General features: G+C 39.5%; 1 protein-coding gene and 3 pseudogenes across 1 annotated transcript; 2 read left to right on the top strand and 2 right to left on the bottom strand.

Moving 5' to 3' along the window:
- The first annotated feature begins 11168 nt into the window (after positions 1–11168).
- On the top strand, positions 11169–12539 carry LOC100410398 (26S proteasome non-ATPase regulatory subunit 12 pseudogene; annotated as a pseudogene).
- Positions 12540–39991: 27452 nt separating this feature from the next.
- Positions 39992–140291, top strand: SHQ1 (SHQ1, H/ACA ribonucleoprotein assembly factor). Its single transcript, XM_002758578.5, has 11 exons — positions 39992–40260; positions 43498–43562; positions 45228–45350; positions 46390–46544; positions 53572–53684; positions 61290–61417; positions 68677–68831; positions 70637–70690; positions 73573–73696; positions 92676–92796; positions 138734–140291. The coding sequence occupies exons 1-11, from the start codon at positions 40118–40120 to the stop codon at positions 139281–139283; spliced, it is 1731 nt and encodes a 576-aa protein (XP_002758624.3). The 5' UTR covers positions 39992–40117; the 3' UTR covers positions 139284–140291.
- LOC118148246 (U2 spliceosomal RNA) lies at positions 87497–87631 on the bottom strand (annotated as a pseudogene).
- Positions 111400–112045, bottom strand: LOC144579453 (U2 snRNP-associated SURP motif-containing protein pseudogene; annotated as a pseudogene).
- Positions 140292–144135: the final 3844 nt, after the last annotated feature.

The raw sequence follows: 144135 nt of genomic DNA, 5'->3' as shown, positions 1-144135 counted from the left end.
TTCTTTTTTTTTTTTTTGGGGGGGATGTGGGCAAATTCAATTTAATTGCAAAATACTTCATTTACAGGACATTCAATAATGAACCAACAGGAAAGTTGCTGACTTCGGAACATATGAATATATAAAAATTCCTTGCGATTTAGGTAGTCAAGATAATAAACACATACAAAGAAAGCAATCTTCATTTTTATGAAAACTTGTACATTTTAAAAAGTGACTAAGCATACCTGGAAGTTCAAAGCAGTAGAATGTACCTTACGGGCAAAGGAGGATGAAAACCCTTTTCCATGGTTTTAGGCAAATGTATATCAAATATATCCCAATTCCAATTGATAAAGTCAGTTGGATGACCTCCTCCAACCAGGCTAGGGCAGAAAATTAGTAAAAGCGGGCCCTGGGTTGGGATGTGAATCCAGGAGAAGTGGAGCACCAGATCCCATGCAGCGCCAAACATATCCGTTCCACTCTCTAACACAGACGAGGCACATTGGCCCAGGTCCCCAGACACCGGATGCACAAGAACAGTCATCAGATGGTTACTGCTCCCACAGCCTAGTGCTTTCTAATGGTCTTAATTCAGGCAATGGAGAAAATCCTTTACTACCAAACACAAATTGTCACTGAAGTTAAGTCGTAAAGGCTGTTATGGGGGAAATTCTTGTATCACATATATAAGGACTTCTATTCACCTAATTAGAACAATGATCACACAATTGACATTCCTGTTTTCATAAGGTTTTGTTCTCTACACTGGAATGGCTTAAGAAAAGTTGTCTATTTTTGGTTTTACTTTATACTTTCAAAAGAGAGGGAACAGAGAGAAAAAAATGTGAAATGTGACTAACTGCCCAACTTTGGGGCCCAGCAGGTACAAAAGCAGACTTCTCTGACTCTAGGTTCATCGATTTGGGGGAAGTTTCAGTGCCTAGGGAAGGTTAGTGAAGCTCATTACACCCCCAGTCCTACAGAAAGAATTCTACAGCTCATCTGTCACAGTGTTCTAGCAAAACGTATGTTGGAAACCATAGGTTTTAACCTAGCATCTAAATTTTTAAAAGTAGCATTTCAGCAACAAACAAACTCAGAGAGTTTGTCGCAACAGTGAAATAACAAAACTATTGCTCAGGTATCTGAAAAGTCAAGCTGCTGCCCTCAAGTCTGCCCACTTGAACGCTTACACAGACATGTAAGGTGGCAGCAGCTCCTTGGCAGCACCATCCACAGTGGCATCATCATATGGGGGTAGTGTCATTGTGGGTAACATAAACCGGGATATCTGAGGAGTTCCTGCCATTGATGTATTGGTAGCAGTTCCAAACACAGCTCATCAAGTAACCCATAAAAGTGAAGATAATGAGGCTGGGCGCGGTGGCTCACGCCTGTAATCCCAGCACATTTGAAGGCAGATGCAGGTGGATCACGAGGTCAGGAGATCAAGACCATCCTGGACAACATGGTGAAACCCCATCTCTACTAAAAATACAAAAAATTAGCTGGGCATGGTGGTGCACGCCTGTTAGCCCAGCTACTCAGGAGGCTGAGGCAGGAGAATTGCCTGAACCCAAGAGGCGGAGGTTGCCGTGAGCTGAGATCGCGCCATTGCACTCCAGCCTGGGTAACAAGAGCGAAACTCCATCTCAAAAAAAAAAAAGAGTCAAGATAATGCTCATAAAAAGAATATTAATAGGGACCAAACAGGAAGGATTCACTGACATGACATCATCTCTGTGGGGAAAATTATGTATTTCTGTATGGAGTTTGGATAAACAAGCACAGGGATTGCAACCAAGGTGTTCAGGGCAAAATCAAAGATCTGGTAACAGAAGAATGGGATGATCCAGGCTGTATGCTGTTTGTATGCTCCATAAGTAGCATAGCACATATCAGGATCATGAGAAATCTCAATGGCAATGCACATGTAGTTCCAGATGGCTGGGGAGGCCTCCGAATCATCACAGAGGGTGAAAGGCACTTCTTACATGGTAGTAACAAGAGAGAATGAGCTACATCTGCTAATATTATAGAAAAGGCCTGCAGATTATCTTACCCATGGCTTAACCAAAGTCTCACTTAGATGTCTGATAGAAAAAAATGCTTATTTATAATGCTTTATAAATTATCTAAAATTCAATTATATTACAAATCATTGCCATATTGAAATTTTATTTTAATCCTTTGAGAGTCCACTGTATTTAAAGTTCTGGATGTGGGAATATTTAATAATTTGGAAGCTCTGAAATCTATTTTTTCTCTTAGAATCTTGACACCTCTAGTTATCTAGTTGCTCAAGCCAGAAATTAGGTGGAAACCATCCTTTTTCCCTCACTTCTTATATTGGTGATCTATTGTTGCAAAACAAATGACGCCAACATTTAGTAGCTTAAGATATGAGCATAATCTCATAGTTTCTGTGGGTCACGAATCTGGGCATAGCTTAGCTGGGTCCTCTGCTTCACAGTCTCTCAGAAGGCTACAATCAATTGTTGACCCAGGTCTGTGGTCTCATCTGAAGGCTCAGCTGGGGAAAAATCTGCTTCTGGTTTCACTCACATGATTTCTGGAAGGATTAGTTTCTTTTTGAAGTTCAGCTTATCAGTCTTTTCTCTGATGGCTACTGGGTTTGGTGTTTTGTCTAAGAAATCTTTGCCTACCTCTTGGTCTCAAGAAATTCTTTTTTATTCTTTTACAATAGAGCTGTCTGGGTTGAGCATGGTGGTTCACACCTGTAATCCCAGTACTTTGATAGAGGAGGTGGGGGAATCACTTGAGGCCAGAAGTTCAAGACTAGCCTGGGCAACAAAGTGAGACCTTATGTCTACAAAAATAAAAATAATAAATAAAAGATAGAAGTTTCTGTGATAATGGCAATGTTCAATATCTGTCCCATCCAATATGATAGTCACTAACCTCATGTGGCTGTTGAGCACTTGAAATGTGGGTACCACAACTAAGGAAATGCTTTTTAAATTTTATTTAATTTAAATAGTAACATGGGGCTAGTGGTTGCTGTGTTGGAAAGCACAGTTCTAGATTCTACATTATTTGATTTTTCACAAGTAGATCTACAACCCATCACGGATTATTTTTATGTGTAAGGTATAGTAGAGGACAGGATTTATGCTTTTCTATGGATGTTTAATTAATCCATTTGTTGAAAAGACCATCCTTCTCTTAGTAATTTTATTAGTATCCATTGTAAATCAGCTGACCATCTATACCACTGTGGAATATTATACAGCTTTAAATAAAATAAATTAGAAGGCAGAAAAGCATGAGCTCATGTTCTGTAGTAAAATTTCTTAGGGTCAAATATTAGCTCCATTCCTTACTAGCTGCACACTTCTGGGCATGTTCTTTCGCTTTCTAAGCTTCATTTCCTCATGTATCAAAGGAGGGTAATAATAGCATTTATATATTTTTTGTGAGAATTAAGTGCAGCAATTTTATGTGAAATTAATGTTTACCATAAAGCATTCAATACCAGTTATTAGTTGTTAACCATTCATCCTAACCTGCCCCAATCTGGAGCCCTATCCAGCAAACATCGATGTAATAAAGCAGCGATTAAGAAGAAATACAGATGGATTGATATTATATTTACTATGTTTGTGTATATATACATATATTCCTATTTTTGAAGTTATAAATGTACTAATAGTAGTCATCATTAACATTCATTATGTCTTACTAAATGCTAGTTTTAGTAAGTCTAAATGCTCATTTAAGACTAAATGCAAGACTAAATGCTCATTTAATCTTGGGGTAGATGCTAGTATGTCATTTTATTGATAAGGAGATTAAGACACAGAAGAGTTAGCTAATTTGCTCAGCTAAAAAAAAAAAGCAGATAGGACTTCTGGTTTCCAGTCTGGCATGTGAAGAGTTTGTACCTCATTATTCTATCCTAACAACAAATGAAAAGTTGCACAAACTGAAAATTAACAACTCTTTTTAGGTCCATCAGAGAAGTAAGGTCACAGAGCAAACCATTGTCTCAGAATTTGAAGAGCCAGGGAAATACAGAGAATTAAGTGCAACTTAACCAGAGTGGAAACCTTTCAGGAACCAGTGCTGGGGTAGGAAAACCTAAACTATAATTTGCAAATTGCTGAAGGCTCAGTATGGATAAGTCAGAAAGTTAAGAACCCTGGTCGTTGGGGGTGCTCCGTCTTATGGGGCCCACACTCACTTGTGAGTTTACCTCTGCCAAGTTCTCACAGTGAAAACTAAAGGAAAATCCCCTCCTGCTCTGGCAAGGGGAGGAAAAAGTAATCATTTTGAAATACATCAGGCCTTCTTAACAAGGCCTGCCCTCAAGAGGAACTATTTTTCATTAGAGTCTAACCTATCGGGGTTTATCAGAGCCTAAGTGAACTGGAGAAGGGAAATGCCCAATTCAGCTCCCTTTAACCATCTTGTCCCACCCAGGGAGAAGGGGACTGGGAAGCATTTGTGAAGTTTCTAGCCAAGGGGCATAGGCTCACTAAAAGACCACAACACAGGACTATAGAATGCTTCCCCTCCCTGATACCCTACCGCCACATCACTAAAAGCCTATTTACCACAGTTTGTCTTCTCCATTAAGTCGTACACAGCATGTAACAAAAAATTACATGGCATACTAGAAGGCTAAAAATACAGTTTGAAGAGACAATGCAAACATTTGAACTAGACTCAGATATGCCACAGATGTTGGAATTATCAGACTGAATATTTATTTATTTAATTTGTTGGTAAATAAATTTTACTTTACTTTTTAAAATTTCAATAGGTTTTGGGGAACAAATGGTGTTTGGTTACATGAATAAGTTCTTTAGTGGTGATTTCTGAGATTTCCGGCACCCATCACCCGAGCAGTGTACGCTGTACCCAATGTGCAGTCTTTTATTCCCCACTCTTTCCCCCAAGTTCTCAAAGTCCAATGTATCATTCTTATGCGTTTGCATCCTCATAGCTTAGCTCCCAAATACAAGTGAGAAGATACAATGTTTTGTTTTCCATTCCTGAGTTACTTCCCTCAGAATAATAGTCTCCAGTCCCATCCATGTTGCTGAGAATGCCATTATTTCACTCCTTTGTACCACTGAGTAGTATTCCATGGTATACATGTACCACATTTTCTTTATCCACTCATGGATTGATGGGCATTTGGGCTGGTTCCATATTTTTATAATTGCAAATTGTGCTGCTATAAACATGCATGTACAAGAAGTCTTTTTTGTACAACGACTTCTTTTCCTCTGGGTAGATAACTAGCGGTGGGATTGCTAGATCAAACAGTAGAGCTACTTTTATTTCTTTAAGAAATCTCCACACTGTTTTCCATAGTCATTCTATTAGTTTATATTCCCACCAACAGTGTAAAAAGCGTTCCCTTTTGACTACATCCATGCCAACATCTATTATATTTTAATTTTTTTATGGCCATTCTTGTGGGAGTGAGGTGTTATCACATTGTGGTTTTGATTTGCATTTCCCTGATAATTAGTGATGTTGAGCATTTTTCCAAATGCTTGTTGCCCATTTGTATATCTTCTTTTGAGAATTGATCAGACTGGAAACTTAAAACAACTATGATTTACAATCTAAGGGCTTTGTCATAGTCCATTTAGTGTTGCTATAAAGAGGAACCTAGCTGGATAATTTATTTTTTATTTTTATTTTTAACTTTTTGAGAGGGAGTCTTACTCTGTTGCCCCGACCAGAGTGCAGTGGCATAATCTCGGCTCACCGCAACCTCCACCTTCTGGGTTCAAGAGATTCTTCTGCCTCAGCCTCCCGAGTAGCTGGGATTATAGGCACCTGCCACAACATCCAGCTAAGTTTTGTATTTTTTAGTAGAAACAGGGTTTCACCATGTTGGCCAGGCTGGTCTCAAACTTCTGACCTCAAGTGACTCACCTGTCTTGGCCTCCCAAAGTGCTGGGATTAATGCACCGCTCCTGGCCTATTTTTGAAAAAAGCGGTTTAGTTAGCTTACAGTTCTACAGGCTATAGAAGCAGCATGGCACCAACATTTGCTTCTGGTGAGGGCATCAAGCTTCTTCCACTCATGGTGAAAGGTTAAGGTAAGCCAGCCATGTGCAGAGATCACATGGCCAGAGAGGAAGCAAGAGAGTAAAAGGGAGGCACCAGGCAGAAATAGAAATGGAACAGAATATCCAAGAAGTGTGGGACAACTACAAAGTTATATGTACAATCACTGAGAAGTTCTTCAAGTTAATGTCAGACATTGTCTGAGTTTATTTTGTGCTGATACAACAGACTGAGGCTGGATAATTTATTTAAAAAGAGAGATTTATTTAGCTCAACTTTTTTTTCTTTTTGAGATAGAGTTTTACAATGTTGCCCAGGCTGGAGTGCAGTAGCATAATCTTGGCTCACTGTTACCTCTGCCTGCTTGGTTCAAGTGATTCTTGTGCCTCAGTCTCCTGAGTAGCTGGGATTACAGGAGCATGCCTCCATGCCTGGCTAATTTTTGTGTTTTTAATAGAGACTACTAGGAGCTGGGCACAGCGGCTCACGCCTGTAATCCCAGCACTTCGAGAGGCCAAGGTGGGTGGATCACCTGAGGTCAGGAGTTTGAGACCAGCCTGACCAACATGGAAAACCCCGTTTCTACTAAAAATACAAAATTAGCTGGTATAATGGTACATGCCTGCAATCCCAGCTTACTCAGGAGGCTGAGGCAGGAGAATCACTTGAACCCAGGAAGCAGAGGTGGCGGTAAGCCAAGATCGTGCCATTGCACTCTAGCCTGGGCAACAAGAGTGAAACTCTGTCTAAAAAAAATTAAAAAATAGAGACTGGGTTTCACCATGTTGCCCAGGCTGGTCTTGAACTCTGACCTCAAGTGAGCCACCTGCCCCTCTGCCTCCCAAAGTGCTGGGATTACAGGCTTGAGCCACTGGGCTCAGCCTGCTTAGCTAAATATTCTGTAAGCTAGGAAGTTAAGAGTGTGTGGTTTCTGGCAAAGGCCTTTGCGCTGTGTCATCACGTGGCGGAGAAAGTAAAAGGGGAAGTAGACACAGCCAGAGAGAAAACCCAAGGGGCATTCTGGCTTTATAATAACCCACTTTTGAGGCAACAAAGCCATTTCCTCAAAAATGAATTTAGTCTCAACAGAGTGAGCACTGACTTACTACCCCAAAAACAGCACTAATCAATTCATGAAGGATCTGCCCCCTTGACCCAAACACCTCCCACTAGGTCCCATCTCCCCATGCCACCACATTGAAGATTAAATTTCAACATGAATTTTGGCAGGGACAAACAAACCATATTCAGACCATAGCAGACACTAAGCCACAGATCCAAGAAGCTTCGAAAACCAAGCACAAGTGTGAAAAAGAAAAAAAGGGACTATACCTAGGCATATCATATTTAAACTGCATAAAATCAAAGACAAAGGAAAAAAATCTTAAAAGAAGTCAGAAATAAAACATCTTAACTATAAAAAAAAAATCCTTTTTTTTTTTTTTGCGGGGGGAGGAAGGCAGGAAGGAAGGGAAGAAGGACGGTAGGGAGGAAGGAAGGGATGAAGGAAGGAAGGAAGGGAGGAAGTGGGGAGGGAGGGAGGGAGGGAGGGAAGGGAAGAAAGGAAATCAAGCAATGAAAGAGACATTGCCGACCTGGATCTAGAGGTTTACAAGTTGATTTCTTTTTTTTTGAGAGAAGGAAAGAAAAAAAAAAATAAGTAAAGGAGAGGAAGAAAGAGGAAGAGAAAGAGGGAGAGTAAATGGAAATATTGCTTTATTTTGAAAAAAATTGGGTATTAATAATGGCCAATCAATGTTTTATTTAAACTAATGGGTAGGTGTGATGTGGTATTGACAAGAATGTATATTTTGTGTATTTGAAGTGGAGAGCTCTATAAATATTTATTAAGTTTACTTGTTCTGGATCTGAGTTCGAGTCCTTGATATCCTTATTAATTTTCTGTCTCATTGAATCTAAGTCTCCTATCTGGGTGTTAGGATCGTTAGCTCTTGTTGTTGCATTGATCCTTTTACCACTATATCTTTGTTGCTTTAAAATCTATTTTATCTGATACAAGAATTGCAACTCCTGCTTTTTATTTATTTATTATTTATTTTTGCTCTCCATTTCGTTGGTAAATCTTTCTCCATCCCTTTGTTTTGAGTCTTTGTGTATCCTTGCATGTGAAACAGGTCTGGATGTAACATGCCGTTGGGTTTTGGCTGTGTCTTTTGATTGGGAATTTAGTCAATTTAAATTTAGGGTTACTGCCATTTGATGTTGACTGGCTGTTTTATCCATTTGTTGGTGTAAATTCTTCTTTATGTTGGTGCTCTTTACTTTTTGGTGTATTTTTAGAAAGGCTAATACTGGTTGTTTCTTTCTGTGTGTAATGCTTCTTTCAGAAGCTCTTGTAAAGCAGGCCTGGTGGTAATAAAATCTCTGAGTTCTTGCTTGTTCATAAAAGATTTTATTTTTCCTTCAGTTGTGAAGCTTAGTTTGGCTGGATATGAAATTCTGGGCTGAAGGTTCTGTTCTTTGAGGATGTTGAATATTGCCCCCCACTCTCTTCTGGCTTGTAGAGTTTCTGCCGAGAGATCTGCTGTAAGTCTGATAGGCTTGCCTTTGTGGGTTATCCGACCTTTCTCTCTGGCTGCCCTTAGTATCCTCTCCTTCGTTTCAACCCTGGTGAATCTAACGATTATGTGCCTTGGGGTTGGTCTTCTTGAGGAATATCTTTGTGGTGTTCTCTGTATTACCTGGGGTTGAATGTTGACCTGCTTTGCTAGTTTAGGAAAATTTTCCTGAATAATATCCTGAAGGGTATTTTCCAGCTTGGATTCATTCTCTCCGTCGCATTCAGGTACACCTATCAAACGTAAATTTGGTCTTTTCACATAGTCCCACATTTCTTGGAGACTTTGCTCATTCCTTTTTATCCTTTTTTCTCTAATCTTTTCTTCACGTTTTATTTCATTAAGTTGGACTTTGACCTCTGATATCCCTTCTTCTGCTTGAACAATTTGAGTGTTTAAACCTGTGCATACTTCTCGGAGTTCCTGTATTGTATTCTTCAGTTCCATTAATTCACTCATACTCCTCTCTAAGTTGTCTATTCTCAATAGGATTTCATCAAACCTTTTTTCAAAGTTCCTAGTTTCTTTACGTTGGGCTACAACATGTTCTTTTAACTCACCGAAGTTTGTTATTATCCATTCCTTGAAGAGTGATTCTGTCATCAGGAGGCGCTCGTTCTCCATCAAGCCTTGTTCCATTGTTGATGTGGAACTGTGATCATCTTTAGAGGGAGAGGCGTTCTGACTTTGAGTATTCCAGCTTTTTTACGCTGGTTTCTTCCCATCATTGTAAATTTATCCTCCTGTCGTCTTTGAAATTACCAACTTTCAGATTAGGTCTCTTGAGTGGACGTCCAGGTTGTTAGTTCCCAGGGCCAGAGCAGCAGCGTTAAAACTGATGGTGCTTTTCTGCCCAGGATTCTCCTGTCGGGCTTCCTTCTTGTGTCCGTAGTAGGCGACTCTGCCTTCCCGGGGCTCCAAACCTCGGTCAGAAGGGGAACCCGTCCCGTTTACTCTGCTCCGAGCGCTGCCGCGTCGAGGTGCCGGCGGAACCGCTGCGCCGACCACGAGAGTCGCGCTGGCGACCCGTGTGTTTCCACCACTGGGGGATCTTCTGCTCCGTGAGCGACCAGACTTTGTCTGAAAGTGTGGCGTCCTCTAGTTCTCCGCGCCTTCCCTGAGAGCTGCAATCCCGGGATGTTAGCGATCGGCCATCTTGGATCGTTCTCCAAAAAATCTTAATAAAAAGGAATAAAGATGAGAATTACATCTAACTCCTCCTCAGAAATCACGCAAGCAAGAAGAGAGTAAGTGAAATATGTGAAGTACTGAAGGAAGAAAACACCAGTCTAGAATTCTGTATTCTGAGAAATTATCCTTCAGAAGTGAAGGAGAAATAAAGAGTTTCTTAGACGAACAAAAATTGAGGGAATTTGTTGCCAGTATAATTGCTTTGCAGGAATTGTGAAAAAAAAATTCTTCAGAGAGAAGGAAAATGATGTAGGTCCAAACCTTTGATCTACATAAAGAAAGGAAGAGCATAATGTAAGGTCTTTTAGGCTAACTGGCTGCACCATAGGCCATATCCTAAGTCGAGCCATGGTGACCCTTGTGACCGCACATATACCTCTGGATGGTCTCCTGGAACTAGAAAGCCCGAACTAACTGGAAAACCACCAAAGAAGAAATGGTCAAGACCTGAGGCACCTAATTAACTTTGAAACATTCTCTATTGTTCCTTATTCCTGCCTCAAATGATAACACACTTGCCAGGCACAGTGGCTCAAGCCTGTAATCCCAGCACTTTGGGAGGCCGAGGCAGGTGGATCACGAGGTCAAGAGATCGAGACCATCCTGGTCAACATGGTGAAACCCCCTCTCCACCAAAAATACAAAAAATTAGCTGGGCATGGTGGCACATACCTGTAATCCCAGCTACTCAGGAGGCTGAGGCAGGAGAATTGCCTGAACCCAGGAGGCGGAGGTTGCGGTGAGCCGCCATTGCACTCCAGCCTGGGTAACAAGAGTGAAACTCCATCCCCCCCCAAAAAAAAAGAAAAAAAGAAAAAAGATAAGACACTTTGGACTTTGTAATCAACCTTGGTCTCCCTTGTGACTCCAGACCCTACGACCCCCTCCCAGCTTGCAAAAACTACTGTAAACTGTAACTTTTGTAACTTTCCACTGCCTACCCCAAACCAACTCCTATCCCACCGCACTCCACTGACTCTCTTTTCGGACTCAGCCTGCCCGCACCCCAGTGAATAAACAGATATGTTGCTGGCACAAAGCCTCTTTAGGTGATCTCTTCATTTAGAGCATGCATTTAACACAGAAGAGAAAGAATAGTGAAGATAAAATAAAATGCTTATTTAAAAAAATTCTTAATTGACATAGCAAAAAGTTTGTTCAAAATAGTAATAATGTATTTGATGATTAAAGCTTATGTATAAGTGGAAGGAATGACAGTAATAATACAAGGGATGGGAAGGAAGTATTAGGAATATTTTGTTATTATAAGAAATTTGCGGAACAGGGGTAGGGGCGGCTTCTGGGGTGGGCGAAGAGTGGTGGCCCAATCAGGGGACATCAAGGGACGTTCAGGCGGGAACAATGGTGGATGGCAGCTTGGAGCAGGCTGACAGGCACATGATCAAGATGGAGGTGGACTACAGTGCCACATGGATCAGCGCCTACCCATTGTGAGAAGCTGGCCAAGGAAGGAAGACTTCAAGAAGTCATTGAAACCCTTCTCTCTTTGGAGAAGCAGACTTGTAACTGCTTCCAATATGGTATCTGCATCCCGTATCTTAGTTGCAGTAGTGAAGATGTGCTATGAGGCTAAATAATGGGATTTACTTAATGAAAATATGATGCTTTTGTCCAAAAGGCTGAGTAAGTTAAAACAAGCTGCTGCCAAAATGATTCACCAATGCTGTACTTATGCTGAGGAAATCACAGACCTTTCTATTAAACTGCAATTCACTGATACTCTAACAAATGGTTACCGAAGGCGAGATTTATGTTGAAATTGAAAGTGCTCGACTGACTAAAACATTAGCAACTATAAAAGAACAAAATGGTGATGTGAAAGAGGCAGCCTCTGTTTTACAGGAGCTATAGGTGGAAACCTATGGGTCAATGAAAAAGAAAGAGCAAGCGGAATTTACTTTGGAGCAAATGAGGCTCTGCCTAGCTGTAAAGGATTACATTCAAACACAAACCAACAGCAAGAAAATTAACACCAAATTTTTCCAGAAAGAAAATATAGAGAAACTAAAGTTGAAATACTACAATTTAATGATTCAGCTGGATCAACATGATTTGTCTATTTGCAAGCACTACAGAGCAATATATGATACTCTCTGTATACAGGCAGAAAGTGAAAAATGGCATGGCAGCAGGCTCTGAAGAGTGTTGTACTATATGTTATCCTGGCTCCTTCTGACAACAAACAGTCAGATTTGGTTCACTGAATAAGGGTAACAAGAAGTTAGAAGAAATTCCTACTTCTATTTAAAAGATACAAGGATCTTTTAAAGCTTTTTACCACAATGGAGTTGATGCACTGTTCCACACTTGTTGAGGACTATGCAATGGAATTAAGAAAGGGTTCCCTTGAGAGTGCTGCAGCTGATGTTTTTGGTTCTACAGAGGAAGGTGGAAAAGGTAGAAAGACTTGAAGAACAGAGTTGTTGAACACAGCATTAGAATAATGGCTAAGTATTATACTCGGTTAACAATGAAAAGGATGGCACAGCTTCTGGATCTGTGGATGACTCCCAAGCCTTTCTCCCAAACCTAGTAGTTACCAAGACCATCTTTGCTATAGACAGATTAGCAGGAATTATCAACTTTCAGAGACCCAAGGAGTCAAAAAATTTGTTAAGTGACTGGTCTCAGAAACTGAACTCATTAATGTCTCTGGTTAACAAAACTACACATCTCATAGCCAAAGAGGAAGTGATGCATAATCTACAATAAGAGTCTTAATACTTTTAGAAAAGAGTTAAAAGGCCAGGCATGGTGGCTCATGCCTGAAATCTCAGCACTTTGGGAAGCCAAGGAGGGCAGATCACCTGAGGTCAGTTCAAGATCAGCCTGGCCAATATGGTGAAACACTGTCTTCACTAAAAATACAAAAATTAGTCAGACGTGGTGGTTCACCCCTGTAATCTCAGCTACTCGGGAGTCTGAGGCTGGAGAATAGCCTGAACCTGGGAGGCAGAGGTTGCAGCGAGCCGAGATCTTGTCACTGCACTCCAGACTGGATGACAGAGCGAGACTCTGTCTCAAAAAAAAGAAAAGGTTAAGATTGAGAGTCATTAAAAAAAAAAAAAAAAAAGACTGTTAAGAAAAGACATTTGCACTACCAGTGAAATGATATAGTGTTATTTGAAAATGGGCTAGATGCAGTGGTTCACACCTGTAATTCCTGAACATTAGGAGGCTGAGGCGGGAGGCTGTAATCCTAGCACTTTGGAGGCTGAGGCAGGAGGATCGCTTGAGCCCAGGAGTTTGAGACCAGACTGAGCAACATAGGAAGGCTATATCACTACAAAAAATAAAAATAAATTAGCTGGATGTAGTGGCTTGTGCCTGTGGTCCCAGCTCCTTGGGAGGCTCAGATGAAAAGACTGCTTGAGTCCAGGAGGTCAAGGCTGCAGTGAACTATGATTACACTACTGTACTGCAGCCAGGGCAACAGAGCAAGACCCTGCTCTAAATGAACAAACAAATAAATAAATAAATAACTCAGTCTGTGGTATTCTGTTGTAGCTGCATAAAATGAACTAAACAGTAGAGAATAGAGTATATGGAAAAATATATGTGCCTGTATGGAGGCAAAGAGCATATGAAAACTCTACTTTCTACTCAATTTCGACGTGAACCTAAAGCTGCTCTAATATTTATTTTTGGTTTTTCACTCAGGTATTCTGGCTCCACTGTCTATGGGTTTTGTTTTTGTTTTTTTTTTGAGGCAGTCTCACCTCACTTTGTCGCCCAGGCTGGAGTAGTATAGTGGTACGATCTTGGCTCACTTGCAGCCTCAATCTCCCAGGCTCAAGCAATACTTGTACCTCGGTACCTGGGACCACAGGTGTGCACTACCAAGCCTGGCTACTTTTTGTATTTTTTGTAGTGATGAGGTTTTGCCATGTTGGTCAGGTTGGTGTTAAACTTCTGAGCTCAAGTGATCCGCTTGCCTCAGCCTCTAGGTGTCTATGTTCATTATTTTTTTTTGAGATGGAGTCTCCCTCTGCCACCAGGCTGGAGTGCAGTAGTGGGATCTTGGCTCACTGCAACCTCTGCCTTCTGGGTTCAAGTGAATCTCCTGTCTCAGCCTCCCGAGTAGCTGGGACTACAGATGTGCACCACTATACCTGGCTAATTTTTGTATTTTTAGTAGAGACGGGGGTTTCACCATGTTGGCCAAGATGGTCTCCAACTCTTGACCTCATGATCTGTCCACCTCAGCCTCCCGGGCGTCTATGTTCTTAATCATGCTCCCCAGGATGTGTGTGTGTGTGTGTGTGTGTGTGTGTGTGTGTGTGTTTGCTTGAGCGAAGAGAAGACTGTAAACTGATATATATGAGGTAGTAGTCAATGAATACCATGAGTGGGAAAAGATATTTTGGGCTATGTCTATATTAGTTAGAATGTTTTCAACTGCATGGAAGAGAATACTTGAGTAACAATGGCTTAAACTAGGGTTTTCTAACTTTACAGTGTGGATGAATTATCTGAGGATCTTAAAAAATGCAGGTGGCATGACATAATATTCTGCATTTCTGACAAGCTTGTAAGCTGTTAGATGCTGTTGCTGTGGCTGCTGCTGCTGGTCCAACACTTTAATTAGCCAGGACTTAAATAATGAAGACATTTTTATGTTATACAGTAAGAAGCCCAGAGCAGATGGAGGACAGTGGTGAAAGGAAATCTCTTCACTGTATGCCTGCTATGTACATCATTGTGTTTGCCTTTTGGTGAAAATATGATGCATTTCTGTTGGGTGTAAACTTATGAGGGAAATCACTGTGTCTCCAAATAGGCATATACTTGGCTTTTGTGGATGCTGTGCAATATTTTCCCCAAGTGATTGCATCAACTTACATACCCATCAGCAGGGTATGAGAGTTGTGGTTGTTGAACATCTTTTCCAATACTTAGTATTCTTCATCTTTTTTTAAAAACCATTCTAGTGGGTATGTAGTAGTATTTCATTATGGGTTTAATTTGCATTTCCATGATGACTAATGAAGTTAAACATCTTTTCATTTATTCATTGGCCAATTAGATTTTTTTTAAAAGATGGAGTCTTGTTCTGTCATCAGGCTGGAGTACTACGGCACAATCTTGGCTCAACTTCCACCTCCTGGGTTCAAGTGATTCTCCTGCTTCAGCCTTCTGAGTAGCTGGGACTACAGGTGCGCACCACCATGCCCTGCTAATTTTTGCATTTTTAGCAGAGATGGGGTTTCACCATGTTGGCCAGGATGGTCTTGATCTCTTGACCTCGTGATCTGCCTGCCTTGGCCTCCCAAAGTGCTGGGATTACAGGCATGAGCCACTGCGCCCAGACTGATATTTTATTTTATTTTTTTGAGAAATAGTCTTGCTCTGCCACCCAAGCTGGAGTACAACGGCATGATCTCAGCTCACTGCAACCTCCGCCTCCCAAGTTCAAGCAATTCTCCTGCTTCAGCCTCCCTAGTAGCTGAGATTACAGGCGTGCGCCACCACACCCAGCTAATTTTTGTTGTTGTCGTATTTTTAGTAGAGATAGAGTTTCACCATGCTGATCAGACTGGTCACAAACTCCTGACCTCAGGTGATCTACCCACCTTGGTCTCCCAAAGTGCTGGGATTACAGATATGAGCCAACATGCCTGGCATAGACATCTTATTTTAGCTCCAGTCTTCTGCCCATTTTTCTTTTGAGTCAGTTCTCTTTTATTGATTTGTAGGACTATCCAGAATATATATAAATGACTCATATCAATACATATAGTTTCATTATTAAATTTAAAGTTTTGATCCACTTGGAGTGTATCCTGATGGAGATAAGGGCCCAACTTAATTTTTTTTCCAGGTGATTACTCAGTTGTCTCAATACCAATACCATATAGTCTGTCTTTCCCACATCAATTTGAGATGCCAACTTTGTCATGTAATACACTCCCATGTGTATGCTGAAATACTTCTGGGCTTTCGATCTTGCTCTATTTGCCCGTCTCCCAGATACAAATGCAATTTTATGTACTTAACATTTTTTTTTTTGAGACGGAGTCTTGCACTGTTGCCCAGGCTGTAGTGCAATGGCTCAATCTCAGCTCACTGCAATCTCCACCTCCTGGGTTCAAGCAACTCTCCTGCTTAACCTCCCAAGTAGCTGGGACTACAGGTGTGCATCACCACACAGCTAATTTTTTTGTGTTTTTAGTAGAGACAGGGTTTCACCATTTTGGTCAGGTTGGTCTCTATCTCCTAACCTCGTAATCCGCCCGCCTTGGCCTCCCTAAGTGCTGGGATTATAGGCGTAAGCCACCGCACCTGGCCTGTACTTAACACGTTTAATGTGTTTAAATATTTAGTAGAATAAGTCTCACAGTTTTAAAGCTTTCCAGGCTATTTTATTTTTCCATTTGAACTCAAAACTAGTTTGTCTCATTCCGAAGTAAAAAATAAAAACAAAAAACTTTACTCGTACTGAGACAAATTTATAAATTAAATTAGGGAGAATTAAAATCTTCATGATGTTGAGTTTTACTATTCAACATAATTACACATCCCTTACTCATTTAAATTTTAGCTGGTGTCCTTTAGTGATGCAGAAAGTTCTTTTGACATGCATGACTGAGCCGGTGGGAAAGTGAAGAAAATCTCTGAGGCCAAGAAAATATAAGAAAATTAGAAACCAGAAAAGTTATTCAGCATTGAAGCCAAACTTTTCTTTGAAGAAGAGTCAGCTTAGATCCCAAGCAAGGTGTGAGGTTAGAGTTGGGACAGTTAAAATGGGGTCCTTCAATGATTAAGAATATAGAAAACATTTCACAGATGAGAGAAATATTGTCTGTGTCACATATGTTTCTCAAAGGAGGCAAAAGGAAAAAAAATAATTTGAGAATCCTAATAACCCACCCTCAAATGGAGTTGTCTCGAGTTAAAAATCTACCTTTGAGGCCGGGTGCGGTGGCTCACGCCTGTAATCCCAGCACTTTGGGAAGCCAAAGCGGGTGGATCACGAGGTCAAGATATCGAGACCATCCTGGTCAACAGGGTGAAACCCCATCTCTACTAAAAATACAAAAATTAGCTGGGCATGGTGGTACCTGCCTGTAATCCCAGCTACTCAGGAGGCTGAGGCAGGAGAATTGCCTGAACCCAGGAGACGGAGGTTGCGGTAAGCCGAGATCGCGCCATTGCACTCCAGCCTGGGTAACAAGAGTGAAACTCCGTCTCAAAAAAAAAAAAAAAAAAACTACCGCTGTTAAAAAAAAAAAGAGAGAGAGATAGCATGGGGAGAAATGTCAGATATAGGTGAAGGGGAGGAAGGCAGCAAATCACACTGCCATGTGTGTACCTATGCAACAATCTTGCATATTCTTCACATGTACCCCAAAACCTAAAATGCAATTAAAAAAAAATCAGGCCAGGTGTGGTGGCTCACACCTGCAATCTCTGCATTTTGTGAGGCCAAAGTGGGAGGACTACTTGAGCCTAGGAGTTCAAGACCAGCTGGGGCAACATAGTGAGACCCTGTCTCTACCAAAAATTTAAAAGTGAACCAGGCATGGTGGGATGCACCTACTCAGATACTCAAGAGGCTAAGGTGGGAGGATCTCTTGAGCCTAGGAGGTAAAAGCTGCAGTGAGTTGTGATTGTACCTCTGCACCTCTCACTCCAGTGAGACTCTGAATCAAAACAAAAACAAAACGAAACCCCAGAAATCAAAAAAACAATGAAAAAACCTCTCCAAGCCAAAAGATTAGGTTAAAACAGTTCCAAGTTGGTAGTTCCTCCAATTTCCAAAAGCAAAAACAAATTTTCATAGCTCACACACATTCTAATCTTCATTGTAGTGGGTTGAAGAATGTCTTCTTAAAATGTGTGTCTACCCAGCACCCTCAGAATGTAACCTTATTTGGAAATAGGTTCTTGGCAGATGTAATTAATTAAGGATCTCAAGATGAATCATCCACTATTTAGAGTGGGCCCTTATGACTGATGTCCTTATCTTTACAAGAAGAAGAGAGGACACAGAGAGTCCTCTCTGTGAAGAAGGCCATGTGAAGATGGACAGAGAGATTAGCATTATGCTACCACAAACCAAAGAATGCCATGAGCCACAGAAGCTGGAAGAGGCAAGGATGGATTCTCCAGAGAGCCATCAGAGAAAGCATAGCCTTGCTGGCATTTTGATTTCAGACTTTCTGCCTCCTGAACTGTAAGAGAATAAATATCTGTTGTTTAAGCCCTCTGGTTTGGAGTAATTTGCTATGGCAGCCCCAGGAAGCTAGTACACTAGGTTTCAAGGGACTCTCACATGTAACATTTCAAGGACCCTGATTTCATAAACAAAAACCATAGAACACATGAAGAAATAAGGCATAACAGGCAAGAATGAGCAAGGATAACAAACTGCAGAGAACAACCTCCAGTAGGGCTGAGAATCGCCAGTATGGAATACTAAATAAGTATGCTCAATAGTTCTAAAAAACTAAAAGGTGATGGAAACTATGATGTACGTATAAGAGATTATCAAAAGGGACAAAGAAGATTAGAAAATATACATAACTTCTAAAATACAGAATACGTGATGATTAAAACTAGAAACAATTAATGGACTAAATAGTACATAAAATGTAGCTAAGGAGGAAACTAAAAGAACTGGATGATAAATATACGAAAGTTACTGAAAATAGAGCACTAAGAGATTTTTTAAAATTTAAAAATCAAGTCAGTAAAGATAGGTGGATAGAGTGAAAAGATTTAAAATACTTCTAATTAGAGTTGAAAGACTGGGGGTCGGAAGAAGGGGAGGTGATACTAAAAGTGAAAATAGTTGAGAGGTCTATAGAACTGAAAAAGATACAAATCCTTGGATTAAAAAAGCAAAGGCTGGCATGGTGACTCATGCCTATAATCCTAGCACTTTGGGAGGCTGAGGTGGGCAGATCATTTGAACACAGAAGTTCAAGACCAGCCTGGGGTACATGGCAAAACCCTGTCTCTACAAAAATACAAAAAAGTGGTGGTGGGTGCCTATAGTCCTAGCTACTTGGGAGGTTGAGGCAGGAGGTTCACCTGAGCCCAGGAGGTGGAGGCTGCCATGAGCTGTGGTTGCACCACTGCACTTCAACCTAGGCAACAGAGCATGACTCTTTCTCAAAAAAAAAGAAAGAAAATGATAAAATACTTTGACAAATCTAAAAACAACCACAAAAAATATTTTGGAGGTAGTTTATACTCAACACATGATTGACATCTATAAACTAAAACATGGAAGATAGGTGGGAATAATTCGGAGGGGATTTAAAGAAGTTAAGGCCTGGTGCAATGACTGATGCCTGTAATCCCAGTGCTTTGGGAGGCCAAGGCAGGAGGACTGTTTGAGGCCAGGAGTTTGAGACCAGTCTGGGCAACATAGCAAGCAAGCAACCCTGTCTCTACAAAAAAATAAACAGATGAGTTGTGTGTGCTGGCACATACCTATGATTCCAGCTTCTCAGGAAGCTGAGGTGGGCATATCACTTGAGCCCAGGAGTTGCAGGCTGCAGTGTCCTAAGATTATGCCACTGCACTCTAGCCTAGGCAACAGAGCAAGACCCTGTTACTTAAAAGAAAAAAAGAAAAGCAAAAAGTTAAGGTTCCTGTTCTGTTCAGAAGTAAAATAGTAATATTAGTTATATTTTCCCTAATAAAATCTAAAGTTAGTTGCTTGGTTTTTTAAATAGACTGTACAGCTAATGATAAATGGAAATATTAAAAATTTAAGAAAATAGGTGAATATAGAGTATTCATTGTAATGTTCTTTAGATTTCTCTGTGTGCTTGAAAATTTCTTTCTTTCTTTCTTTCTTTTTTTTGTTTTTTGAGACAGAGTTTCACTCTGCCACCCAGGCTGGAGTGCAGTGGTGCGATCTTGGCTCACTACAACCTCTGCCTTCTGGGTTCAAGTGATTCTTCTGCCTCAGCCTCCCAAGTAGCTGGGACTACAAGCCTGCACCACCACAACCACCTAATTTTTGTATTAGTAGATGCAGGGTTTTACCATGTTGGCTAGGCTGGTCTTGTACCCCTGACCTTAGGTGATCTGCCTGACTCAGCCTCCCAAAATGCTGGCATTACAACATGAGCCACTGTGCCCAGCCGAAAACTTTCATGACAAAACATTGGGAGGCATAACCAATGATGACCTATCTTTCAGAATAGCAAAAATGAAGAAGACTGATAACATCTAGCCTTGGTGAGACTGTAAAGCAACCAAAACTCATACACTCCCAGTGGGAGTATAAACTGGTCCAACATCTTTGAAAAACCCTTTGACAGAATCTATTAAAACTAAATATGTGCACAGTCTATGATTAGAAATTCCAATCCCAAATGTAATATATAATAGGAATCATACTTAAGTGCATCCAAAGATACACAAAAGAAGGTTTAGAATGACTTTATCTATGATATCTGGAAATTATTCAAATGCCCAACAAAAGTAAAGTGGATACATATTCATATGATAAAATACTACATGTCAATAAAATTAAATAAGCTATTGCTATGTCCAACTGTGGCTGAACTGCATTAACCTAATATTGAGGAGGAAAAGCCAAAGACAAAAGAGTGCACACTTTCTTATTTTATTCATATAAAGGTCAAAAACAGGTCAAACGAATCTTTGGTATTAGGTCAGGTTATTGGTTTTCTCTGGGAAGGTGGGAGAGAACGCATATTCACTTCGTGGTATGTACTCTTGATATGCTTTTCTAAATCTAAAAAAGATTATTGTTTTAAACATTTCAAGATAATTTCTGAGTCTATTAGCCTATGGTAATTTCAGAAGAAACACTAGAATAGTGGCTCATGCCTCTAATCCCAGCACTTTGGAAGGCCAAGGTGGGTGATCACCTGAGATTAGGAGTTCAAGGCTAGCCTGGCCAACATGGTGAAGCCCCATTGCTACTAAAAATACAGAAAATTAGCTGGGTATAGTGACAGGTGTCTGTAATTCCCAGGAGAATCTCTTGAACCCAGGAGGGAGATTGGGAGATTGCAGTGAGCCAAGATCATGCCACTGCATTCCAGCCTGGGTGACAGAGCAAAACTCTGTTTCAAAAAAAAAAAAAGAAGAAGAAGAAGAAATGCTAGAATGAATCCCCACGGTGTGATGAATACTTTTCCAGTTATTTTGGGGAAACGGAGGCTAAAGGACACTTGAACCTGCTTTGCTGCTGGAGCCCTGGAAGGTGTTGATCTCATAGGTGTTCCCCAGGCTCCACAGAGGGAAAATAATAAGGTGGAGCGGATGGCTGAGATCTTCAGAGGAGAGAAACGTGAGGTAGCCTCCCATGGCCCTGAAGCAGGTCACAGGATGGCCCAAATTTCTATGTCCCCAGGAGAATATTAGGTTTCTGAACCAGAGTCCTATCAGGCTCATCCGTAGTATTTACAGAGTCTGGGGCAGAAGTACAAATGAAGGTCTCCTACTATGTGTTTACACAGAAATTATAAGTCAAACTAACCATTGTCAAATAAGTTCTATGCATCTGCTTGACGAATATGCTTTTACAATGACCTTGAAGGCCAGAATGCACATTGAGTTCTACCTTTGTATGTGGCCATGGTGGAAGGCCAGTCCTCAGTCCCCAGCTTTTGTGTTATCCCTTTTCTCTCCACCCCGGGAATGCATGGACACCCCTGTGCACATGTCCAAGCTTCATCTGTATCTTTGCAAACAGCTGTTGTACACCAGAGGCACAGTTTGCCTTTAGGAGAACCAGCTGGCAAATAGGTCAACACCACATCTGGAAACAGACTCAGGATCATTAATGTAGAGAATTATATAGGGAATTATGGGGTATTTGGTATCCACAATGTGGATAGGAAGGAGAATGGGCTCGGTCTCTAGACAGGAGGGCACTGCCAAAGGAAGGCCAAAGTGGGGAGCCGGTAAAACATAGGGTCCACTAGGGACCCTGATATGGTTTGACTGTGTCCCCACCCAAATTTCATCTTGAATTGTAGCATTGGAGGACCCAGTGGGAGGTAACTGAATCATGAGGGTGGGTCTTTCCCATGTTTTTCTTGTGATAGTGCATAAGTAAGTCTCAGGAGATCTGATGGTTTTATAAGGAGGAGTTCCCCTGCAAAAGTTCTCTCTCTTTGCCTGCCACCATCCATGTAAGACATGACTTGCTCCTCGTCTTCCTCCACGATTGTGAGGCCTCCCCACCCACGCGGAACTATGAGTCCATTAAACCTCTTTCCTTTGTAAATTACCCAGTCTCTGGTATGTCTTTATTAGCAGCATGAGAACAGACTAATACAGACCCCTCTAGCTAGGGTATAAGGAATAGTGTAGGTCTTTGTGCCAATGAGGGACTGTCTCGGCAGAAATTGGAACAGAACGTAGAGCTATGAAATAGGACTTTGGATGCCTCAGCAAACACTAGTCTTCATGCCTGGAGACCACACGGGACTGGACATTCCTACAAATGTCTGTGTAAGACAGGACTCCAAGGATCAGATGTCCTCTCAGGCTACCCCACTCTACTCAACTCTGTGATTCTTTTAAAACATCTGAGAAGTGAAATGGCACCTTGGGGGGAATTATAGAGGAAGAAATGAACCTTAACTTTTTGAATGTACTCCAAAGAAATAGAGTAAAAACTCTGAAGTGATGAGTTTGCCATGAATTTACTGGCAAACTGCAGCTAGAGAGAGAAATCAAGTTCAGAAATGGAATATCAAAGTTACTTTTTTGCACACCTGAGTTTTTGTGCATTGAAAGTTCATACTTAATACACAATTTATCCATGTTGCTTAGGTCTACTATGGTTTTAAGATTCATCCACTATTTAGAGGCTGGGCATAGTAGCTTGCACCTGTAATCTCAGCACTTTGGGGGGCCTAGGTGCGTGGATCGCCTACAGTCACGAGTTCAAGACCAGCCTAACTAATATGGTGAAACTCAGTCTCCACTAAAAAAATACAAAAATCAGCTGGGCGTGGTGGTATGTGCCTGTTGTCCCAACTACTTGGCAGGCTGAGACAGAAGAATTGCTTGAACCCAGAGGGCAGAAGTTGTAGTAAGCTGAGATCGTACAAGTGCACTCCAGCTCAAAAAAAAAAAAAAAAAAAGATTCATTCACTTTTTAGAACACCTTGACTCATAGTTCATATCCCTCTCATCACAGGGACAGGGGAAGTTCACCAGTTTTGTCTAGTTAGAAGATGATGGAGAAAGAGGGAGAAGAAAAGACCACGATTATGTATGCTACACATAGATCACCCAAGAGGTATTTCAACTGTGAACCGGTGATCTCAGTTGTTCATCTGTCACTGGTTCTTGTCATGGTGAACTCAGAACTCACAATACAATTTTGCCCCCAGTTGTTCACCAGTTCACCAGTTCTTGTCATGGTGAACTCAGAATACAATTTTGCAATTAAATGTGTAAATTTTTTTTTTTTTTTGAGATGGTCTTGCTCTGTCACCCAGGCTAGAGTGGAATGGCACAATCTCAGCTCACTGTAACCCCTGCCTTCCAGGTTCAAGCGATTCTCCTGCCTCAGACTCCCTAGTAGCTGGGATTACAGGCATGCGCCACCATGCCCAGCTAATTTTGTTTTAGTAGAGACAGGGTTTCGCCATGTTGGCCAGGCTGGTCTCAAATTCCTGTCCTCAAGTGATCTGCCTGACTCGACCTCCCAAAGTGCTGGGATAACAGACATGAACCACCACACCCAGCCTAAAATGTGTAAATTCTACCCCAAATTCCCAGGACATACATATAACTAAAATTAGACATCTTAGGATTTTTTTGGTGGGAACTAAACAATATGAAATGGGATAATAGTGAAGGAAAGCTGATATTGCTATGTGCTAGTAATGCACTTGTCTGCTACAATAATTAAAACAAGATGCTATTGGCAAAGGTAGCTTCATGAAATGGCATAAAACCCAATAAAACAGGCCAGGTGCAGTGGCTCACACCTGTAGTCCCAGCACTTTGGGAGGCCAAGGTGGGAGATCCCTTGGGTCTAGGCGTTCAAGATCAGCCCGGGCAACACAGCGAGACCCACCCCTACAAAAAGTGAAAATTAGCTGGGCATGGTGGTGTGTGTCTGTAGTTTCAGCTGCTTGGGAAGCATAGGCAGGAGGATCTTGATCCTAGGAGTACAAGAATGCAGTGAGCCATGACTGCATGGAGCCACTGCACTCCAGCCTGGGTGACTGTGAGGCTCTGTCTCCACAAGCAGCAGCAGCAGCAACAACAACCCTACGAAAAAACTCCCAGAAAACATTCTAGCCAATATTAATATGTGCGGCACAATAAAGAATGTTGCTTAAGTTGGTGTGGAAGGATAGCTTTGGGGTAAACTAATGCCAAAATGCACTCAGGATGAAATAAAGAGTTGCATGTAAACAATAAACTACAAGATAACTGAAAGAAAATAGAACTAAATAGTTCTATAATTTTAGTTTGGAGACAGATTTTGTGAGTATAGCAACAGTCATTGTTTATAATGACAAATTGGATATAACCGAATTATCTAATAATTGGAATTAGATAATGGATTATGGCACATAACTTCAATAAAATGTTACTGACATAGACATTTATGACATTAATTTAAAAATAAGTTACCAGCACTTTGGGAGATCAGTGCGGGAGGATCATGAGGTCAAGAGACTCAGACCATCCTGGCTAACACAGTGAAACCCCATCTCCATTAAAAATACAAAAAATAGTCGTGGTGGCACACACCTGTAGTTCCAGCTATTTGGAAGGCTGAGGCAGGAGAATCCCTTGAACCCGGGAGGCGGAGGTTTCAGTGAGCCAAGATCACACCACTACACTCCAGCCTGGGTGACAGAATGAGACTCCGTCTCAAAAAAAATTATCAAAAAGTATGTGCAATTTAGTCTTATACAAACAGCATAGATAAGAAATGTAAATGTTAGTTAACATGTAGTTATTTTGAAAAGCTAAATTTAATTACTTTTTTGTGTTCTCCTATGGTTTTTTTTAAATTTTAATAAGAAATTCCCTCAGAAAACCCAGAATTCATTCTTGTTTTAAGAGATAGGGGTCTCTCTATGATTCCCTGGCTGGTCTTGAACTCCTGGCCTAAAGTGATTCTCCTGTCTCGGCCTTTCAAAGTGCTGGGATTACAACTGTGAGCCACCAGGCTTAGCCAAAATTTCTATACATGACTTCTCTTACTAAGCAATGCTTACCACTTTTAAAAACTTAATGGATGCAGTCCTATGAATAAGACGCAAAAACTAGGAATAAGCCAAACATCCCTCAAGTGGCAAATGGATACACAAAATACAGTAGACCCAACCACAAAATGGAATATGAGTCCTCAATAGAAGGAAATGAACTATGGACACATGTTATAGCATGGATGGACTCTAAAAACGTTGCTATGTGAAATAAGCCAGAGGCAAAATACCACAAATTATATGATTACATTTACATGAAATATCCAGAAAAGACAAATCTACAGAGGCAGAAAGTAGATTAGCAGCCTTCAGCTGGAGGCTGGACCAAGGGTTAACTGTTAGGAGCAGAGAGATTTTATTGGAGTGAAGGAAATGTTCTGAAATTGGAATATGTTGATGATTACACAACTCGATACTAGAAATCGCTGAACAGTAAATATACCTAAAACAGAGTGAACATTATGAAATATAAATTATACTTCAGTAAAGTTGTTTTAAAAAACTTAATGGAGAATTTGGTGAAAGTTCAGAGATCTAAAGGTTTAGAGATTTAGTTCTGTTTTGTTTTTAATATGAAGGGAGAGGAGGAGGAAAAACTGATAGAGACTTTACAACTACAAAATTAGAGAATCTTGCTTTCAACATGATAGTGCCTGTACAGATGTTTAGAGTGGCTACACCACAGTACATTTAATGGCAGGGGAGAAAACCTATCTAGATTTAGACACAGAACAGTAATGCTCTTTCCCTAACCAACTGTGGGTTCCTGGAGGAAAGAAACCACTGCTTGGTCTCAAGTATTAACATCTCTGGCCAGGCGCAGTGGCTCATGCCTGTAATCCCAGCACTTTGGGAGGCCGAAGCGGGTGGATCACTTGACGTCAGGAGTTCAAGACCAGCCTGGCCAATATGGTAAAATCCATCTGTACTAAAAACTACAAGTATTAGCCAGGTGTAGTGGCATGCGCCTGTAATCCCAGCTCCTGGGGGAGGCTGAGGCATGAGATCGCTTGAACTTGGGAGGTGAAGGGTGCAGTGAGCTGAGATTGTACCACTGCACTCCAGTCTGGGGGCGACAGGGCAAGACACCATCTCAAAAAAAAAAAACCTCCCAGTAACCAGTTGAGTAACCTTCCAGAGTCACTTTCTCTAGCTCTCAGTTTAATCTGTTTATAAAAAAAGTGGGTTGGACTAAATGATTTTTACGGTTTTTATAGTTCTGTTCAGCTGCAGAGTTATTTTCCTTGGCATTCACCACCCTCAACAATTTGCCCTAGACTCCTTTCCAATTCTATTGCTTGTTGCTTCAGTTGCTGTATCCTTCATATCGGATAAAGTGACCTGGTTCCACCCCATTTATCTGCATTTTTTTCCTCCCCAGAGCCTTTACTCAGGCCCCAGATTTTCTTACTAGAAATGCAATTTTTCTAATTGTTTCAACCCACAAGCATTTCTCTATCTCTGTATCTCTCATTAATTTGTTCACTCTGTTGTTTCTTGCCACTTTGCCATTTATCAATTGCTACATTGTAAACCTCCTCCAAACCCAATGACTTAAAACAACAGCCATTTTATTATGCTCACAAGTTTATGAATTAGGAATTAGGTCAGGCACAGTGGGGATGGCTTTTTTCTCATCTGACATAACTGGGACCTCTGCTGGGGTGGGTCCAATGACTGGAGGTGGCTGGGATGGGGCCTTAAACCTGGAGCCTTGTTTCCAGCTGTCAGCTAGATTTTCTCCACTTGGCATCTGCTAGGGTTTGAATGTCCAGAATGGTCTCTTTGCTCACATAAATGGCACCTGGGCTGATGTGGCTGGGACAGCTGGGATGGTGACATAGCCTCTTCACGTGGCTAGGTTGGGTTTCCCCACAGCATTGTAATTTTAGGGTAGTTGGATTTCTGATATCATGGCTGGTTTCTGTCAGAGCACAGTTTCCAAAAGTCCAGTATGCGAGCAGCAAGGCCTTCTATGACCCAGTCTTCAAAAGTCACAGTGTTCTTTTCTGCTGCATTCTATTTAGTTCACAGGGCCAGCTCAGATTCACTCTGGTGTAGTGCTCATCATGGGAGAGGGCATCTTTAGAAACTGGCTGTCACAACTGTGAATGCTTCTGTTTTATTTTCATAACTAAAGTCTAAGTTATTTGAGATTAGGAAAGATTTCTTTCCTCTTTTATTGTCTTCACTCTCTCCTCCTTCTCTCTTCCCAGACCATAAAGAACAGAAACACATGTTTATAGACTATAGGCAGGATGGCTGGGTGCAGTGGCTCATGCCTGTAGTCCCAGCACCTTGGGAGGCCGAGGTGGGCAAACCACATGAGGTCAGGAGTTCAAGACCAGCCTAGCCAACAGGTGAAACTCCATCTCTACTAAAAATACAAAAATTAGCCAGGTGTGGTGGTGTGTACCTGTAGTCCCAGCTACTTGGGAGGCTAAGGCATGAGAATCACTTGAACCTGGGAGAGGAGGTGGAGGTTACAGTGAGCCAAGATTGTGTCACTGCACTCCAGCCTGGGCAACAGAATGAAACTTTGTCTTAAATAAATAAAAATAAAAAAAGAAGAAGAAAAAGAAAAACAATAATAAACAATATAGTCAGGGGACGAGATAAGCTTAGGGGTCCCAATCTAGGCTGTGCCATTTACTAACCATGTGACTTGAGACAATCACTCAACCTCTCCATATTCCAAGTTTCCTCATTTACACAACGGTGGTGGTAGTGGTGGTGATATAATAACACTTTTTCCCATGGAAATGATGGGAGGATGAAATAGTGATATTGTCAGCAAATCACTTAGGAAAACAGGCTACTATACAACAAGGATCCAATAAATACCAGCTGTTATTGTTGTTGATTTAATTTATATCATCAATTTATCATGATTTGGGGCAGCATTGCCCAGAGTAAAAAGGAAGAACCTAAGCATTGCTTTTCTGAAATGAAAAAAAAAAAACAAAAAAAACAAATTATCCCATAAACTGTGATGATGGAGGCAACTGGCTCTGCAGTGTCTGCTTTGGTGCTGCCCCAGTGGCTGGAGACTTCTGAAGCCAAGAAGACGTTTAAATTTTCTTGTTTCTTTATGTCTTATCTAAAGATTTATTTAGAAAAGAGAGTATATGTGGATATAAAGGCCTTCCTCCATGCCTCAATATGAGACAACTCTGAAAAGGCTGTTAATGACTAAAGAAGAAAAAAGCTATCCCAGCTCCAGAGCTCCCGGTAGAAATGGTTTCTTCACGTTTTATCTAAGGAGAGTATATGCTTAATTGGCTATACGTTACAATTTTAAAATCACAACCCAGGGAAAAAAATAAAAAAAGAACCAAAAACAAATAAAACAACCAAAAGGCTGTTAAATACTGAAATGACTATGAAAAACCAAGTGTAAATAAACAAAACCTATAAGGTAAAAGAAAATAATTGATGTGAAACAAAGAAAATGTCAATGTAGAGAAAAGAAGTGTAAGTGAATGGAAGGAGGAATGAACACTTGCAGAGGATATGCAAAAACCAGAGTGGAGAATGGAGCACAAATTAAAAGGAGAAGATTAGAAGAAGGATCTGAAGGCATGTTTTGATTACGTCCAATTGACAATAACAAAATTGCTAACTGCATTTTAAACACTAGGCCATCTTGTTGAAAGGATTGGTCCTTATTTTGGAAAAAAGCAACTAATGTGAACTCTTCTGGGAAAACAATATAAAACAAGCCAGTTATACTATTTTAACTTTACAGAGAAGTGCCTTTAATGAGTTTACAATACACATAATCTACAGAAATAGTTTCAAATTGCAGGAGGGCCAATTTTCCTCCTACTTAGAGCTCGTTTTGTTTTTTTTCTCTCAACAAGATTGGCTTTCTTCTGGAAGGCTGCAATAATCAAAAGACATTCAGGAAGATAGAACTCCCTGGCAATGAATTTTTTTTTTCCCCCTACAGACAGGGTCTTGTGCTGCCTAGGCTAGAGTGCAGTAGTGCAATCATAGCTCACTGCAGCCTCAACCTCCTGGGCTCAAGCAATCCTCCTGCCTTGTTCTCCCAAGAAGCTGGGACTACAGGTGCATGCCATCACACCCAGCTCATTTTTTTTTCTTTTTTTGAAAAGGCTGGACTGCAGTGGCACGATCTTGGCTCACTGCAACCTCTGTCTCACGGGTTAAAGTGATTCTCCTGCCTCAGCCTTTCCAGTTGTTGGGATTATAGGCATGTGCCAGCATGCCCAGCTATTTTTTTTTTTTTTTTGGTACTTTTTAGAGATAGGGTTTAATTATGTTGGCCAGGCTGGTCTAGAACTCCTGACTGTAAATGATCCACACAATTCAGCCTCCCAAAGTGCTGGGATTATAGGTGTAAGCCACTGTGCCCAGGCCCATCTAATATTTTAAAAATATTTTTTCATAGAGACAGAGTCTCAATATGTTAGCCAGGATGGTCTTGTACTCCTGGCCTCAAGTGATACTCCTGCCTTAGTTCCCAAAGTGCTAGGATTACAGGCATGAGCCACCACTCTTGGATAAATTTTTAAAGTAAAGTCATGCATCATGTAATGACAGGGACACATTCTGAAAAATGTGTCATTAAGTGATTCTGTCTTTAAGTGATTGTGTGAACATCAGAGTGTACTTACAAACTCAGATGGCCTAGCCTCCTACACACGTGGGCTGTGTGGTATAGGCTATTGCTCCTAGGTAACAAATCTGCACAGCATGTTACTGTACTAGATAATGTAGGAAATTGTAACACAATGTTAGGTATTTGTGTATCTGAATATATCTAAACATAGAAAAGGTACAGTCAAAATACAGTATTATAATCTTATGGGACCACTATGTTATATGTGGTCTGTTATCGACTGGAAAGTCACTATGGGGTACACAACTGTACAGGAAAACTCATGACTTTAGGACCCCTGAGTGAAGAAATGCTGGGAAAGGACACTGCAGGAAAATCAAGAAGGAGTCTGCAGAATTAATTTGGGGAATTTCAGCATTGAAGGGAAGGCCAACATTCCAGTGTAAGACTCTAAGAAAGAGTTGAGTGCAGATGGTTTTGGGGGATGCTTTTGGAGATACACCTCTATGAAAAGGGAGGTGGGACTGGACATTACAACTGCAAACAAGGCCTCCACCATTTCTACCAGGAGCTCTGGAGCTGGGATGACTTTTTCTTCTTCAGTATTTAATAGCCTTTTCAAAATTGTCTCATACTGAGGCAAGGAGTCAGGCCTTTGTATTCACATCAGCCCTCTGGGGGAGGGTAACTGGGTAAGGTAGTTCTCCGTAGGTAAAGGCAGTGTCCTGTGAGGAACACCGCTGTGAGCCAGCAGCATTAGCCTCCCTTCCCAGCATCCAGGGTCTTCTGTTGCCCAGGCATCCACAGAGTCTCTTTTTTATTGAGATGTTACACAGAGTAAAGTGCACAAATATTAAATTCATGGCTCTATGAATTTTTATGTATGAATACACTTATATAACTCCCATTCAAATTAAGGTGGAAACCCAACTTTCAGTACCCCAGCAGGCTGTCTCATGTCCCCTCGATAACCATTCCCACAAAAGCAATCACATCTATGACCATATACTGGTTTTGCCAGTGGAAATACCTAATGTATACTCTCTTGGGTCTTACCATCCTGACTTAATGTGCCTAACATGATTCATGTGAGCTGCTATGCAGCGCAATAATTTATTGTTACTGCTGTGTAGTTATATTGAGTGAATATACCACAATGTGCCCATTCTCCTCTTAATGAGTATTTGAATTATATCCAGTTTTGACTATTATGAATAATACATCTATGAAGCGTCACGTACATGTCTCTTGATGGAACGTTACCTCAATTTTGTTATGTATCAAAGAGGAATTTCAAGATACAGAAATGTTTAGCCTTAGTAGATACTGTTGAACAATTTTTCAAGGTAGTTATACCAGTTTACAATCCCACCACAATCTTTCAAGTCAAAAAAGGTGCATTTAAATCATTTCTGCATGAGGGACTAAAAATATGTTCACTCCTGTCTGTACTAAAAATATAAAAATTAGCTGGGCGTGGTGGTGTGCACCTGTAATCCCAGCTACTTGGGAGGCTAAGGCAGGAGAATCGCTTGAATCCGGGAGGTGGTGGTTGCAGTGAGCCAAGATTGCGCCACTGCATTCCATCCTGGGCAATAGAGCGAGACTCTACCTGAAAATAAAGAAATAAATAAAAAAAAATATGTTCTCTCTGAATCAAGGAAAATATTAGTTAAGGTAAGGATAACTAGACTATAAGAACTTTTTAAAAAGTAAGATAAAGACTTGAATCAGTTGTTCTCGATGGGTACTGTAGAAACTTTTCTGCAGCAATTTTGCAGGGTGTAAAGAATGTTTAAGGTGTTTCTCAAATGTGGTCATAGGTCAGATTCCCTAGAAGCAGATCCTGAGAGATTTTTTTTTTTTTTTTGGACAGTCTTGCTCTGTCACTCAGGCTGGAGTGCAGTTGCAGCATCTGTCTCCCAGGTTCAAGTGATTCTCCTGCCTCAGCCTCCTGAGTAGCCAGGACTATAGGCCTGTGCCACCATGCCTGGCTAATTTTTGTATTTTTTTTAGTAGAGACGGGGGTTTCACCATGTTGGTCAGGTTGGTCTCAAACTCCTGACCTCATGATCTGCCCACCTCGGCCTCCCAAAGTGCTGGGATTACAGGCATGAGCCACCATGCCCAGCTTATTTATTTTTTGAGATGGAGTTTAGCTCTTGTTGCCAAGGCTTGAGTACAATGGTGCAATCTTGGCTCACTGCAACCCCTGCCTCCCAGGTTCAAGCGATTCTCCTGCCTTAGCCTCCTGAGTACCTGGGATTATAGGTGCCCACCACCATGCTCGGCTAATTTTTATATTTTTAGTAGATACAGAGTTTCACGATGTTGGCCAGGCTGATCCCAAACTCCTGACCTCAGGTGATCTGCCTGCCTCGGCCTCTCTAAGTGCTGGGATTACAGGTATGAGCCACCACACCTGGCCTATTTTTGTATTTTTAGTACAGATGGGGTTTCTCCATGTTGGCCAGGCTGGTCTTGAACTCCTGACCTCTGGTGATCTGACCATCTCTGCCTCTGACAGTGCTGAAATTATAGGCGTGAGCAACCATACCGGCCAGATCCTGAGAGATTTGGATGCATGTGATTTATGAGGAAGGGTTCTCTGGAGAAACTTATTAAGGAGGAAGTGAAAGGGAATGGGAAAAAGGGAAGACCGCCAAAGAAAAATGCGGGCTCAGGGAAAATCTAGCCTTGGGCTGACCCCATTAAAAAAACAAAACAAAACTCTGGAGCATAAGTCATGCCGCAGAGTCACCTTCCCTTTTGAGGTGGTCTTCTGAACCCTGTATCACTCCTCATGATTGCATGCCTCTGCAGGGGGATAGTGGTGGTGGTGGTGTTAATTATCTCCCGGAGGTTTTGCCTATCAATCTAGAGCAGCTGTTCTCAGCCCTGGGAAATTTTGTCCCCTCACAAAGTCTGAAGACATTCTGTGGTTGTCACACCAGGAAGACGGTACTTGTATTGAGAGATTAGAGGACAAGGATGCTGCTAAACATGCTACAATGCACAGGACAGCCTTCTGCAACAAATAATGATCCTGCCCAAAATGCTGGGGTGAAGAAACCCTGGGCTAGGGTGCTGAGAAATGCCGAGTGTATGATAAAATTACATTGTTTGCTAAGAAGAACGATGGCAAGGAAAACTGAGCCCCCCCTGCCCCGCCCAAATGGAAAATTACTTGGGGCATTCTAAAGTAGCAAAATGGTGTATGTATATCATACACCAGTTAAAACAATTCTTTAAGCACTGGATATGTGACCCTGCCCCCGTGGCTCCCTCGTGGAGAATACTTTCTGGTTTGTTCTTGAGTAGTGGTAAGCAGGCACCAGCTGCCTACCTAATTTATCTTGGTTCTATGAGAAAACACAGAACATCTGTTTGTTAATAATAATCACCTGTTCAGAGAGCATAACTACGTGGGTCAGCGTCTGCTCGGAAGGCTGTCAGCCTCCTGAGGCTCTTAGCTCTGAAGGCTGTTGGCCCTCAGATAGTCCCACTTTGCTATTCTATCTAGGAGTCTGCTTCTTAATGCCTTAAGCACTGCCTGGGTGGGGGTCTCTATGGCTGAGCTTGTCTCGGTACTAGGGGAATTCTTTGGAGGGATCAGTGTTAAGCCATTACATTCACTGCTAGTGACAGATGAGCTTCCTGGTTCCCTAAAGGGAATCTGGGCTGGGCATCAGAATAGTACCTTTTGCAGACGTCATTTAAAAATATGATGTTAAACAATGAAGGAGGCTTAAAATGCTGTTCAGTTAACATTCTTTTGTGATCCTGCATTTCATTTAACGGGATGAGACTAGCATCTTGAAATATATTATCACAAAACCCTTAGGTACATTGCTCAGAAATCTTGTCAAAAAACATTCTTATGGCAGCTGTAGCCATTCTAGATTTTCTTCAGAGCTTTATTGAACTTGTGTAAAATTGGAATTGGGCTGAATCCTCCCTGAAATACTCATTATATGCTACATTACTGCTAACAATGTGCTCCTTAGCAATTTAATTCTAACAACTGTAATGCAAATGGGCTAAAGGATTGGAACAAAAAACAAAAATAGCTGCACTTAAATCCAGAGGGGTTTGAATACCATTGGAGATCACCAGTGTCAGACTCATGATCTGCTGGGACCATCCCTCAAACCTCTTTACAGTCCTGTATTTATCTGTCAGTTACCCATGAATTTTCTTTATCCTCCTAGAAGAAGTTTATAGCTTGGAATTGCAAAACTCAGTATCAATGGCAAGAAATATTTGCAAATTATGCCTCCAACAAAGGACTAATTTCCAGAATCTACAAGGAACTCAAACTCAACAAGAAAAAAAAAAAAACCCAGTAAAAAGTGGGCAAAGGACATGAAAGGACATTTCTCCAAAGAAGACATATAGGTAGCCAACACACATGAAAAAATGCTCAGCATCACTAATCAGAGGAAGGTAAATTAAAATAACAATGAGACATTATCTAACACCAGTCAGAATTGTCGTTAAAACATCAAACAACAACAGATGTTGGCACGGATGTGGAGAGAAGGGAATGCTTATGCACTGTTGGTGGGGATGTAAATCAGTACAACCTCTACAAAAAACAGTATGGAGATTTCTCAAGGAACTAAAAATAGAAATATAATTTGAACTTGCAATCCCATTCCTGGGTATCTACCCAAAGGAAAAGAACTCATTATACACACACACACACACACACACACACACACATACATATATATAAATATTAAATATTTGGCTGGGTACAGTGGTTCATGACTCTAATCCTAGCATTTTGGGAGGCTGAGGTGGGTGGTTTGCCCGAGCTCAGGAGTTCGAGACCAACCTGGGCAACATGGTGAAACCCTGTCTCTACTAAAATACAGAACCAGATATGGTGGTGTGCATCTGTAGTCCCAGCTACTCCAGAGACTGAGGCGGAGGAATCGCTTGAACCCAGGAGGGGGGTTGGTTGCAGTGACCCAAGATTGCACCACTGCACTCCAGCTTGGGGCCTGGGCAACAGCAAGACTCTGTCTCAAAACAAATAAAAAAAAGCACTTGTATTCATGTGTATATTGTAGCACTATTCATGACAGCAGTCATGGAATCAACCTAAGTGTCCATCAGTGGTTGACTGGATAAAGAAAATGTGGTGACTAGGTTCAGTGGCTCATGCCTGTAATCCTAGCATTTCGGGAGGCCGAGATGTGGAATGGATCACTTGAGGTCAGGAGTTCAGGACAAGCTTGGCCAACATGATGAAATGTGTCTCTACTAAAAATACAAAAAATTAGCTGGGTGTAATGGCACATGCTCGTAATCACAGCCACTCAGGAGCCTGAGGCAGGAGAATTGCTTGAACCCAAGAGACAAATGTTGCAGTGAGCTGAGATTGTGCCACTGCACTCCAGCCTGGGCGACAGAGCAAAACTCGGTCTCAAAATAAAATAAAATAAAAATAAATAAATAAATGTGGTATATATACACCATATACTATGAGGCCATAAAAAAGAATGAAATCAAGTCCTTTGCAGCAATGTGGATGGAGCTGAAGGCCATTATCTTAAGTGAAATAACTCAGAAATAGAAAAATCAAATACTGCAAGTTCTCATTTATAAGTAGGAGCCTAAACAATGGATACACATGAACATGAAGATGAAAATAGTAGACAATGGGGACTCCAAAAGCGGGGAGAGGGTGAGGAGTAAGGGCTGAAAAATTACCTACAGGATACTGTGTTCACTATTTGGGTGATGGCTAACTAGAAGCACAACCCCGCCATTATGCAATATATCAATGTAACAGACCTGCACATGAACCCCCTGAATCTAAAATAAAATAAATTAAAAACTCATGATATCTAGTCCCATTGTATTATAACAGTCATACCAAAGGATTTTTTTCAAACTTCAAAATGTGTTATTTAGTTTGTATTCTAACTTTTGTATTTTTATTCTAGTTTCATGATCTATGTTTATGATTCTAGTATTAGTTTTATGTTTTTCCTTTCTCAAAATGAATCATCACCATATTCAATTCTGTTTTGAAGAGTTACAACACTAGGCCAGGAGTGGTGGCTCACTCCTATAATTCTAGTGCTTTGGGGGGCTGAAGTGGGAAGATTGCTTGAGGTCAGAAGTTTGAGACTATCCTTGGCAACATAGCAAGACTCCATCTCCACCAAAAAAATAAAAAGTTAGCTGGGTGTGGTGGAACATACCTGTAGTCCTAGCTATTTGGGAGGCTGATGTAGGACGATCACTTGAGCCCAGGAGGTTGAGGCTGGTAGTGAGCTATGATCCTTCCACTGCACTCTAGCCTGGGAAACAGCATAAGACCTTGTCTCTGAGAAAAAAAAAAAAAAAAATAGAGTACAAAGAGTACAATTATGGATAAACTTATTCTTGACAAAAATGCATTCAAATGGAAATAGTGTAATGCCACACACACACACACACACACACACATATATATGTGTGGCATTACACTATTTTTTTTTTTTGAGATGGAGTCTTGCTCTGTCACCCAGCCTGGAGTGCAATGGTGTGATCTTGGCTCACTGCAACCTCCATCTCCTGGGTTCAAAGGATTTTCCTGCCTCAGCTTCCTGAGTAGCTGGGATTACAGGTCATGCCACCATGCCTGGCTAATGTTTTTGTATTTGTAGTAGAAATGGGGTTTTCCCATGTTGGCCACAGTGGTCTCGAACTCCAGATCTCAAGTGATCCACCTACCTCGACCTCCCAAAGTGTTGGGATTACAGGTGTGAGCCACCGTGCTTGGCCCATAATGCTATATTAAGTCAAGAAAGCAAAATACAGATTATGATATTATTTTGTCTAAAATTCTTCCCATACTTTTATAAACAGGAGTGTGAAAAGATGTATGCCAAAATAATAACAGCAGTTAAGATATAGTTTGCAAGTAATGTGTAAGATTCCACCACCTCCCCAAAATGGCTCCGAGAAAGAACTAGAGCTATAAACAACTTATTCAGGAAGCTATTTTTCAACACAGGTTAAAACTCCATTCTTTGAGATAACATTGTTTTAATCACCTGTATGCATGCCACCTTCTGGAAGCAAGGAGTATTTCACCATTAAAAGACATTAACAGTAGAACTTGATAATAAAGCTGAAATTGGAATTGTTCATAAAAACCACTTTTAATTTAACATTTAATTTTGAAGCTTATGGATTACAAGCAGGGTTGTTAGACCAGAGGAGGTGCCAATTTAATACAATAAAAGATGATGGGTTATATACTTACTCTAAATAAGTTGGTCATTGAAAACCTTTATCTTGTTGTATTTTATGTCCTCTGTAGGTCAGAAGAAAAAGCTATTTTTAAAATAGTGGAAGGCTATCCAAAAGTAAGCTTTCAGAAAATGAAAAAATAAAAAATACTGCAATATTTGAATGCTCAAACATGATGAAAAATTACATTCCTATTTTTTTTCCCTCTAAACCAGAGCTAATCAAAAATATTAAAATAGTATCTAATCTCAAGCAATGTTAGTATTTGGAAATACAAACTCAACTTGATCTATGAATCAATATAGCTATGTCTCAAAAATGAAGCAAAGTAGGAAAAAAAGCATGTTGCAGAATTACATTTATAGTGTGAGAATGTGCCGACATGTAGTGGGTCTCAGCTCAAAGCAACAGGGTCCACAGAAATGGATGTAGAAATAGAAAAGGTTCTGAAATGACAGCTAGAAGGATTGCCTTTGAGGAGGCAGGAGAAAGAACCAAAGTTGCATGGCAGCCAAAAGAAACTTTACGTTCTTAAGTGAGAATGAACCTATAACTTATATAATTTACCACTAATTAGAAATGCAAAAATAAGACAACTATTGCCTGCAAGAAAACAAAAACCAACAAAAACCCAAAACAACAAAACCTTGTTATATACTTGACACTGTCAGTATTTTGTGATTTAGCAGATGCAATATATATTTCTTATAATGACAGCAGCACTGAACTGTGTCATCTATTTTTCTGTGTCGCAGTCCTGTGTGTGTTGCCAAACACATAATAAAGTACACAGGAAATGTACAGCTTTAGTTTGCGAAGTACTTTCAATTACAGTTTCCTCATGGATAGAATTGCTTGTCTTAGTTCTCTGGCATTAATAATTAAAAAATATTAATGCTTGTGACCTATAGGAATGAGGTCCCATGGTAGATGTAAAGATTCTTTCTTTTCTTTTTTTTGAGATGGAGTTTCACTTCCGTCACCCAGGCTGGAGAGCAATGGCATGATCTCTGCTCACTGCAACCTCTGCCTCCTGGGTTAAAGGGATTCTCCTGCCTCAGCCTCCTAGGTAGCTGGGATTACAGATACATGCCACCACACCTGGCTAATTTTTGTATTTGTAGTAAAGATGGGGTTTCACCATCTTGGCCAGGCTAGTCTTGTACTTCTGACCTCAGGTGATTTGCTCGCCTCAGCCTCCCAAAGTGCTGGGATTACAGGCATGAGCCACCATGCCCCGCCAAGTTTCTTTCTCTTAAGCTAACTTGGGGCCGGGCGCGGTGGCTCAAGCCTGTAATCCCAGCACTTTGGGGGGCCGAGACGGGTGGATCACGAGGTCAAGAGATCGAGACCATCCTGGTCAACATGGTGAAACCCCGTCTCTACTAAAAATATAAAAAAAATTAGCTGGGCATGGGGGCGTGTGCCTGTAATCCCAGCTACTCGGGAGGCTGAGGCAGGAGAATTGCCTGAACCCAGGAGGCGGAGGTTGCGGTGAGCCGAGATCGCGCCATTGCACTCCAGCCTGGGTAACAAGAGCGAAACTCCGTGTCAAAAAAAAAAAAGTAACTTGGAATAATTTAGTCAAAGGCCTATCTCAAGGGACCTTTTGAGGGCTTTACTAAATCCAAGTTGGCATTGATTCACTGTCAATATTGAGTGCCTATTACCTGCAAGGCTCAGAATGGTCTAAAGCAGGTGGTCTGGCCTTAGAATGTGAAACAAAGGAAATAGGAGGTAATAACAGAGGGAGTCAACTCTGTAATAGTTTAGAGCCTGGGCCTAGGAATCACACTCACCTGGGTTTCCATTCCCATTGTACCACTTACTAGCTGTGAGATCTTGTGCAATCCAAGGGAATATATAATGCCTATTTCATAGAGCAGTCAGGAGGGAAAATGAGATCATTATAAAGGATTTGCTGCAGGGCTGGCACATAGTAAGTATTCAATTAATGTTGGCTCCTGTTACTATTAATTTTTTTCTGAGTCCTCATAAAGTTTCAAGAATGTTTCCTTAGAATCCTGAAACAACTGGAGATTGAAAAGGGTTTTGAAGTTTCCTGGTTATCTCCACTGTCCTAGAAGACGACTTTCATACCTTTCCCACTGATATTTAAAACCACGGAATAAATACCACAACTGGACTATTCTAATTAGCGGTGGAATAACAGGAAACAACATGTGTGGGAAGGCCAAGGAATATGTGGGAGAAGATCCCTCTCACTAGTGGGAGAGGCACCGAGAGAGTATAAGGAGCACACTCTAAAGGGAGAAAATACAGGGAAGACAAGTAGAAAAAAAAAGATGTCCTCAGACAAGTGTAAGGACAAGAGTGAGAAAAAGGAAAGAAGGGGAATACAGAGGGACCTTACTTTGTGAGAGAAATCACTAACACGATTTAAGAGTCAAACGTTCTGAGTTCTAATCACTGTAAAATGCATGGTTATAAAACATACTGCTTAACGTCTCTGAGCCGTTTTTCTTTAGTTTGCAGCGCAGATTAAATAAGATTAGTGGGACGGACGCTCTGTTAAATAGAAAACTCTTCAACTAAGCGGTTAAGAATGAGAGAGAAAGCTGCAAAAAAAAAAAAAAAAAAAAAGGGAAGTGGGAAGAGAGAGAGAGGAAAGGGAGACTGTAAGAGGAATTGTTGACAAGGCAGGTGAGAACCAAGGGAAACCACTGTAACGGCGCCGCTGTGGCTACTGCGGTGACTACTTCAGCACATCAAGCTCTGACAACTTGCCAGGTACGTTATGAGAGTTCTACATGCACAATTTCATGCTACCCTCACAGCATCTCTATGAGGGTAAGTTCTCGTATTATCCTCGTTTTACATAATATATAGAGAGGTTTTGTAACTTTCACAAAGTCTTACAGCTGGGAAGTTGTGGCAGAGAAGGGATTCAAACGCACGTCTGTCTACCTGCCAAGTGAGTGCTGTTAAAATTATCTCTAAGAACCTCGAAAAAGGCTTGGTGGCTAGTCATCCCCTCGGTTCAACTTCTGCGCCCAGGCACCACTCGCCACGTCCTCTCGCCTCTCGGCGGTTTTGAAAGTTCCACCTCTTCCAGAATGGCGTCCCGACTCCAGGGAGATAGGCGTGGGGCGGGACTTCCTGCCTCACGCACGAGCACTTCCGCCTCGAGCCGGAAGCTCTGTGGCTCACAGAGTGGGTTCCTGAGCGTGGGGACCCGGAGAGTTTGCGTGGCCGGGCCGCGGCGGCAGTGAGAGGGAGCGGCGCCAACCCTTGCGTCATACGTGGGGATGCTGACCCCGGCGTTCGACCTCAGCCAGGAGCCAGACTTCCTAACCATCGCTATCCGCGTGCCCTACGCTCGGATCTCCGAGTTCGACGTATACTTCGAGGGGTCCGACTTCAAGTTCTACGCAAAGCCGTACTTTCTCAGGCGAGTTCCGGGTGCCTGGCCGCAGGTGCTTTTGGGGTTTCATTCATTAGCTAACTGGTTTAGAGGGAGAATGCAAGGTCGAGGGAGCACTTGGCGCGAATTGCCGTTTCCCGACGTTTCCGCAGTTTCTCTTGGTGCCAGGGAGGTGCCCCCCTCTTTCAGGGGTGCGTTCTAGATTCTGTAGAAGCCTTTCTCTTAAGTTTTTTTAAAATCCCACGTCACATGGATTGTGGAATCACTTTAAAAAGTGGTGTTTGGACCGTGTCACTTTCCCGCTTCTGCCCTGTAGCCCTAGTTCTCCTCCCGTCCTGACTTGTTCTATTCTTTCCTTTCGCTCTCCGGGTCTCTCCATCTCCGGGAACGGCGCAAGCTGACATCCCCGAGACTTCCCAACCCGTCGGTTCTTTTAACTTTTCCCAGGCCACCTTCTGTTTATTTAACTCTTGGCTGACCTCTCCCTACTTTCTGAAGTTCTTATCCTTTTTGGACCTCTTTACACCAAATTAGCCTAGTTCTGCTTCCCTTCTGTCTGCTGCTGCTTTATTTGGTTTTGCCACTGAAGTGTGGTTGTTTCCCCAAAGTCTCCGCGAGCGGCCGTCAGCACTTGGTGTGTTTAAATTATTCTCCTTGCAGATTCATAACCTTAGTAGCAGCTAATACTGATCACCGGCCGTGTGGTAGACAAGCAGTTCCATTAAGTGCTTTACGATGCTGTATCTCATTTAACTTTGACAGCTATCCTTAGGGATAAGCACTGCTATTTATCTCATTCCACACGACACGCTGCCACGTTGTCTTCCTAAAACACTGCTAATTTCTGTCCGTCTCTTTATCCATCCTCCTAATTTTTCTCAAGTGTGGCTTCAGCCTCCCTTTCCTGCGCAAGTACTTTTGTGATACAAACCTTCTCTACCAGTCAAGGTGGTTTTTTCACTGTTCCCGAGCCAGTTTTGTTTAGATTTCCATTAGACCATATAACTTTCCTACTTGAATATACTGCACTTTCCAGATTTTAAATTCACTTATTTCTTTAATTTATTTATCGAGTTTCAGTGTTGGGATTATTGTGCTGAACAAGACAAAGTCCTGCCCTCTTGTACTTTACATTGGGGAGAGGAAAACAATAAACTAACAATGTACCTAATTGTGGTAAGTGTTATGAGGAGAAAGCAGTGCACTGATACAGAATGAAAAGGGGCCCATATTTTATGCAGTGGTCAGGAAAAGCCTTTCTGGGGAGAAGATATTTAAGCCAAGATGTGAAGAATAGGAAGAAGATGATTATGGTGGTAGCAAATATTTATGGAATTTTTACTCCAGGTTAGTGCTTTATGTGGATTATCTTGTTTGATTTTAGGACAGTGTTACAGTGAGGTTTTATTAATTTACCCATTACCATGGACGGAATATTTGTGGGCACTCCCCACTCTTGCTCCCAGATTTATATGTTGAAGCTCCAGTTCTGGTGTCACTTGTGCTTTATTGTATTCGTCAAAACAGTCCCAGAGCCTGCTGAATTTTAAGGGGAGGGGACATAGACCTTCATGGTTGGGAAGAGTGCTGTGAGTTGGGCATTCTTTGAAAATACACTTTGCTGTCAGATGTGGTGGCTCTTGCCTGTAATCCCAACACTTTGGGAGGCCAAGGTGGGTGGATTGCCCGAGGTCAGGAGTTCGAGACCAGCCTGCCCAACGTGTTGAAACCCTGTCTCTACTAAAAATACAAAAAATTAGCCGGGCATGGTGGCGGGCACCTGTAATCTCAGCTATTCAGGAGGCTGAGGCAGGAGAATCTCCTGAACCCTGTAGGCCGAGGTTGCAGTGAGCCAAGATTGTGCCACTGTCTCAAAAAAAAAAAAAAGAGGGGGGGCTCATATTTTCTCACTGCTCACCTGCTGTGCCTGCCACTAAGCTCTTTGGTTATCATTTCATGCTCAGAGTAACTCTTGGATAGTTACTGTTATTTCCTTCCTTTACAAAAGAGGTATTTATGATCTTGAAGATAATTAACTTGTCCAAAGAAAGTTACACAGCTGGTAAATGGCAGATCTAGGACTTAATTCAGATTCTGACACTCAAGTTAGTGTTTGTAACCATTATAACAAACTCACCCATAAACTGACTCCTTATTCTGTCTTAGAGGGATTTTCATTCTGAAAATGCATTGAAGCTGGAGGAAACCTTGGCATTAAAGGACCTGGGCCTTTTGGGACTGTCAGGTGTTTTTGTTTTTAATCTTATTTAGTAGGAAACAAGGGAGAGGGCCATGGGAGGAAAGGAAGCTCAAATTTCAAGTTTGGAATGATATGGAGTGGGCCTGATATGCTCTTCTGATGAGTTTAAATTATGTAGGCAACATCAGGCAGGCATAGATGCTTTTTAAAATAGAAAAGTGACAATTAGATTTCTGTTTTAGAAAAATTCTTTTGGGGCCTCAGTGAAAGACTTATTGAACTAGGGTAAAACTGGAAGCAGGGAAATCACTTTATTTACTTTAGTACTAAAGAGGGGTAAATCCCCACCTAATAGTAATGAGATTTGACACTTTGCTTTCTCCTTTTTTAAAAAAAGTAGTAATTTGCTTTATATAAGTAATTGGTTTTGTGTTTCTTTTATTGTTTCCCTTTGAGTATCCCTTATCTGTACAGATTGAGGGTTCCCCATCTGAAATTTCAGATTTTCTAGAGTTTTGGGATATTTGTACATAGTAAGATATCTTGGGGATGAAACTCAAGTTTAAACATGAAATTTATTTTAAATACACCTTACACACATGGCCAGAAGGTAGTTTTATACAGTATTTTAAATAATTTGTGTATCCAACCAAATTTTGACTGCTTTTTGACTGTGACTCATCACATGAGGTCAAGTGTGGAGTTTCCCACTTTGTGGTGTCATATTGGTACTCAAAAAGTTTCAGATTTTGGAGCATTTCAGATTTTCAGATTCGGGATACTCAACTTGTATTATAAAATAGTGATAACTATTTATTGTGTCTTTTCTTTTTCAGTATCTATTTTATTGGTGACTAGGGGTATTCATATAGAAAGATGAGTCATTTCTAATTTCTGCTTTCTTAGTTGGGGAAAGAATCTAACTTATTTAGTTAAAATGCGAAAGAAATACTGAGGTTTTTAAAAAAAATGATTGATGTATTTTGATGGTTAAATGTGTACTAGTTTCTTGGCCACTTATGTTATAATTTAAGGACTTCATGAGACCTGTGTTAAATCTGCAGGTTAACCCTTCCTGGAAGAATTGTGGGAAATGGAAGCGAGCAAGGGTCCTATGATACAGATAAAGGTATTGTCTTTGGAATTTTTGTTAGTTTCTTTCTTGGCATTTTTTGCATTAGAGTATTTACATAATCTTTCAAGATACCACGGGGACCTTTTGATGTCTTTCAAGTACAATCTGTTCCTATCACTCTTTCTTGTTTCTTAATGTCCAGTGCCTGTTACTGATGGTGTTTTTTTTTTTTTTTGACAATTACAGTTTCCCCAGTCTTTTAAAGTATTTCACAGTATTCTTTAATGTAAAGTTAAATACTCTGGTTCTATATCCTAGGGTACTTCCTCTACATTTAGTAGCTATTTAAGAGTAAAAATTAGAACATGTGCAATGATTAATCATAAAAAATGTAGATGATTTATGAGCTTATGAATGGAATCTTTCTTGTGTAATTTTCACACTTGAATTTTAATAATAGGTAGATGAGAGAGAAACTGTGCATGGGTGGCATTTAAAGGCTAATTGAATTTTCTTCTCGTGAGTGATAAGCCAATCATTTCAGCTAGCCATGAACCCATTTATTTTCTCCTTATAGAAGCCACTGGCTTCCTTTATCATTGGATCTAGAACACCTTGTGTACTCTTGTGTAGTTTATTCAATGAATATTTATTGGCCTCAGTGAACTAGGCTAAGGGTGGGATATGGGAACATGGGTTAAATGACAGAGATCTAACCCACCATAATGCAGTGTAATTAATGTGTAATGAAGTCTAGTGAAACTGCCTTTCTAAATAGTAAACCGGCTTTTAGTTATAGGTAAGTTGCATAGTGAAACAAGATTATTAAATTTTGAAAGTACACAGGAGTTAAGGAATATGTATATGTGGAGGCATTGGGGCTGAATTGTATTTGATACATTGGAATTCAGTTCAGTGTACTAAAAAGAGGCAAAATGTTTTAAAATGTAAGCATGCTAAGTATTGTAGTAAGTTCTCAGGGAAGCCTAAATAAGATTGATAAAGTCAGTCAAGGAAAGAAAAGAAGTACACAGAATTTGAGTCTGCCATAGACAGACTTTAGGGATAGATCTCCTCACATGCCGAAAACCTTGTTAAGCTATAATGGTTGTATCTAAGATTCTGTGTATTTTTAAAACTGCTGCCATTCTCTGTTGGATTAGGTATTCTGATTTTTTTCCTCCTTTTCCAGAAATCTACTTAATTAGTAAGTCCTGGTTAATTCTAAGCCATCACCTTCTTAAGCTATGATTTTTAGAAGTTTTAACTTGGGTTTTTAATATTATTAGTAGGTAAAAGTTATACTACATGAGACTAAAGTATTCTGTAGCTTTAACAGATTTATAATTCTTTATAGAAATGACAGCTTCTGAAAAACCCTGTTCAGAACCTTTTTCTGTCTTGACTTATATTCACCAAATCTGTGAGGGCATAGTTTTAGAGCTCTATAAAATAGAATTTACGTTTTACCAAGACATGTATTTCTTAGATATATTGTAAAGTCTTTGACTATTTTATTTATTTGTTTTTTAATTAAAAATATTTTATTATTTTCTGTAGAGAGGGGGTCTTGCTATCTTGCCCAGGCTGGTCTTCAACTCCTGGGCTAAAATGATCCTCCTGCCTCAGCCTACCAGAGTATTGGGATTACTGGTGTGAACTATTGTGCCCAGCTTTTTGAATATTTTAATCTAAACATAAAACAAATTTATCTTTAAGGAATTTTTACCATTCGCCTGCCCAAAGAAACCCCTGGCCAGCATTTTGAAGGACTGAACATGTTAACTGCTCTTCTGGCACCAAGAAAATCCAGAACGGCAAAACCACTTGTGGAAGAATTAGGTATGTTTATTAAGATAAATAGAAATATTTGGAATGCTGATGTTTCTAGGGGAAATGGGATATAGTGAATAGGAAATTGAAGAAAATACTTCAGTTATAAGGTGGTCATGTGAAGCCATATGAAAATAGCTTCTTTGGTAATTAAGTCATAAAATATCCTGTTGAACCAGGGAAGTCACATTCTTGTACCAATTGAAATAGCATTTTGTGATTGGCAAAATATTAGCGTCTTGAAGTAAGATCAGAAGTGCACAGTTCAGTGAGTTATGTAAAATAGGGGTCCCCAACCCTCAGGTTGCAGATCAGTTGCAGGAACCTGGCTGCACAGCAGGAGGTGAGCAGAGGGCCAGGAGTATTGCTGCCTGAGCTCCGCCTCCTGTCTGATCAGATTAGATTCTCATAGGAGCACGAACTTATTGCGATTGCGCCTGCGAAGGATCTAGGTTGTGTGCTCTTTTATGAGACTCTAAAGCCTGATGATCTGAGGTGGAACAGTTTCATCCCTCAAAACCATCTCTTCACCCCTTTCGTCTGTGGAAAAGTTGTCTTCCTCAAATCTAGTCCCTACTGCCAAAAAGTTTGGGGACCACCGATGTAAAGTGAACAGTACCTCTGTCAAGAAATGGAGCATTTTCAACACCCTGGAACCCCATCCTGTATTCTTCCATTACTTTGCCCTCTCTCCAAGGTAACCACTATCCTCTGTTGTGCCTGTTTTGTTGTTGCATATATAAGTCACACAGTATGTTCTTTTTGTCTGACTTCTTTCACTTAACATTATTTTTGTGAGAGTTATTCATATTGTAGCTGAGATTTGTTTGCTTTCATTGCTAGGTAATATTCCATTGTGTGAATATACCCCATTTTTGGTTCTCTTTTTTTTTTTTTTTTTTTGGCTATCATGAATAACAGAGCTGTGAATATTCTTGTACATGTCTTTTGGTACGTCTGTGTGGGCATTTTTTCATATACTTTGTCTTCTCCTAGTTCTACCTAGGAAATTAAATACTTAAAAAACATTAATATTTAACACATTCAGGTGCTTCTGAGATTCCTGAGGAAGTAGTTGACGATGAAGACTTTGATTGGGAAATTGAGCAGACACCCTACGAAGAGGTATCAGAAAGTGCTTTGAATCCGCAGTGCCACTATGGATTTGGAAACTTGCGATCAGGAGTATTTCAGCGGTTACAGGTATGTTGTCTTTCTGAAAGATCTTGATCTGTAGGGTTTTTCCATTTGAGTAATTTCAGTTGTGCTTACACTTGGTGGTTTTTAAAAATAATATTCCAGGAGGTAATGTATTTAAAGCACTTAGCATAGCTAGAGTACATAGATGTTTGTTCCCATCCATTTCATTGGCTGCTCTGCCCAACTGTACTGCTCTTACAGATGTCCTGTGGCTTTCTTTTTTCTCCCCTTTATTTAGTATTCTAGACATGACATTTCCAAAATACAAAACAGAACTCCTCTCTCATACTTCCTGCAAAGCTTTATGTTTTATACTTCTGAAAAGTAAGATCATGGACTTATGGTTTGATGTCTCTTCTGTATATAAATAAAATAGAATGCTCCTGATGAGAATGAGATTGTGTGTTTTAATCAAAGTGTTTAATTCTTGGTGTATAGTAGGTACTATTGTCTATTTATTCTTTTGAGTCTCACCCTGTTGCTCAGGCTAGCAGTGATGCGATCTTGGCTTATGACAACCTCTGCCTTTCGGGTTCAAGTGATTCTCTTGCATCAGCCTCCCAAGTAGCTGGGATTACAGGCCCCCACCATCACACCTGGCTGATTTTTGTATTTTTAGTAGAGATGCAGTTTTGCCATGTTGGCCAAGTTAGCTAGGCTTGGGGTACGTGCCTGTAATCCCAGCTACTTGGGAGGCTGAGGCGGGAGAATTGCTTGAGCCTGGGAGGCGGAGGTTGCAGTGAGCCAAGATTGTGTCACGGCACTCCAGCCTGGCCAACAGAGCGAGACTCCATCTAAAAAAAAAAAGAAGAAGAAGAAGAAAACATGTCTCTTGGATTGTTATGTGATGAAAGCGTTTGTAAACTATTGACTTGTAGTCTTAATTTTTAACTGTTTTAAGTGGAAGAAACAGAAACGAACAATTTCTTTTTCTTTATCCCTGATTTGAGTAGAGGCTATTATACCTGTTTAGAATGTAGTTTATTATTGTAAGACATATATGAATTTACCAAGGAAAGGGAAAAGACCTAGGTTCTGGTCCAGCTCCTTCCTCTGTTTAGATTTGGGATTCCAGGCCAACTTACTTATTTGATCACAAGTAAATTTTGTTTCCTCTTTGGAAAGTGGGGATAATTTGCTTACCTACTTCATAAGGCTGTCTTGAAAATTTACAAAGATAGTGCATGTGAAAACTCTTTGGAAAGTGTAGAATGCTGTAAAGACTCCTGCCCTTGAAAAATATAAAATGCTCTCAAAATTCCTTAAAGGGAACAAAATTGACATTTACTTAGGAGCAAATAATGCTGATGAAATAGGCTTCCTTCTAAAAACGTACCTTTTTTCTGCTGAGTTGTGGTCTGCTCATATTCTCTCTGCTTTATCACATTCACTGGTGATCTCAGAGGTAATGAGAATGGAGTCAGTGTTGTCTATAGCAGGAACTATAGTGAATGGATCTCTCTTGTTTGGCCAAGAGCTAGTTTGTGGTCAGTCTGTTTTGGGCTTGCTGGTCTAACGCTACCAGCAAATGATAATACACAGGCTAAGTACAGATTTTATATTTAGATAAAAAGTGCTTCCTGAGGCCAGGGATTGTTTCTTTTTTTTTTTTTGAGACGGAGTTTCACTCTTGTTACCCAGGCTGGAGTGCAATGGCGCGATCTCGGCTCACCGCAACCTCCGCCTCCTGGGTTCAGGCAATTCTCCTGCCTCAGCCTCCTGAGTAGCTGGGATTACAGGCACGCGCCACCATGCCCAGCTAATTTTTTGTATCTTTGGTAGAGATGGGGTTTCACCATGTTGACCAGGATGGTCTCGATCTCTTGACCTCGTGATCCACCCGCCTCGACCTCCCAAAGTGCTGGGGTTACAGGCTTGCCACCGTGCCCGGCCCAGGGATTGTTTCTTAATTGCTGCTGCTGTTTAGGGAAACTCCTTGTGAAGGATTTCTGACAAGTTGCTGAGATGTTGTAGGAATGCCATAATGTGAGTCTAGAATGAGTCCCTTTTAGGTCAGAAATACTTCTGTCTTGAAAATGTTCACTTAATAAAAATTTAAGTTGATTATTTTTAAAGCTGCTATACTTTCTGTCTTTTTGGATGTCTTAACTAATCTATCAAGTACCTAGATATCTGTTCCGTAGGTTAAAAATATTAAACATTAACCAATATAATTGAAGTTCTTGTCCGTCCCTTCCTGTTTACATCCCTCTATTTCTCATCAGAAATGAACCACTGTGGCTGGGCGTGGTGGCCAGCACATTGGGAGGTAATCCCAGCACGTTGGGAGGCCAAGGCAGGTGGATCACCTGAGGTCAGGAGTTCCAGACCAGTCTAGCCAACATGGTGAAATGCTGTCTCTACTGAAAATACAAAAATTAGCTGAGCATGGTAGCACACACCTGTAATCTCAGCTATTTGGGAGGCTGGCAGGAGAATCACTTGAACCCAGGAGTCAGAGGTTGCAGTGAGCTGAGATCATGCCACTGCACTCCAGTCTGGGTGACAGAGTGAGACTACATCTCAAAAAAAAAAAAAAAAAGGAAGCAAACCACTGAATTTAATGTTTATTATTCTAAGCATTTAAAATGGCTTGTCTAAAATCATTAAACTCTTCTTCAAATTTTAATTGCATGAGCATTGATTTTCTAAATAATTTGCATATTCCCTAATATAGGGGAAAAACAGCTGAGCATTTGGGAAAACTCTAAGGGTTTTATAATATAAATAATATACTACTTGTAGTACAGGTTTATAACCCCATATGTGCAATACTGGAATCACAAAAAGTTCTGAAAACTGAAAGTTTTACAGTATTTAATTTGGTGGCAGAACTTGACCTGAACTTCTATGAGTTTTTTAATCCCACTTAATGTACATAGTAAAAAATTTCCAGAAGAAGTAGTATTTGGATGTGGGTGCTGCCCCAGACTCCTTAGATGGTATTACCTGAAATATGGTGTGTGCACCATCTTACCTTTGTAAACTCCAAAAGAGTGAATCCTGAAGCTCACCTTGCTCTAGGGAATTACTGTGCTGCGCACTTTGTGTGCAGCAACCAGACTTTTAGAAATCAAGTGTAAACCCCATATTCTAAAAATTCAAATGTATCCTCCTGAAGATATTAAGGTAGATATGTTTTATGAAATATTGCCACAGAAATATTGCATAATTGGTTAATTACTTGCAGAGTTCTTCTGCATTCACAGCTGCTCTGTTTATGGCATCTGTAACAAGTGGTTCGAAACTGAGTGATCATGTAAGTTTAACAATATGACCCTGTTTCTGTGAGTAAAGCAGCTAGAAGAAACTAAATTGATGATCACAAATAAGAGATTTTAGAACATCTCTTCTAATTTTAAAAATGATTTTTAAAACCTCACCATTTTTTCAAATAGTATTTTCTCACTAGTTTATTTTTTCTGGTTCTGCCTATAGATGAAGAGAGGTCCATACAGTTTCATTGACTACGCATATCAGTATTTTTACAGCTTTTTCCTACCCCCATGGATGGAAAATAGCTTTTTTTTTTTCTGATAATAAAAGCAATACAGATATATTATGAAAATATAATACAAAGAAAGTAAAAAACTTCTTCATAATTTCAACACTAAGGGATCTTTTCTTCATTGAATAATTTAGCCCTTTACAGAAGTCTTTCATATTTTTTGCCTCCAACTTTTTAGACAGGATTTGCTTGCAAACTTCTTATCTTTTATACAGATAAAAATAAAAATATTTTTGCTGAAACAAATTCTCTTTGAACATTCCTCCCTCTACTCCCCATACACACAGATATACTCCCCCTACCCCCAGGCTTTCTTTTCTGAAATTGTTGCCAGCCACCAGGGTGCCTTTGGAAAACTGCCCTGGCTGCTCAAAGTCAGGACTTCACAACAAGCTTCTGGCAGTGGTGGCTGCCAGCAGCAACAATCCTAGTCTCTGGGCGCCAACTCAGCAAGCTCCTGGGACTGCTACTGCCAGGGCTGCAGGACACCAGGCTTGCTGGCCCTGTCCTCTTGGCTACACGGGAACCTGAGGCCATTGTTTCGAGGAGACTCACTAGCCAGATGTGTTCACTGCTCTTTATTTTCTCTCTGGATTGCCTCTGCCTTACCTGTGCCTAAACTTCCATAAGCCTGATTTAAATCCTGCATGCCCTTTTCTTGGCAACACCTATCTTTAAATAGCTCTAATAACTAGTGGCCATACCAGTTGTTTCAAAGAAAAATGAACCTTTTTTTCCTGCTGTAGTTTAACACTTCTCATCCTTTTTCTTCCCTTTGGTTGATTGATGTCTTCTACTTCTAAACCTCAGGCTACCTTTGTTTTTAGTTTGTTTCTGTTTCTTATTTAGGGTCCAGTTTGAACAGGGCTGCTGCATGTGACTGTGTATAGAACAAGCTGGGGTGGGGCTTGCACTGCTGTGAACACTCATGTTCCGCTGTGTACATGTTGCATCACTATATGTGGGGGCCCTGAATCTGGTGGCCTGGGGGATGAAGAGGGAGAAAGGAAAGAGAGCTGCTTTCTTATTGGTCAGTTGTCCTTCCCATGAGAGTAGAGACCTGGTCTGTGTGTTTATTACTGGATTTCCACTTCAACACCAGAACAGTGCCTACTGCATAGCAGGCCCTCCAGCACTATTTGCGGAATGGATGATTTAATACTGGATGCCAGGCACAGTGATGGGGATACAGTGAAGAAGATAATTGATGAGATCTCTACCCTCAGAGAACATTCTGGTGGGGAAACAGACAGTAATTATATAAACAAATAACCAGTAAGCAGGATAATGACAGATATTTATAGGTAAAGGGAAAGGATGGGGTGAGGTAAGAGACTGGTGGTACTACTTTGGCTAGGATGCCCAGAGAAGACTCCTTTGAGAAGGTGACATTTGCACTGAGTTCTCAGTAATGAGAAGGGTACTATAAGTGCAAAGGCTCAGGGTTGGGATTGATTGACAGGATATAGAAATGGAAAGAATAGTGAGTGACTTGAGCATATTTGAGCCAGAAAAGGATGGTGGACATGCTGTTGAAGAACAAGATGGGCTAGATTATGCAGAACTGTGCTCACAATCTGGGTCTATTCTCAGTGCCGTTAGCATTTTATTTAAAGCACTTAGCACAGCTGAAGTCCATTTATCCCCTGAAATGTAGAGTTATCTACAAAGACTCACAGATTATACCCTATTTATGATTTTATTTCTGCTCCAGGTGAAATAATGAAGCAGAACATTTAAGTCTGTTTTTTAAAATTGCTATTAGCAAGTGAGGAAACAAGTGTAGGGGAGGCTTTGTACTCAGTAGGAAGTTAACCAGTAAGTAACAGGGAGCAGCAGTGGAGGAGGCAGACAGAGAGAAAGGAGACTGACATTATTGAATGTATCGAGGCCTCTGCTTGTTCTTTACTTACATTATCTCATTTAATCCTCACAGTAGCCTGTGGTACAGAAAACTGTCCCCTTCTCCCCAAAAGATGTCTTTGTGCTTATCCCCAGAATACGTTACATTATGTGGCAAAAGGTATTTTGCAGATGTGATTATGTTAAGAATGTTGAGATGGGGAGAGTATCCTGGGATATCTAAGTGGGCCCACTCTAATTACAGGGTTTTTATAAGAGGGAAGAAAGAGGGTCAAAAATGAAAAAAAAAAAAAAATAATAAGGGTTTTCCTTGATTTCTTTTCAGCTAATATTCTTTAAGCTTCTTCCAATATCTGTACTTCTCACTTGTGGTTGGTAGCAGGAGTAGTGAGACAGAAGAAAGAAAGACACAGTTTTAGGAGTATTTCACATCGTATAAGGTTTCTTTGTTCACAATTCTGGTGGAAAGAATAAAGACCATATGTTATCCTAGGTAGTTTTTCTAATGTGCATTTATTCTGTAGAATTTGGCTTGGGAAACATGTTTCATATCAATGTATACACATCTAGGTAAAGGCAATTACAGGAAAATTGATTCTTAGGATTTGGTTTTTATATTTTTTAATGGAAAGTCATATACTGTGTGTCAAAATTGTTCATAAAAATTATTATTTTTTATTATTTACTTATTTATGACGGGGTCTGGCTCTGTTGCCCAGACTGGACTGCAGTGGTATGATACTGGCTCACCGTAGACTCCATCTTCTTGGCTCAAGCCATCCTCCCACCTCAGCCTCCCAAGTAGCTGAGACTACAAGCAGGAGTGGCCACGCCTGGCTAATTTTTGTATTTTTTTTGTAGAGATGGGTTTTTGCAGTGTTGCCCAGGTTGATTCAAACTCCTGGGCTCAAGCGATCCACCCACCTTGGCCTCCCAAAGTGCTGGGATTACAGGAGTGAGCCACCACGCCCAGCCTGTATATAGTCTTTTACGGGATCTGAAATCTGAAATGGTCCAAAATCCAGAACTTTTTGACCACAAACATGACACTCAAAGGAAATACTCTTTGGAGTATTTCGCATTTGAGATTATTAGAATAGGGCTACTTAACTGGTGTAATGTAAATATTCCAAAATTTAGAAAAATTCAAGATCCAAAACAAACTGGTCCCAAACATTTCAGATAAGGGATATTCAATCTGTATAGTAATGCTTCTTTAGACGAGCTGAGCTAGACTATAGGAAGAGAGAAAAGACTAAGTGTAGATGTCTGATAATCAAGACACTCTACATTTAATAACTTTCAAATCTCTAGGTGTAAATGGGTAAATGGATGTTGAATTAAATGTTCCTGCTTGCCTTTAGGGGTTTATTCCATTCTGTTTTTTTATGTTAAACTTTTATAGCCTTAATATATGTCAGTCAGCTTGTTTGTTGTAAGGATTAAATGAGATAATTTATGAGAAAGATCTAACAGGGCCTACCAAGTAGTAGTAGGTGCTTAAATATTTGTTGAATATGTATCTAAATGTTGCACGTGACATCATGGTTTGCTGATCAGTTAGGTTCTTCCTGTGCTTTGGCTTTTTGTGCAAAATTTGATTTTTAAATGCTAAAAATAGGACATAGCAATTATTCTTTCTTTTCTGGGTGTCCACAGGATGAATTGAGTGATGTTGTTGATATTAAGGATCCAGATTTCACCCCTGCTGTTGAACGAAGACAGAAGCGCCTGGCCGCTGAGCTGGCCAAGTTTGATCCTGATCATTATCTGTGAGTAATGAGTTTTTTGAGGATTAAATAATTTACTTGACATTTATTTTAAAATTTTTGAGTGTCTTTTTAACTCTGCTAGGCATGTGCGTTTTGGATTCCAGAAATTATTGATGACTGAAGACCTTAATGGACATTTAAATTAATCTATGACTGCTGTATCACTTGATCTTTGTAAGATGTTGCCTTTTATATCTCAAGTTGTTCATCTTAGCAACGGAGAATTCGTCTAATATACTTCTAAAAAGATTTTTTGCTTGCCAGGCTTAAAAACAGAACACCAAATTCATGAGACTATTACACTTCTTTTAAGTAAACTTTTGGTTGTGATTAATAGTATGCATAAATGAAAATATGTTTCGATTTCTTTAGGAATTTGAATGTACCTGTACCACCATTTCTTGGCTTATCCCAAGATCTTCCTAATACTTTCATCCATTAGCACTTGTAATCAATGATATGTATCCAGTGAACAAATAATTATTCTTTGTGGTAGAGCATAAATCTAATTTGAAATTTTACTGTATTTCCCACCAGCATTAATTGTGTTTTTGGCTATAATCTGTCTCCATCAAGCTTATATTTGCATAAAGAACTTATCTAATTAACAGAAAGGTACCTGATCACTTTAGAGATTGTGATACTCCCCACTGGACAGGATAGCGCATTTCTTCTAAGGATTGTCACTTGACCTCTCTTGGACGTGTGGCTCTACTAGGATGCATGGAGAATGAGTATTTTATGTTGGTGTAGACCTCAATTATTATTCTGGGTCAATGTTTGCTAAACTGTTACACATATAGCTATAATCATCATGTCTTCTAATATTTGTATAGTGCCTGCAGCTTATTAAGTGCTCTTGTGATGATTTCGTTTTCACAACAGATGAGGAGAGGAGGTTAAGGGACTTGCTCAAGGTCACACTGCTACTAAGTGGCTTGGCCAGGACTTGAAAAGAGTCTCTCCATTTGTCATTTTGTATATCCTTTTCATGTACACTATTTCAGTTTAACTGCTGTAGCTCTTGTGATTAACGTTCTATCTCCTGTGGCACAGTAGGATACTAATTGGAATGGCAGGGATATATCTTGTGATGTGCAAATGGAATGATTGATGTGTAATGATAAATGGTTGAACTGTTGAACATCCTAAGGGAAACTGGGTAAGAGCAGGGTATGTTACATTTTGGAGGACATCTGAGAGATTCAACACCATTTACATAGCTATTTCTAATTACCTTTATCTCTCCAATTGTGGTTTTAAAGGTCCACTGAAGAGTAATTTGAAGAAACCCATTTAAAGTCATGCTGAATATTTAAAGTGGAAATTTCATTGTCAGCAGATTTTTCAGGCTAGCATAAAAACAGAATGAGCCTTACAAGACTGAAATTTCAAGTGGGAGGGAGCTTAATTAGAACAACTGCCTATCTCCTCTCTTCTAAAACTAGAAGAATAACTATGGCCTGAGAGAATTAGGAAATTGGAATTTAAAGTTAGCAGTGTGATATTATAAGCAGCTCTTATTTTTCTCCATCTTTTGTGTTTCTTTATACAGAAGCTCATTTTCTTTAATACTATGCATGAAATACTCTTTCCACTTCTCAAAGAACAGTTCTTCTTACAGGAATGGTTTAAATTTAGTCATGGGCTAAGTGAGAGAGTGGGAGTCATGAGGTAAAGCTTCTTTGTGACTTTTCTGATAGCAGTGAGACTTTGGCTCAGTGTAATTTTTGTGTTTCTACTCATTATTTATATTAGCTGACTGACTCACCCAAATGTATTAATATTAAATGAAATGCAACTAAAATTCTTTTAAATTTTTAATTAAAAATGTTTTTTAACTCAATGCTTTTTTTGTTGTTGTTGATAGTGGTTAAAACAGTGGAGAAAAAAGGCTCACTTTAAATAACTGTCTACCAGCCAATAATACATTGTAATATATGCATGTAATACATAATGTATATAATATTACCTATTTGTAAGTTCTTTGACTTGTCTTTACAAGTCATAGTGTTTTCTCATGTCAGGATTTGAGAGGGCTTTAGGAAAACTAATTTTAATTTCGACCTAAGCAGAACACGGTAAAGTCAATTGATTATAAAGAAAAATTTATACATTTCAAAGGCACATATGTGATTTTAGATTGTTATTTAAGCTTCTTTGCAATATATATATATTGCATATATATATTGCATGTTTTGTAGCCCACCACAGTGCTGGGCATATACTAGATGATCCATAAATGTTTATTGTTTTTTATTATTCATTTGTTATCATTTGTAATTCTTTTGGGATATTTTTACATTAAAATATGTTGACAGCATCTTGAAGCATTCCTTAATAGTCATTCCTCTTTGCTTATTGTTACAGCCAAGTGTTCATATTTCTCTTGCTTGGAGTGTTAGGTTTTCTTTTTCCCAAATTGTTCTTTAATTGTTGGCATACATTTTACATTAACCAATTCATAAAATCTTGCCTATTTCTTCATTTGGGAGAAAACATAAAAATTTAGTCAGTATTCTAAACATCTGTCATGTAAGAAAAGGAGCAAAAATGATTTTATACCATTGTACCATTTTAAATTGTGATAATTTTTCATTACTCTGAATTTGTGAAAGAAGATGGTATATTGATTAAACTGTTGGATTTATTGAGTAGATCTTAAGACAAATAGTAATTGGAAGGCTGGGAGCAATATCACATGCTTCTGAGGTAGCTCTCAATTCAAAACATGGAACTTGAGAAAAAAACATTAGAATGCAACTTTACATATCCATTCTTTTATTTATGCATTTATTTGTTCAACAAATATTAGTTTGAACGAATTACATGCCAAACAGTGTCACAGAGACCAAGGATACCGTGCTGAATACAGCAAGATCTCAATCTCTGTATCTTCCATGGGGCTTCCATTATAGTGGAGGAAGTAGACACTGTTTTTATTGTGATCAAGTGCTATGAAGAAAAAGCAGATTGAAGGGTTAGAGAGTGACTGGGCATCCCACTGACTCCTCTGTTTCAACATGTCCAAAATTGAACTCATCATTTTACCTCTAAAGTCTTTGTGAATTTTCTAACTTGGTTGATGCCCCATTTTTCATTCTAGTCACCCAGTTTGGAAAGCAGGGATTCATCTTTGCCTTCTTTCTTATCCCACACATTGAATCAATCCTGAAGTTGTACCATTTATCTCTGTAATTTTTTTTTTTTTTTCACTTCATCAATTTCTGGCCCTCATCTGTGTATGGTTTACTGCAGCACTCACTAACTGCCTGACTGGCATCTCTGCTTCCAGTCTGGACTTCTTCAGATCCATCAACCACGAACCATCAGTATGATGTCTTACGTGCTGAAAACCTATCCTTGGTGCTCTTCTGGATAAGTGCTTAACCCTATCCTTGGTGCTTTTCTGCTTTAAGTACCTCACTCCTTTGTGTGTGTACACAGAGGAGTACCTCACTCCTTTGTGTAAGTTCTCTGTGATCTGGACCCTGCCTACCTCTGTAGCTTCACTTTTGCCACTCCCTACTCACGTTTTACACCACAGCAATAATGAATGTTTGCATTTCCCCACCTGTAACACACTGCTTTTCTCTCTCTTTTTTTTTGATATAGTCTTGCTCTGTCACCCAGGCTGGAGTGCAGTGGTGCGATTTCAGCTCACTGCAGCCTCCACCTCCCAGGTTCAAGCAATTCTCCTACCTCAGCCTCCAAAGTAGCTGAGATTACAGGCATGTACCACTGTGCCCAACTAACCTTTTTTTTTTTTTTGAGACAGAGTCCCGTTCTGTCACCCAGGCTGGAGTGCAATGGTGCGATCTCAGCTCACTGCAACCTCTAACTCCCAGGTTTAAACAATTCTCTTGCCTCAGCGTCTTGAATAGCTGGGGTTACAGGTGACAGCCACAATGCCCGGATAATTTTTTTGTATTTTTAGTAGAGATGGGGTTTCCCCATGTTGGCCAGGCTGGTCTCGGAACTCCTGACCTCAGGTGATCCACCCACCTTGGCCTCCGAAAGTGATGGAATTATAGGCGTGAGCCACCATACCTGGCCCTAACTTTTGTATTTTTAGTAGAGACAGGGTTTCACCGTGTTGGCCAAGCTGGTCTCGAACTCCTGATCTCAGGTTATTCACTTGCCTCGGCCTCCCAAAGTGTTGGGATTACAGACTTGAGCCACCATGCCCAGCCCACACTGCTTCTTATATATTTCCTTTTACTCATGGTATCCCTTTGCCATTTATTTTCCTGACTCCACATTGCCTGAATAGTGGTTGCTTGTCTCTTTAGACTAGGCTCAGTTGTTGCTCCCATGCACCTGCCCTGTTAGACTGGCTTAGGAAGCCTACCTCAGGGCTCCCCTGTTAAAGTTTATCTTGTTTTCACCACACTGTTTTATAATGTTTTGTATTCACATATATGGTTCTCATTAAATTGTGGAGTCCTTAAGGGCAGAAAGTGAGTTTTACAGATCTTCATCTTCATCTTCCCCATGGTGCATGGTGCATTCCTTGTTGAATGCTTGTTGAATTAGTGACCTTAAAAATCAGTAAAACATTAGTCACCATCAGCGCTTGTTCGAAACTCTTCATTTATGGACAATGTCAAGCGTAAAACAGCACAGTTGAGATTACTAGGACTGTATTAGTGAAATTTTGCTCAAAATAATGAAACATTTTGGCGGGGTGGTGGATGGAGGTGGTAGAAATACCATTTTACCAAGCCAGTTTCATTTTTTCCTTCATCGTCGTCCCTTGGGGAGGAAAACAGCATCTTTTCAGATAGGCTCCTCTACTCTTGCCTTCAGTGTCCTCTGCACTGCAGTGTCCAAGGCCATTTTCTCTCACTGTGCCAGTTCTTCCTGGGCAATTTTGTCCTCTTCCTGGTTTAAATGCTTAAGACTTCATGTCTCTCTCTTGAGCGTCAGACTTGTATGTCCACCTACCTATTGGACAGGTCTGTTGGTAAATCCTAAAAAAAGGCATATTCAACCTATCCCAAGTAGGAGTCTTTATTTCTCACTCATGTCTGTTAGCTTCCCTCCTATGTCCTTGTCTTAACGAAGGACACTGTTGTCCACTGAGTTGTGGAGCCCAGAATTTTCAGTGTCATCCTTCACTCTGAGCTCCTCATCCCCTGCCTCCTGAGGATTCCAGATCCATTCTACTTTGCTCCATGTCCACTGTTGCTCTCCTATTCTTGGCCACTATTATTTCTGCTTCTCCAGGTTTCTCCCTTTAAATCACTTTCCAGGCTGCAGTAAGAGTGTTGTTTCTAAGCCATGCTAATGTCATTCCCCTGTGTAAAAGCTTTTATGTGTTTGGTTCGTAAAGATAGCCTTTGAAATTTTTTTAACATGGCTTCTAAGGTGGTTGTTACTATATTATTTTCAGCTTCTTTCAACTTTTTTTCCCTCCTTAAATGTGCCTTCTTGTTTTCTAGCCTTTGCCAACCAGTTTTTTGCACAGAATACTCTCTTCCACCCCTCTGAATCTGGTTAACTGTTCATTATCATTCAGCCATTGGTTTAGATATTATTTCCTCCAGGGTCCTTGCTTGTCATTCTAATTTATTTTGCCCCAGAATCTTGTACTGTTATGTCATAGCAATTCGCTGTATTGTAATTGATTGACTCTCCCATGGGATTGTAAGTTGTGTGAGGGCCAGGACTGTCTGTGTCTTGTCAGCAGTGGAATCCCGGTGTCTAACATGGAGCATGGAACATGGCACAATGTCAGTACTTTTTGTCGAATGAATGACTAATTTAGCATTTTAGCCATTTATTGTTATTGTTTATCGTTTTGAAATTTATTTCCTAGAAAAAAGTTCAGATTCTGATTTGTGGATGAATTTATAGGGGAACCTCAATTCAAAAGAGTTTCTTCACGTTAAGGATAAAGAGATAGCTGATAAGAAAATAGACTTAACAAGATTAGTTTATGAAGCAGCTGTTTTGTCCTGGTCTCATATGTCTGTGCACCTGTCAGAAATTGCTATTGAGAATTCCCATTTCAAGATATTGGCTATTCAGTTTTTTCTAAAATGTACTTTATTTCCTCATATATAAAAATGAAATATTTTTGTTGGTTAAGAGCTTGGAGTCTGGAGTAGGAATTAAGTAGGTCCACATTCTAGCTACACTTTTTACTTGTTCTTTGAACTTAGCCAAGGTACAAAACTTTTCTGAGCCTCAGTTTCTACCTATGTAAAATGAGGGTATTAATAGTACCCCCTGCCCATAGTGATGGTGTAAGAATTTAAGGAAATAATGGATGCAAAACTTGTGATGCAGTGCCTGGAACATACAAAGAACTCAGTAAGTTGTCTGTGGTTTTTTAAATTTTTAAATGATTTCAGTATCTCAGTTGAAAGAGAAGACTGTGTCTAAGGTTGTAAAACTGTCAGTTAGAAAATTCAATGTATCAAAGCAACCAATTCCTTGAGTTTCTAGTTAACTAAAATATAAGTGAAATTTTCACCATGAGTTGTATTTTGTTATGCTTCTCCCAAGAATACCAATTTCCAACTTTGAATGCAAGATAGAATCATTTCTGAGTAAGTGTCCTCCAAGAGTGAGAGGTGTATTTTGAATATAGCTGTTATTTTTCCAGTTAAAACGGAGTGTAGAGTACAGAAAAATTAGCTTTCTGTACTCTACACGTGTTGCTTTTATCTTCTTCATTTGTTTAAGGAACTGTTAAAATTAGTATAGCTTAATAAAATAGATTGTATCTTGGTAGAAAATGTGAGTACACATGCCAAAAATAGCGTGTGTGTGTGTGTGTGTGTGTGTGTGTGTGTTTAGTCTCTGTAGGCCTCTTTGAGGAGATGTAGTATCCTGAATTTCCTATTCACTTGCTTGTTTTTCTTTGCTGGGAGAGTTCAGAATTTTTTTCCTTCGTTGAAATTTTACTAAAGTTGGTGGTACTTGCATACCTGGCACAAGTGCTAGATTTCAGTCCCATGTGTCTTCAGATTTGCTTCATTTCACATTGTCGAATATGGGATGGGACTTTAAGGGTAGGACTGGTCTTCTGGGTACCTTCTATTTAAAGAAATCAAAGGTTGGACACAGTGGCTCAAGCCTATTATCCCACCACACTTTGGGAGCCTAGGTGGAAGGATTGCTTGAGGCCAAGAGTTTAAGACTTGTCTGGGCAAGGGACAAGAGCACATTTCTATGAAAAATAGAAATTAGCCAGGCACAGTAGCATGTGCCTGTAATCATACCTGCTTGAGAGGCTGAGACAGGAGGATTGCTTGACCCCCGGAGTTTGAGGCTGCAGTGAGCTATGATCCTGCTACTGTACTCTAGCCTGGATGGTGGAGCGAGACCCATCTCTTTTAAAAAAAAGTTAAAAACAAAAAAAAGAGATCAGAAATGTTACATATCCCTTCAGTCAGATACTTAGTTTTGTTTTATGGAAAGTAACTTATGTTTGTGGTTAGTAACAGAAAGTAAATATAGTGTTCAGTCTTTCCTTGACATGTACTTTGAATTAAAAAATCTGTAATTCTAGTACAAATATGAGTTAAGATAAAATTTTAAAAAGTGAAAGCCAGTGAAATCCTATATAACCAGTTCTGTCAATGCTTTTCCTAGAGCTGACTTTTTTGAAGATGAGGCAGTTGAACAGATTTTGCAGTATAATCCTTGGTGGACTGACATATATTCAAAAATGACGGCCTTTGTGGAAAAGAGTCAGGAGAAAGAAAATCGTGCTGCATTAGGTAAGAAAATCAAATTCAGTTAATTTGTTTCATTTTAAAATCTCATGTTGTACCAAACTTTACTTGCCTTCCATATTATTAAGTATGTAATTGTGATTGCCTTATAATGTGAAAATATGAGTTTGAATTGCTAATTTTGGAAATGACGTCTTTGCCATTGACTGGAAAATGCCACCAAATAATTAGGCTTAATTGTGTTGGAAAATTCTTTTGAAGTATATTTTCTTTTAGAATCATTGGAGTTCTTTTACAGTTATTTATGTTTTACAATCTAAGTTTAGGGATATTATCATACAGGACATTTGTAGTTTCTCAATAACCTGCTTAAGTGGTATGAACATTCTTCTTTGGTAAAGACATTTGAGTATTAGTAATGGTGGGAAAAGAGCTAGATGGACCTGTTATTACCACCTTCTCTAAGTGCAGCATTGATATATTAAGACTGTAAATTAGAATTATAACATTTGCAGACAGATCAAGAAGAGAGCACCCATATTTTCTGTCACACTGATTTGGCTTTTATTTACATATTAAAAATAAAATTTCAACGTTTAAGGGAAGGGAATACATACATATATGTGCATTCTGAAGAATATTAAATGGAATATAGACTCTTCCCACCCCAAGTTCTTCTTCCCAAAAGTAATCACTATTAGCAATTTTGGGGTTATTTTTAAAATATATGTTCCCACATCTAAAATAGTTGCTTTAAGAAATGTGTACACAGACTCATGTATATCCAGTTCATACCTCGTTGTTTTCAATTTGCAGTGTGTGTTGCACATCTTCCGTATCAGTATGTACAGATCTACGGGAAGCTTTTCATGACTACCTAATATCCTGTTGGATATTTTTATGGTGATTGATGGATATTTGGGCTGTTTACTACTGATGGACATTTGGTTTACTTCCTGTTTTCTGCTATTGCAAATAATATATGCAGTGGCCTTCTTTGACCACTCATTCTGAAGTAGCTACAGGTTCTCTATTGTATCACACAGTTTTTTTATTTTCTGCATGGCAATCGAATAGCCTGTTATCTGCTATTTTTTCAGTGTCTAGGATAGTGCCTGTTATATAAAGGTAATAAATATCTATAAGTATTATAAATGTTTTAATGGTTAAGTTTTTTTTTTTAAACAGAGTCTTGCTCTGTTGCCAGGCACCAGGCTGGAGTGCAGTGGCATGATCTTGGCTCACTGCAACCTCTGCCTCCCGGGTTCAAGCAGTTCTCCTGCCTTAGCCTCCCAAGTAGCTGGGACTACAGATGTGCACCACCACGCCCAGCTAATGTTTATATTTTAGTAGAGATGGGATTTCACTATGTTGGCCAGAATGGTCTCGATCTCTTGACCTCGTGATCTGCCTGCCTTGGCCTCCCAAAGTGCTGGGATTACAGGTGTGACCCACTGCACCCGGCCTAATGGTTAAGTTTTATTAAAGTTTAGGTGATTTCTACCAGATCAAAAAATTGAAACTGTAATATGAAACCCTGTCTCTACTAAAAAAAAAAATTGCCAGGCACAGTGGCTCACGCTTGTAATCCTAGCACTTTGGGATGCTGAGGCAGGCAGATCACCTGCAGTCGGGAGTTCAAGACGAGCCTGACCAACATGGAGAAACCCTGTTCCTACTAAAAATACGAAATTAGCTGGGCATGGTGGTGTGTGCCTCTAGTTCTAGCTACTCGGGAGGCTGAAGCAGTAGAATCGCTGGAACCCAGGAGGCAGAGGTTGTGATGAGCCGAATTTGTGCCACTGCCCTCCGGCCTGTGTGACAGAGCAAGACTCCCTCTGAAAAAAAAATAGGGGATTAACTCTGTTGCATAACAGAAGCTCATTATAGTGACTCTTGCTATAGATTTATTAGTTGTTTTCAACAAACAAATCCTGACTTATATTTGAGTTGACGCAGTTTTCAGAGACATCTCACATTTTAGACAAATTTTCAGGATTAGAGTTGCTAACACATTTTAGATAGTTAACTGTATATGCTAGGTAGATCTGGTGATAAAGTTTGAGCAAACTTAAATCATCAAGTATATCAATTGGTCTGAGTCAGTTTCCCTAACTTTAGCACAGTATTTTAATGAGGTGGTGTGGGAGAAAATTGATGGTTGTGTAGTTGAGTTTTCTGTCCACCAGGGTGAGCTAGTTGCCCTAAAAATCAAGAGAAGGCATTCCCTTTGATTTAAATTCTAACTTGCTCTACTTTGATAAATTGTAGCTTGTTCTCAGTTCGGTTCTGTGTCAGCAATGCTTTGAGTTAGTCTTCTCTGTGTAATTTTAGCAGGAGATGAAGCCACTCAGTCCTTTTAACCACTTGCCCTCCTGACCCTTCATCTGGCCCATGGCTTATAGCCAGGCTGGTGCATCAGGAACACTCATAGTCTGCAAAGCCATTATGGTGATTCATTCTAAAAATCACCTTTAAAAATAGCAAGGACATGTGACCTAAGGTAAAAGAACTAGAGCTTTGTGTTGAACAGAGTGTCTCTTCTAATAATACCAAGTATAAGATATAAATTAAATGTAGGCTTGGGGTTGGACTTCTTATTCCATCACATGCTTGCGATATATGATCTTGCAACTTGCGGTTACTGTGGAAATCCTGTACCTACCTCAGAGTTGTCCTGACATTGAATGAAACGAAGTATTTAAAATCTTGTAAGTGTTAGAAATTATTATTGTAGAGTAAAATCAGTCACAGGAGAGCCAGGAGTTGGATGATTTCTCAGTGAAATGACAATTTTTATACATTTAGAAAGTTTTTAGGGAAACTTCTTTGTAAACAAGATTTCTCTCTCATTTAAAAAATTCTGGTTCAGATATTTGAGATACTCAGAATTAGAGGAATAAATTAAAAGTGTGTTGAGCCAGGATAAAATATGGGGGGAAAAAAGTAGACCAAAAAATAAACTGTGGTTCTCTGCTTTCCCATGGTGCACACCGCAGTAGTACCCTTTCTCCTACTCTTCCTTTTTGTTCTTTACCTCTCTGGCCCTCTGCCTCTTTGTGTCATAGCAGTGGTCTGCTGTCTGTTAAACACTTCCTCATCAGATGTCACCAGGCAGATATAACAGTGCAGGTGAGGGGTGTACCTTTGATTTATTCTGCATCATAAAATATTAACCCAGATTGCTTTGGATTCCAGATAAGCCTTAGGTGGTGAACTTTGCTCCCTCTCTTTCTCCCTTGGTTGTACTTCTTGTCATTTTCATTACAGCCCTAAGTTACAACAGGGAGACTTTTCTCCAGCTTTGTAGTGATCCAGATTTTCCTCCCCAAAGGCTTGTAAATGGAAGTGTTAAACGCTGCGCTTCCCATGAGCTCTGGTTTCATGAGGATGAACTTACCACATTTCCCATGTTGTCTGTCAGTGGTTAATCTGGAGCTCCAGAGTCTTGGCACGTTATTGCTTGTTATGACACCACATAACATTTATAGTCAATGAACTTCCTAGCAGGGACATCCTGTTTGGCACCAGCGAGCCCTTCAGTGTTTGTAGAGATAACTGTCAGTGTCAACTTTGAAAGTTGTAGCACTGCAGGGCTACCCATTTAGGGTGAAGGTTTGAATGCAGCACAGTTTTTTCTGGTTCCCTTGATCTGGTTCCAGTAAATGTACAATGTAATAGACAGATGTGCATTACTCTGAGAGCATCAGGATCCTGTATGATTTAATTGTTGACCCAGTTAAGAGGGATGTTTGGGAGGGGGATTTAGAGAGGAAGGGAGGATTTAAAAGTAACAAAATTAGAAAATATTTGGGAGAAAAAGTGACTGCCTAGTAGACATCTTTCCATTTTGATGAGCATCCCTTTGCAGCCTTCAGACATATTGGTGGGGTTTTTGATGTTGGGAGGTGGTCCTCAACCATTTGCTTCAATGTTAGGGCACCAGATTCCTTCTCGAATGTATTGAGATTTCAACTGGCTTTTGTTTCACTGGAGATAATTTTTAAAAGTGTAATTAACTGAAATATTGTGAACCATACAGCAGAGCTGCTTTGTAGTGGAGCTAAGTCATACAAATGCTTGACAAATGTTACTCATGGTGGCAATCATCCAAGCATTGTTGGCACTGCATCTGTAGTTATTTCCAGTACTGCTGCTAGGTTAGACTTGATTGTGTGCAAACTTCCCCCAAGTTCCCCTTTGAGTGATGTGATTTACAGCTCTAATAAAAAAGGCCTTAGGGAGCCCAGACTTTTGGTTTCTCTAGTGATTTCCTGGTTTGTTGTTATTGTTATTTATCATCTTGGATTTCTTTGCTTGAATTTCAGAATTTAAGTGCATTTGTGTATTATTAATGAAGTAGGCCACAATGGAACTTATAAATGCTCAGAAAAAGGTAGAAGTATTTTAGGGAAAGTCTAGCAGTATCTAGTATCCACGAATTCAGAAGAATGATTCAAGTAGGTTTTTCTTATGCACAGTTACTTAAAATGGCTAATGTAGAAACACTTACATGTGAGTAATGTAACATCAGAACCTGCAGTGCCCAGGTCAACTTTTACAGATGGTTAAACATCTATAGGTATGATTACATAAAAACAAAGGCATGAATGTGTAGAAAGTTGACATGTTGCTAAATAGTTTCTGGGTATGCTTATATTGTGATTGAGAATTATGTGGAAGCAAGGGTCTTTATTAGTCAACTGGGATATAAAGACTTTTCTCTAGTCAGATATCATGAACACCTGGCATTTTCCCATTAGCTAAATTAATGAACAGCTCAAAGACCATACCTAAGGGAATACTGTCTCAAACCTTCTTGCTAAATACAAGGAGTCTTAAAATATTTTTGTCAGGTATGCTTTCTTCATGCATTGAGTGTGCCATTTCCTTAAATCAGATTGCTTTAAGTGAACTGAGTGCTTTTATTTAAATTAAGGAATCTTCAGATGTGTCCTCCAATGAGGCAGTCAACACTCAGTTTATCTGTCTTATTAATTAAATCTAGTAAATTTTAAATTAAATACAGTTGACCCTTGAACAAAACATATTTGAAATGCATGGGTCTGCTTATATGGGGATTTTCTTTTGCCTCTGCCACCCCTGAGATAGCAAGAGCAACCCTTCCTCTTCCTCCTTTTCCTCAGCCTACTCAGTGTGAAGACCAGGACGGTGACCTTTATGATGCTGTACCTCCACTTAATGGGTAGTAAATTTAATCTTAAAGAGACTTCATGTACAATTCAAGTATTGGGGAAACCTTAACTAAAGCTATAAATCCAGAGTCTGTCTTAAAAAAAAAAAAAGGACATATTTGACATTTTTACCATATGGCAAAAGGTACCATAAAGAAAGTCAGTAGCGATATGGTAGCTTTGGAAAGATGATTACAGTTTGTAACATACAGGGTTCTTAATTTGACAAGATAAGCCAACCAATAGAAAAAACTGGACAAAACACATTCGAATGGGTCACTCATAAGAGTGCAAATCCAGATTGCCTACAAACTGATGAACTAGTGCTCAAAGTTGAGCAGTTAGAGAAATACCAAGTGAAGTAACGATGATAAGTCACCGTTTTAGTTTTTTCTTGCTGCATAACAAATTACCACAAGCTTCACACAATGTACCTTCATGATCTCAGTTTCCGTGAGTAAGAAGTTGAGCCTGGCTTTGCTGAGTCCACTGCCTTAGGGTCTTGCAAGGCTGTAGCCAAAGATGTCCTTCCTATATTTTTTTAAAAATAGATGTTGGAGGCTGCGTTCTTTCCTGGAGCTCAAGGTCTTCTTCCAATCTCACATGGTTGTTGTTAGAATTTAGTTCCTTGCAGATATAGAACTGAGGCCTCTACTCTGTTGCTGGCTGTTAGCTGGGGGCCACTCTGAGATCTTAGAGGCTGCTACAGGTTCCTTCCACACAGCCTTTTCACAGGTTCTCTCACTTGACTATGTGACATCTTACTTCTTCAAAACTATCAGGTGAGTCCCTGGCTTCAGTCTGCTAATAATGGAGTGTAATCATGGGAATGACTGTCCCATTGCCTTGGCCATATTCTGTTGGACAGAAGCAAGTCATAAGCTCCATTCCCACATAGTGATAGGACTCATTGGAGGTCATCTTAGAATTCTGCCTACCATGCTCAATTTATTAATCGCGGAATGATTGGGAAAAAGCTATTACGTTTCTTGCCGGGGGAGGTGGGAGGTATGTGTTGGAAGTGGAACTTGTATCCATGACTGTGAGAAGGAGTTACTGTAGCCTTTAAAGTATATTTCTAAAACAGATACATTTTTAGACAGGACAATCCAGTCTCCAGAGTCTACTTTATGGAAATAAAGCCTCTAATATCCAAGGACGTAGGATAAGGATATTTATTGCAGCATTATTAGCAGTGGTAGAAAACTAGGAGCAAAGTGAATGCCCATCAGTAGGGGGAGTGGTTGGATAGAGCATGGTACGTTTTGGAATATTATACTCCTTTACACAAATTAGCTATACACCAGTTGACTTTTAGGGATCTTCCAGAGGTAATTCAACTTTGTTGAGTGGGAAGGCCTAGATGGAGAAAAATGACCTAGTTCTTTGGGTCAAGGGAGGGTGTAGGAAGTGTAAATACCCTAGTATGTATGCTTGTGTGTCTGTATATGATTACATGTCTATAGAGAAAACTGGAATGATATATACTAGATTTTTAGTGTGTGAGAGGCTGTTGACGAATATTCAGATGGAGAGAGAGTGACAAGCAAAAGAAGAAAAGGAAAAAGGAACTGTGTTGTAAACAGTCTCTTTCCACAAGTCTAATGAATGTGATGTGGTCATATGTAAAACTTGATTTATATAGGTAAACACTATGGGAAAATACTATACCCTTAACATTGATTAATATCTGGGAATATTCCTATTTCTTGGTATAAAACCTTCAAAATGGATAATGAATATTTTCAGAGTGCTTTATTTAGCACTTTCTGTTGTCAAAATGTATTATCTTAGTTTTAAAGTCAGTAACTGGCATTCAGAAACCTTAAATACAGAACAGTGTAGCAAAAAAGGGAGGGTCAGGAATTAAGGAAAAGATGTTATTTAGAAAAGTCTTTTTTATTCAGCCCTATTAGGATTTGAGCAGATTCATGGCTCTTACTGAAACTGTAAAGTCTACTTAAGAAGTTATTTATATATCCAGAGTTAAGTAGAAATAACTTTTATTTCAGTTTCTAGAATCAAAGTTCTAATTTTGACAAACCTTCCACATTGGGGGTTTTACAAAACTGAATGAAACATCTAATTTTGAAATGCATTTTCTTCTAGTGTCTTTTTCTGAAGAAGAGAAATATCAGCTAAGAAAATTTCTCAATAAATCTTATCTGCTGGACAAGAGAGCCTGTCGTCAAGTGTGCTACAGTTTAATTGATATCCTTCTGGCATATTGCTATGAAACCCGTGTCACTGAAGGAGAGAAGAACGTAAGTGCACATGTGTGTGCATGTTGCCATAGATTACTGTGCTGATGAGTACTGCATGAAAGCATCAGTCTCTTGCCTAGAGCAGAACCAGTAGTGATTAGTTATTCAGGGGATGTCCCCCGCAGAGTTGTGGTGGTGGTGGGTACCCACATGCAAGCATACGTTGCTTAGTTGGTCTTTTTCACTTTTCTCTTGGCATTAGTCTCTGCAAAATAGCAGAGTAGGGAAGTTTAAGGGAGTAAAGGTGAGAGTAGAGAGGAAGGCCACCCTGAGCTCTCATCTCTTTTAGGCCAGAGAAGTGCTCTGTCACATGACACTTCACATTGGCAAGGGGATAAACTACCATAGCAAGTTATAGTCTTTCTTTCAGCCAGAAGTCAACAGATGCAAAATATGGCAATTTACAAAATAAATCTTAGTATTTACCTGCAAGTGTCCTCATTTCATAGAGTATGTGTACTTCTGAAAAATTATATGTAAATCAGTGTTTTTAAAACCTGAATTGTATCTTTTTTTGCTATTTAAAGGGATCATAATATAAAAGTAAATCCTTGTGTAAATTCTTAAACCATGTTTTAAAAAATAAGACTACTTTTGTATCTCTTCTTAAACCATATTTGATTTTGTAAATGAAGAGCTAAACGTCCTTCTCACCTATACCACCGATTGTATATTTAAAAAGGCTGGAAACCAAAAAACAGGCTTTTTGTTAGTGTGGCCATGCAGCTGTTTATAATTGTCCTTGCTCAAAAGGTTATTTTTGATCTGAGCATATGCTTTCCTTTTTTGAATGACGCAGATAATTCACATTGTAAAGGAAAATATACACATGAAGAAAATAATTAAGATTTCCTGTAATTTTAGTCATTAGAAATAACCACTGTTGCATGGCGACGTATCTCTTTCCAGTCTTACTTTAGTGTGCACGTGTGTGTCTATATTGTGTGTATTTACCTTGGGTTCTAATATATATGCTATTTAACCTGCTTTTTTCATTCAACATCATAGCACTAACATAGTATTAGAGTTAGAATTTTCCATGTACTAATTTTTTTGTTGTCATGACTCTGAAAATTTCTGGGGTAACTCTTGACATTTGTGTCTGACTCTAAGATGACTGTTATTGAGTGTGTTAAGGACATAATCTATCTGAAAATACTTTTTGTTTTCACTCATCTTTTAAAGATACTGTAATTGGAGAAAATGTTTTCTTTGACAAAAAAAAATTCTTCATATTAAATCTTGAAAAAATGAGTGTTTAAGTATACTTGAAAAAATTTACCATTTTTTATTCTTGTATTCGTGTATTTGAAATCATGAAGTCTTACAACTTGAGACCTTCTCTGGAATGTACTTATTCTCACCAGCATTCTCTGAAAAGTCACATTTTCTAGCAGCTTCTTAAGTGCCACAGATAATACTTCAACTTTATCTTTGATTCCTTTGATAGAATACTTACGGATTGTTTGGAAGGCATGTAGCTTACTTCAAAAAGGATGGAAATTGAGCAGGCATTACTTTGCCTTAACTTTTAGTTTGAAAGCCTCTGCTTATTTGCTCTTGTGTTCTGCTACTCTTATCAGTAGAAACATTTTTGTCTAAAATCCCAAGGAAATTAAGCAGAAACTTCCCTCTAATAGACTGTGCATCAGCAAAACAATTATTTTTCTATAGTTGTGAACACTCCTTTGTTCTCATATGTCAGTGATCCTCAGACACTGGTTGAATAAATGGATTTGTTTGGTCTATTTTTAAATGGCTTTACCTCTAAAGTGATGGTACTCTTTTCTCCAAAACAAATCAAGGTTGAATCTGCATGGAATATCAGGAAACTGAGTCCAACACTATGCTGGTTTGAGGTATGATTTCCAGTTGCAATTGTTTAGAGTTTGTTGTTCAGGAAGTTATTTTTGTTGTTTTTACTTTATTTGGAGTAATTAAAGCAATTCCTTGAATTTTTAAAAGTAAAAGCTCTATTGTACAAGTCTGATTTTTGTCTTTTATATACAGTTCTGATCATGATACCAGGTAGAGTATTTTGGAAGTTGGGGGAGGGAAACACACTTTGGAGAGAGGCTGGAGACGTGGTTTGTTGGGGGAGAATGTGGGGCAGAGTGAGAGGTGTGTTTGTAAGTTGGCATGTATTGGGGCTTGAAGCTTAAAGATGGAAGCAAACCTAGGTGATAAGTGACCATCAGAGTCTGTGCTAAGCATGCACCATACACACACACACATAAAATAATGTTTTTTATATGATTTTTTAAATATATGTGTGTATATATAAAAAAAACTTCACCTGTTCTCAATAAGTCTGTGAGGTAAGCATTGCAGATTTTCCGAGTGAGGAAACTTAGATCATATAGCTTAAATAACTTATCCTAGGTCCTACAATTCAAATGTAGTCTGGTTACATTTGATAACTCTTTTAGTATAGTTGTAATTGCGTTTCTGTTTTCTGAAAAATAGTTGTGCAGGTCTCACCAAAACCAAAGGACAGTATCTTTATATTTGTACATTTTGAACAAACTTTTACATCAAAACAGCAATTAGAAGCAGAAATTTTTTAAAAGTATCAATTTAAATAATTGATGATTAGGCTGGGTGCAGTGGCTCACTCCTGTAATCCCAGCACTTTGGGAGGCCCAGGTGGGCAGATCACAAGGTCAGGAGTTCGAGACCAGCCTGGCCAATATGGTGAAAACCTGTCTCTACTAAAAAATACAAAAATTACTGGGTGTAGTGGCAGGTGTCTGTAGTCCCAGCTACTTGAGAGGCTGAGGCGGGAGAATAGCTGGGAGGTTGCAGTGAGCTGAGATCGAGCCGCTGCCCTCTAGCCCGAGTGATAGAGCGAGACTTCGTCTCAAAAAAAAGAAAAAGAAATTGATGATTGTATTGTCAATTAAAACAAACAGTATTTTTTAAGTTGTAAAATCAAGGTTGTCTCATTGACATCACTTTGTTGAAATGACAGGTAAGATGTAAACAGGAACTGAAACACTTACTTCATTATAGAATCTTACTACTCCAAAAATGGTCCAAGGACCAACAACCTGACCAACAGCTTCAGCTGGGAGCTTATTAGAAAGACAGATTCAGTCCCACTTCACTCTCATTGAATCAGAACTAGAATTTGTAGCAAGATCTCCAGGGGGTTTATATGCGTATTGAAGATGAAAAGTGCTGCTCTCTAGGTTTCGTTGGAGTTCCTCATGTTGCCATGATCAGCATATAATTGAGGAATGAGTTTCTGTGATAGCATTTATTAATATATTGAAAGTAGTTGGTGACTAGATAATTTTGTGGTGTAGTTATAAAACATCTATATGAAAATTCACCCATTTATGATTTTATTGTGACATTTTCATTGTTTTTATTGATAATTTAAAACTGTTGGACATAGCTATGTTTAACTTCTGTTAAGTATTCGTTTTTTGCTAGAATTTTTTTTAAGTTCATGATTCTCTTTAAACTATGTCAAATACTCAACGTTCTTAATCAGATCTCTCATAGCTTTAAGGATTAATGTATATGTAGATTATCTTTTTCCCTTGGTTTTAAGTTTTACATATGGTTAACATTTTTTATGTTATCAAAGAAACAATTTTGTGGAAATATTTCTGTTGTCTAGTATTTTTAGTAAGTTTTGAATTGCTAATGTTATCAATTTGATACGATGCAAGATAAAACACCTTTTTTCCTAGAAATCAGTCCGATAAACAAGAGCAAATTACTCAAGTAAATATCTTGTATTATTCATGTCCAATGCAAAAAAAAAAAAAAAAAAAAAAGGAGAGGAGACTGAACATACTTCACTAAGGAGTTCTACATTTTTGTGTGTGTATGTGATGGAGTCTCACCTGTCACCAAGGCTGGAGTGCAGTAGTGTGATCTCGACTCACTGCAGCCTCTGCCTCCCAGGTTCAAGTGATTCTCTGCTTCAGCCTCCATGCTGGTCAGGCTGGTCTCGAACTCCAGACCTCAGGTGATCTACTCACCTCGGCCTCCCAAAGTGCCAGGATTACAAACATGAACCACTGTGCCTGGCGAGTTCTGCATTTTTTGTCTGTGCCATCTTGAATGGCCCTAGAAGACAAAAAAAGAAATATAAATTATTTTAAAATGTCCTTTATGTGCATCTGTATTTTGTTAATGCCACGTGTTTTAGATTCCTATTTGTAATCTTTAGGACTTTAAAAAACTTTCTTGCAACATTTGTGATGTATTGACAGTGTGAGAAATTACAAAGACTAAGATTCAATGTCTTATTGTAAGGTATACAAAAAGAATCTTAATTCATGGTTTTATGTTTCTCTTCTATTTGGCTTCACGATGATCCAAACTTACAGCTTTTTTTTTTTGAGATGGAGTTTCGCTCTTGTTACCCAGGCTGGAGTGCAATGGCATGATCTTGGCTCACTGCAACCTCCGCCTCCTGCGTTCAGGCAATTCTCACTCAGCCTCCTGAGTAGCTGAGACTACAGGCATGCACCACCATGCCCAGCTAATTTTTTATATTTTTAGTAGAGACGGGGTTTCACCATGTTGACCAGGATGGTCTCAATCTCTTGACCTCATGATCCACCCATCTCGGCCTCCCAAAGTGCTGGGATTACAGGCTTGAGCCACCGCGCCCGGCCACTTAGAACAGCTTTTAAATAAGAAAAGCTTCCTATTTCATTGTCTGCTTTTGTTTGTGTAACATGTTGTGGAAATGACTGCTTATTAAAATGTCACTTCACAGACTTGGACTAATGTTCATGATATCCTGGTGTCTTTTGGAAGAAGGGTGTTGTGTTACCCACTCTTTCGCCATTTCAAGCTGGTGATGAAGGCCTACAGGGACACTATAAAGATATTGCAACTAGGTAAGATATTACTCTGCTTGCAAATTTGGGAGGGAAAAAGTTGTAAGTTTTTAGTCTGTGAAGATACAATCATGATTTTTGCTTTTTTATATATATAAATAATGAAAATCCAACCACTTTGAAAGTATAAAATTCCTGTGTATAAGATATATGTAGATATGTAATTGCATAGAGGCATAATAAGAATTCTTTTCCTAGACGAGTAGGGAAGGTAAATAGAGAAGGCACACATAGTACTGCGAACCATTTTACATTACAGTAGCTTGCATCATTCATTATTTCTTGACTGCCTATAATCTTCTAGGCTCTACGGTGGGACTGGGGGTCTAATAATAAAGAAGATAGAAAGTTCCCTGCTCTGTTGAAGTTTACAGTTTTGTCAGAGAGACAGATGATGAATAAGTAAGCAATTCCAAAGAGAGAGTGAAAAGTACTCTGCTGGGAGAAGTCCAGGGATCATTTAGGAGGGGACATGTAACCTAGATTTGGCATGTCAGGAAAGGTTTTCCAACAAAAAGCACAGTTACTTGGAGCACTTTTGACTTGCTAAATACAACCTGAAAAGACAAACACTTGCTAGCTTTAGGGATGTGGAACATTCTGGGCTCTGAAACAAATTCCAAAGTGCCCATAATACCGTCATTAGAATAAGTATGTAATTTCCAAAATAGAGACTTTGAAGGGGGCAACCTTCATTTGTATGTATTAGTTCTGGCACATTTATTTAAAAGTCACTTTTAGTACTATGGTCATGTCTTATATGCTCCCCCTGGGGAGACCCATTATCCTTTGCCCTTAGATAAAAGTCTTTCTGGGAGCTTGGTTTTCAGACTTCAGAATAAGAAGGGGAAAGAAAGGAAGTTCTTCCGTCTACATACAGGTGACTTCACTGGCCTAAAGAAGAGAATCACATCTTGAATGTTTCATCCCACCTCGAGGTGTACTTTGCCTTCTGTGTAACCTATATAGTCTTCTTGCCCCAGTGGCGGGGATGGGGGAGGAAAGTCATGTTTGAAGTAGATTCTTTTAAAATAGACAATAATTGTAAATATGAATCATGGTTAGATGAAAGATGCCTTTTTATTCATCTAGTTGGTTTAAACTAGCTGTATTTTATTTTGAAGGATTGTTGATTATAAGATAAAAGAGCTATCATTGAGGACTCTATCTTCTTTAACTTAACAGTGGGAAACAAACTGCTTTTTTTCTTGTGTTATTTCTTCCTGCCTTTCATCCAAGATATTTTTTGAATTGCTAAAAGTACCCTGGAAAATCAATCTACTGTAAATGACTGATTGTGTGAGCTTCAGTTACACGTCACAATTCATTTCTTTTTTAAGTCATGCTAGATTATCTGGGCATTATTCATGGACTTAAACAGTGAGAATGCAGTTTGTGATTATCCTGTTATATCATGGCTTCCGGATGGAGAATTGGCAAAATCTCCATGTGCCTGTTTGCACACACACTCACACTCTCACTGTCACTCTCACTGTCACTCACATACACAAACTACTACTTGTTACTTTTTATTTTGGGAAGTAATCTAGTTCTCTTGATTTTTATTGGAAAAGTAATCAGTTCTGTGATTCCATCACCAAAAATAAATTTGATTCCCTTGACTTACATAGGAATCAATTACCCAAATCATTTTAGTAGGTCAGAATTGAAATTGAGACTTAACTTTTATTCATGATCACTCTGACAAGAAATAGTTTTATCATCTGTGTTATGATAGCAACATAAAACTTGATGTAACACACTGGAGTCCTCTCTGCTAAAAATGAACCTGAACACTCTAGGTACCATGTACGTGGTGTTCTGTGACTAATTTGGTTTGTGGCTAGTTAGTGCTAAGACTGAGGGCTGGTTGTCTAAAATCTATGCCAGAAGCTGTAGAGATGACATGCTCTGGATGAAAATTGTCACCTGTCTTTGTACAGGTAGATGGCACAGGGATGCCATTATTGCCTCCAAAGAGGCTCATTTGTTTGAACACCCCATAATTTAAATAGAGGCAGCTGTAGTTTGGCATTTAGTATTTTCCAAGAATGAATTTGAGCCTACTTATAATTCAAAATGCAGTCACAGTGCTCACACTTTTTATTATAAAGGTCAGTATAGTGTTCCATAGTTGAAAGTAATGAATAACTCTGCCTCCAAAGAAGGATTGATCTTAAATGGAATGAGCTTCCAAAACCAATGTAGGAATGCTTCAGAAACTACAGAATATTTCATTATAACTGATAGACTAAGATATGAGTTTTCAAAGAGCCAGGAATTGTCTTCATCTGACTTCACAGTAGCCTTTACCAAGATTCTTTACTAGGCCTTTGGCTCTTTTCAGTTTTGCGTTTCTCCTCATTCCCTCCCCTCCTCCAGAAGACTGTGTGTTTATCTCTGGAGTTTGCTGTTGTGTTTCATCCAAACTCTTTAAGGCAGGAAATCCTGCTTTGCCCCTTAAGTACTATTTTAGTGCTTAACAAAGGACCTTGCACATGTAGTTGCTCTCCTTGGATCAGTCATCTTGGGGCACATGACTCCTTTTTTCCTCTCTGTCCCTGTCTCTTCAATTTTTATTGCCTGTTTGTTCCATTCTTTTGGGAAGAACGGGTAAAGTTTTTCATGGAAGCATCACTTAGTTGCTGTTAGTCAATTAAAAATTAAAGTAAAAGTAAAAGCAGCTTTTCTAATGTATAGTCAGGAGAGTTATTTTTTTTTTCTTCTTGAGACAGAATCTTGCTCAGTTGCCCAGATTGGGAGTGCAGGGGCACAATGTTGGCTCAGTGGAATCTCTGCCTCCCAGGTTCAATCAATTCTCATGCCTCAGCCTCCCAGGTAGCTTGGATTACAGACATGTGCCACCAGTCTTGGCTAATATTTGTATTTTTAGTCGAGGGGGGTTTCTCCATGTTGACCAGGCTGGTCTCGAACTCTTGGCCTCAAGTGATCTGCCTGCCTTGGCCTTTAAAGTCCTGGGATTACAGGCATAAGCCACTGCACCTGGCCCATTCAGGTGAGCTATTCATTTTAGAAGTGACAAGGCATAGTTTAATACCTGAGCATATATTATTTATTTAATTTAGTGAGTGTTGGTACAATCTACATCTTATTAAGGTATAGAAGGTATTCCTTACTTTCATTAGAAGGGTAGGATGGGATAGAAGAGAAACATCAACTTAATTTTTGCTTCCAGTTCCCCCTTTGAGCTCATTCTGCGGGTTCTTTTTTTTTCTCCTTGTTGGATGGACTATATATCCTATATATATCATATCATATATATATGTCTCCTATAATATATATCCTATAACTTTTTCTATCACTTTAGATTTTAAAAAAGTTCTTTTACCATTTATAGTCACAAGAGGATTCTAATTTCAGCACTTAAAATGTCCACTTTGAACTTGATTCCAAAAGGAAATCTTCCCTTCCCCAGCTGGGACCCGCCTCACGGTGGGTGACCAGCAGCAGGGAGGAGGACCCCTTTCACCGTGGCGGGACATGCCGCTTACCTCCACTTGGCCACCTCATGCTGCTCTGTCCTGCTTCTTAATGGGGTCAGACACCAGTCTTTGTATTCTACAGATAGAATTTCCAGGGCAAACAGGTCGTATTCTCTTAACAGCCTCTCTTAAAACCTCCTTTCTCTTGATTTAAGGTAATAGAAAAGCACCTCCTTCCCACACCCATGTAGGGTGGTGAGAAACTGCACAGCCCTGCACAGCACTCCACCACCTTTGTCCATGGAGATTTTCTCTGGACCTCTTTACCCTTAAGCTCCTGATGGTGAATATTTGGCCAATGAATTACAAATCATTTTTAGTTTCTCTTTCTACAAGTTCAGCATAGAGAGGTTAGCATCTCTTTAAAATATGTGGATATTGATACCAGTGATTTTCTTTGTGAGACTCATCAAAAAAGAGTCAGAAAGAGTTCTGTCTTGATGTGTTGATAATATGTACATGTGGGTGGCACAGGGATGCCATTATTGCTGCTGAAGAGGCTTGTTTGTTGGGACACCTCATAATTTAAATAGAGGTAGCTCTTATTTGGCTAGTTTGTTAATAATAACCACAGCTGCTGTGTATTAGTTACTTTTTGTGTGCGCTAGGGTCAGTTCTTGAGATACTTTATCTCGTTTTGCTCATAATGCAATCCTGTGAAGCAGGCATTACTATCTCCATTTAGCAAATAGAAGACATGCTCAAAGAATTGAAGTCAGTGGCCCCCAGGGTCTTACAGCTATTAGATGGGAGAGCCTGGATTTGACTCCAGATCTGTGTAACTTAAGAGTCTGTGTGCTTCTGTATATTGAAATAGTTACAAATGAAATGATATGAAGGCTGGGATTTGCTTCAAAATAGTCCAGAGTGGGTTGTGGGAAAGTGGATGTGGTGTAGCTGAAACAAGGTTGGCTACAAGTTGATTGCTGCCTGTGATGAGTATGTGGGATTCATGATACTGTCTGCCCTATTTTTGTACATGTTGTGATTTTCCTTTAGACAAAGTTTTTTTTTTTTTCTTAAGTCTGGATTTTTAACTACCATACTACTGTGTTTTAAATTTATCCACCATTTTGTGGAAAACATGATTTCTATTAGTATTTGGACAGTTGTCTTAACAGTTTTTGGCTGATTAAAAACATGTACAGTTGTTCTATTTGTTGTTATGTTTTTAAGGTTAATAGAAAACTACATTTTAGTAACACGTGATGTGTGATGAATAGTAGCTACCTAGCAGGTAGTAACCCAAGAAACAGCCTTCAGGAGTCTAGTTGTTTTCACCAATTAAAACCTGGTATATTACTTCAGATAATTAATAGCCCTTACATATCAGTTATTAATTGGGCTCAGTAATAAAATTTTCAGGAATTACTGCTTTACTAACCTGTTCCATAGATAAAATAACAGTCAGTGAGAAAGAAAAGAAGAGCTGTGGCACCAAGCACGGGGCTTGTGACTGATCAATTTTTTTTTTTTTTTAAAGAAAAATGGATGTTTAAAACATTGAGGTTTGTTTGGCAAGTGTATTCAGTGAGCCCCTAGTTTGGAGGAGATCTTAAGGGTGAATTTCTTCTTAAAGTTTAAACTTTATTTATTCCAGAGTCAGTTTAACAAATGACTTTTAAAAAAGTTGAATTGTAGAGGATGTATCACAAACTCGAAAACCAAAAGGTGAAATAACTGCAGTTTTCCAATGTTGACATTTATCTGTATTTAATTTCTGTAAGTTCCCAGTTCTGGATATTTTAAAGAATTATTAGGCTTTTTAATTTTGCTGTGTAAATACATTATATGAAACTATTTCGAGATTTATTCAATAAGTATTTGTTGAGACCCTGCTGTGTGAGGGTACTGAGCTGGATCCTGAAGATATAATAGTTCTAATGGGGGCATAGGACACAGAATTATACAACTACCAGGGTTTTTGAAACATTGCATTTGTAATAAGTAGCTCAAAAGGGAAATACAGAAAGTGAAAATATAAGCCAGGGAAACTGACCTACTTTTAAGTCATTGAAGACATGTAACTTCCTACTGTGGGAGCCTCTGCCTTATTTGACCTCTCATTCTCAGCTCCTACTAGTTTCCCAGTGGCCTCAAGTACTTGTTAATTGGTTGATGAGTTCATCTATTCATTGATTTGTTCAACACATTTTGAATGTATACCTACTCAAGAGCTATTCCATACAAAGCACTCTGTAAATATAAAGAGCAATGGAAAAATAAATTAGATGTGTGAGCTGTATTTGAGGAGACTGTTCGCTATCCAGGGAGTTAAGAAGTCCATCAGTAACATAAAATACATAGCTGACAGTGGTAAGTGCCTTACAAGAAATGTGGATTAGTAGTTCAAAAAAGAGAGAGATGACGCATTTCGCTAGGGGTCAGGGATATTTTCATTGGGGCTGTGAGAGTTGAATTGGGACTTGAAGGGTGGAGGAAATGTTCTAAACGTTGTGAGTAAACCATGTGAGGAGGTTCATGGGATAATACAGTTTCCGCTATGAAAACGTGTTTGTTGGAATCAGATGATGGAAAATCGATATGCTATCTGATGCTGAGATTTGCTCTATAGCCTCTAAAACTAGTTGATAGTTTCTTTACTATCTGAGTTAACTGGTCACTGGAATTTGTGTCTGTACTTTAAAAATACTGTTGCTTAATTCCCTGCTCCTCACCTGGGAGTTGGTAATTCCTTGTGTTTTCTTCCTTTTCTAAATTGTTCTTGAATTTTTTATTTCTGACTTAACTCCCCATACAGGAGTTAACTCCTGGAAATGATGAACTGCTGTACAATGTTTGAAAGGGAGAACTCTGGATTCTCCTTCCATGAGGCAAAGTGAATTCCTTTTACTCTTGTCCCTTTCTTGAAGTACAAGTCTGTGTTCCCAGTCTCCTAAAATAGTACATTCTTCCCATTCATGTATATTATTTAACCTCACAGCATTTGCGGGTTTATACTTATAACCCTGTCTAGAAGGATATTGTATATAAGTATAAACATTAAAGGAAAGAATATCAAATTCCAGTCATCTTCATAGAATCCCTTTTCCCCTAATACTTCTAAATATTGTTAACCACTAAAAATGTTTAGATTGCTCTCATGGTAATTTCTCAGTTACATTTATATAAAAAATTCCTGGTTCTCTTAAAATACACTGTAGAGGGAAGCATTTCCCATATGGCTGACAAATAATAAATTGCCTTTTAATTGCCACAAATGATGAACAGCTTGTGGTTTTTTGGCTTCAAAAATATAACTTACAATATTTTAAAATGTTAGCACTCTTTGAAAACTGGAGTTATATACAAATGCTTACTGATAGGTGATGGCTTCAAGTCAGCTGACTTCTTAATTATTATGTACAATTTAAATCTACATTATATTTTCTGTACTATTTATTTAAGATGGGTTTTGTTAATTTCGGCAGTTTCTGAGCTGAGCAATGTAGAAATCCCTGGAACTTAGTTACGTGGTTTGAATGTATGGCTTGAAGAAAAACTTCTATAATTAGTGCCTCTTTAAATAAATTTAAAGTCAGTTTTGAGATTATTTTTATGGAGCTGAATTATTATGGAAGTAACTTTCTATAAGAAAATAGAAGCAGAAAATTGTATGTATTTAAGACAAAGAGAAAACCGTTTATTTGACCCTAATGAATCAAGGTCCTATTGTATATTAATACTGAGACCTCGATGAAGTGAATTGAATAATACTTTATATGTTATCTGGAAAACAGGTAAGCATTACAGTTATGTACCACATAACAACATTTCAGTCAGTGATGGACCACATGTACAACAATGGTCCCATAACATTGTAATACCGTGATTTTACTGTATCTTTTCTTTATTTTCTTATTAAAAATTTTTTTTTGTTTTTCTTTTAATCAGAAGAGAGCTGGAGTATGCTGTACCTTTTCTGTGCTTAAATATGTTTAGATACAAAAATACTTAGCCTTGTGTTGCAATTGCCTACAGTATTAAGGACAGTCAGATCCTATACTGGTCTGTAGTCTAGGAGCAATAGGCTATACTGTAGCCTAGGTGCATAGTGGACGATATCATCTAGGTTTGTGTAAGTACATTCTGTGATGTTCACACGAGAGAATCACCTAATGATGCATTTCTCAGAACATACCCATATCATTAAGCAACACCTAATTACATACTTAGGTAATTTAGAGTTTCATTTCTTTTATTTTTTAGAGACAGGGCCTCACTCTGTGACCCAGCCTGGAGTACAGTGGCATAATTGTGGCTCACTGCAACTTCAAATTCTCAGGCTCAAGCTATTCTCCTGCCTCAACCTCCCAAAGCTCTGGTTTACAGATGTGAGCCACTGTACCTCACCTTAATGTTTAAGTAAGAAGTTAATGTTGGAATATAGCAAGTGGCAGACATTTATTTATTTATTCAACAGACATGAATCAAATCTATTCTCTGTGCAAGGGAGTATAACAGAATTGACGAAGAGTTACAAGGATATTTATGACTTGGTCTTAGCTCTTAAGGAGTTTATTGTGTAATAGGAATGATAGGTCAAAAGCTAAGGCACAAAATCTAAGTATTTATGATGAGAACACATGGACACAGTCAACAATACCCATTGGGACCGTTCAGACGGCGGGGGTCAGGAGGAGGGAGAGGATCAGGAAGAATAGCTGGAGGATACTGGGCTTAATATGTGGGAGGTAGGGTAATCTGTGCAGTAAACCACCAGGGCACACATACCCCTGAACTTAAAAGCTGGAAACAAAAACAAAATATAAGTATTAATAAGATAAAAAGGAGAGACTCCCTTTAAAAAATACCTTAACGGCCAGGTATGGTGGCTCACACCTACTCAGCACTTTGGGAGGCAGAGGTGGGAAGATCTCTTGAGGCCAGGAGTTTGAGGACAGCCTGGGCAACATAGCGAGACCTTGTTTCTAGGGAAAAAAAAAAAAAAGTTTTTTTAAATTAGCAGGGGGTAGTTTTGTGTGCCTGTAGTCCCAATTACTTGGGACCTTAAGGCAGGAGAATTGCTTGATCCCAGGAGTTTGGACCATTGCTATGGTCACGACACTGCACTGCAGCCCGGGTAACAGGTTGAGACCTTGTCTTTAACAAAAAAAGAAAAAAAATTACCTGGCCGGGTGTGGTGGCTCATGCCTGTAATCCCAGCACTTTGGGAGGCTGAGGTGGGCAGATCATAGGTCAGGAGTTGAAGACCAGCCTGGCCAACATGGTGAAACTCCGTCTCTACCAAAAATACGAAAATTAGCTGGGTGTGGTGGCAGGTGCCTGTAATCCCAGCACTTGGGAGGCTGAGGCAGGAGAATCACTTGACCCCAGGAGGTGGAGGTTGCAGTGAGCTGAGATCGTGGCACTGCACTCCAGCCTGAGTGACAAGAGTGAAACTCTGTCTCAAAAAAAAAAAAAAAAAAAAAGAAATTGCCTTAATGGCCATCCATAGGCCAGATCTATTTTGTATTGCCCTTGAGTTAACAATGCTTTTTACATTTTTAAATGATTGAAAAAAAAAAAATATTTTGTGACTTGGGAAAATTATTGAAATTCACATTTTAGTGTCCATAAATAGTTTTATTGGAACACAGGCTCATTCATATTATCTATGGCTTACATATTATCTATGGCTGCTTTTGTGAGAAAATGACTGAATTGAGTAAGTGCAACAGAGATTGGCCTGCAAAGCCAAAATATTTACTTTATCTTTACAGAGAAAATTTACCACCTCTGCCTTAGGTATGTACGTGGAAGTTGGAGAGGAGCTCTTTTGTAGGGATCTGAGGTCTTTGGCTGCTTGCCATTCCAAATAGTGGCCAGCATTGAAGTGGATCATTTCAGCTGTTTTCTCTGGCTTTCCCTTCCTATAGGATGAGACGTAGCCGATCTAGTTGGCTCACATTGGCGTAGACTTCTGTACATTAAGAGAAGCCAACTGAGATCCCTACTTCACCAAGCAGGTAAATGAATAAGGGTTTAAGGAAATAGGGACCAATGAGGCCTGTGTGAACTGGAGAGAGATAGGGCTCACCTGTAGCCTACTGCTGCTGTGTGAGTATGTAGTATTGCCAGTTTTAGAAAGAAGTAGAAAGTAAAATCCTCTTTAGTGTAAAATTATTTAAAGTTTATATATGAACAAAGAAGTAAAATACTTTGAAATAATACTCTAAGAGCCATAGCATGTCTGAGAGCCCAAGTCAGCCTGGGAGGGCCTCCAGTTTTCCGTCTCTGCTCTAAAGCCAGCTAAGTGCCAGCCTGTCTTTCTCATACCCTCTTGGACCTGCCAGTTCCTAGCTGCGATGAAGGCTTGTACCAGGTCTTTGCTCCTTCAGTCCTAGCTTGAGACTAAGTCTCAAGGTTCCAAGATTGGGGCAGGCAAAGGAGGTAGGAGATGTCCTGCATTGTCTAATATAATTAACAACAGAAAGCCTTTTTAAAAAGTGGATGGATCCCCTACCTCTCTTTTGAATACTTTGTATTGTTACTCTTGTCAGCGAGAGCCTGGTCAGGATGGAGGAGATGAGTGATAGTAAGATTTCAGTACCTCCAGTATCACACCTCGCTCTGACCCTGATGGAGTGCTTGTTAGTAGCGGGAGGAGACAGGATTAATAGGGAAGGAACAAACAACATAGACCTAATGAGTGATATATAATGGTAGTTATTAAACAATGTGTAGGAGTTAGAAAAGAAGATGTGGAGGAAGGATATTCCCTGAGAAAGCAGAAGGCAAAAAAAAAAAAAAAATCAGAAAAAGGAAAATAAGAGAGTTCCTTGTCCAAGAGATGGCAAATTCCTGTTTGTCTGGAGGACAGAGGTGTGAAGGGCAATGGTAGGATAAAGGTGGGAACAGTGTGCTGGGACTGGGCTGAAAGCAACTCACAATGGCTTGCTGAAGAGTTTGGGTCATATTCAGGTAAGAACCACTGAAGAGTTTGGCGTTGGAGCCAGTGAGAGGCTCATGAAATCTGATTCATCTGGCAGCAGCACTTAGGATAGAGTCATTGACAAGGGTGAGGTTAATGGGTATGGAGAAGAGAGGAGGCTTATTCTTGCCTAGACCCAAGGTAGTCTGGGGACAGAAAATATGGTCTGAACTAGAGTGCTAACAGCGGCTCTGAGGAGGAAGGAACATGCAGACAGATGCTTCACAGGTTAGTGGGGCAGGGGCCAATAACGGGAGTGCCAGGGCTGATCCATATGACCTGTTGTCCTCCTTCCCTTTTCATATATAAAGTACTTACGTGTTTGTTGTCTTATTTAATTTCCACAGCGATTCTTAAGTATTTTTCTTCTAACTTATCCCTGTGGAAACAGATTCAGATTAAGTACCAGACAGCTAAGAGGTGATACCAGCAGCAAGCAAACTCTGGGCTGCACAGCTGGTCCACAGTGGAACTTTTGGGATTGTTACCATTTTTACTTTGTGAGAAATTAGTTAAGAACTGCATAAGATTATTTATGTGTAGCTTTTTAAATGATCTTTCCTTGGCATTTTAGAATTGGGAAACACAGTTCTAAGATCTTAATTTCATAGTGAAAATTTTCATGCATCCTTTTCATATAAATTAAACTGACATGCAGAGATAAATATCTAATCAGGTTTCCTAATTATATTTATTATCCATTGATTAAAATATTAAGCATAACTCAGTTCTACCAGTATGCAAATCATTTAGCAGTAAGCAGACATATTCATTGAAACACAGTGTTTCAAAATGGTTTGGTTTTTCTCTTTTTTTTTTTTTTTTTTTACCTTGACATGCTTACCAATACTTGAGATCACCAAAAGAAACTCATCAGTGGTAGGATTAAGTTTAAGTTAGTTTTTTTCTTTTATGGGCCACTTGAGCTATCCAGTTGTCTTTCTTCTTACATACTCCTATTTCTTCTTTCTGACTTCATGCAGTTTTAGTTTTTTTCATTTTGAAATGAAACTAATTTCAAAGAATTAGAACTCTATTAAGTGGTATCTGTTGGCGAAAATGAAGTGTAATTAATTAAAACACTTTAAATTGGTCATTGAAATATATACTGTAATTCTTAAGATGGAATAATTGAATGAAAATGTTACCCACAAAATTTTAAAGTTTTCTGTGTCTATGGGTTTTTTAAAGTTCAGGTTTAGATTGCAGCTGTTTCAAATAGCTTTTTTCCATGCATCTTCAACTTCTTTATCTTCCTACTTTTCTCCTTACTGTGTATACTTTTTTTTAAATGTTCTACCTTGAACTTGGTTGCCTCATTCTTAGTTGTCTAAAGAAATTGAAATTAGTCATGTTACCATTATGTAGTTTTGATTATATCTGGCCATGTATTTCTAAACTGAAGCAATCACTGTTTTGACAGGTGACTAGAGGAGGACAGAGCTAATGTCAAGGCTGTCCTTCCAAACTGGCAAATCTTGCAGGGATTGTTAGACCAGAAAAAGCAAAAAATAGCCTTGGGTTAAATTTATTATTTGAACTGATCGTGGTACAGTGACGTAATAAAGTTGATCCAGTTACATTCTTTTCTTGTCGGGAGAAGATATAAGGGAAGGAGTAAACAAATTATATATGCCACATTTGTCATGATGCAAGTAACTTAAATCTACAGACCACAGACATGCTATAACTAGTACCTGCTAACTGAGCAGTTTGACTGGGTGTGTTTAAAGTTAGATTCTCTGTACTCCAGACTGTAGATTAACAACCAGCATTTATTGAACAGGATCATACAATTTGCTGGACGTTGTTCAAGCCAAGGAAGAAAGATTAAAAGTCATGTCCTTTCATGTCAAGGACTTCATCACACATGGTGATAAATACTGACAATGGATTTATTGCATAGTGGCTGAGGGTGAGACATTACATTTTCCAGTTCTGATTCTTGCTTTCTAGCTGTGATCTTGGCCAACCTCTTCATATCCTTGAGCCTCAGTTTCCTCATTTATGAAACAAGAAAGACAGTACCTAACTCCTAGGGTTAAATCATATAATTATATAAAGTATTTGGTGCAAAGCAAGTGGGTAGCTCCTAATTACTTACCTTAAGTCTGTTTTGTGCTGCTGTAACAATACCATAGACTGGGTTATTTATAAAGAACAGAAATTATTGCCTCATGGTTCTGGAGGCTGGGAAATCTAAGATCAAGGGGCTGATGAGGGTCTTCTTGCTGCGTCAGAACATGGCAGAGGGTGTCACATGGTGAGAGAGAGGGCAAGAGATTGAACTGGCAGCCTCAAGTCCTTTTCAATTGGCATTAACATTCATGGGGGTAGAGCCCTCATGACCTAAATAACTCTCATTAGGCCCCATCTTCCAACACTATTGCATTGGGGATTAACTTTCCAACAGATGCTTTTTGTGGGGTACATTCAAACCATAGCACTACTATAATAAAAGGGTATGCCAGGCATTATGAGGGAACCCTAAACCAGCTTAGGGAAGAGTTGGAATCCTGTTCTCAAAAACAGTAATGCCTGATTGGAGACTTGGATGGATAGTAAATTAGGGGTTGAATTGAGGGTTGTACATTCCAGGCAGAGGGGACATCTACAGAGTACATGTTTGCTTCATGTTAATTTTGTTTGTGAGTATACAGATAATATATGTAATTTTAATAACAGAGTACTTTTAAAATGGACAGGACTATAAGTATGTTCTCAGAATAGTAATTCATTCCTTCAAGTATTTGTTTCTTAATACAACTCAGAAATCTAATAGCTTAAATGGCATTTGAGGAATTTGAGGATAAAAAAGTTACATAGACCTAGAAGCCTTCTTAATGTGAAATTTAATGGTGTGTTTGTGTTATTTGTTAGGGATTTGACTTTATTCTGTTTCCTGATAGGGCCCAGTATTGAAGCAAATTACCCCACTTTGATTCTCTTAATTTAGATTAATTTGACACAATTTTTTTGCCTCTCCCTTTTCATGGTCAAATGACAATTAGTGTTAAAATACTTCATAAGGTATCTGTTTTGATAATACGGTCTCATCAGAATTCCAGAAGTCTAGCCATTTTCTAGTCAGGTGTCTATTATACTAAGTTACATATTTTAAATGATAGTAATTTTGGCGGTTATTTTGAGATGATTTTACAAATAAACACTAAGCAGTGCCTTCCTGCAGATGTTTTGAATAACTACTTCTTTTTTCTTATTATTTTCAAAATTTATATATATATGTATGGGTGTGTATGTATGTGTGTGTGTGTGTGTGTGTGTGTGTGTATTTTGTAAAGATGAGGTCCCACTGTTTTGCTCAGGCTGGTCTCAAACTCCTAGATTCAAGTCATCCTCCTGTTTTGGTGCTTCCCAAAGTGTTGGGATTATAGGTGTCAGCCACCACCATGCCTGGGTTCCTTTACTTATTTTGGCTTCTTATCTTGATAAGAACAGATATGACACTTGGTCTTAGCCAAAAGGCCAAGAAGCAATTGGCTTCTTGTCTTGGGTAACTCAAAACTTTAAAGAGCAGAATAGATACCCAGAAAACCACAGCCACATAGCTATAATGTACCAACAGTTGAAAAGAAATTTAGCCCTTAGTATGTAGAGTTAGCAACTTATATTGCAGAAACATCCACTACCCTGATCATCTCCTAGAGATGGAAGCCATTTCTTATGTGCCTCAAGCCATGAGCTGTTCTGTCAGTGAAAGATTATTCACAACCCTGATCTCCTAATAGGAGGATTTCAGGAAGCCAAGGGATTCTGTTTAGAACAGCTCAATCTTGTCTTTGTATTAAGATGTATTAACCTGAGATACCACTTCTGTCCAGACAAGAAATCACATTGTTCTTAGTTTACCTTCCCTTTAAAGGAAAACCAGGGAATATGTTAAATCCTATTTACTGCCCACTTACTTATTACTGTCATCCATATTTTCTTTATCTTGTCATTATGTTTCTCTGTGTTGTCATTAGTCTTTCCCTGAAGTAAAATATTCATGGCACTTGTCATTTATGATACCAGGATGCAAGTGTTAAACTGCTTTCATGAGTGAACTAGAGTTCTTGGTCTTAGAGTCATTTTTCCAAGGATAGAGTTGGCTTATTCAACCAGGTCCATCCTAGAGAATCCCTAACTCTTGAGATTTAAGATCCTGGAGAGAGTTGTTAGTGCCTCTCTGCAGTGAAAATAGTTACCGTGGTTACTGTGCAAGGCACCGTCTTTTTTTGTGCTTTGAACCAGGCAGTGAACTGCCTAAAAATGGTCACTTTCCTGCAGTGCCTTTGAGCAGAAATGATTCTCTTGGACTTAGGCCTTAGTAATTGTTTATGCCTATCATATGTGATGAGCCCACGACTGGATAGAGCCCCACAGGAACCGTGTACTTTGAGTCCCCAGAGGCTTCTGGCCACCGGCCATGTGACAGCCTGGAAGAAGGCCAGATTTTTCCTTTGCTCATAGCTGAGCATAAGTGGCTGAGGGTCTGATAGAAAGAGCAGTCAGTACAAAAGTGACTGAAAAAAAGCCCAGCCACATGCTTGGTGAGTCTTCTGGCTGTGATGCTGCAGTCATCTATGGTGACATAGCTGGAACAAAAGACATCAAGTGTGACCTCAGAGTAACAATACATATTGTTGTGGGGAGAATGGTTTTTATGTACTTTTTATTCTAGATTGTCAACTGCCAGTAGCCTGGCTATCTTTTACCGTATTTGTCACATCACGTACTATGAAAATAGTTTAAGGCTTACAGTTAAAGCACAGCTTGTGAAGAGAACATATAACTAACTGTCTCTTTCAAAACTGCCTTGCATGTAATTTTTAAGTGTTAATCTAAATACTGCTTCTCAGTTAAAAAATATAATTTAAAATGTGAATTAAAATTTGTGACCTTCATTTGTCAGTATTTCAGGGGTTGGCTGTGTAGTTGAGAATGTCTTGATTTTTGTTAAATAATGAATGTTTCCTATGGACAATATTTATTTACCTTATGAGATGGAGTCTTGCTCTGTTGCCTAGGCTGGAGTGTGATGCGTGATCTTGGCTCACTGCAACCTCCACCTCCAAGGTTCAAGCAATTCTTTCGCCTCAGCCTCCTGAGTAGCTGGGACTACAGGCACCTGCCATCATGCCTGGCTAATTTTTGTATTTTTGTAGAGATGGGGTTTCACCATGTTGGCCAGGATGGTTTTGAACTCCTGACTTCACATGATCCACCCACCTTGGCCTCCCAAAGTGCTGGGATTACAAGTATGAGCCACCATACCTGGCCCAGGATTTTTTAAATGAGTATTTGTCTTTTTTTTTTTTTTTTTTTTTTTTTAGAAAATAGGGATCAGAACATACAAATATAATGTAATTTCTTCTCTTTAAATTAAAATATTTTGACATTTCTTAGTTTTCATTATTTGACATTTCTTTTGTTTGTTTTTGAGACAGTCTCACTCTGTAGCTCAGGCTAGAGGGCAGTGGTGTGAACTCTGCTCATTGCAACCTCCACCTCCTGGGTTCAAGCAATTCTCCTACCTCAGCCTCCTGTATAGCTGGGATTACAGGCGCCAGCCACCATGCCTGGCTAATTTTTGTATTTTTGTAGAGACGGTGTTTCACCATGTTAACTGGGCTATTCTCAAACTCCTGACCTTAGGTGATCTGCCTGCCTTGGCCTCCCAAAGTGCTGGAATTACAGAGCATGAGCCACCATGCCCAGCCTGTTATTTGATATTTCTTTTCATTATTATTCTTACTATTTTGTAATAGCTGGAAGATCTAAATTTGCCTGTGGCCTTTAGCAAGAGAGCAGCCCCACTTTAGGCATGTCTGTTAAGTGAAGCTATATATAATTTTATTAGGTAATGGCTGCTATGGATCCTCATTAAATATGTGACCTTAACTCAATACCTCTCTCATTACGATCTCTGGAGTAGAGTCCTTTATTCCTACTGCCCACACTTAAGTTTTGAGACCTTCTCACTCAGTCTGTCTGAGTGCATTTTTCTCTTCCTCCTTGTTACCATCTGACTTCTACCAAACTCAACTGCTTACTCTGCTTTTTTTCCTCTGAACTCTCTGCTCTAGCCAAATGTTTTTTTTCCCAAATCCTGCATTTTCTATTAACCTGTTTGTATTGGTAAAGTGCAGGATTTTGAAAGATAGTATTCTGGAGGTGTCACACAGCAGAGAAGCTTATTCAAGTTCTAAGATAATAGTTCGTTTTCCAGTAAAGATTTATGATTGACATTTAAAACTCTTACAAAATTGACTCCTTCTCTCTGTACCCTCCTTCCCCTAAAAAGAGAGAGAGAGAAGGAAAGCAAGAAAGAAATTGGTTATCATATGCTTACTGTGACAATTGTCTTCTCTGTGGCAATTAAAACTTCAAAACCTTCTTACAGGTGAGTTGTTCCTTGATTCTTTGGGTAACATGGCTAATGTGGCAAACATGGTTTGATCACGCCTGCAAATTTTGATTGTATTTCCTCCTCCTCCCATCTGCTTTCAACATTACCTAGTTTGTAATTAAAACAGGCTTGTGGTGGGGTGATCCACACTAATAATTTGACATAGTTAACCTGGGCCACTTTGATAAGTCATAGCACTGACCTTGACTTAACCAAATGAACTTGATGTCTTTTAGCTTTAGGCCTTCTAAGTGTTAATTTAACTTCACCATCAGTCTGGCAGGGGAGCTTCCACTGAAATTCTTCATTCTTTCTTCATTCTATCTGCATATGAGGAAGCCACCAAGTTAATGTTTTTTAGAAAGGCATGGACTCTGTTTTCAATGACTCATTACCTACTGAGGGGTTAAAATCACTAATAAGTCCTTGAGTAATGAAAACATTGTGATGTAGACTGAATGGGCCAAGAACATAGAAGTAGTATGGCACAGTGGGTAGCCTTTGTCTGGAGCCATTAAGATTGGAATTTGGACCCTGATTCCTCAACTTGGTGGCCCTTATCCTACCCATACTAGAACCTCTGGTTTTCCTTCTGGGAATTGAACGGGAGAGGTTATGGGGAGGATCGGCTGAGTTTCCTTTCTACTTCTTTGCAGCATTTAGTAAAGGACTGTGAAGGGTAGGGAAGTCAGCCCAGAGCTTCCTGAATGAATGAAGACTGGTGCTAGATCTTGACAGCGAGCGAGGTCACATGGAGAAGGGAAAAAGGCATGGGGACAAGTCCATAGAGAGAGCACTGAAAGCATATGCAGGGAAGAGACTCCATGAAAGCAATGCATTAAAAAGTGTGTGTTAGAGGGGAGAGAGACTGGAATCTGAAAGATGGGGAAGAAGATTCTTAAAATCTAGGCATGAGATAAGAATATGAGTGAACATAGGAGCTCAGGCAGTGGCAGAGAAAGGGCAGATACAAGGAGCATTTCCAAAAAGAAATCATCAGGATTTGATGGGTGAGACTGTAGAATGAAAGAAATTTTAAGAGTTTAAGCTGGGTGATTACTGTGTCTTTCATGTATTCATTCATTGAGAATACTTAAATGGAAAACCTGCTGCTTCAGTTTTCTTTTCTTGGTATTGGAGATTAACCACTAAATAAAACAGAAGCCCCTGCTCTTTTGAAACTTACTTTCTAGTGTTAATTATGTTAGAAAATTTAGTGTCAGTGATTTTAGGATCTTGGGATATTATCTAGCTCATGATTCTTTTATGATCTTAAAGTTAAATGGGAAATGTCGATGAAAGCACATCCAGTATCTTCATAAACTCAGTATACAGTATTTTTGTGTTTCAGAACTGTAAAGATAAGAATGAAACTGTTAAACTGAAAATGGTGAATTTCATAGATCAAAGAAAGTGGTACTACCCTAGATGTGGTATTAATAGTTTGCTTTATAATTAATAAATTTCAGGGAATATCATGAAGTTTGGAACACCTAGCGAATTGTTGTTGAGTTGTAAGAGGCTCCTTTTGTAGACTTTTGTTGGGTTAAAATTAGGTACATTTAAAAACCAGGAGGAAGTAGTTAGGTTGAACAAGACATTAATACTTGATGGATTTTGTTCATCTGAGTTTTGTCAGCTTATTTCTGAAGTAGTGCTATGATATTTTAGTGTTCAGTCTGAATTTTCTTCAATTCTTCAAGGTAAAATAATTTGTTACTAGTAGATAATTCATTGACAGAAAATGTTGACATAAGAAATAGAGAAGTTTAAAATTTAGTATACAGTTTTCCATTTTATTTTGAAAGCTTAAATTAGAAGAACATTATCCAATTATAATTATAATGCATTTAAATATTCATTTGGTTTAGAAAACTTTCCTGCCTTTCATTTAATTGACCTAGCTGTATTTCATAGCATTTTAATGATAACCACAACTACTCAGCTGTAACCGTAGAATATAAATTATATGTAATTCTTAAGGAAATCAGTAGGACTGATAAAGTTTTTTGCATTTAAAAGTATTCTTAAGAAATGATCAGGACTCTGAGCTGCTTTAAATATATTACCTCTCAGAATCTGTATTTCTTTTTCTTAAGGATGATTTTATGTTTTTTCAATTTTCTTCAGGTAAAAGTGCAGTTTTAAAGTGTCTCTTGGATATTCACAAAATTTTTCAGGAAAACGACCCAGCATACATACTGAATGATCTCTACATCTCTGACTACTGTGTGTGGATTCAAAAAGTCAAGTAAGTTTTGAGTTACTTACAAATTTTTAGATATTCACATTGCTGAAATACCTATTCACCCAGGAGGAATAAAATGAAATAACTCGAGGAAAAAGTCTTTTTTTCTTTCTGAGATGGAGTTTCACTCTTGTTGCCTGGGCTGGAGTGCAATGGCGTTAATCTCAGCTCATTGCAATCTCTGCCTCCTGGGTTCAAGCAATTCTCGTGTCTCAGCCTCCTGAGTAGCTGGGATTACAGGTGCGCGCCACCACAACCAGCTAATTTTTGTATTTTTAGTAGATACTGGGTTTCATCATGTTGGCCAGGCTGGTTTCAAACTCCTTACCTTAGGTGATCTGCCCACCTTGGCCTCCCAAAGTGCTGGGATTACAGGCATGAGTCACCGCGCCCAGCCAGGAATAAGTTTTAATGAGAAAGAAACCCATAGATCTACCAAGCACTAAAAAGTAATTGGATTAACATGGGGAGCTTGGTGAATTTGCTTAGGGAAGGAGGTACAGATGGTGAAAAGTTAGTTTTATTAGAAAAAGTTGGTATTGTTATAGCCTGGAAAAGAGGTATTAAAAGAGTTGTGATATTTATTGCCTTGACTGTCTAGTATGAATTGTCAAGACTGAGTATCTGAACTTGTATCTGTAGTTCACTTACAGTAGAGTGTGAGTGTGTGTAGATGTATGTGCATTCATGTTTGTGTGTGCAAATATTTTATTATGTAAACCGTATAAAATGAATCCAGATAAGAGCTCTGCATTCATTGGCTAGCCACTGGTTTACCACCTGCAGAGCCTAATAGCATGATTCTTGATAATGCATGCATGGAAGGGTCCGAACACTCACAAATGGGCTCCAGCACATTAGACATGGCAAAATTCCATTTCAGTAGCAAGAGACTATTAAGAACCTATATATGGGCGGGCATGGTGGCTTATACCTGTAATCCCAGCACTTAGGAGGCCAAGGAGGATTGCTTGAGTTCAGGAGTTTAAGACCTGCCTGGGCAACATAGTGAGACCTTGTCTGTATTAAAACAAAACAAAACAAATAAAGGGAACTCTTAATCGGAATGATTCCTAGGTGCTATAGAAAATGATAGCTACAGTGTCAATTGTGACTTAGGAGAAAAATAATCTTGATTTTTTTTTTACTGCTATGATTGATAAATGCTTTAGTGTGGATTTTAATGTCTGTGTTGAATGAGCCATTATATGGGATTTATTTTTTATTTCTGTTCATGGGGAAGCAATTACATTGCAGAATGAAATATGAAAAAACTTGAGGCTATACCTGTTGTAGGGAAAATGCTTAGGGATTGCTCAAGATAATGCCTAATAACATACAGCAGGTGGTGTCAGCATTTGTGTTGGAAACCTAGATTTCGCCAGATGGAAAATTGAATCTTTAACCCCTGAGGTCATAATGGCATGTCATCACTTCATTTGATCCTCCTGCTAATTGAGCTTATCAAATACCCTGCTGCCATTTCCTGTTGTTACTTTCATTTTCATAATAAAATTAAATGGAAATAGTCTATCTGTGTGGGTTTTGGTTTTTATTTTATTTTATTTTATTTTTAGACGTGATAATTTTGTAAACATGTAACGAATATTGAGGTTTATGCCAGGATCCCATTTCTATGAGTGCTTATTTCCCTCTTTGTGATATTCTTTATTAACTAGAGAAAAGATTGTTTTTCATTGAAGTAGAGCTATATAGGCTCTCAAGTAGATGTAGGGATTATCAGACCTTCTCTGAAAAAACTTTTTCTCGGTTTTATGCTGTGGGAAATGAAGTGAAATTCTTAGGTTCTTTGTAATTGTACTAATAGTAATTTTTTAAAAAGGGTAATGTACTGGGGAGTGAGGTACAAGAGAGAAACCAGCAGGAACTCGAAATTATTTTGTAAAGTTGTTTTTTCAACTTTAGCAATTTGATCATAACTTTCTTTTCCCTAAATAGTTGGTGGTGGTTTCAGTTTGTATGTTAAATTTAACTGTAGCCCAGCTATTTTTTCCTCTCTTTTGAAATAAAACATTTGTTTATCTGGTTTTTATTAAAATTTCTAGTTTCTTTCTTAATCTTACAAGCGCAACATGATTGAGCTTTCTAGTATTTACTGTGAACTTCTCAGCTCTAAATAATTCTTATGAAGTGTAGATTCATGATTTTCATAAGTAATTTTTTCCCTTTTACCTTCTGGTTTATTTCTTCTCCATGTAGTTTATCAGTGAAATCTAGCACTTTATTTTTATGTTTTAAAAGAGCTGTATATTTTTCTTAGTTTGATAATTTTGATTATAATAATAAAAGCTGTGTAAGATTTTATTTGAAATACCAGTAAGTGCTAAATCCTGACTAGCTCAAAAACAGCATTCAATTTTTACAGATACATACTTTGGCAAAAACTTATTGCTACATAGGTAGCAAAGTCATTCTTATGTTGAATTAATGAAGTTATAGCGACATCTATTGTTACTTCTTCTTTTGTACTAGGTTATTTTTCCTAATGATAGCTGTGTCTCATAGAACATATTTGCAAAGCTGAAAATCTGAAGCTCCTGGGCTCGCATTCTGAGTTCCAGACTTTTCGAATTGTTTTTCTGAAAAGAACGCTCCCTACCACCCTTCCCTATAAGCTTCACTGGAAGTTTCCAGGGTAGTGCTCACTACAGCAAATGTTCTCTGATTGGTAGCCTTAGAAAGTGATTTGCTTGAGGTTATATGTCTTATAAGAGACAGGTCAGGTCTCTGGTTCCAGATTGACTGTTTTTTAGGATATGCCACATATGCAGCCAGCTGTCTCCACCCACAGCATGTGGTAGAAAAAAGATAAAAGCCTTTTCTTCAGAGAGGTTTTCCTATAGGAAAAGGAATAAAATGTTTTTCTCGTGGATGTTCCCATAACACGTGATTGAGAGATCACTGGGCACTTCTCACGCCTGCCTTTTGTTGTAGGAATCTAGATGCATATCTGTTTCCCCTCTGAAATGCTGAGGTCTATATGAATGAGCACCTATTTGGGCCCATCACAATTCCTTGAGAGTACAGTCAGTGTTACTCAAATACCTATTAGACTGGATTAACGGAACATTTTCCATTGTCTTTTTTTTAATGTAACAGTTTAAAAATGTAAATCAATTCAAACTCATTTTTATTGATATTTCAGCTACATATACGAGTTCCCTGATTCTTTGCTGGTGGGCTGCCATCATCAGAAGCAGTGATAGTTCTGACCCTCTCAAAGTTTAACAGTTTCCATGGGTATGCAACCCTTTGGCTTCTAGGAGACACATTGGGAGAGTTGTCTTGGGCCACACATAAAATATACTATCAGTAACATAGCATGGACCAAAAAAATGATCCATGCATGAATTTCGTGATATCCATGACCACAGTAAGCAAAAAAGTCCTTGCATTCAGAGAGTTGGTACTTTTTTATATAAGGTGGGATAGAAAAGAATGAACTGTATTACATTCCAGCTCTACTTCTCATTGGCCATATGACCTTAACAAGTCACTTTGTCACTTAATCTAATTCAACCAGTATTAGTATTTTGATATTTCCTCTGTTTGTCTCCCAGTGCATTTTTAATCCAGTGGAAGCAGTACCGCACATACCATTCTGTAGCCTGTTCTATACTCAGGATAATACCCTGTAAACCATTTTCCTTTACAGCATAATATGCATTATAGAGTATTTTTAAAGTAACTAATATATTCCTCATTATAAAAAGAGTCCATATATGACCACTGAAGAAAATTTCACATTAAAACTCTCTGTAATATATAGGACATTTTGAAATGACAAGGGATCGAGAAGGGTATTCTTTTGTTTTTGCTACATGGAAAAATTTTATTGTTTTTAATTGAAACTAAAATCTAAAGTCCTGACTCTTAGGAGTACAAATGTGAACTTGTCATTAAGATGTTAGCTCACACTTTTTCTCTCTAGTTTTTTAAAGGAGGTAGTTATGGGGGAAAAGAAAAAAAGTGTTTTTGAAATTCTAAACCCTCTTTGCATTAAATTGATTAATAGTTAATTAACTCTGATACGCAGTGCAATTACTTTTTTGCTGAAATCTTACGACCTTTTGGACACGCATGTGGGAAGTTTGTAGAGGGAAACAGCTATATCTATTTAGTTAACTGCTAGTTGATAAATATATCTAATATTTATCAAATATCTAGTTATATAGCTATAATTATTTAGATAACTGCTATTTGATAAATTGTGAACCTTAGTTTCCTTAGTTATAAGTGAGCCTAAGCTATTTCAGCACTGAAGTTTTAAAATTTTAGAAAACTTAAGATGTTATGTTTGCTTTAGATTGCTTGAGTCACTTTCTATGAATGAGTGTGTGCTTTTCAAGGGGACAGGATTATGCTAAGAACAGCATGGATACGTATATCTCTTCCTTTTGACTCTCTGTTATTCCTGGTTCATCTGCCAAAATGAGGGAGTGAGAGAGACTCATCATTTGCAGCTACAACATCAGTATTGCATATAACAATGGAGTCATGTATTTTTTTTCAATCAGTAGTAATTGAGCTCTGTTATGTGCCAGGTGCTGAGATAGGTGCTGGGGATACTGTGGTGAACAAGAGAGATAATGTCATTGTAAAGTTGGTCTTCTAGTGGGAAATAGAGATGTAATAGGTTATACTTGATAACGGCTACAATGGGCAAGTATGGGTGCTGTGGAAGCACCTAAGAAGACACAGGGCTATAGGAAAAAGCTTCCAGAGGAAGAACTTAGGCTGAGAGCTGAAAGGTTGTTAAGAGGAGTCAGATGCAGGTGGGGAATTGGGGATGAAGAGTATCTCAGACAGTGGACATAAGAATATGACCCATTTGAGGGGCTTGAAAATTCAATAAAAAAGGGGGAGGAAAGAAATGAGGCTAGAGGTTCATACAGAGGATTGGCCACCTAAAGATGCTTGGCCTTTGCCCTGGGAGAATATGGAGCATCTGAAGAGTTTTAAGTGATGAAGTGCCTGTGCGAGTGAGGTGATGAGATTGACATTCTGGGAAGATCCATCAGGTGACATTGTGGGGAATGAATTGTGGTAGGGTAGAGCTCAGAACTCGAGACTTAAAGGCTGATTAAGAAGCATGGCAATCCAGGAAAAGTAGCCTGAGCCAGGTGAGTGAGAATGGGGAAGGAGACTAGTGATCAGATTTGAGAGGCAGATTGGACGCTGCTGGGAGAGAGAGAGGGGAGGAGTCAAAGATGAGATGCAGGTTTTGACTTGGCCATTAACTGGCTATTGAAGGTGCGTTTGCCAAGATTACATAATACTAAACAGGGTGTAGTTTGGGAGAAAAGCTAAATTCAGTTTTAGAAATGTTGATTTGAGGCCTCTAAGGAACATCAGTAAAGAGGGAGCCAGGAACACTTGGAGCACTGCTGGGAAAGATGTGAAAAGAAGAGTTTAGGCAAGAAGGGAAATGAAATAAAAAATGTTCTCTGGTTACATGGTACTGTATTACCTATGAGTGCAGTAATAATCGGAGTGGTTGCATTTCAGGCTGGGAAAATAACATGCAGAGGAGTAATAGAGAAAAATGCATGCAGAATGGTGAACAAATTTTCTGGTTCTAGCTATAATGTATGATGTATAGGTAGGACAAAAGTGGACGAGGCTTTTTGTGTTTGGATCATAGTGTATCCTTGCTGTCTCCCTTTATTGTTGAATAAGAGAGTCTACTGTTAACATTCTGAGGTCACAATGTTTTAGTAACAGAGCCAGATAAGAAATCCTATCTCTCTAGTCAATGTGCTAGAGCCCCTCAGTATTTTTGACTCATTTTTTCTGTTTTTTAAGAGATGGAATTTCACTATGTGACCTCCAGCTCCTGGGCTCAAGTGGTCCTCTGCCTCTGGAGTAGCTGGGATTAGAGGAGCACGGTTCTTGACTACTTCTTGTCAATTGGTCACATAAGAGAAACTCAACTCAGACTTTTACAGTAAAATTGGGGGGATTTATTGGATGACTATAGGTTATCCTGTGGTGCTGTACTTCCAGGAGTACAGCTGGACACCAGGAAGTCAAGTGATGAGAAAGTGAGGCATCTGGCTTGCTCTTGCACGTGGTCTCTCATGGTGCTGCTTTCTGCAAGGCACTGCCACTCTTCTCTCTCACTGTTCGTGGAGTAGGATGGCCACTCCACAGCTCTGAGTTTACATGTCTTTACTTTAAGTGGGGATAGATTCCCTGGTTTGTAATTACAGGGGAGGAAGAATGTGATTGACTTAGTAAGGGGTAAGTGTGTTTTCCTGGTCCAGTTGCCTTCATTACCCTGGGATCAGAAGTAGTGAGTGGCATTTCTAAGAAAGTGAAGGTGGAGGACATGCAGCCACCTCATGAAGACATTGCTGTAATTTTACCGTGCCATTTTGAGCCGTAGCTGGGGGAAAGCCATGATACCTACTACCACCCAAGTCACTGATGTTTGTAATAAATCTACAGTGTGGAAGCTGATTTCAGAGATCTGTTAAATTCAGGCATGCAGAGTGATAATCAGACACTCTAGGTAGTTTTACGTTTGTATGGGAAGTTACTTCTCTGACAAATGGTGAAATGCTAAGTGTTACATTAGCTGCTAATGATTAACATGTAGAAATTTAAAGAAACAATTGTGCATAATTTCAAGCAAGTTAAACCTCCTTTGGATTAAGATCATTCTTGGTAAGGTGCTTATTCTGGCATGTCCAGTTGCTCTTTAGTTTTACTGTTTATTTTTAATTAAATCCACAAATTCATCCTGGATGGAAGTGGGTTTTAATCTCCATAAGAAAAGATTAGTACAAGGCAGTATCCATTCACTTGGATCCATTTAGCATGGTTTCATATAGAGAGGATTTACTTAATGGTTCTGTACCTTATCACCAGTAGTTCAGCAGTGCCCACTGGGGACTGTTGCTCTTCATTAGACTTCTCTTACAAGAAATGTGCCAATAAATCACAGGATTACAAATGTTCCTACAGATTTAAAACTAAAATAACCTTTTATAAAGATATGAATGCTTCTTGTGACTAAGTGTATTGAGAAAAGTAACAAAAGAATCACATATTTGAATGTTAAAGGTTTGTGGGATATTGTTCTTGTTCATTTTTTTAAAAATTTATAATTTGTATCCTATTTTTTTTTCAGGTAAACTTTTTATTTTAGAATAGTTTTAGATTTACAGAAAAATTGCAGCGATAATACAGAGTTTCTATGTACCCCACACCCAGTTTTCCCTGTTAACCTCTTATATTAGAATGATATATTTGTCAGAATTAATGAACCAATATTGATACATTATTATTAACTAAAGTTTATTTAGATTTTCTTAGTGCTTACTTAATGCCCTTTTTCTATTCCAGGAGACTATGTTTTGTTTTTAACCAAAGAACTGGAAATTGGGTAGTGCTCAATTTCTTAGACATTTTGTCATTCAAGAACTTAAATGCTGTGAAAGGTAGTAAAATATTATTGAGATACTCAGATACCTGAGGAGCTTAATACACAGACATTCTAATCATCATGAATCCAGACTTGGAAAAAAATTGGTTTGATATATTTAAGAATTTTTAGAAATTTAGAAACATAATTCATTTATCATTTTTACTTACACATGTACCATGGACATCATAGTTATGATACACTGATAAAAATAGAGAAAGTTTAGGGCTGGGCATGGTGGATCGTGCCTATAATCCCAGCACTTTGGGAGAATGAGGTGGGAGGATCAGTTGAGGACAGGAGTTTGAGACCAGCCTGGGCAACATAATGAGACCCTGTCTCAACAAAACAAAACTTAACTGGGGGTAAATGGCATGTGCTTGTAGTCCCGGTTACTCAGAAGCTGAGACAGAAGCATTGCTTGAACTCAGGAATTCAAGGCTGCAGTGAGCCAAGATTGTGCCACAGCACTCCAGCCTGAGTGACAGAGTGAGACCCCATCTCAAAAAAAAAATAAATAAAGATTTAAAAAATAAATTGGGCAAGGCCTTTATATTTTCATCTTAATTTTCTTAAGGTGGAGGAGGTTGGAGGAGAAAATGTGGAGATATATATGAACCATTTTCAGAGGCAAAGAAGCATGGAAAATACTCTTCCTTTATCTGGGGAGTAGTACGTATATCAAGCCCATTTTATAGCTGTGGCTGCGTGGCTGTGTTAGATCTGTCTCTATTCTGTCTTGTTTTAGTCCCTGATACTTGTCTCTAAACTTCTCAGGTTCTTGGTTTTGGCTTGCTGGAGCCATGGCTTTTTAGAGAGTAAGCAAATTGTTATTTTCCTTCATCTTCTTGTTCTTGTGTATTTTTGTACCTCAAAGCTCTTTGGAGAATTCTCTTTGGAGGACACCCATGGAATCAAGTGATTTAGGGTGGTGATTGATTTAGTCAGGTTTTGTAAACCAGTATTCTCTACTTTACGTAGAATTTTCACTGTGCTTGAATTGTCTTAACATCTTATTCAGAGAAGAGTCTTGCATTCATTAATGCAGCATATGTGTAGTTATCATATACTTAGAAAGTGTTCTGTTTAAGGAGAGCTTTGTCAAGAGCATTCTTTCAGTGGAGTCACAAGAAAGCTTTTTTTTAAAAAAACTGACAACTTCAAATACACTTTTCTTTTTCTTCTGTCTATTATGATTGAAACCCAATCTTTGTTATAACATAATTATCTCAGCAGAAGCCAGCAGGGAGTTGCTGCCTTAATGTTAGGGGTGTGAAGTCCCCTAAATAAATAGAAGATTAATTACATTCCCAGCATGTTACGAAGGTGATGAGATTGATTGTGATCATTTGACTTGTCCCACTTCCTACTCCGACTACTTTCTTAAATAAATAGAAGCTGGGAAAATAATAAACAGAGCCATGAAACTTATTGTTGGGCATGGAGTGTTGAAAAAGGACCTTCTTAAGGTATTCTAGATTTTAAGAGGTTTATATGACATTTATTTTATAGTATTTTTTCATTGATTATTCTTGTATTATTTCAATTTAAACAGCTTTCAAGGAAATTTTGTTTCAGAAAACATAGATATTAACAGTCTTGAGAGAATTTGACAAATTATATTTTAATGGATGGATGTCAGCAAATTTCTGATCCAGTTTTAGATGCTTTCATTTAGTGTGGCATTATGGAAGGTTTAAACTAAAGGAAATGTTAGCTGTTATATATTTCTACTATCATTTTCACATAAGGGCTTCATACTTCTGTTAAACTTAAATGAGGACTTTCATGAGGTGGATCATCTTTTTTGTTTGTCTTACTGTCTTTTCCTGGAGAGTTTTATAATATCCTGAAACTGTGGTTTAGAGTATATATTTATTCTCCAAATTTTCTATTGCTGTGACTTCCTAGGGAGGTCCACTTTTCCCAGGCGGTATATAAAATAATCTTTTGCGGGGGCGTGTAGGAAAACCATAAGAGACCTTCTATCTGTGCTTATTTTTTGAGAATGAAATTAAGCTTCATTTGTATTTCATATATGGATTGATGGCAAAAATAATTTTTAGCGGCTGGGTACCATACATTTTTTTAATTGATGTGATACTTGATTAAAGGCTTAAAAGGCCACTGCCTCATAAAACAACCATCCCTATTTTCAGAGTGAGTTGTATACCTTTTTTTCTCAAAGCCTAAGTTATGGCAGGGCAGGGTTTGCCTTTACTAGGAAATTAGAATTGGGGCTCAGGAACTCTTGTCAGTCTTTGCCAATTAAAGACTCCTAATGATATGGTCTCTTCTTTTCTGCTCTGTAATTTTATGTAAACAATAAAATGGTGCACTAAAACAATGAGAGAAACTCTGCATTTGTAGTGTCAAATTAACTACCTGACTTAAATACTAAGTTCATATTGGGAAAACTCCAGCATTGATAAATTATCTAATTATTATGTTTATTTCATTTCATGTAGGTAGGGTATACAGGCTTTCTTTTTTCTGAAATGCAGGCCCTTCTTGAAAATTTTGCCTGAGGTGGCTCGTACCTGCAATCCCAGCACTTTGGGAGGCCAGGGCAAGTGGATCACCTGGGGATAGGAGTTTGAGACCAGCCTGGCCAATGTGGTGAAACACCATCTCTCCTTTAAAAATACAAAAATTGGGCTGGGCATGGTGGCTCAAGCCTGTAATCCCAGCACTTTGGGAGGCCGAGGCGGGTGGATCACGAGGTCCAGAGATCGAGACCATCCTGGTCAACATGGTGAAACCCCGTCTCTACTAAAAATACAAAAAATTAGCTGGGCATGGTGGTGCATGCCTGTAATCCCAGCTACTCAGGAGGCTGAGGCAGGAGAATTGCCTGAACCCAGGAGGCGGAGGTTGCGGTGAGCCGAGATTGCGCTATTGCACTCCAGCCTGGGTAATAAGAGTGAAACTCCGTCTCAAAAATAAATAAATAAATAAATAAAAATAAAAATACAAAAATTAAATGGTGGTGAGTGCTTGCAGTCCCAGCTACTCAGGGGTCTGAGGCATGAGAATCACTTGAACTCGGGAGGCGGAGGTTGCAGTGAGCTGAGATTGTGTCACTGCACTCTAACCTGGGTGACAGAGTGAGACTCTGTCTTAAAAAAAAAAGAAAGATGGGCCTTGAGTATGGACCACTATACTTTTTAGCTTATTTACTTCTATATTCTGCCTCTACTAAAAATACAAAATTAGCTGCGTGTGGTGGTGGGTGCCTGTAATCCTAGTTACTCGGAAGGCTGAGGCAGGAGAATCGCTTGTTGTCTGACTTGTGCAGCACATTAGGTGATGGAGTACGCCTCTAATATCATGACATGTTTGTCTTTTGTTTAGTTTGCCTGATTTTAGGCTTGTGATGAATGAGATACCACTTTATATCCCAGATTTATAATTATGTGGTGTGCTTTAAATGACAAAAGTGAAAAGCGATAGCTCTTCTGATGACTGTCTCTTCTGACTCCTGCCGCTTTAGGTGTGTACGTGCCCTGTAAACCCAGAGCACATACACACCCAAAGTTGTTCTTTGTGGATGTCACTTTTGAGACCTCATTAGAACCCAAAGTCACTTTCTTTTAGCAAAGAATAAAACAACTTCTCACATATGGTATTAAGTACCTTTGTGCCATTCCAAATAAGCTTGCCAGCCAATTTAGATTTTATTTCTATCCTTAGACTATCCTAATGCTTCAGAAAAATAAGGGTTTAGTTCTTACTGGAAGAAATTGACTTCATTTTCAACTTGTTATTTAAAATTACAGTTGTCAGTATTTGTCCTATCTACTTGTTTTAAGGGACATAACAGTTAAAAAGACTTCACTTATGCTGTATAAGCTAGTGATCTGAATAAAACTGTTGGCAGAGGATCTCCACTCTATATTGAATACTGGATTAATCATACAGGTCAAAGCTTTCAAAATTGTAGTTGTGAAGCTTGTGTTCTGAATGTAACAGCACTACACATCCTTATGTTTCAGAAGCTTTATTATGATCCATGGTTTCAGATGCAGATTTCAAATCCAAAAATTTTAACTGGTAAGTAAGGCTTATCATACCTTTTTTAGAATTAAATATTTTTTAAAATAGTAGAGATGGGTTCTTGCTGTGTTGCCCAGACTGGTCTTGAACTTCTGGCCTTGAGCGATCCTCCTGCCTTGGCCTCCCAAAGTGCTAGGTTTACAGGCATGAGCCACCTTGCCTGGTGTTGTACCTTTTTATCAGAAAGATCCAACCTTGCTCCAGGTATATGTGAAAACAGTTTTGCTTTTGTTTTTAAACCATAGATCTTTCCATCTTCTGAATAGGTTGACGTTACTTGTTTCTATTAGTCATATGCTATTTCAAAGCTCCCCTGCCATTTTAATATGGGCTCTCCTTTTGAGGCTTGGGCATGAGAGTTATGGCAGATACTGACTTTGTTTCCTATCTTTTGGGGTCTTGTTATCTTATGTGATGGTAATGGTGGTTTTTAAATTGTGACTGCCTTATACTTGAGTATCTGTTCATCAGTCCATTCAACTAGTTTGAGTTCCTACTGTGTGCAGGGTTCTCTGCCAGGGACCTGCCAGTGGTAAACAAAAACTTGGCTTCTGCCCTCCTGTAATGTGTGGTTTAATGGGGAGAGAAGTATTAATCAAATGCTTGCATACACAAAAAGTAAAATTAAAACCTTGGAAAGTGCTTCAAAAGAAAAGATTCACACTGCCATGAGAGATGGCTGACCTCATCTGGTGTGGGGATTAGGGGGAAAGGGGGATTCCCAGGGGAAATGTTTGGTTTGAGTACTGACATACAAATAGGGGTTAACCTAAGAAGGGTGGTGGATTTTTGGATATATAGTAGCTCCATCATGTGCAAAGGGTCTGTGGCAGGAGGGAATTTTACATATTTTCAAGAAATTGCAAGAAGGTCGAGGTGACTGGAACACAGAGAAAGGGTTTATGTTAAGAATTTTTATTCCTATTCTAAGAGTAGTGAGAAGCCGTGTGAAGAGTTTTCAGAGTATGATTGGAGATCATTGGTGTTGTAGTGTGAAGAGCTTTATAGGCCAGTTTCAAGACTATTAATGTTGTCCTTATGAGACATGAGTATAGCCTGACTAGGGAATTAGGATTTTAGGAACTAAAATGGATTTAGAGAATGAGGAAGAAGGCAACATGGAGGATGATCCCTGGGTTTGTAGCCTGCACAGCTGAATGAATGATAAAACCTAATTTTGGTAAAGTAATCTCAGGGTTTTGACTTTTATTAGAGGAATTCTTCTATGTATAGAACTTAAACTCTTTGGTGGTGATCTGCACTTTTAATTCATAATTTGGGATAATGGCCAGTTTTCTTTATTTGCCTCTTATTGTTGCCTGTATTATTTAATGAACTAATAAGTAGTTCATTAAGTAGTTGAGTTAACTATCTATGGAGGTTTGCCTTCTGTGTGTCTTTTTTGAATGTTTATACAGTTTAGTTATTTTCTTAAAATATTTTCTTATGAAATATAAAGTACAATAATATATGAAGCATATACATGCAGATTAAAGGAAAGTAATAAACTGAATATTTATGTAACTACCACTAATTTTTTTTTTTTTTTTGAGGGCCAGCGTCTTGCTATGTCACCCAGGCTGGAGTGCAGTGATGTGATCATAGGTCACTGCAGCCTTGAAGTCCTGAGCTCAGGTGATCCTCCCAGCTCAGCCTCCCAAGTAGTTAGGACTACAGGCATACCCAGCTAATTTTTTATTTTTTGTAGAGATAGGGGTCTTGCTCTGTTACTCCAGGCTGGTTGAACTCCTGGGCTCAAGTGATCTTCCCATTTCAGCCTCTCAAAGTGCTGGGATTACAGGACTGAGTCACCGTGCCTGGCCTCCAATCTTAAGAAATAGAATATCACCAGTTTTCTAGAGATTCCCTATGGGCCCATTCCCAGTTGTATTTCCCACCTTGATTTCTGGTAACCACAACCCTAAATTTTATGTCAATCATTACTTTACTTTTCCATATAGTTTTACCATTCATGCATATATCTCAAGTTTAGTTTTTACTTTTGCTTGCTTTTGGAATTTATGTAATGGAATCATACTATATGTGTTCTTCTGTTACTTGTTTCTTTTAATTTTAAAAAGATTTGTCCGTGATGATTCATAGAGTTATAGATTGTTCTTTTCTACCCTACAGTATACACTCCCATTGTCTGAATATACTGCTGTTTGTTTGTCTGTTTTTCTGTGGGTCCACTAATAAATGGTTTCCAGTTTGGACTATTTAGGAAAATGCTAACAGATGTCCCTGTACATATTTCATGATGTATACTTGTGCAGCTTTTTGAGTAAGCCCTATACCAAGGAATGGAATTTCTGGGATTTAGGGGACAGTGATAGGTTAGACTTTAATGTTTTCCAAAGTGGTCGTACCAATTTATTTCAACGCACACTTTAACCAGCAATGTGTAAGAATTTTTCTGATTTCACCTTCATGTCGGCACTTACATGGTTTAAATTTTAAGATTTGACAATCTGAAGTAGTATGAAATAGTTTCTGTTATAATTTTAATTTGCATTTTCCTAATTACTAGTGAAGCTTAGCATCTTTTCATGTATTTATGAACCATTGATGTTTCCTCTACTATGAAATGTCTGTCTATTGTACTCCCTATTTTTCAATAGGACTTCCTTTTTTTAAAAAAAATTATAGGTTCTTTCAGTATTCTGGATTCTAGTCCTTTATTGGTTAAATATGTTACAAATACTTTCTTCCAGTTTATATTTCAGCCTCCTTGTAGTGTCTTCATAAACAGAAGTTTTTAATTTCATTGAATTTCTCAATATGTTCTTTTATCGGTGTGCCTTTGGTTCTTGTTTAAGAAAGTTTTTATGATTTGGGTATCATAAAGATATTCTCCTATAGTATCTTCTAAAATTTTTATTCTTTTGCCTTTTGTATTTAAGTCCTTAGTCCACCTGGAATAGATTTTTTTATATGTTATGCAATACGGGATCCAGTTTCATTTTTCCCATATGGATAACCAAATCCCAGCCTCATTTATTAAATAGTCTATCCTTTCCTCATATATCCCACAGTGCTCACTCTCACAAATCAAGTTAACATATATGTGTGGATCTGTTTTTAGGTTGTCTGTTCAGCCCAACTGATTTACTTGTCTATCATGTGCTAGTACCATGCTTTCTTAATTACTGTAGCTTTATATCTTAGAATCAGCTTGTCAAGTTCCATGAAAAACATTTTGATTGGAATTGCTTTGAATCTGTTAATCAGTTTGGAGAGACTAAAACATTTTGTGTCTCTTTCCTATAATACGGTATGACTCTCTAAGTTTTGCTTGATATTTGGTTTGCTATTATAAGTGATATTGTTTTAAAAAAATTACTTACAAACTGCCTGTTTAAAGTACAGTCATGCATTGCCTAACAATAGGGATACATTCTGAGAAGTGCATCATTAGACAGTTTTATTGTGCGAACATCATAGAGTGCACTTACACAAACCTAGACGGCACAGCCTATTACACACCTCAGCTCTATGGTATAGCCTGTTGCTCCTAGGCTACACACCTATACAGCAGGTGACTGTCCTGAATGCTGTAAACAGTTGTAACACAGTGGTATTTGTATATCTTAACATATCAAAATATGGAAAAGGTACAGTAAAATCAAAGTGTTAAACTCTTATGGGACCACCATCATGTATGTAGTTCATTGACCACAACATTGTTATGTGGCACATTACTGTACATAGAAATGTAATTCACTTTTAAAAATTGATTTCATATCCAGTTACCTTGCTAAACTTTACTGTTAACTCTTATGTGTCATTTCTGTTCAGTTTTCTATACAGGCAGTAGCAATGCAATTAATGACTGCTTGGTTTCTTCCTTTCCATTCTTTATATTCTTTATTTCTTTTTCATTTTATTGCACTGGCCTAGGTGGTGGTAATATATTTATCTTTTATCTTTAAGAAAATGCTTTTAACATTTTATCATTAAATATGATATTTGTTTTTGTAGATAGCCTTTATCAAGTTAAGAAAAATTTCTGTTATTTTTAGTTTGCGAGGAGTTTTTTATTCTAAATAGTTTTGGATTTTATTGCACTTTTTTCCTCGTCTAGGATGATCTTAAGATTTTTCTCCTTTAATCTGTTAATGTAATGAATGGCATTTATAAAATTTCTAACAAATTTGGCCTTGCATTCCTGAGATAAATACATCTTGATTATGATATATTATTTAAACGTGATGCTGAATTTGGCTTGCAAACTCTGTGTGTACTTATAATCAGGAGGAAGGTATGGGAGGAGGAGAGATTGGCTTATAATTTCCTGTTGTTGTACTGTCCTTTCCTAATAATATGACTTAGAGAGCATTGCCTTTTCTGTTCTCTGAAATAGTGTATGTAATACTGAAATGATACATTCCTTGAATCTTCAGTAGCATTCACCACCCCAGCCCCCAAAAGAAGCCATCGTGGCTTGCTTTCTTTGTGGGAAAATTCTTAAGTATTCAGATTATCTAATTGTTATAGGACTATTCTGCTTCTTTCTTTCTTTTTGAGGCAGTTTTGATAGATTATATTTTTCTAAAACTTTGACCTTTTAAAAAATTTTCAAACTTTCTGTTATAGAGTTGTTTTTATTTGCTCTTATTGTTTTCTCCACAGCATCCGCAATTGTTTTTTACATTCTTAATATTTGTGCTATCTCTCTTAGGTTTTTTGTTTTTAAATTATTTTTTGTAAGAGAATATATTTTGATTAGCTTTTTTTTTAATGGGGTCTCATTCTGTCACCCAGGCTGGAGTGCAATGGCGCAATCACTGGTCACTGTAACCTTTGCCTCCCACGTTTAAGCAGTTCTCCTTCCTCAGCCTCTGGAGTAGCTGGGATTACAGGTGCCCCCGCCATCATACCCAGCTAATTTTTTTATTTTTGATAGAGACGGAGTTTCACTATGTTGGTCAGGCTGGTCCACCCATCTCGGCCTCCCAAAGTGTTGGGATTACAGGTTTGAGCCACTGTGCCTGGCCCGTTTGATGTTCCTGATCCTCTCTCTGTTTGTCTTCGATTTCATTAAGTGCTTTCATCTGTATCCTTTTATTTCATCTACGTTTTAGAAGTTTGATAGATTCTGCACATAGATGTTAGTAACTTATTAACATTGACTCTTCATTTAAAACTAAATTTTCTTTCTGGTATCTGCTTTATATTTCTCTCATGGGTTTGGAAATATACTGAATTTTCATTACTGATTCATTCCACATATTTCCTGATTTTACTCATGGAATGTTGGAAATTTGTTTCTCCTTTCCAAGCATAAAGATTTTTATAGGAAAGTTTTTTTTACTGATTTCTAACTTAATTGCATTTCTGCCAGAGAATTATATCATTGTTTTGAAATTTGTTGAGATTAATTTTGTGTCTAGAATCGTCTCCGTTTTCATACACTTTTGGTTTTATTCTTAAAAAAATAATGTTGATTTTCGAATTGTTAGCTGCTGTATTGTTTGTCTGTCCATTGGATGAAACTTGTTGATTGGGCTGTTTGTTTTTTGTGTCTTTACTGATATAGTTCATCTGTTTCATCTGTCCATTTTGAATTGAAAGAGATGTGTGAAAACTTCCTATGTTGTCGGTCTTGTCAGTTTCTTCCTGTAGACCTATCAGTTTTTACTTTATATTTTGAGGCATGTTATTTAGTGTTATTAGTTTATAATTGTTATATCTTCTTGGTAGATTAAAATGTATCACTAATGATGCTTTTTCCCTTACCGTCTATTTTGTCTGATAGTAACATGGCTGTCCTAGCTATCTTTTGATTAGTATTGACCTGGAATATCTCCTTTTTGTCCTTGGAGGATTTAATTTTCATGACCATCTCTTCAATAAATCTTTAATGACTGGCTTCCAGTAAATTCCAGTATCACTACAAAAACCTTACATTTGGTGTGTGTGAAAAATATTCTCTGAACATGTGACGTAAGGCTGTGATGAATCAGTAATTTGGGAACCAGTTGTGACTTTAGATGTTTTTGGGTTTTTGGTCTTGTCGTTATGCAGGTTGCCATGTTTGGGTTCTCTCTTTTTTTCTTTCCCCAAATCTCACCTTGAATTGTAGACATGTTTGGGTTCTCTAAGTCATGTGTTTCTGTCTTTGATTCCCTACTCCACATTGACTCAATCAGCAAATCCTTTGAATTCTTCCTGTACAATTCCTTTCATATAAATCCCTCTTTTTGGTCTCACCACCTTTCTTTGAATTCAGGCCCCTATTTCCCGATCTCTTGCCACAGTGTCCTCTCTGTTTTCTTTGCTACCACAGCCTCACTCCCCATCATGTTTCTTTTCTATAGAAATGCTAGTCTGACAGTTCTGAAATGCCATTTTGATTATGGCTGTCTCCTTTGGAAGTTCTTTTTTCTTTTAAGTTCTCTTTATGAGATCTTTCTGAACGCTCTGATCACTGCGATTTCGGTGAAGGGGATTTCACTCATGTACCACTGCTACTGCAATGTGGGCTGGGGATGTACTGTGTTGCCTTTGCCTTTCCTTCCTTGTTTTGGAGTATGCTAATCTTTTTCCTTCTTGTCTTTGCAGCAAAATTCCAGTTTTTCTTTATTTTTCTTGTCTTTTTCTCATTCTCTTTCTAACTCATACTCTTTTTCTCACTCTCAATGAAGAAAAATTTATCTCTGTAGTTTTCTACTTGCTCCTGAAAACTCTGGCCTGGTTTTTTAAGTCTTTTTCCAGATTCCAATTCATTCTGAAAGTTCATAACTTTAAGCTCAATTTCACTAAGTTTGGCTTGTTTTTCCTCACTCATTTTCTTTCTTTCTTTCTTTTTTTTTTTTTTTTTGAGATGGAGGTTCGCTCTTGTTACCGAGGCTGGAGTGCAATTTCGGCTCACCGCAACCTCCACCTCCTGGGTTCAGGTAATTCTCCTGCCTCAGCCTCCTGAGTAGCTGGGATTACAGGCATGTGCCACCGTGCCCAGCTAATATTTTGTATTTTTAGTAGAGACGGGTTTCACCATGTTGACCAGGATGGTCTCGATCTATTGACCTTGTGATCCACCCGCCTTGGCCTCCCAAAGTGCTGGGATTACAGGCGTGAGCCACTGCGCCCGGCCCTCCTCACTCATTTTCTGAGTACTTAGAGAACTTGAATTCAGTCATTTCTTCTTTGATTGGATTAGAGTACAAGTGATGTTCTTCAGATTTGGAACTTTGAGTATCTCCTTCTTCTTGATTTTGATTTTCTTTTTCTTCTGAATCTTCATGCTGGTCAAATAACTCCTATTTAGAAATTGTCACAGCCTGTGCTTCCAATTCAAATTTATCCACAGCTTCCCATTTTGATGGGGCAACTTTAAATGTAGGCTCATTCTTCTTTTAGTCTTCAGTTGCATCCAAAACACCCCATCAAGATCATCATCAAGACTTTTTATAGGGGACTCCATCAGGATCTTCAATGGGATTATCATCAATAGGAATTCCATCTACATCTTCCAGAGGTGCACCATCAAGCTCTTTCTCATTGGGGACATCATTAAGGTTATCTGGTACACCTTCTGTTTCCTATTCTACATAATATGTACAAGTCCTAAGAAAATATTTTTTACTTTACTCAAAGATGGTTCTGGATAAATTGCCCAATCTTCCCATGCTCTGAAGGTTAGGTTGTGTCTGACTTGGCATATCACTGTCTGAGGGTCCAGATGCATCCATTTGTGCATCTGAAGATCCAGATGAATGAACAGCTGATGATCTTATCTTTAAACTGGCCTCCTCTTAAGTTCTTGATGGTTTGCTTACAGGACAAAAGCCTAAATGCCTGGGCTGAGCTGGATTCCTGACCTTCTGCATCTTTCTCCTCATCTTCCGAGCTTAATCCCTTATTCCTGTTGATCAGGCACTCCTTCTCTCTCCTGCCAAGTAGATATACTCACTATTTCCCATTGCCATAAACTTCATCTTTGCTTTGCTTTGCTTTGGTACGTTCCACTTTCTCTACCATATATATTACATTTTGCTTTAAGCTTTCTCTAACAAGCCCAACTAAATCATCTTTCCATTGTAAGACTTGAAGTTAACACTGACATCACTTCTTTTGGTAATGACTATCTCTAATGCAACCAGTCATAGAACTGAAAAGTCTTGCAAAATCTTCTCTTTTGTAAGCCTTTATTCTGTGGATTAATTCCCCCTGCACTGTTGCTGCTGTGTGATTCCTTAGCCGTGGCATGGATGACTCTGATACCTGCAAATTTATTCATAAATGAGAACACTTCTACTCTGAAACAGCTTAGAGGGCTTAAAAGTTGTCCTTTGGGGCCAGGCCTAGTGGCTCACACCTGTAATCCCAGCACTTTGGGAGGCTGAGGTGGGTGTATCACGAGGTCAGGAGTTCAAGACCAGCCTGGCCAACATGGTGAAACCCTGTCTCTACTAAAGATACAGAAAATTAGCTGGGCACCTGTAATCCCAGCTACTTGAGAGGCTAAGGCAGGAGAATCAGTTGAAATTGGGAGGCAGAGTTTGCAGTGAGTCAAGATTACATCATTGTACTTTAGCCTGGGTGACAGGCTAAGACTCTGCCTCAAAAAAAAAAAAAGTGTTTTTTAAATCTGATTGAAATCTGCTTTCTTACTTTTAATTCTGAACCCATATAGAATAAGTTCTGTTTTCAAATGTCTGCCTTTAGCTATCTGGAGGATTGCTATTGTATCCCTTCTCAGTCTTTCAGATCAAACTCTTCTGCCTTTAAATTATTCTTATAGGTTCAGATTTCCAACCCTTTGTCCATCTTGGTCTCTTTGGGGAGACTACTTTATCAGTGTCCCTCAGCCCCTCCCTTTATTTTTTTGGTCCAGACCCTTTTAAAGTATCCTCCAGTTTAAATATAATACTTCATGTTTCACCAGAAAGTAGCTATTACTTTTGTTTTTTGTGGATACTACTTTGTCAGTCATCTACTTATCATTGGAAACTTTAACTCACCACACATTCTTAGTTTATGACTAGCTGAAACTCCTCTTGTTCGTCTTAAAGTATAATTCCTCCTCTGTGCTAGCTAGTTCATGATCTTTGCGTTTGTCCCTGTTTAGTTTCACCTTGTTAGATTTGGCATATCCCATCCACCTGTTTTGAATTTTTTGGAACTGGGATCTGTCATCCAGGTTGTTTCCTGATCTTTTTTCACCTTGGTAACACTGTTTGCTTGCCTCCTGAAATCTAATGAGCAGTCATTTTGGAGCAAGCATAAGGCTCTGTGGAACTAAAGCAGAGTTAAATACAGCTTCTGGTCTTAAGGAATTAGAATGAGCATTCTCTGTTTTCACCTAAGACAGTGAACAGAACGTTGAATGAGGAAGGCTGAGGTCAGGACTTTGTAATCTTCCACTAGATACCTTTCTTCAGGTTGAAACCAGTCTCACCTTCAAGGTCAAATGTCAGTCTAGACAACTGTATAATCATACACCCATACTTCATATTTTGCCCATAAAGAGACCACAGGAGATTGTCATATGCTTTGTTAAAATCCAGACTCAGTCTTTGCACAGGGTTCCCAGGTGCAGAATAGTCCAAGGGATGGCATTAGTTTGTGAATCCATAGTAACTTCTGGGGATCACCTGCTTCATTTATCTACCTACATGCAGTTCACGTATCTTGAGTTCATGGTCTATGATTTCATCACTTCTTCTTTCAAAAGTTAAGGAAGACACATTGCCTCTTTCCTGTCTTCTGTTGGATATTTGAGACTAGATACATTGTTCAGATTCCCTCTTCAGTTATTCCGTGATCAGCAGAACACCTTTGTCATTAGTATATCGATCTGTATCACACTTTTTGCCTTCCATAATAATAGATATGATCTTGTACTTTCTGGGCATTTTTCTCCTTTCCTTATCGTTGTTAGTTTATTGAACAAACTAGCAGCCCTTGGTGAAACTTGCAGAAGCAAACATCTTCCTGGAACTTCTGAGATGTATTGTGGCTCAAACCAGGCCCTGATCATTCTGTCACCTTAAGCCATGGTTCACAAAGCCAAATCCTGTTTTTGATTTGGGAAGGCTGAGATCAGAAAGCTGTCCCTTGCCGTTAGAAATGTAGCGAGGCCATAGAGTATTATGGTTAAGAGTATGGGCTCTGGAGCCAGCTGGCAGCTTCAGATCTCTGCTCTCTCTGTATAGCCTTGGACAAGCCATTTAAACTCTCTCTGCTTCTGCTATCCATAAAATGGGGGAGAATTAGGAAAATTAGATGAGCTAACACATGCAATTTGTTTAGAACATGTTAACACAGAGTAAGAGGTCAATAATATTTGCTAAGAACAAAGCTCCCATTGATGCAGTGGTTGACAGTAGCATTGGCTGAATCAGGCATGAGTCCATAATAATAGAACTTATCAATAGCTTACTGCAACCAGGCATTGTGCTAAGTGCTTTATAGAGATAATCTCTCTTGATGATCTCACAAGCCCCATATGAATTTGGATTATGTCCTCATTTTGTTATTACCCCAGGATACAAATAGGGAAACTGAGGCTCAGAGAGATTTAAGTTAACCAAGGGCTGCATGACTTCAGAGCCTGAGCTCTTAACCTCCTTGCTGTGGTCAGTCAGTCATTTTTGGCTTCCAGAACGCATGACGCCCTGATAAACACAGGACATTTTCTTGGTTAAGTAGCCAATGTGGTCTCTGTTATGGAGCATTTAGTCTAGTTGTAGAGACCCAAGACAAGATATTAGAGGACTGCTGAGCAAACCTGGCCTGGTGCAAGAGACGTAGTGATTCAAAGAAGAGGAGCCTAGGCTGGTCTGCAAGGCTTACTGGAATGGAAGTCTTGAATAGGAAGCTAAAGATGGGTGGAATCTGACCAGGCACAGAAAGAAAGCAGGGATATGTGCTAGGCAGGGACACAACTTGAGGCAAACCCCAAAGTTAAAACAATTGTTTTCTTGTCTGGAAGCAGTGATACACTGGGCACATTGGTGTAGCAATTATGTATTGAGATATACTGGGGAGATGGAACTAAGTCTGCAAAGGTAGAAGTTGCAAGCTAGCGGCCCTTGGATCACTTTTGGCTCTCAGTGAGTTTTCAGAGACTTTAAATTGGTTGTCAGCACTTAAAAATTGGAAGATTTTAATGTAAAAGTCTGGATTTACAGCTGCTCTTGAAATAACGGAAGTTCTGGCAATTGCTGGGCCCACATCTCCACATGGTAACAATTGGCTAGAGCTGGGGCCAGCTGTCTCCATTATGTGGGACAAGTGCTCTCCATTCTGCCACAGACCCCCACCTGCCTGCTAGACTCCATCTGTTTGGCTTCTGGGGGCAGCACTTTGTGGCCTTGGCCTGACGTATAAGGGCTCTGCTACTGGATCAAAGGACTTGCACTTTTTTCCTGCCAAACTGCAGGTCCCATGCAAGCAGGAGCCATGTTTTTCTTGTGTACTGCTGTATAACTGGGGCATCGCAAAATGCCCAGCAAATGCTGGGCACTCAATAAATGTGGCACCTGCATGGCAGCAGTGACCATATTACAGTGGAATCAGTTTTGGAAGCTGCAGCAGGGTTCTAGAATGCTTAGGGGAAAACAGACTGGGGCATACACCATTCTACCTGGTGGCTCATGTTGAACCCTGTTCTAAAGACACACTGTGGATGACCATTAAGCAGCAAATAGGCTGCTTACAAAGCAGAGAACAATCTGTGTTTGTGCTGAGGAAAAAACTGCTGGCCATGCAGTGATGTTTCCAGCTCCCTCACTAACATGGCTAGCAGCCCTGTTGTTGTTTTCTTCTTTGGACACGCACTAAACAATAGGAAGAGAAAATGCATAAGTAAGCTTTATGGCACATACTTACTTGCCTCACTCAGCAGGACAACAGCATGACAAAGATCACAGCCACAGCTCTGGGCTCTGTGTGTTTTAGCAAAAACCTGTAAAACCGAGTTGCTTTTGACTAGGGATATGATCTTTCTTCCTAGTTGCTGATGGCAGCTCTTCTCCACAGTTTAGCCTGTGTTCTTGTTTTGTTTATTTATTTATTTCTCTTTCTTCTGCACTTGGTATTCCTTCAGGCTCCATCTGAATGTGCCTTGCCATAGGGAGCACTAGGAAAGAAGAAAGTCAAACTGCCTCTCCCTCAGGCTCAGGCTTTGGAAAATCAAAGCCGAGCAGAGGCAGCTCTTCTCTGCCTGCAGCAGGGTCAGCGATTTGTGTAATGTTTTCCCTGTCGGCTTATCTCTGCTGATTTCTTCTGTTTTTTTGAGCAAGGGAATGAAGAGTTGTATCATTGCTGCTGCCTTTTTAAGCAGGTGGGATCTGCAGCTGTGATCAAAGCCAAGCTCTGTGCTCCCTGCTGACAGCATCCTGCTTTTCTGTAAACTACTCCTTATAGGGCTGGATTTGTGTCAGTGGAATGAGGTGGCTCCAAGGAAAAAAAAACACCCAGACTCTCTGACAAGGAATGAAAGGAGCAAAGCACTTATATCTCCTGCCCCACAAAGCATTTTGATAGCATCGTTCGAATCAAACCATAATTAGGCTTTTGCATCCAGTTCTTGTAGGAACATGAAATGCTAGGCAGCCAACAGGTTTGGTTCTGGCAACCACCTAACTGCGGAGGATTAAGTTGTACTGTGTATTCCTATATTTAGTAAAATAGTGTCTCACAGACCCTTTTTCATTCTTATTTTTAGTAATCAGTAATTTTTGAAGATAGTAATTTGGATCTGATTGGGACATTTGGCAACTCTTCAGTTCTAATTATAGAAGGGTTTTTGCCAGTAAGTCTTGAGGACAGAGTGAACATAGGATTTTTAAAAGGTATCTAGCAAACTAGTTGAGTCCGAATTGTTGAGGGTCAGGAGCACTATAATAAAATATATGAGATTAATTGTAGCTCCCTACCTGGTAAAACTATTCTAGGAGACTTAATTTGCATAAATGTTTTGTCAAGGACTGGGCCCAGTGACATAGGACAGATTCTCCAGTGGTTCTGCTGGCAAATGCCATCTTCCAGCATCTTGTTCAACTTATATGTTGGTAATAAACTCTTTAGTTACCCAGATGGTGTCCCTACTTCAGAGCATGAGCCAGCACAACATTGTGCATAGTGGGTCTGCATATGAGGAGCTCTGGCTAATCAGGGATGAACCTCTGGCATTGGGCAAGTGTTTGCTTCTGAACATTGGTCGAATTTGGAGAATTGTACCTGCTTGTGCGTCTGATGAAAGGATCGGATCAGCTCATACATGTGAAAGCAATTTGGAAGCCCTCAAGTCTAATAGCAAGTGGAGGATTAGTGCTTGGGTTTGTGGCTAGCCCTGTGGTATACCTATATCACTGAAGTCTCAAGGCTTCATCTTTGTCAAACAAATTGGGGCTTTAGATTAGATCTGTGTAGTCTGATTAGGTATTCGTTGTCACATGTGGCTATTTTCATTTAAATTAGTTCAAATTAAATAAAATGTAAGGTATAATTCTTCAGTCATGCTGACATTCCAGATGCTCAGTAGCCACATGGGGGTGAATGGCCACCATATTGGACAGCACGTTTCCATCATCATGTGAAGTCTTGCTGGATAGCCTGGACTCAGTTATCTATCAGGTTTCCTCCAGCTGGGGATTGATTCGACTTCAACAAAGTGGCTCATGAAGTCCTTACAGGAGGCCTGTGCTTTCACTTCTCCGCTCCCTTCACTGGCAGACCTGCACCAGGGGCTTGGATATGGTGAAACTTTTCTCGTTTGCCTGGTATCAGAGGTGTGAGCCCTTACTGTGATATCTTCTGCATTGAGTTTCTCAGAAGAGGTAAGTTGTAGAATGACACATTCCTGAGCCCTCAAATAGTTTTATCTAGTTCACATAAAATTCTGAGTTGGACAGAATTTTCTTCCTCTTTTATTTAACCTCTAGGTCGTCCTTTTCAGGAACAAGATGACCTGTTATCATTTTCAGTGTACATGGGACAACTTAGGCTTGGTGTCAGGCTCAGGCATCAGCGGTGCAGTATGAACTTGGGCAGATGGGACTTGGAGGTACAGGTTGGTCCACAGAGGTGGATGGACAGTATGAGAACTGTGGTCTAGGGATGGATACGTCATCTGGAGACTAGCAATAGCCATGTCAGAATTGACATCTAGATGGCTTTTAGGACTGGGAGCAGCAGGTGGTCATGAGCGTCTTACACTCAGCTTAATAGACTGGAGGTTCAAGCTGGGAAGAGGTGGAATAGCTGAAAACAAAAATAAGCTAGGTCCCACAGTTTAGGCTGTTCAGTGATGCATAGGGTCCCCAAGGTCACCTTTCAGTGAGGTCTTCCCTAAATACTCATAAAAAATTGAACACCCCCTTGCCCAAGCGCTCCCTGGCTACCCTTTTAGTTCTTTTTTATAAAGGCACTTTATAAGTGCCTTTTTTCATGGCACTTATATTATACAGCACACTCTGTATTTTACTTAGTTTTTTGTTATATTTTTTTATTTTAGTATTTTCTTACACAAGAATATAAGCTGCATAAGCACAGAAATTGGTCTGTTTTGTTCAGGGCTTGAACACATAGTACTTTCAAGAAGCGTTTGTAAGGCTGGATGTGATAGCTCATGCCTATAATCCCTGTACTTTGGGAGGTTGAGGGAGGCAGATCACCTGAAGTCGGGAGTTTGAGACCAGCTTGGCCAACATGGCGAAACCCCATCTCTACTAAAATACAAAAATGAGCCAGGTGTAGTGGCTCATGCCTGTAACCAGCCACTCAAGTGGCTGAGGCACAAGAATTGCTTGAACTGGGAGGTGGCAGTGGCAGTGAGTGCGGATCGCATCACTGCACACTGCACTCCAGCCTGGGTGACAGAGTAAGACTCTCTCAAAAAAAAAAAAGAAGCATGAATCTGGGAAGTCGAGGTTGCAGTGTGCTGAGATCATGCCACTGCACTCCAGCCTGGGCGACAGAAGGAGACTCTGTCTTAACAACAAAACAAAACAAAAAAACCAAAGTATAAAATGAATGAATAAAAAATACAGCCCTGATGCACTGTTTCAGTGCAGTCTAGAGGTAAAGCTACTCTTGGGAGGCTAGTGCCATAGAAGGAGATAAGGAAGTAATGGGTAGAGGTCTGAGAAGACAGGCAAGTGGTGGCATCTGAATGGACAGAGATGGGTTCAGGGGCAGGCATGTGGACCCTGACTTCAGGCAAGGTCCCTGTGAAAGTTGAAGATCTTGTACAAGAAGGAAGCTAATGGGCAGAAAGCCTAGCTTTCCAGAGTCAGGGTTGTGAGATAAAATGTTTCTGAGACTGGGCCTCAGGATCAGTCTGGCCTAGAAGAGAGGATAAGGAGAGAACTCTTGAGCCATGGAACCGTCAGAGTAGGGCCCCATGCATCTTTTTACTTAGAGCCAAGATTGGTGAGTAAATGGGAGGTGGAGATTCATACTCATGCTCTAGGTGCAAGAGGCATGGGGCAGAGTCAGGTTGCCCCGTACAGAATGTGTGAAGTCAGCAATGCTTCACCTCAACAGTTGACCCAGGAACAAGGGGAACCTCCTACCATTTCCATCCCATTGTTTGATCAGCTCCAAGAGTCCACAGTATTGAGAGTGAATAAAAAGTATCAGCTGGTAATATTGACTTCAACATAGTCATAACTCTCTGGGGCATTCCAGACATCATGGTGCATATGTATTACCTGGGAGTCTCATTAAAATGATTCTTTTTCAGAGATCTGGGATGGGGCCTGAGATTTTTCACTTCTAAGAAGTAGCAAGATGTTGCTGCTGCTCCTGGTCCAGGGTTATGTCTAGAAAGAAACAGACATTAGCCATTGAAGTCAGTTGCCTTTATTAAAAGTATTTTAAAATTCCCCTTGGATGGTCTAGGGGCTGTCATTTAGGATGTTCTGGTAGACAGATACTTTTCACTTCGGTTTGGTTTTTAAGAGAGTATAAGCAAGCGTAAAATATACTTTCCCCAGTTTGATTTTCTATAGAGAACCACTTGTCAGAACTGCTGTCAAGTCTGGCTTTCAGATCCCATGTTTCTTGAGGCAGTCATTGAATACTTTAAACTCTGTTAGTCTGGGCACTGTGGCTCATGCAAAATAATCCTAGCACTCTGGGAGACCAAGGCGGGAGGATCGCTTGAACTTAGGAGTTCTAGGCTGCAGTCAGCTATGATTGCACCACTGCACTCCACATCTCTCCTACTTGTAAGTGGTTCGGCATAGTGTGGTATGTAGGCACTGGGTAGAGCACCAAGCCACAGATCATGCCGGACCAGTGTTGGAAGTTTGTTATTGTGATGTGGATGAGGTGGCAGCATTTAACTCATTCTGAGGGTTTCCTGTTCTTTTATAAAAATTACTATCCTAGAAGTTTTCATGGGAATAGAAGACCCCACATCATGGACATTTTGAAATTTGTATTCTGATAGTCAAGGTCTGGCGTAAATAGATGATCTTACATGCGTCTCTCCTGCCTGCCACATTCCCAGATAGAATGTATAGTCCTGTGGAATGCGGTCGGCATGTCCTTGCAGGCCTGGGATGTGGACCTATACCAGGCTATACCAGACCTTGTGCTGTGTGATTCCAAGTTCCTATGTCACTAAACCACTTTTCTCCTCATAGTCCTTATAAAAGTTTCAGTTTAGATTACTCCTTTTCTGGAACCTCTCTGCTTTTCTTCTCTCTTCCCCTTCCCTCATTTGAAGCCTGAAATGGCTTCCCCTTCTCTCTGCTCATGGCCAGTACTAAAGTACACTCAGTTTTTGCTATTTGAGGTGGTTATGGTCTATAAAGTCACTGTGAACACTGAATTAATTCGTGAATTCTGAATCATTGCTCCCAGGGGAAATACAGGTTAGGTTTCTGTGAGTCTCTGGTCACAACAGTTAACATTGTTTTATGTGTGTTTCTGTGTAAAGCCACCTTATTTAATATATCTTGTCAATTCATTAATATGACAACAGCCAACAGCACTAAAACTCAGGCCTGAACAAAGTGGTCTCCATCAGGCACATGGGAGCCTCCTTCCACTTAGGAACACTGGACAGCACTTCAGCATTACGCTCAGGGGCCGCTTTAAACAATGAAACCACCAACAAAAAGTACAGAAATGAGAAAGACATGGCACTAAGGCCATGTAAAGGAACCTTGTTTAGAGTATGAAAGCTGACACAAGAAGGGAGAATGTCATCACCTTGTAGGACCTCAGCTGGAAACGTGCATTAGGGAACTCAAAATTTTCTCCCTTCTGTGTGTGTCCTCAAATGACCATAAAAACACTGTAAATACTGAGTAGCTAAATTCACAGATACAGAGTTTGTGAGTAATGAGGCTTGACTTTACCTTATAGGCAGTTTCACAAGGTAAAGTTGGTAGAGGGACCAACACAGTAGGGCAGAAAGGAAGAAGAAAAAGGTACTCTGTTTTTCTGCCAAAGAATTTGAGTGTTGAAAAGTTTTTAAAAGCCCTGAAACAGTCAACCTGGGAAGAAGTAGGACTTTGGTGGACTTTTTGCCCTTACTTTAAGATATAGAATGGTTTTCATTTAGAATTATATGTGCAAAGAAAGTCTTCTGAGCACCCAGGGCACCGTATACCCATCCTTCTCATAGACTTGCTGCACTGTGGTATTGTGGCTTGCCCCTTGCCCACCACACACTGATACCATATGATCTTTTAGGTCAAATACCGTGTTTTATATTCCCCATTGGATCTGCTAAACCTAGCACGTAGTAGGTAGTCAGTAAATATTTGTGGAAAGACTGACCTTGGACGTTGGGCATTTGAGCTGAAAAGCTGCACCTTAGTCTGATTGCTTCTAGTCCTGGTCCACAACGCCTTATCCACAATTCTGAAATCCAGAAAGTTCTGAAAACAAAAGTATTTCCAAGGCAGTTGACATAGAACCTGACCAACATGAACTTACTTGGTCACAATCTTGAAGTGACTAGTCATACATTTTCTTTCAGAAATATCAAGGTATTTGCATAAAAGATGCTGCTGAGAGTGCTTGCTGGGCAATATATGGCATACGTCATTAATTATTACCTTTCTAAGATGAAAAAAAAAAAAATCAGGGTCTTGAAACTTAGCTAAGTCCAAGGGCTTCACACAAGACATTGTTGACCTGTAGAAAAATTTAAGTATTTTCTATAGAAGTTTTATTCAAGGAAATGGAAAGTTTAGGAGAGAATTAGCTAGAGGCATAAATGATTATAGTCTCTGGCTGATAAGAGTAAAATGAAGTCACAAAATTTGATGGCATAACTCCTGAAGGTTATGTGTAGAGTAAAAAGCCCCTGGGTGCTGAGAACACTTCTCTTATTATGAATAGGAGGCTTGAACAATGAAAGCAAAGGACTTGATTAATCTTAAATTTCATTATAAATACAAAGAAATATATACTTTGAGTGCACAGTGTTGGCTGGTGTGGTGGCTCATGCCTGTAATCCTAGCACTTAGGGAGGCTGAGGCAGGTGTGTCATTTGAGGCCAGGATTTTAAGACTAGCTTGGGCAACATAGTAAGACCTCATTTAAAAAGAAAGAGTCTACCATATATGTCTACATATGCATGTGTCAACAGGTACATGAGTAGACTTTTATTAGACAAAGCAATCCAAAGTGCCAAAAATTGAAGCACAATAAGCCCAAGCAGTGCTGAGGTCTACCAGAGAAACTCCCTGACCTCCTTTCCTTACAGCAACAACAAATGAAGCACTTGTCTTTTCACACCTCCACCCCAAGGGGGAAGTGTTTTTTTTTTTTTATTGTGTACATTTTACTTGTAATTATAGACATAGAATGGGGGCCTAGTATGCCCATGTTTTAAAGCTATTTTGATTTTTTTGGCTTTGTTTTTTTTTTTTTTGAGACAGGATCTCTGTCACCCAGGCTGGAGTGTAGTGGCTCAGCCACAGCTCACTGCAGCCTCAACCTCCCAGGCACAAATTATCGTTCCACCTCAGTCTCCTGAGTAGCTGGGACTACAGGTGCATACCAGCAGGCCCAGCTAATTTTTAATTTTTTTTTGTAGAGATGGGATCTCACTATGTTGCTGGTCTCAAAATCCTGGGCTCAGGTGATCTTCCTACCTCAGCCTCCCAAAGTGCTGGGATTACAGGCTTGAGCCATGACATGCAGCCTGTTTTGAGAAAGTAAGCTTTACTCTGTAATATACAACTTAGAAAAACTTGTTCACTGGGCCGGGCGTGGTGGCTCACGCCTATAATCCCAGCACTTTGGAAGGCCGAGGCGGGTGGATCATGAGGTCAAGAGATCGAGACCATCCTGGTCAACAAGGTGAAACCCCGTCTCTACTAAAAAAAAAATACAAAAATTAGCTGGGCATGGTGATGCGCACCTATAGTCCCAGCTACTCAGGAGGCTGAGGCAGGAGAATTACTTGAACCCAGGAGATGGAGGTTGCGGTGAGCCGAGATCGTGCCATTGCACTCAGTCTCGGTTAACAACAGCGAAACTCCGTCTCAAAAAAAAAGAAAGAAAAAGAAAAACTTGTTCACCTTGAGTAAAATATTTATACTGGTGGTATAAAGATTCCTGGTACCTCATGTTCAGATTTTTCATTGGATAAGATGAAGTATTAGATAGGCTTGGAAGTAAACTAAAAATAATGGACATTCTTGTTTTATACTTAGCCCAGAAAGTACTAAAGTTGGTTTGTAGGCCAGAAGTCTTGGGGGAAAGAATGCCTATAAAATGATACTTGAGGCCAGGCGCAGTGGCTCAATCCTGTAATCCCAGCACTTTGGGAGGCTGAGGCGGGTGGATCACCAGGTCAAGAGATCGAGACCATCCTGGTCAACATGGTGAAACCCTGTCTCTACTAAAAAAAAAAAAAAAAAAGAAAAAAAATTAGCTGGGCACGGTGGCACATGCCTGTAATCCCAGCTACTCAGGAGGCTGAGGCAGGAGAATTGCCTGAACCCAGGAGGCGGAGGTTGTGGTGAGCCGATATCGCACCATTGCACTCCAGCCTGGGTAACAAGAGTGAAATTTCGTCTCAAAAAAAAAAAAAAAAAGATACTTGAAATGACCCATGACAGTGGGTTTACTCATACCTCAGAAACAACCTCAGTAGCAAAGGACTGTGTGTACTTGTACAAAGAAAAACTTTCTGTGTATAGTGTGCACATTGGAAGAGAGGGCTAATGGATCTTTCTCTAGGCATATTTTTGAAATTCTTTTTGTGTTTGGTAGAATGCTCCATGCCTTAGAAAAGGAAGTTTGAGATGAGGGTACAGTGTTGGTGGTCCTGACAATTTTCAAGGGGAAATGGGAGCCGTCCTGAGATTCTGTCTACCTTCAGGACTGTCCTCCTCTCTCTCTGGCTTGAGCTTTCCAGAACTCAAGGGATTTTTAAGGTAACTTCTATTGTATACATAGATAATAAGTATATAAATAATGAATTCTTATAAAGGAAAACACCATGTAACCACCACCCCAGTCAAGAAATGTGCCTTAAAGACACTCCTTTAAGGGGCCCCTTCGTGCACATCCTCTCATCAGCACCCCTACCTTATTACCGCTGTTCTGATCTCTGTCACTAGCCACTGGCTTTGCCTGTTTTTCAACTTGGCATAATTGAGATAATAAATACAGTACATAGTCTTTTGTGAGTGGCTTCATTCAGCATTATTTTTGGAGCAATCTGACTCTCAACATCAATTCCTAAAAGTGTCGTTAGGGCACCTTAAAAAAAAAACCTCCCAAAAAATTGACCTAAGACCATTATACCCTAAAAAGAAATGCAGCAAGTAATGTAACTCTGTGTATGATTGGGGATACTGGGGAGGGTTGTATATTGAGTAAATTATAGATGGGCATGTTTTCTGAGCACTTCCCTTTTGGCCTTTGCTGATCAGACCTAAGACCCAGCCATCAGGACTCCCTGCCATCCCCAGCACAGTCCTCTCTGTTCCAATAAGGACCTGCATTCAGAAGGATCTCTTGAATGCTAAATGCTGTGGCTCTTAGGCTTGGTTCTCCTACAGAAGAGACACAAGTTAAATAGCTGTTCTCACTAAATCAGTGAAGTATCCGGATTGGCGCAGTGTGTGGTTGTTTGTGTAGGACTGTGGAACAGTACAGCAGCTCTGCCTGGGAAATGGACACTCCATGTTCACGGAGAGGCCCTGTTCCGCACCTCTCTGCCATAACTGTGCCTTCTTGTGCTCATCCCTGCTTTCTCCGTAGGAGAACAAGGGTTACAGACACTCTTTTAGAGAGCATATTAGCCATGGTTCAGAGTGATTGGGAAGAGGCAGAGCTTTTGTGATATGTCAGTTATTTAGTGATTCCAGAAAACTCAAACTGAGCCAGTGGGCAGTGCATTGTTTTCATTCATTTTGTAGAATAGGATTGGCATTAAAAAATCATTGAATGGTTCTGGGTTAACTGGTTCATGCCATTGTGGTGGCATGCATTTAAGAAGACATTTCTTTGCACATCATAACAGTGACTGCATAAATATTCTGATTTTTGAAGTTTTTGCCTCCCATCATATTATAAAGGCTGCATACTTCCGCTTCTGCATAACGCGGTAAACACACCAACACTTGAGTACTTTGTTGTCTTCGTACTATGAAAGCAGTATAACACACATACTTTACATTTTGTAGCCAAAGAAAAATTAGCATTTAGAACAAACATCCAAAGAAGTCAGCATATAAAGTCACTTGACCTTGTCTTATTTTCTGGGTATGCCAGGAAATTTTGAATGCAGTCATTTCTTATTCTGCTTTCAAAATGGGACAGTGAAATTAAAGGAGATACCATTTGAAAATTTAGCAGAACTTCCACTTCCTTAAACCTCAGAACTCTCCTCAAATGTCAGACTCATAATAGTGAATGTCAGTATAAGAGGTTGGAGGGCGAAGGGCAGAGCAACCCAGCTTGTGGTCCAGGGCACCACAAGTAGGTTTCAGGTGAGTGTGGATATTATTGCCCCTCAGCCCTTGGGATGGCAGGTAGGATTGGGCCAGCCTGGTGAGTTTACTCCATGCACCATGCTGGATAGACAGTTTTCTGTGTGTTCCATGACATGAAACACCTTGGGAAGCATTGCTTTAACTAGACTGCTCTTGCTTTCTGAGGTAGCATTTTAGTTGAGTTGTAAATGAGTAGGAGCCAGCATGGGAAGACTTGTGGAAGAGCATTCCAGAAAAAGGGGAACAAGTACAAAACCCATGTGAGAATTTGTTGGTGTGTCCTTGGGACAGAGAGAGGGCAGTTAGTGGAGTTAGCTCCGTGACCTGGATAGGAATTGTGGGAGAACCAGAGTGGTGGGGGTCAGGTCGCAGAGTCTTGTCTTAAGTGAGGAGTTTGAATTTTATTCTGAGTGTTTGGGAAGTCATTGCAGGTTTTTCATAGGGGGAACATTGTGATCCTAGTGTAAAAGCATAGCATTTTAGACTTGGAGGGGAATTAGAAACAAACTAACCTATTCCCCTCGTGTTATTATGCAAAGAAAACTTTACTATGCCTTGCTATTATTTTTAGTGGTGTCTTTTCCCCCCTCATTTGTAAACTCAGGAACATACTATGCAATGCTTTCTAATTTCTGTTCTGCTCTAAAGATCTTGATCACTGATGCCCTTCTATATTCATTTCCTAAGGCTGCTGTAATGAATTACCACAGACTGGGTGGCTTAAAACCACAGACCTTTATCGCTTGCATTCCTGGAGGCTAGAATTCCACAGTCAAGGTGTCAGTAGGGTTGGTTCCTTCTGCGAACTCTGCAGGAGAATCTGTTCCTTGCCTCTCTACTGGCTTCAGCAGTTGTTGACAACCGTAGACATCCTCTGACATATGGACACATCAGACCAATCTCTGCTTCCATCTTCACGTGGCATTCTCTCTTTCCCTGTGTCTGTACATCTTGTTTACATTGTGTTTTTATGAGGACACCCGTTGGTGGACTGAAGGCCCACCCTAATCTAGTAGGACCTAATCTTGATTGCATCTGCAAAGACCCTGTTTCCAAAACAAGTGACACAGCTTCCAGGGCTTAGGACACCAACACATATTTGTGGGGGACACAGTTCAACTCACAGTGTCTTCCTTCTGCCACCAACTTTATAGTGATACCTTCTCCATTTAGTTGACTGACCTCCGCTTAGTTTAATTGAATCCAAACAGCCATTTCATTTGAACAGTTAATGGGTCAAAATACTACATCATTAAACAACACTGTTTGCCATTTTTTCACACAGATAAAATGTAGGAATGTTGTCAGAATTGTTCAAGTCTAATGTGCCTCAATACCATGCTTTGTGGAATAGTCATAGAGAAGAAAATGGATTGGAGAGCTGTGCTTCAGCCTTCAACTTGTAGTCCCCATTTCTCCTGTCCTTTTCTACCCTACAAAGGTGTTCTTTACTTAACCAGATAATTGGTTTCATTCATGATTTATTCTCTGCCTTGTGCTAGAAATTATTTAAAGCATCTCTCTCTCTCTCTCTCTCTCGCTCTGTGTGTGTGTGTGTGTGTGTGTGTGTGTGTGTGTGTAAAACAAGGATTGTGGGGTGGGCACTGTGGCTCACACCTGTAATCCCAGCACTTTGGGAGGCTCAGGTCGGTGGATCACCTTGAGGTCAGAGGTTTGAGACCAGTCTGGCCAACATGGTGAAACCCTGTCTCTACTAAAAATACAAAAATTAGCGAGGGGTGGTGGTACACATCTCCAATCCCAGCTATTTGGGAGGCGGAGGCAGGTGAATTGCTTGAATCGTGGAGGTGGAAGTTGCAGTGAGCCCAGATTGCACCACTGTACTCCAGCCTGGGCGACAGAGCAAGACATTGTCTCAAAAAAATTAGTAAGTAGACACAAAATGAAACTGGAGGCAAGAAGGAGCTGCAGGTACATTCTGTCATGTTGAGTGGGTCACAGATTTGAATTCCCCAGCAGCACAAAGGGAAAGGGAGACCTTGTGAAGTACACAATTCCAAGAGGTTCGTGGGGCTGTTATTTCAGTCAGCCCTGAATACCAGCTTTTGGGATCACAGTGAAGCACATTTTAGCAAAAGCAGTTCTGCTAGGGAGTAGAGAAAAATGTGGCAAATTTATGAGACCCACATTTTCATCTCTGTGAATTTGGTGTGGCAAAAATGTAAAACAGTTTCAAAGCTGGGGTGAACTGCATTTCTTTCAAATAGTTCTTTATGGACATTGTACTTTTTGTAACCAATTTGTCACCCTCACCCTTGCATTTCTTAAGTGGAGGTCGGGGTTGAGCCAAATGATGGCTTCTCTGCATTTGGACAAACCTTATGAGAGCCCTTCTTTCAGTGTTTAGCATTGCCATAGTGAGTTTTTTCTTTTTTTAAATAAAGTCATTTATTTTGCTCAAAAAATGGATATGTGTGTATGTATGTACCAATGTGTGTGTGTGAGCACATGTATGTATGTACATATTTATTTGCAGACTGTTCTCAAAAGGAACTGCTGGAGCCAGAGCCTGTCTCCTTGCCTTCAGCTCCCCTGCTTTCACCCCTTGTGTGCAGGAGAATAATTCTGATAGAGGACTTTTTAAACATGTAGCCCACCTGTTTATTCTTTGAAGATTAAAGTAAATGGTTCTCTATATAATTGTGAACCAAGGGAAACTGTATGTGAATTCACAAACATATTAACCTAAAAAGTGGTGTTCTGCTTGAGGCCTTTAGAGTTGTCTTTCTGTGATAATATAACGTATTTGGTCCTCCATGGCCCAAAGAAGGTGTCACATTATTTTCTTATTTTACCAGTAGGGATAATAATGGTACCTGTCTCACAGAGTTGCTGTAAGTACTTCATGAGTTTACCATGTGAGATACTTAGAAAGCCTGCACAGAGTTATTACATGGGAAGTACAAGCCTTTTCTATTTAATGGATGCCATCAGGAAACCTTTGTCTCTTGTGTAGCATCCAAGAGGTGGTTGAGTCTTTATTATAGCTATTTGCCATAGTGATTTGATTATGTTATTCAAAGACGTCTAAACATCGTATTCCTTGGCCCAGCACAGTAGCCCATGCCTGTAATCTCAGCACTTTGAGAGGCTGGAGCCAGGAGGGTTGCTTGACCCCAAGAGTTTGAGACCAGCCTGGGCAATGTAGCAGGATCCTGTCACTACAAGAAAAAATTATACATTAGCCAGGCATGGTGTGTGTGCTTCTTATCCTTGCTGCTCAGTAGGCTGAGGTCGGAGGATTGCTTGAACACAGTAGGTTGAGGCTGCAGTGAGCTGTGATTGAGCCACTGCACTCTAGCCTGGGCAATGTAACAAGACTCCATCTCTTAAAAAAAAGAAAAAGTGAACAAAATAAGTAAAAATAAAAATTTTGTTTCACCCACCTTCTTGGAATCTGTAGTTTAGTGTGTCAGATATATATTAATGTGTTCATGAATATTCTCTACTTAAGCACTAAGGATTAGCGCTCATAAACTTTAGTTGTTGAATTGTTGGAATTGTCTTGAGAGCTTTTGTCAATCTAATCACAGGAAACCTACAACTGGCTTTTCATAAAAGGATGTGAAGGTCTATTTTGTGATTTTTTAAAATCTTGATATACTTTGTAACATTTCAAGAAGACAAGTTATTTTCTGCCAGGACTTTAGAAACATGGTCACTATCGTTTTCTTAAGGAATGATTGGATACTGATTATTTTCTAGCTCCATATTGTATTTTTCCTAAGCTTAGTACATCACAATCAAGCTGACTTCGCCGTAGGAATTAAGTAGCACAGAAGTTTTCAACAGTCTTTTTCAAAGATTAAATAATTTCTACCTCTGTCATAATAACTACCCTTTAAGCAGTTGAGAGAGCAAGTGAGAGAAAAGAGCCCTTAAGCTTGGAATTTTGGGATTAATATCTTGTTGCAGCTCTTGCAATTTAAGTCACACAAACTTTCAATCTGCATCAACATAGCCAATCACGTCAACTTCGTTTATAAGGTGGAAGAATTGGAGTAGATGACTTCTGTGCTCTCTGTAAAATGAACTTTCAGTGGATCTTTCTAGTACAGCCACCTATATGTGTCATGTAGGAAGTCCTTTGTGAATATTCATTGAGTTTCTGCACTTAGGAAGTTACAAAGAAAAGCGATGGTAGTCACAACTCAAAAATATTCACTAATGAGCAAGCCTCTTAATAAATTTCATCCCCATTCTAGTATATTATTTCCTTCCTAGCATCTTTCCCAGCCATCTTGCCAGTATTTTTGTTGTTTGACTTCTTGTTGATCATTGATATTGTACAGTGTGAATAAATTGCAAGTCAACCAAAAGATCAAGGATTTCACGAAAACATTGTAAGTAATATGAGATGTGCTTGAACCACATGGAACCACTGACCATAGTAAACAATTGAAGAAGAAAATTCTACAGTAATAGGGAAATTAGTGGAAAGTCCTTATTTTGAATATTGAAGGATTGATTTGAGCTTTACATGATTGAGAGGCCCTTGAGGAAACTGATGATACCCTTGTTTTTTTTTCTGTAAGAATTACCTTCTCTGATTCTCCTACAAGAAGACCCACATGATGTGATGAATGTTAGATGGTGCTATAATATAATTTTGTTAGAATAATTACAAATACAATTAATATTTGGTTCATTTTTTGATGTTTTTGAGAATCAGTGCACAGTTGCAGTTGTAACCTCATATTGTTAACATTGTTAAACGTTTCATCAATTTATTTTTGTAGTTTGTAGTTTTGTTTGAAGGTAAAGTGTTTGGTTTTTTTTGTTTGTTTGTTTTTTAAGACAGAGTCTCCCTCTGTTGCCAAGGCTGGAGTATAGTGGTGCAAACTCTGCTTACTACAATCTTCACTTCCCAGGTTCAAGTGATTCTCCTGGCTCAGCCTCCTGAGTAGCTGGGATTACAGGCACCTGCCACCACACCCAGCTAATTTTTATATTTTTAGTAGAGACAGGATTTCACCATGTTGGCCAGGCTGGTCTCAAACTACTTACCTCAAGTGATCGGCCCACCTCAGCCTCCCAAAGTGCTCATATTACAGGCATGAGCCACTGCGTCCAGCCTCAAGGTTAAGTTTTAACCTTATCATTATTGAGTATTAAATTTTGGTATCCATTTTAAGTTGATTTACTTTTTTCTGGTCTATTATCCTCTATTAATGAGCATCTCCACTCTCTATTTATTTCAGCTCTACAGGGTATACTGTGTTAGATAGTGTCCCTCCAAAATTCATGTCCTTGCAGAACCTCAGAATGTGACATTATTTGTAAATAGAGTCATTGCAGATGTAATTAGTTAAGATGAGGTCATGCTGGAGTAGGGTGTACCCTTAATCCCCCGTGACTGGTATTCTCATAAGAGACACTAGGACACACACACAGTGAAGATGGCCATGTGAAGTCACAAACACATAGGGAGAACACCCTGTAACAACAGAGGCAGAGCTTGGAGTGATGCATTTACAAGCCAGGGAACTCCAAGGATTGCCAGCAGCACCAGAGACTAAGAGAAGGGCACAACGGATTCTGCCCTGAGGAGGAACCAACCCTGCTGACGCCTTTATTCTGAACTATTAATAGTAGCCACAGGAACTGTGAAAAAATCAGTTTATTTATCTTGTTTTCAGCTACCAGTTTCTGGTAGTTATGGCAGCCTTAGGAAACTAATACAGGGAGTTTTCAGAAAATAGATTCTGCTGATCGGTGGACTTGATGTTGTTTCTCAGAGCCTAAGCCCACAAAAAGCCTATCAAAGCCAGTTGAAATTTGTTTGAAAAGTTGTTTTATTGACCCAAACTGTGTATGGTTAAATAACTTTTTATATTGCAGCCATCCTTATATTAAGTTAGTCGTTTCTTGTTCATAGAGATTGAATGGTTTTGTTAATGGCTGAGAAATGCTTTTCACTGTTAGAGAATAAGAACTTCCGTGTTCCTCTGTGCACCCATTGGTATTTGTTTTCCATAGCAGCTCTCAGATTCAAGATAAGAATTTCACTAGCAACTTCTACTTAAAGCCAGTGACATTACCTTTAGATCAGGCTACATATGTGTGTTTTGGGCCAAGGATTCTAAAGTTTATAACTGGTCCTTTTCAGTAGAGAGGAACAATGACATGTCATTATCATAAATGCCCTTTTAAAAAATTTAACTTATAAGTTCAGGGCACATGTACAGGTTTGTTATATAGCTGAACTTGTGTCGTGGGAATTTGACATACAGATTATTTCATCACCCAGGTATTAAGCCTAGTATTCACTAGGTATTTTTCCTGATCCTCTCCCTCCCGACCCTCTGATAGGCCCTGGTGTGTGTTGTTCCCCTTTATGTGTCCATGTGTTCTCATCATTTAGCTCCCACTTATAAGTGAGAACATACGGTGTTTGGTTTTCTGTTCATGCATTAGTTTGTTAAGGAAAATGGCCTCCAGCTCATCCATGTTGCTGCAAAGGACATAATATTTTTCCTTTTATGGCTGCACGGTGTTCCGTGGTGTATATGTACCACGTTTTCTTCATTCAGCTGACCATCGATGGGCAGTAAAGGCGCTTCAGAAAGAAAGTTGAAGTTGGGCTCAGTGGCACTTACCTATAGTTCCACCTGGATGGCAAGCTGAGGCAGGAGGGCTCATTGTATTGAGCCCAGGAGTTCAACATTGTATTGTGGTGTTACTGATCCTTTGACTAGTCACTGCTCTCCAGCCTGGGCAATGCAGTGAGACCCCATCTCTCTTTAAAAAAAAAAAGAAAGAAAGAAAAGAAAGAGAAGAAATTCGATCTACTATTTGGTCCCAGATAGTGCCTGAGATTGTGTGTGTGGTATGCTACGAAATTAAAAGGCCAAGTTAGCCAGTAACATCCAGTTGAACTATCTGGAATTGCCTCACTGGAGTCTTGTCCTATGTGATCAGTTGCAGGCTGTAGTCTCAGTATGTCATGCCTCACAGGCTTCTAGGTTTGGGCAGAGGAAATGAAACCTAGTCAGTTACTATGAGATTTATATTAGACCTGCTACTGCAGGAAGTGGTGAAAAGTTGATTGATAGTTTGAGACAAAAACTCTACAGCAAAAAACAGGATGTATGCTTTCCACTTGTACCAGTTTCCCCACCCCCTACATTTCAGGCTCCTTTTGCATTTTGTTTTGGTTGCTTCATAAGGCTGTGGAGGCTTTTCCCCTCCTGAATACAGTCACCAAATGTAAAATAATTGAGGAAATTTTATATCAGCTTAGCCAAAGACATGTCCTTTCCGCTGTTGCTCTTACTCTTTCGTGGTAGTTACATGCAGCATAACTTGCCTGCAGTCTTTAAAGAGAAATTCTCCAAATAGGATATCATTCCACATATGCAAAAAGAAAGAAAGGTCTTTTTTTAGTTACATGGTAGGATTACATTCCCAGTAACTTACTAAGAAAAATCTAATTTGAGTGTGATTTTATTAAAATATGACAGTAGTAGTATCCAGTTGTCTCTTTTAAATGCAGAGTCTCTTCATTCTATAATAAATACATTCTTAACAGTTAGGTGATTCTCACTTAGATACAAAACATATACCTGGTTGAGCCTGGTGGCTTACTCCTGTAATTCCAGCACTTTGAGAGGCCAAGGTGGGTGGATCACTTTGAGGTCAGGAGTTTGAGAGCAGCCTGGCCAACGTGGCAAAACCTCGTCTCTACTAAAAATAACAAAAATTAACTGAGCGTGGTGGCCCATGCCTGTAATCCCAGCTACTTGGGAGGCTGAGGCAGGAGAATTGCTTGAACTAGGGAGGTAGAGGTTGCAGTGAGCCGAGGTCACATCACTGCACTCCACGCACCAGACTGGAAGGCAGAGTGTTAGACTCTGTCTCTAAAGAAACCCAGTGAGACAAACAAAAAAACATATACTGTAACTAGTAACTCAGCATATATGTGTGTTGAGAGTATCAAAATGTGCAATGGCCAGGCCATTGCAACACTCTGGAGGCCAAGGTGGGAGGATCACTTGAGCCCAGGAGTTTGAGACCAGCCTGGGCAACGTAGGGAAACCCTGTCTTTACAAAAAAAATTTTAAAATTAGCTGGGTGTGGTGGCATGTGCCTGTAGTCGCAGATACTCAAAAGGCTGAGGTGGGTTTGTCACTTTTGCCCGAGGAGGTCAAGGCTATGGGAGCTGTGATTGTGCCACTGTACTCCAGAGCCCAGGGAATAGGGTAAGACCCTGTCCGCATATCCCCCCAAAAGAAAACATGCCTAATGTTTGTAAGAGTGGTTACCTAATAATGCCATTTGACCAAGCTTTTGGACATGTACTAGCCTAGTCTGTTTTGAGTATGACCGAGAAAAACCACTACCTACTTTAAGTGAACTGCTTTCTGAAAAGGCAAGTCTGTTACAGAAGTAGATTCTAGAATTTGTGAGGAGTGGCAGATTAGAATCAACTCTAATTGTACTAGTGGTTGAAAAAGCAAACCAGTTACTCTTTCGTGGCTTAATTTTTTTGCCCTACAGGAATATTTTCCCTTTTTGTGAACAGTGATTACTAGGTTATCTAAGCAACTGAATAAAAACAAACCCAACTTTGATTCCTCAGACTGTTGGGTCACATTCTACACCAACGCTATTTTGAAATTTTAATCAGTTCTTATCCTAGCATTCTTTAAGAATGGGGGAGAGTTCAGAATGTTCTTCTATTAAAGTTTCCTCCAGAACTTTAATATTAATTTAGGAAGCTAACCAGCTTGAGGTAGTAAAGGTGAGATAATAAAATAGAAATGAAGCTTGGTGAAGGATCAAAAATGAAAAACAAGATACATATATGTATATATACATACACATAAATATATATATGTATATATGTATACATACACAGGTGCGTATATGTATGTATATATACGTGTATAAATATATATTTGTGTGTGTGTTTATATATGTACACTTACTGTATAACCTGGTCATTGTAAACATAATTTATTGCTGAAAGTAAGAAACTTTTTCCTGAAAGATAAAAATTCACTCCAGGTTGTTACAGGCAGGAGTTCCTATTACGGCCCCTGGACTCGGCTTCCCCACTTTTCTGCCTGTTAGACTTGATATTTTTAGTCCCACTGTCTGTGGGGTTTGTTTTCTGAGAAGAGCCAAGATTCCAGGGGAGGAGCTTTGGAATTCCACGTTTATACTGTTGCAAAAGACAGGACACAATATCTGTATCGTAGACAGTAACAAAGATCCAAATAGTATCAGCTTGAGAATTGTCATGTTTGATATCTTAGCAATATTCACAAAAATAATTCAAAACTTCCCCTTCTTTTCTAAACCTCCAAAGATGAAGCTTTTATAGATACTTCATTTAACATCGTTAAGCTAAATACATTAGTCACAGTTCCTTTGGAGGATTCTGGGCTTTGTGCAAGTCAGAACTTGCTCATTTGGAAGATGCTGAGTGTAGCTCAAATTGGGAAGAAGTAAAGAATGTGGCCTTAAGAAAGGACACTTTGCAGAGCCTGTGTATTCATGGGAGGCCCCTTGTTAGCTGAGTGAACCTCAGCAGCTCTCCTACCCCTGCAAGCTCCAGTTTCCTCATCTGTAATGTAGGGATAACAATGGCACTGATTCCCAGGGTGGTTAATGGAGCAAGTGCAGTGATGTCAGTGGAACATCATTTTTTTTATATTGATGAGAAGTATTTGTCATGACTATTAAAATGAGATACAGAGTCACTGAAGTAAAAGCTTTTATGTTAAATTTTTATTTCTAGTATTATAGTTAGAGGCAAAATCCTCTTTCCCAAATTTATCACTCTCTATTTCTTAAGCTGCGTGTCACTCCCCAGAGAGAACTCCCCTTCATGGAGAAGCAGAGTGGTGTACTAGTTCTTAGCCTGGCTGAACCTTGGGCCAGAGATGTTTTAAAGTGATTCAGCAGCTCAGACTGAATCCTTTACCACTGGTAGTCAAGGTTTTAAAATACATAGTGGACATCATCTACAACTATCTTGGGTGTCAATGCAAATTATGTTGCAGCTGTCATATTCCATAACTGCTTTTAAAAATGCCTCAGACTGATAAAAGATTAGCCAGGGGTTATAACGCTTTGGTGAATCATTAACTGACTCTAGTGGATCTCACCTTGGTTTTCCTCTTCATCCTAACTCCCTCCCCTTTTCTAAGCACTCTGGAAATTCTGGCACCAAACCCAGGCTTTCCTTACATAAGAGAAAGCTACCTGTCGACGATGGCTGATGGCCTTCTCCCACTCACCACACTGTGCCTCCCGCTCACCTTTGGACACTGCAGTGGTGCTTCTGTGGCCTGATTACATGTGTGAAGGGGCAGCAGGGGATGGGGGCTGCAATCTCTGCACAATCTCATTATTGTGCTAAATATTTTGAGAAACAGCACTTCAGATACACACGGGCACCCAGATGAAAAATACCATCTTTGTTCGGTATTTCCCATTGTACCATCCGTTTGCTTCAGCTCCACTGAAATGAAGCTTCATTTTCCCAATATTATGGGATGAACTACACTTTTACAAATGAATTTATCTTGTAAACTCACCCTCATCCAGTTTGTCTCAAAGCCACTCCATGTTTTGTACATTCATTTAATCTTTGGAATCAGGGAAACAGAAACCATGTCAGCGTGTTGACCGCTTGCACTCACTGCTGCCTTTCTTCAGTCACCACATCACATTTCCCCTTTGGAATAATAGTCATCTTTGGAGATTGGCAGTTTGTGTCATTTTGGTTCTTTTAGAAACCAAAACAAAGCAACTAAATGCATCCAAGTTAATAATGGAAGAGTTTATTTACTCGATACAATGTAATATTACAAATCTAGCAGGTAATTGAGAGAAAAAAATCTGAAATAATATGAAATGGTTTCCTCATGAAAAGAAGAAAGCACTCCATGCTGCTCTCTGATACTGGCTTTCCCCCGGTACAGTTTAAGATTGTGAACATTTATATAGGTTTAAAAATAATAGTGAAAAGGCTCCATCACACCATCACCCTGTGTCATCCCCCATGTTTCCAGTTCCCACCCTGTCTCCTTTACAGAAGTTACTGTTTTCTGTCACTTTGGAGAGTTTATTGAGAATTATACAAGCAAATAGAAACATCTGTTTTGATATCTTTCTTGTTTTTTTCCCTTTTTACATATATGTAGCATGTATGTATGGTGAACCTTTTGTGTTGTTAAGTAGTAAGTCTGGATTTGCCCATGGAGAGCTTCATTCATTGTACAGCTGTAGGCTATTTCTTTGAATGCATATGCCATAACTTATTTAACCAGTCAGCCAGTCTCATATCAAGGACATTTGGTTGTTTCCCATTTTTAGGTATTAAAAAACAATGTCACAGTAAACAACCTCAGACCTATGTCATGTAGCGTGTGTGCTACATGTGTTTAATTTCCAGACATGGGGCTTGCTGGCTTCAGGGTATATACATTTGCCATTTTGGAAGTTACTGCTAAGTTCTCCTTCAGGGGGGTTGTAGCTATTTAATCTCCCTCCATCAGTTTATGAAAGTGCCTTTTCTTTTGTAGTCTTGCTAACAGAATAATATTAAATGTTTGGGTATTTGCCAATCTGACATATGAAAAATAGATCTCCAATAGGACTTTAATTTGTATTTCTCTTATTTGACCAGAGTTGAACATCTTTTAATATATTTAAGAGTTACTTGTATTTCCTTGTGTGAAAATTGTCTGCTTGTATCTTCTGTCCATTTTTCTGTTGGATTGTTATATACTCATTAGGAACTCTGTTAGAATTAGGCTTTATTAGAATATATGTATACACACACACACACACACACACACACTCTCTCTCTCTCTCTCTCTCTCTCTCTCTCTCTCTCTCTCTCATTATAAATATATTACCCAGAAGAAATTAATTTTTTTTTCTTTTTTTTTTGAGATGGAGTCTCCCTCTGTCACCCAGGCTGGAGTGCAGTCATGTGATCTTGGCTCACTGCGGCCTCTGCCTCCTGGGTTCAAGTGATTCTCCTGCCTCAGCCTCCCAAGTAACTGGGATTACAGGCACCTGCCACTGTGCCCAGCTAATTTTTTTGTATTTTTAGTAGAGATGGGGTTTCACTATGTTGGCTAGGCTGGTCTTGAACACCTGACCTCAGATGATCTGCCTGCCTCAGCCTCCCGAAGTGCTGGGATTACAGGCATGTGCTACTGTGCTTGGCCAAGAAATTGATTTTTATTTAGTTGAATTTATCAGTCATTTCTTTTGTGGCTTCTGAATTGAGTCATTGTTAGAAAAGCCTTCCTCCTTCTTAGGGTCATAAAGGAAAACTGTTTCCTTGTAATACTTTCAGTAGCTTCATTTTTTACATGTGTATATTGGATCTCTTATGGTATATATCCTGGTGTGCCATGTAAAATATAGATTCAGTTTTATTTTTTGGAAGTGTATACCCTGTTATCTTCAGGCCAATTAATAAATAATGCTAATTCTTTCTTCTTAAAATATTTTCAAGATCCAAAAAGTTGGCAGCTCTTGCAGAAGCCTTAAAGGAAGTCTCCCTTACAAAGGCCCAGCTGGGGTTAGAACTGGAAGAACTAGAAGCAGCAGCGCTTCTTGTCCAGGAGGAAGAAACTGCATTAAAAGCAGCCCATTCAGTTTCTGGGCAGCAGATACTTTCCTCCAGCTCTGAAGCAAGTGATTCGGAGGACTCCGACAGTACCGTGTCGTCTGGAAATGAAGACTCAGACTCAGACTCAGAACAAGATGAACCCAAAGATAGTCCATCTGAAACAGTCAGTTCTTTGCAAGGTTCCTTTCTTGAAGAAAGCAGTGCCCTTCTTATTGTTGATGGTGGAGTATGCAGAAACACAGCCATCCAGGAGTTTGATGTCAGTCAGGGAAAGCCGCTTGCCTCTTCTCGGCCTCTTGGACCGTCTGGGCCTCTGATAGAGGAGCTTGGGGAACAACTGAAGACCACAGTTCAGGTTTCTGAACCCAAGGGCACCACTGCTGTAAACCACAGTATGCAGGAGAGAGACAGCTGTCAGACACCAAATAATTGACTCTTAAGTGGTTTTACTCATTGTTGAGAAATATGTTAGATTTGGTTTCGTTTGCTGAATGAGAATTCCTCATTTTCACTTTGTAATTTTTCTTAGTATATACAGTCAGCCCACTGTATTTGTGGGTTCCACATCTGTGGATTCAAGCAACTGCAGATCAAAAATATTGAAGGAAAAATTGCATCTGTACCAAATGTACAGATTTTTTGTTATTATTCTCTAAATAATACAGTATAACAATTTCCACAGCATTTACATTATACTGGGTAATATAAGTAATCTAGTGATGATTTAAGGTATACAGCAGGATGTGGGTAGGTTATATGCCAGTACTGCACCATTTTCTATCAGGGACTTGAGCATCTGAGGATTTTGGCATCCTCAGGGGTCCTGGAACCAGCCCCTCACAGATACTGGGATGACTTTATGACATTGTTTTTCAATCAGTGAATGTTTATACCTTTTGGTTTCCTTGCTGCAGCTGTGAAGATAAAGTTCAAAAGTATTTATACCAAAGTATAGCTAATATTTCAAGCTGAAAATAATCGTTTTACTGCCAGTATCTCCAGAATGTAGAGCCCACTAATATTTTTATTTTAGTTTTACTGAGGTATACTTGACCCTCGATAAACTGCACATATCTAAAGTATATATGCGTTGGCATAAGTATACCCCACGTAAAACTATTACCGTGATCGAGGTGAGGAACAGGCCCATCATCCCCAAGTGCACTCTTGCCCCGTTACTAGTTTGCATGTCCTAGAATTCTATGTAAATTGAATCATACAACGTATATCCCTTTTTGGTCAGGTCTGTTTTACTCAGTGTAATTATTTTGAGATTCATCTGTGTGGTAGCATGTGTCAAGACTTTCTGTTTTTGTGTTTTTCATTGCTGAGTACTAGTTCCTTGATGGATTAGATTTGTGCATTGACCTATCCATGGACACCTGGGTTGTTTCTAGTTTGGGGCTGTAAAAATAAAGCTGTTATGAACATTTTTATACAAGTCTTTGTGTGGATGTCTGCTTTCATTTCTCTTAGGTAAATATCTGACAGTGGAATGACCTAGCCATATGGTAAGTGTGCATTAAGAAAATGCCGAACTGTTCTCTAGCATGGCTGTACCATTTTACATTCCCACCAAAAGTCATAGTTTATGAGAGTTCCAGTCTTGCACCTGCTTGTCATTGATATGCTCAGTCTTTTAAACTTTCACCATTTTTATAGATGTGCAGTGGTATTTCATTGTGGAAGCGTCTGTTCAAATCTAACTGTGTGTGTGAGTGTGAGTGTGTGTGTGTGTGTGTGTGTGTGTGTGTGAGAGAGAGAGAGAGAGAGAGAGAGACAGGGTCTTACTCTGTCTCCCAGGTTGGAGTGCAGTGATGCAGTCTCTGCTCACTGCAGCCTCAACCTCCCAGGTTCGAGTGATCCTCCCACTTCCTCCTGAGTAGGTAGGAGCAAGGTAGACTTGCTCCACCATGCCCGGCTAATTTTGTAGTTTTTATAGAGATGGGTTTCGCCATGTCGCCCAGGCTGGGATATCATTTTTTTTAGAGTTCTTTCTGTTTGTTTGTGGGGTGTGTGTGTGTGTGTATATGTGTTTTGTTTTGTTTTATTTTGAGATGGAGTCTCACTTTGTCAACCAGGCTGGAGTGCAGTGGCGTGATCTTCGCTCACTGCAACATCTGCCTCTTGGGCTCAAGCAATTCACGTGCCTCAGCCCACCAAGTAGCTGGGACTACAGGTGTGCACCACCATGCTGGGCTAATTTTTTTATTTTTGGAAGAGATGGGGTTTTGCCATGTTGCCCAGACTGGTCTTGAACTCCTGAGCTCAAGCAATCTGCCTGCCTCAGTCTCCCAAAGTGCTGGGATTACAGGCATGAGTGGCCACTCTAGGCAGTTTTGAGAGCTTTTAATAAATTCTGGATACAAGTCTTCATCGTTAGTTTTTTTTTTTTTTTGACATGCCTCATAATTTTTTATTGGATGCCACATGTTGTGAATTTTACCTTCTTAGGTGCTAGATATGCATTCTTAAATACACTCTTTAGCTTTGGTTAGGGATGCAGTTTAGTGACATGGAAATAGTTCGATCCTTACGGATCTTGCTTTGTAATTTGTTAGGCAGGTCTGAAGCGGTGCTCAGTCTAGGGCAAATTATTCCCCACTACTAGGTTTTCCATAGTAGTGCTCTACTATGCCTTATGAATTATGAGCTTTCCAGCCTGGCTGATTGAACACACACGGTTCCCTGTGCGCATACTGAGGACTGTTCTCTCGTGTGTGTGAGTGTGTGTGTGTGTGTGTGTGTGTGTGTGTTTTCTTGAAATAGAGTTTTGTTCTGATGCTCAGGCTGGATTGCAGTGATGTGATCTCAGCTCACTGCAACCTCCACCTCCCATGGTCAAGTGATTCTCCTGCCCCAGCCTCCCGAGTACCTGTGATTACAGGCATGCACCATGTACTTGGCTAATTTTTTTTATTTTTATTAGAGATGGGTTTTTGCCACATTGGCCAGGCTGGTCTCAAACTCCTGGCCTCAGGTGATCCGCCCTCTTCAGACTCCCAAGCTGCTGGGATGATACGCGTGAGCCACTGCACCTGGCCCCCTCTAATTTTTTCAGATGCTTCTAGAAGAGGGTTGGTCTCTCTCTCTCTCTCTCTCTCTCTCTCTCTCTCTCTCTCTCTCTCCCCCCTCCCCCCTCCCTCCCTCCCTCCCTCCCTCCCTCTCTCTCTCTCTCTCTCTCTCTTTCCCCCCCCGCCCCCTCTCTCATTCTGGCTTTGCCCTCCAAGGTTAGCTGCCTTGATATCCCCAAGTCCTCAGTTCTGTCTTTGAACCCACTGGGTTCTGCATGGGTTGTCCTTCCCTGCACAGCATGGAAAGTCTTTCAGGGCAGTAGGTAAGGCAGTCATAGGTCTCACCTTGTTTTCTGTCTCTCAGGATCACTGTCTTTCATTGCCTGAAGTTCAGAGTTTTGAAAGCCATGGTGTTCTGTACTGTATTGTTCTCGTTTCTCTGTTTTGGTTATGTCTTGACAGGAGGGTAAATCTGGTCCCTGTTACTCCATTGGGACTGGAAGTGTAAGTCTCCATTAATAGTTTAAATATGAATTTTCCCACTTGAGTTGAAGCTGCTGGGGAATGAGGGTCTTGTTAACACTTAATCATCAATGTCCATATTCTCAAGCACTCCATAAATATTTGTTGAATGAATGAACAAATGGGATAAACCAATTTGCTTTGAGGAAATGAAATCTGATCTATTAATCTCAGTAGCATCATTAATTTCAAGAAAGGGTATGGTGTTTTTTACTTGGGGTTTGTGAAGGTTGTGAGTATTCGTACTTTTTGAGTTTGTATTAACATGATCCTGGGGTGACGACGGCACTTAAAATGCACGTGAACTCCTGAGCGCTATAACCGCTTTGTTGGAACGTGTTCAAGACTTTCAGCCTCCCTGGAGAGCTTCCAAATCCTTATGACCACTGGAAATGCATTTCTCCTCACTAGAACATTACCTGAAACCAGTGTGAAAAAGTATTACCTGTAACTTCCCTCATTTACTTCCACTGAAGTCAAGCCAGTTAAGCAAATCCACTCTTGTCTAGAAGTTTAAAGCCATGGAAGTTTTCTTCCTTCCATCATTTTCTGTCCTTAGGAATCTTGACAGGATCTGCTTCAGTGAGACTTGTCTTGGGTATAAAAACCTGGTATTCCCTTCCTCAAAGAATGAGCAAACATGATCTTTCTTGGACATCCTCAAAGCCAGGGAGCTCATTAAACAACCCTCATGAGTATTATAGACAACGTGAATGAGCTCCTTAATTTCAGAGTCCATGTCGGCAGTGTTTCTCTTACCCTTTCTTTGTTCACAGAGATTGAAGCTTTGTTATATCACATTACTCTGTCTTTGTTTAAGATGGACTGAGAATACTATACTACACTAGCTCAGTAACCAAAACACATCTGAAGGTGCTGTCTTTTATTATTTTAAACTAGACAACCTGCCAGGCAACTTTAGGGATCTCCTATAACTATATGGGTATCCCAAAACCCCTAGGTGATGGGAGAAAAAAATAAGTTGAGGAAAGAACAAGGCAGAGACCCAGTGACTGCCTTAGCCGCAGCTCAGTGGGAAGAACCAAGACTTTGGGTTTGACAAGATGCAGCTTCCAGTTCAAGCTGGCTCCACTGTGGCTGGGTCAACAATGGGGAGACCCCAAACTCTACACTTTTCCCTTCATCTTAAAAATGTGGCGGGGTGCAGTGGCTCATGCCTGTGATCCCAGCACTTTGGGAGGCTGAGGTGGGCAGATCACTTGAGGTCAGGAGTTTGAGACTAGCCTGGCCAACATGGTGAAACCCCATCTCTACAAAAAATACAAAGAAAAAAAGTAAGCTGGGCATGGTGGCTGGTGGGCCTCTGTACTCCCATCTACTCAGGAGGCTGAGGCAAGAGAATCACTTAAATGTGGGAGGTGGACGTTGCAGTGAGCCGAGATCAGGCCACTCCAGCCTGGGCGACAGAGTGAGACTCAAAAAAAAAAAAAAAGGAATAGATGAGATCAGGTGTCTTCAGGGTGGTGTGGCCATAGACAGAAATGGAAATAGAACTGCTTTTATTGCTTGCCTTCCAGTGCTAGGAGACTGTATGTTCAAGGCACCTGTATAAACTGGAAAACGTTAAACCAGCATTAGGGTTTAATATTATTGTCTGCCTTCCCAGAGCTGAGCAGGGCTCTATTTAGCTACCTAACAACAGGTTGCTGGGGGAGCTGGCACTATGAAAATGAGTCAGCCCTGTTAATCGCTACAGAGGCAGGCTAGTGGTAAAAGTCTACACAGTTC

This window comes from Callithrix jacchus, chromosome 15 (assembly GCF_049354715.1).
Source record: "Callithrix jacchus isolate 240 chromosome 15, calJac240_pri, whole genome shotgun sequence".
Taxonomy (NCBI): domain Eukaryota; kingdom Metazoa; phylum Chordata; class Mammalia; order Primates; family Cebidae; genus Callithrix; species Callithrix jacchus.
This window is presented reverse-complemented; position numbering and strand designations above follow the sequence as displayed.

Bases quoted from the DNA above. Each gene is read 5' to 3' on its own strand.
- SHQ1 (XM_002758578.5), top strand. From the start codon at position 40,118: ATGCTGACCCCGGCGTTCGACCTCAGCCAGGAGCCAGACTTCCTAACC. The intron at 45,351-46,389 runs GTATGTTTATTA...TAACACATTCAG, and splicing joins ACCACTTGTGGAAGAATTAG to GTGCTTCTGAGATTCCTGAG. The intron at 73,697-92,675 runs GTAAGATATTAC...AATTTTCTTCAG, and splicing joins TATAAAGATATTGCAACTAG to GTAAAAGTGCAGTTTTAAAG.